Source organism: Macaca mulatta, chromosome 17 (genome assembly GCF_049350105.2).
Source record: "Macaca mulatta isolate MMU2019108-1 chromosome 17, T2T-MMU8v2.0, whole genome shotgun sequence".
Lineage (NCBI taxonomy): Eukaryota > Metazoa > Chordata > Mammalia > Primates > Cercopithecidae > Macaca > Macaca mulatta.
In genome coordinates this window covers 24,232,835-24,366,559 of record NC_133422.1, presented here as the reverse complement: position 1 = coordinate 24,366,559, position 133,725 = coordinate 24,232,835, and the positions used below count along the sequence as shown (strand labels likewise).

Here is a 133,725-nt window from a genome sequence, read left to right as displayed (position 1 = left end):
ACGGGATTTTAAGTATTTCGAATGACTCCTGGGTGCACACATTTCATCTTGGAGAGTCTCTGAGAGTTAGTTGTCTAAAGCCTCCCTTGATACCAGTATGTTACAGATAAAATCTAGAGTTTAGCTGAGGAGTTTGACATGGTGGAGGAGAGGTAGTTCTGTGCAGTGAACAGCACTCAAGCCAGGGTTGAATGGGAAACACAGACAGACTTCACTGTGATAGGGGGCCCATAAGGGTTCATAGTCCAGGCAACACCCCTGGGCCGGGTCAAGCTAAGTTAGACTAGGATAGCCATGGACTTTCAGCCTCAAATGCCAGCACGGCCAGCATTACCCTGGAGGAAAGAGATGCTGCCTATGTTCTTGAAGTCCCCAACTCTTTTTGGCCATCATGAAGTTATAAAAACCATAATCTTCCATGATCCCTTAGGGAGAAAAGCAGAGGGCAAGGTGGGCATAAGACACATACATGGACGTAGGTGACCTACATGGATGGCCAAATTATTGTATTAGATATTTAGTCACGTCTGTGGCCCATGCCTGTAATCTCAATACTTTGGGAGGGTGAAGTGGGAGGATCTCTTGAGGCTAGGAGTTCAAGACCAGCCTGGGTCACATAATGAGACCTCTGTCTCTACAAAAAATTCAAAACTAATTAGCTGGGTGTGGTGGCACATGCCTGTGGTGCAGCTGTTTGGGACGCTGAAGTGGGAGGATTCATTAAGCCCAGCAGTTTGAGGCTGCAGTGAGCTATGATCAAAACACTGCACTCCAGCCCAGGTGACAGAGCAAGACCCTGTCTCAAAAAAAGAAAAGAAAAAAAAAAGTTTTCTTTCTGCACACCTGAATAATGACATGTATTAACCTTGGTAACCCTGCTTTCTCCACTTGCGAACCCATATCTTTTGCCCCAGCCATCATTCTCCAGACCCTGCATGCATCACCTGTAGGGCTCACAAAGCCGATGTTCTCATGTGGAATTCAGGGTAGTGGCTCAGCTGCTGCTGCTTGTGACCTGGGAAAATCAATGGTTTCCAAGGTGCCTCAGCATCGGAGCCTATGTCCTCCTTTTCGTTCTGTTGCCTCGCTGTGGAACTCTCTCTTCTACACTTGAAAAAACCCATTAGTCCCTCAAGAGCCAGACCGAATGTCAAGACTGAGAAATTTCTTAAGACCTATGTTCCCTTTCTAGACAGAATTAATTGCAGCCCTCTTTCCCTGCCCTTTGCATTTGAAGGCTGCGTGGCTGTCTGCCTTGCTGGGCCAGGAGCATACGGAGGGCAGAGACCACACGGTTTTCGTTGTTCCACCCAGCTTCCGACATTGACCCAGCAAAGAGCTGGTCCCTGACAAATGTCAGCTGAGCTAATTGAATGAGTACTCTCCTTTGTCTTCTCCTATTTACCTACACAGTCTCATATTGAAATGGCCTTTAATTGTATTTGTCTTTGATCTAAATATTGGTAAGTGTTCGTTCCTATCCATTTATTACAGCATTTAGCGCAATAGCTTGTGCGTCATAAGTGTGCACTTGGTGGTTAATTGGATGTCTTGGTTTAATGCCTTCATTCACAGGATGTGACTTTGAAGAGACCTTAGAAGTCATCTAGTACTAGCCGGGCACTGTGGCTCATGCCTATAATCCCAGCACTTTGGGAGGCCGAGGTGGGTGGTTCACCTGAGGTCAGGAGTTCAAGACCAGCCTGGCCCCCATGTGAAACCCCATCTCTCCTCAAAATACAAAAATCACCTGGGCATGGTGGTATGCACCTGTAATCCCAGCCACTCCGGAGGCTGTACCAATGAGTGTACATCACACACGTGTGGATACTATCTCTACTAACTTGGTCTAAGTTACGACATGGTCAGGTCTCTGTTCAGTTACACAGGCATTTGGTGTGTGCTTTCTGATGTTGGTGGTGGCGATGATGATGGAAGGTGTTAGCTGCCAAGGCAGTTTCACTCTTGTCTCCTTGATAACAATATTAATATATAATATTTATTAAACATCTACTGTTGTCAAGAAATTTTGTGGGGTACTGACGGGACAAAAAATACAAGGACAACAAATAAGTAGTACTTGTCCTTGAAGAACTAGTAAGTCTAAGAAGGAAAATAGATGAGTCCGACAATTATAGTACAAGCAGAGAATTGTTGGGTGAGAGTTTGTAAAAGGCACAAGGAAAGCCAGGCCTGTGAGGGAACGGGCGGTGGCAAAGAGGAAGTAGAGAATACGGGGGAGGAGTCTGCTGGATGAACACCCTAGGGAAATAGTTCCGGAGAGAAGGAATGGATGTGCCAAGTGGGGAGGTGTGAGAGACATGCTTGCGGCCATTCCATCTGGCCCAGTACTGTAGCCACAGTGCTAGAAAGGCAGGGGTTAGGGAAGTGGCCAGACAACTGGTGAGGCTGGAGAGAGAGGTGGGAGTCAGGTCATATGCAAAGGAATTGGTTTTCATTATATTGGCATTGGGGATCTCTGGCAATTTTGTGGAATGGGTTGAGATGTACATTAGAAAGACCTCACTGGTATCCTTATGGTTGAGGCTTAAGGAGAAGGGAGACTGGTAAGGAGGTGATTTTAATATTTTAGGAGAGAAAGGATGACTAAGGCAGTGGTGAAGGGGTCAGGACAAGGAACAGAAAGCTACACATAAGGGGTCATGGAGATGCCTGTCAGAGGAATGAAGGGCTGGAGAATGACTTCAGGTATTGTGACTTGGGTGGATGCAGTGTTGAGCTGAGAATGGGGAACTCACAGATCGTCCAGCTGAGATAGTCAATTGCCATTTTTATCTATTGATGTGAATTCAGAATGGAGGTTTAGCTGAAGATACAGACATGATACTGACAGTGCCCAGAGAGAGGAAGAGCAGGTTAAGGGTCCAGAAGATTACCCCAAAGTAATGATAGGCCATGAGGGAAGAGCCAGTAAAGGAGACAGAGAAGGAAAATCCAGAGTGGAAGCACAGAAGAAGGTCAGGCCAAGGGAGGTGAAAGTTTTAGAGGGGAGAAAGTGATTAATAGAGTTAAACGCTACAGAAAGGAGTGGGACTGAGACTTTTAAAAAGCCGTTTATTTTAGCAACTTTGGGGGACACCGGGAGAGCAACTGCAGTAAAGTGAGGAAGCCAGACCTTAGAGGGTGCAGCACCCATGGGAGATGAATGGGTGGAGACAAGCATAGACAACTTGAGCCAGGAGCTTGGCTGGGGAGAGGAGAGAGGATAACAAGCAGCGAGATTCAAGTGGTGTTGAAAAAAGTAAGGTAGGGGCTGGGCGTGGTGGCTCACACCTGTAATCCCAGAACTTTGGGAGGCTGAGGTGGGCAGATCACTTGAGGTCAGGTGTTCGAGATCAGGTTTCACATGGTGAAACCCCGTCTCCACTAAAAATACAAAAATTAGCCGTCATGGTGGCGGGTGTCTGTAATCCTAGCTACTTGGGGGAGGCTGAGGCACGAGAATCGCTTGAACCCAGGAAGCGGAAGTTGCAGTGAGCTGCACTCTAGCCTGAGCAACAGAGTGAGACTCTGTCTCAAAATAAATAAATGAATAAATAAAATACATACATAAAATAAAATTTTAAAAGTAAGATAGGACATTTCAACCAAGTTCAAGAATAGGGAAAAAATATACAAGGCAGGATAGGCTTGCACCTGCTGACATACTGAGAGGAAGGTGTCAAGTGAGAGGAAGGATTGGGGATCAGAAACAAAGGGGTAACTGAGGGAGCAAGGAACTTGAAGTTGACGTGGGAGGATTAGAGGAAGGCTGTTTTTTTCTTCTGAAACATGGACTAGGGGCTGATGAAGATGTTGGTTAGTGCAGGCAGATGTTGACGTTGAACAGGAGACATCTGAGGGAGTTCATTCATACCCATTGGACTCTTTATTCACAGTGAACATTATCACTGGAGAAAGCCTGATTATTGAACGGTGGCTGAAAGGGCAGACTTTGGAGGCATTACTAGGGTTCAAATGCTTTTTCTGCCATTCTGTAGCTTATGACCTCGGGAAATTTCCCTAAACACCATGTGCCTCAGTTTTCTCATCTGTAAAATGGAGATGACAATAATCCTCAATGGACTGTGGTAAGAATTAAGTGAGTTAAAATATGTGAAGTGCTTAGAACAGTGTCTAGTATAAAATAGGCCTCATATAACAACTGTGGTTGTCATCATTGTCTCCGTCATTTTCTGCTGAGACAGATGGTTGTTTGTTTTGCTGTCTTTTTGAGATAGGATCTTGCTCTGTCACCCAGGCTGGAGTGCAGAGGTGCAATCTTGGCTCACTGCAACCTCCACCTCCCAGGCTCAAGTGCACCTCCCACCTCAGCCTCCTGAGTAGCTGGGATTACAGGCACACTCAGCTAATTTTAAAATTTGTTTTGTAGAGATGGGTTCTCAGTAGGTCTCACCCAGGCCATTCTCAAATTCCTAGGCTTGAGTGATCCTCCCACCTTGGCCACCCGAAGTGCTGGGATTACACCCATGAGCCGCCATGCTCGGCTGGTTTTGAATGCATTGTTGGAAGCTGTACACATTTAGACCACCTGCTGAGTAAGCTAGGAGAAAGGGCTAAGAACATGAAAGACTGCTGAGTGATATTGGGAAGCAAAGATAAAACCAGAAGATAAAACTCTGTAGCAGTCTAAAGTTTCACAGTTGTGTGAAGTTGTCACTGAATAACCAAAGAGATTGGTTTTATTTCCCCTTTACAGATGAGGAAACTTGAGGCTTAGGAAGGTTTAATAGCTTGTTTGGGGTAACACACGGGTAAGTGGCAGGCACAGGTGATTTGACACTGCACTCTACCTTTTCACCATACTGGTGTTCAAAACACACAACAAAGCTGTTCCCCCGACAAACTGTCATCAAGGCCTTTGAACCTGTGTTTGCTGGAGGAGTGATGGAGTTGTAATGCACACAGGGAAAGAAGAAAATAAGTGGGACAGAGAGAATGGTCTGACTTTGTGAAGGACTTCTGTGACATTGGAATAACGAACATTTCCTTCAGAATGAAAGAAGTCTAGTTCTCATCTCACTTACTGAAACCACAAATCCAAATTCTGACAGATTCTGGTAAAGAAGACTTGTGATAAACAGACCCTTTTATTCAGGATTTGCCTGGGCATTAAAGCTGCTAGGACAGACGATGTATATGAACTGGGCTATATACAGATAATGTTTATATCTGTATACACCATATTATATAATGTATGTGATAGGATCCAGTAGTGCCCAGCACACCAAGGTGATTACAAGGTAATTAGCATGTGTCTGCTGAATGAGTGACTGATTAAGTCATGACTCTGCAAGTGTGGTAAGAGGGTTGGGGAGAAAGATGTGAGAAATTAGTCTGACATAAGAAGCCCTATGAAAAGGCTTTCTCTCAAACATTTTAAAGCATTGGCAGTACCCAGAAATTACTTAAATGTCTGTAAAACACTCACCTAAACAATTGACATCACTTGACCATATTAACTAGGGCTAACAGTCTTTCTAATTGCCAGAGCCCCACCAGCTTCTAGATGGTAATGGCCCAGCCGGTTTCAATGGGTCTCCATGGTTACACTCATGCTCTGGTTTCCATGGTTACATTTCCCGGTCTCTCATAGGAGTTAGATATGTGTTTGAAATTTAAAAGGATTTTTTTTTTCTTTCTTGTCAGCCTACACAGAAATCTAGGGTTCAGAGGTCCAGGATGAAAGTTTCAGTGACCTCTTGGGAGGTTACCAAGGAGGAAATGGTAGTAATATTTGTGACAGCTGTGATCTATCACGGAATGAGCACTCAATTGGGAAATACTGTGGAGCTAGAATGATAACCCAGTATTTTATGAGCCTTAGTGTTTAGCTTAATTAGAGGAGGCGGAAAAACTGGGCTGAGAAAACAATATCCTATTGTTTGGATGGGTGGCTCCCAGCGCTAGGAGTAGGATGTTGTGCAGAGGTGGGGCTGGGGGGCTCTCTATTGAAGTCCCTTTAAAATGATCATTTATTTACCATAACAGTGTTGTGGCCTCCCTGCATTCATTCCTCCCTCCGTCCTCATTTCAAATCATCTTTCTTGGCTTACTCGGCTAAAGCAGGCATCTGTTAAAAGGTATCAGCCCAGGCAAGACTTAGTTGGCTCCGGCTGTTCTTGGCGGAGGGAGACAGGTGGAACTCTAGTGCCTCCTTGTGGAATCTCTAACATTTCCAGGTCTACCTCACCTAGAAAAGAACTCAAGTTTGTACTCCTAAGATTTTAAGAAGTTTTTCTCCATTTCTTTTAATGTATCCATCCCTCTCTCTCTCCTACAAACTTCACTGAGTATCAATTATATTTCAGCTAGGCCCTAGAAATAATACTAATAAAAAAGATAGAATATTACCTTCACACAGTTCGTAATCCGTTGCAAAACAAGTAAACAGCTACTAGCAGTCCCAAGAGCTAATGGAAGAACGACAGTGGGGGTGACCTCCTGGCTGGGAAAGCTGTGTAAGCTATCGAGCTAGAGGACTTTTTTTTTTTTTTTTTTTTTTCTGAGACGGAGTCTCGCTCTGTCGCCCAGGCTGGAGTGCAGTGGCGCCATCTCGGCTCACTGTAAGCTCCGCCTCCCGGGTTCACGTCATTCGCCTGCCTCAGCCTCCCGAGTAGCCGGGACTACAGGTGCCCGCCACCACGCCCAGCTAATTTTTTTGTATTTTTAGTAGAGACGGGATTTCACCGTGTTAGCCGGGATGGTCTCGATCTCCTGACCTCATGATCCGCCCGCCTCGGCCTGCCAAGGTGCTAGGATTACAGGCGTGATCCACCGCACCCAGCGCTAGAGGACATTTTTGAGCTGGGTGTTCAAGGATTCTGTCCCTCAAGGTTGAAAGATGAAATAATGCAATGTTTTATCAGTAGGGGGACTTTGTCATCAAAATAAACCAGAGGATAACATGTAGTAAGTAATTCCTGTTTCTGTTTGGGTTCATATGCTTGCTACCTTCCAAACAGCTCTTCAGGCGGAAGCAGGTGCACAGACAGTGCTGGTGGAAAAACCTGAGAAGCAGCTATCAGTATTGGACCGCATACGAAAGCCTCTTCGGGCCGTTTGCTAGCATCCAGAGCAGAGATGGTAGGCACCTCCTTGCAGGAACAGGCTCTTCACTGAGCAGGGGGAGGGAGGGAAGGAGTGTGAGGAGGGGGGCAGAAATCAATGACTTTAAATAGGGGAGTAATGTCATCAAATTTGAATTTTACGGATTTGTTTCTCTGGCATTACATTCATAGCCAAGTTCCAGAATGACTCTCGGGCCCCGGATTGGGCGACTTCGTTGTCTGTGCTTCTGATTCGTAGAAAGAGGGAATATTAGGGGAAGAGGTTGTAACACGACAGCTACACTTACTGGTTTATTGTGCCTTCTCCCAGAGACATTCTTTGCTTTTATAGGCAGATTTTGATTTAAAGGAAATATTGAATTTTCCTTTGGTCCTGTTGTGTGTGTTTCAAGTGCTCGCGGATCATCCGAGTGGAGAGAGCAGCAGCAAGTAGGCCCTCCTTACCCTTATTTTTGGAAACACATGATTCTACACTTCAGTATTCTTACTATATCTTGGAGATGGATATACAGAACTGACTCATTCTTTTAAATAGCAGTGTAGAATAGAGGTAGAATGGAGGTAACAATGTATTTAACCAGGCCCCTTTTAATGGGCTTTAAAAGGCCACACCGCAGGACGTGGTGGCTCACGCCTGTAATCCCAGCACTTTGGGAGGACAGGCAGATCACGAGGTCAGGAGTTTGAGACCAGCCTGGCCAGTGTGGTGAAAACCCGTGTCTACTAAAAATTAGCTGGGTGCGGCGGCACGTGCCTGTACTCCCAGCTATGTATTTATATATGTATTTATATATATTTTATATATAAAATACAAAAACTAATTCTCCTGTGTTTTCTATCAGACTTTTATGGTTTCGCTTGCTGCATTTATAAATGTTTAATCTAGCCACTTGCGGTGGCTCCACAAAGCCACCACTTTGGGAGGCCAGTGCAGGTGGATCACTTGAGGTTAGGAGTTTGAGACCAGCCTCGGCAACATGGTAAAACTCTGTCTCTACTAAAAATACAAACATTAGCCAGGTGTGGTGGTGTGCACCTGTAATTCCAACCACTGGGGAGGCTGAAGTAGAAGAATTGCTTGAACCCGGGAGGCGGAGGTTACAGTGAGTTGATATGGTGCCACTGCACTCTAGCCTAGGAGACAGCGAGACTCCGTCCCAGGGAAAAAAGGTTTAATCTATCTGGAGCTTATTTTGATTTACAGAGATCTAATGTATTTTCCCCCCACATGTCTACCTAGTAGTCTCAACACCATTTATTTGAAACGCTGTCTTTATATGTGTGTCTGTTTCAGAGTTTTTTTATGGCAGATGAGCTTTATTTTTTGGACGAAGTTTTGCTCTTGTTGCCCAGACTGGAGTGCAATGGCGTGATCGCAGCTCACTGCAACCTCCACCTCCTGGATTCAAGTAATTCTCGTGCCTCAGCCTCCTGAATAGCTGGGATACAGGCGCCCACCACCACGCCCAGCTAATTTTATATTTTTAGTAGAGATGGGGTTTCACCATGTTGGTCAGGCTAGTCTTGAACTCCTGACCTTAGGTGATCTGCCCGCTTCTGCCTCCCAAAGTACTGAGATTACAGGCGTGAGCTACTGCGCCTGACCAGCAGATGAGCTTTAATTCCGTCTAACCTTGTCCTTGAAGCAAGGTTCATTGTTTCTGTTGTTTTGTTTTTGATGTGGGAAAGCCTTGAGCATGTTTGTATGTGGAGGGAGAAGAGCAGGTGGTCGGGGAGAGGTGCAGAGGAGATCCGGATGCGACCATGAAGGGAAGATGGGTTATGACAATCAGTGACACATCCAAAGAGCTGACGGGTGTGCCCACCTCAGCAAGGGAGGAAGTGCTCTGCATTTTTCCAGGAGTTTTTGGTATCGTGTGAGGTAGCACCGCTTCCAGCTAACAAAGCCCTCTCTCCTAGTTTGTCAGTCCCCTCCTGGGCTCTCTTCTTCCCTACCTGCTCTGGAATTCATGTTCATCACTTCAATCTTTCCTAATGGGCCTTCTGCTCTCTTAAGTTCCCAGCCTGGATCAATGCTGCCATTCACCTTGGCACAGTTGTGCTGACAGACATGTCCCACCACTGTTTCTAACCCAGGCCAGGAACTTTAGCTCTGCCGTCCGCTCCTCTTTGTTTTGGTCCCTCTCACTTGGGCTGCAGTGTTTATTCCAAACCTTTAAGCACCCTCTGTCCCCCCAGTTCCTTACTCTCAGCAAATGACCTGTCTTACCTGGGTAGAATGCAGCCTCTCCACCTGGTGTCTGTGGCTGGGGTTCAGCAGGTTGAGAAACTAAAATTATATGTTAAAATTTGGGTAATGTGCCTTTATTTTATTTATTTATTTTTTGAGACAGAGTCTTGCTCTGTCACCCAGGCTGGGGTGCAGTGGCCGGATCTCAGCTCACTGCAAGCTCCGCCTCCCGGGTTTAGACCATTCTCCTGCCTCAGCCTCCCGAGTAGCTGGGACTACAGGCGCCCGCCACCTCGCCCGGCTAGTTTTTTGTATTTTTTAGTAGAGACGGGGTTTCACCGTGTTAGCCAGGATGGTCTCGATCTCCTGACCTCGTGATCCGCCCGTCTCGGCCTCCCAAAGTGCTGGGATTACAGGCTTGAGCCACCGCGCCCGGCCGCCTTTATTTTTTTGAGATGGGATCTTGCTCTGTTGTCCAGGCTGGAGTACAGTAGCATGATCTTGGCTCACTGCAGCCTCTGCTTCTAGGTCTCAAGTGATCCTTTCACCCCAGCTTCCCAAGTACCTGGAACCACAGGCATGTGCCACTACTCTCAGCTAGTTTTATTTTATTTTATTTTATTTTTTTGTACAGATGAGGTCTCACTATATTGCCCAGGCTGGTCTTGAACTCCCAGGCTCAAGCAATCCTCCTGTCTTGGCCTCCCAAAGTGCTGGGATTATAGGCGTGAGCCATGGCTCCCAGCCTAATGTGCCTTTTTGAGAGAAAAACGTGTAGTTTTCATCAGATTCTCAACATCTGGAAAGGCTAAAAATCTCTACTGCAACACATTGAATATGCCAGGTCTGATCTCCCTTAACTTTCTGGCCCTCTACCTCCAAGCTTATCACTGCCCATAACCATCTTTATCTGCCCTTCTCTGGGTTTGGAGGAGGTTGGGCCCCTCTCCCTGTTTATTCTGGGCCCACCCGTTATACATCATCCCGTAACTCTAGCCTTCCTGCTGGATCTGTTTTCTCTCTTAGTTACTCCAGCTCTCGCCTTCCATTGCTTCTTTTTTTCAAACTGGCTTCTCTCACTCCTAAATGTACACGTAACAATAGCAGAAACAACACCCACAGGTCCCTTTGTATTCCTCTCTCGTTCTGTCTGTTGTCAGCTCATCCCTAGCCATGCCTGGTGCCTCCCCTCTGTGACCTCAATCAGTGTCCTGTGCATATTTCTGTTCTCTGCTCACCACATTGCATAATTAGAGCTATTTCTGCGTCTCTGTCTCTCCCATTGGACTGTGAAGCCGAAGACCACGTCGTCTTTATCTTCAGACCAGTCTCACACATTGTGGAAGCTCGATAAATATTTGGAGACAAGAACTACTCATCAATTTAGTTGTTCTTCTCTAGATCTTCTTTTCTTACCATGTTTTTTCTTGAGGTATCAAAACTAGAATAAGAAACAGGTTTTTGTTTTTGTCTTTTGAGATGGCGTCTCGTTCTGTTGCCCAGGCTGGAGTGCAATGATGCGATCTCAGCTCACTGCAACCTCTGCCTCCTGGGTTCAAGTGATTCTCATGCTTCAGCCTCCTGAGTAGCTGGGACTTCAGGTGTGAGCCACCACGCCCAGCTAATTTTGTATTTTAGTAGAGATGAGGGCTTCACCATGTTGGCCAGGCTGGTCTCAAACTCCTGACCTCGGGTGATCCACCCGCCTTGGCCTCCCAAGGTGCTGGGATTATAGGCGTGAGCCACTGCACCCGGCCAAGAAACAGTTTTCTAGATAGCCCCACCATAGGTTTGTTCAGGTGTAGCACAGTTTTCTTTTGTATTTCTTTTCTCTCTTCTATTATCCAATATTCTACTAGCTTTTTTTTGGCTATAGCTACATCCCCCCCGCCAGCTTTTTTTTTTTCATTATGACTGAGAACTCAAAGCTCACACTCTAATAGGTATAATTTGTATTATTATTATTATTATTATTTTTGAGACGGAGACTTGCTCTGTCACCCAGGCTGGAGTACAGTGGTCGGATCTCAGCTCACTGCAAGCTCCGCCTCCCAGGTTCACACCATTCTCCTGCCTCAGCCTCCCGATTAGCTGGGACTACAGGCGCCCGCCACTACGCCTGGCTAATTTGTTTGTATTTTTAGTAGAGACGGGGTTTCACTGTGTTAGCCAGGATGGTCTTGATCTCCTGACCTCGTGACCCACCCGCCTCAGCCTCCCAAAGTGCTGGGATTACAGGCGTGAGCCACCGCGCCCGGCTATCATTTGTATTATTAAATGCCTTAAATTAATGTCATTATTGCTCACACTGAAGTTCAACTGCTTACTAGGCAGTATAAACAAAGCTCGTTTAGGAATATTTACCTATGTAAGAAAAAAAATACTTCCTTTTTTTTTTTTTTTTTCCGAGACAGAGTCTTGTTCTGTCACCCAGGCTGGAGTGCAGTGGCATGATCTTGGCTCACTGCAACCTCCGCCTCCCGGGTTCAAGTGATCCTCCTGCCTCAGTCTCCTGAGTAGCTGGGACTACAGGCACGTGTCACCATGTTTGGTTAATTTTTGTAATTTTGATAGAGACGGGGTTTTGCCATGTTGGCCAGGCTGGTCTTGAACTCCTGACCTCAAGTGATCCTCCCACCTCTGTCTCCCAAAATGCTGGGATTACAGGTGGGAGCCACCACACCTGCCCTTCTATTCTCTTTAGAATAATACATTTACAAGTTATCTAATGGCCATGTATGAGAGGCCAGCAGGATTATAGCATCATATTTGATTGCTAATTATATTATAAACAACGATTTATTAAATACCTACCTCTCTATAATGCTTTAAGAAATCCTTTTCAAACTACTCTATGTCAGGCTTTTTACTGATCGTAGTTTCCTTTTTCTTCTTTATGTTTTGCCTACCCAGAATGCGTTATCTTCTTTTGGTAACAATACCTCCAGTTTCCTTTAGGGAAACATTATGGTGCACACAGGGTAGAGAACTGCTGAGCAAGCTGAGGAATCCAGTGGCCTACCAGTGGCCTCAACCAATGATAATGGTTAGCTGGGAGTTGCTAACTCTAGGCCCCTTGGGCTTGAAGTGACGGCGAATCTGGTTTCAACTTTGGCTAACCTCTCTCCAAGCCTCTTGTCATTGGACATCTCATATTCAAGAGACACGATTAATTGGCAGAGTCAGGCAGACTTACTTGCTATTGATTGGGATGGAGCTGGTCATCCTTCATATTTTTTTCATTTCCCTGTCTTCTTTTTTTTTTTAGATTGAAAAGCTAAATAAATAATTTTGAATTGTACTGTGATTTATAAATTGCAGCAGAATGTGGTGAATAAACTGTGACAGCTCATTTCTCAACTACCTTGTTTGTGCTAAATGTACTTCTTGATGTCAGAGGATGTGATGGAAGCAAATCAGGAGGGAGGAGCAGGCATTTTAGAGACAGTGCCATCTTACTGCGCGGCACCTACCCTGGCTGAGTCATCTCTGAAGCATGTCGATGTGTGCATGGGACCCATCCCCTCTGCACATGAAAATTCATAACCATGAGCCAGGATTAGCAGATACCGAATGAAAAGGGGGTTCACAATGGCCAGATGCTAACACTGGTAAACCTGAGATGAATGGACAGGTTAGGTGGGTGAGACCCCAATTTGGTAAACACAATGTCGGCATTCTCATTAGAAAACTGGTGGGAATCAAAGGTTGAGACGGAGCCATAGCATCAGATGTTTTTGTCATTATAGTATGTGTAATCTTTGTTTCCAATGGTAACATTTCCACTTTCTTTTAGGGAACTACCTTACCAAGTTTTTGTTCTAGGTGGTTGAGATAGAGTTTAACCCAGCCTTTGGCTCCATGGGTGGAGATAGGAACTAGCCTGGGCTACTGGGTGTTTTATCTCCTGTCCATGTGGTTGATTTAGGGTGAACAAGTGACCAAAGGTGAGCCGATCAGCATCAGTTCTTGGATTTGGCAGGAACTACTGGGAAAGAGCAACTTTCTTTTCACTGGTTGGTTACACTGGCAGAACGCCACTTTAGGCATGCTGCTATCCAGCTTGTCACCATCTAGGAAGCCACCTGAGGATGAAGCCCACACAGCGGAAGGCGGGCCGAGGACGAGAGACAGAATCCTGTGACGCATTCTGGGCACCCAGATCCAGTTGTACCTAAAGCCAGGGCTACAGTCTGGACTTTTCATTACATGAGTGAATAAATCTTTATCTTATTTTTTCTTCCTTTTTTTGTTTCTTTTTTTTTTCCTTTTGTTTTTGTTTTTTACTATTTTTATTTTTAAAAAATCTTTTATTTTTAATTAGTTTTTTGAGAAGGGGTCTCACTCTGTTGCCCAGGCTGGAGTCCAGTAGCGTGAACATGGCTCATTGCAGCCTCAGCCTCCCATCTCAGTCTCCCAAGTAGCTGAGATTACAGGCACACACCACCATGCCCAGCTAATTTTGGTTTTGTTTTTGATTTTTTTCTTTTTTTGAGACAGAGTCTTGCTCTGTCACCCAGGCTGGAGTGCAGTGGCACAATCTTGGCTCACTGCAACCTCCACCTCCCAGGTTCAAGTGGTTCTCCTGCCTCAGCTTCCCAAGTAGCTGGGACTACAGGCACCCGCCACCACACCTGGCTAATTTTTTTGTATTTTTAGTAGAGACAGGGTTTCACCATGTTAGCCAGATGGTCTTGATCTCCTGACCTCGTGATCTGCCCGCCTCTGCCTCCCAAAGTGTTGGGATTACAGGCGTGAGCCACCACACCCGGTGCCCAGCTAATTTAAAAAATTTTTTGTACAGACGTGGTCTCCTGTGTTGCTAAGGCTGGTCTTGAACTCCTGGCCTCAAGCAGTCCTCCTGACTTGGCCTCCCAAAGTGCCGGAATTATAGGTGTGAGCCACTGTGCCTGGCCACATGAGTGAATAAACTATCTTTTTTTTTGATTAAGCCAATTTGAGTTCAGTTGCTATCACTCGCTGCCAAGAGTCCCAATACAGGAATCTTCTGAGGTCATAAGAAATAAGTGAGCCTATTTACCAAAGTTGTCTGAGTGCATCTATTAGCCAGGGGGCTACAATAACAACCACCATCATTTATGCTGGATTTTGTGCTAACTATTTAAATATGTCATCTCATGTAATCCTGGTAACATCTTGTGAGTTATTATTGCCCCACTTAAGAGACAAAGAAATTACAGTTGAAATAGGTTAAGAAACTTTGTCAGGTTTACATAGCTAGTGTTTCCATAGGAATTGACTGCAGGCTGCTGTCTCCAAAGTTTATACCATGGTTAACTGGCATGGTATAACTTCAATATGTTAGTCAGGGCTTAGTTGCAAACAAAGGAGTATACTCTGATTAGTTTAAGCCGACCCAGAAATTATATAAGCAGGAATGTGTCCACCCACACTGCAATGCTCCTCTAGAGAAGCCCGTCTCACAGTCACAGCAGTTGACACCACGGATGCTTGGGACTGGGTGCCAGACATGCCACCTCTGTTGCTGTTGACGATCTGTCCATGTCCACTAACATGCCCATCAGAAGATGATTCTGGGAATACCAGCTTCTTCCCTTTTCTCCCTTGGAATACCAATTGCACGTGGATGCATCTGATTGGCAGAGGCCAGGCCACATACTCGTGCTCTAGTAGCAAGGGAGCCTAGGAAAATGAGTTTTACCTTCTGTCTTTTGAATCAAGAGGCTCAGTGGCCACAATCTGACAACCATCTAACATCTTTGATTCTAGAAATCTTAACCTCAATTCTATTAATCTTAATGTGAGACTCTAAACTGTGGCTTGACTGCAAACATTTTAAACTTTAAGAACCTCTAGCAATGTCATGTTCAGACCAAAACAAGTTGGATTCTCATACTTCAGGGTACACAGAATCACCTGGGCAGCTTGCCCAAAATAGACGGCCCAACCATCTATTGGGTCCAACCCCAAACCTATAGATGGAATAAAAACTTCTGATTGGCTGGGCACGGTGGCTCACACCTGTAATCCCAGCACTTTGGGAGGCCGAGGTGGGCTGATCACTTAAGACCAGGAGTTTGAGACCAGCCTGGCCAACGTGGTGAAACCCCTGTCTTTACTAAAAATACAAATAACAGCCTGGTGTGGTGGTGCATGCCTGTAATCCCAGCTACCCACGAGGCTGTGGCATGAGAATCGCTTGAGCCTGGGAGGCAGAGGTTGCAGTGGGCCAAGATGTGCACCACGGCACTCCGGTCTGGGCAACAGAGTGAGACTCTGTCTCCAAAAAAACAAAACAAAACAAAACAACAACAAAAAACAAACAAAAAAACCCTCTGGTAAGGTTAGGGCATCTATGCTTGTAATAAGCTCCCAGGGGATTCTGATGAACATCAAAGTTGGAAAGACATCGGTTTTGCTGACTAAATTGGGCTTCATTTTTGTTCAACTATCACCTTCCATTCGCCTAAGCCTAGATATTGCTCATTTCTGGTAAACACTCAATAAAGATGCAGCTCCACTGTGTGTTCACATATGCTCGCTAGAAAGACTATAAATGTGATTTTAAAAAGCTCTTTATGATTTGCTGGTAGAAAGAAATACTCTGAAACCATCTTCTCATGTCATTTTCTTAGAGGCAACACAGTAGAATGGATTGATTAACATCTTACAAACTGACAGGTTAAAAGATAGTTTTAAATCTTTATTGATAAACTCATTTGACTGCAAACATTTTAAACTTTAAGAACCTCTGTTTTCAAATATGACAATTTTATTAGGCAATATACAAGGCTTTTAGGGGAAAACACTAATTTAAATTCAGTTAAAATGAAGACTAAAGAATAACCACAGTTTCTAGATTTATTTGCTGGACAATATTAAATTAATTATATCTGTATCTGTTATAAATATGAGCAATCTTAGGCTGATGATAAATTGCTTTTGTTAAGTGTGTAGTGTGAATTAGGTATTATAGTATTATTTATCCTTAGGTGAGCAAAATGTGTTGCTTTCAGCCATCACCTAAAAAGACAAAAATCATCATGTTATATATATAAGCAACTTCATTTGTTCTTTTGTACCTAGTGATAAAAAAGGAACAAGTTTATTTTCATCTCAGAGCTCTGATTATATGAAGACAAAACTAGGACTAAATACCTTATCATATAGCCTGTTTGGCCAACATTACCCCATCATAAAGAAAACAAATGGAAGTGCTTTAAAGGGCAGGACAGTGGTAAGTAATCAGAGATATGAAAATGAACTTTGAAATGCTTTTCAATATTCTTGAATAGGTTCTTGAAATTTGTCCAGATCTCAAAACAATGATGCACCCTTATAACTTTTATTATTTGTCTTTCATACCTAGTTCTGCAGAAGTTTGTTGCTTTTTTTTTTTTTTTCCTTTTTAGAGACGGGGTCTCTGTCGCCCTGACTGGGGTGCAGTGGCACGTTCATAGCTCACCGCAGCCTTCAACTCTTGGACTCAAGTGATCCTCCTGCCTCAGTTTCCTGAGTAGCTGGGACTACAGATGTATGCCATGCCACCATGCCCAGATAATTTTTAATTTTTTTTTTTTTTTTTTGTAGAGACAAGGTCATGCCATGTTGCCCAGTTTGGTCTTGAACTTCTGGCCCTCAAGTGATCCTCCTGCCTTGGCCTCTTGAAGTGCTGGGATTACAAATGTGAGCCTCTGTGCCTAGCCTTTTGTTTCTTTTTAACATTCTTTCACCTACTGTTGTCTCTTCTTTGTCAGCAAGTATAGAAACTGGTATCTAAAAGTAAACTCAGTTGCTTCTGAAGTTAATACCTTAGCTGCCAAAGCACAGTTATCTAAGACCTCAAAGTAACATTAACTGGTTAATTCCCCCAAGGAAAATAGTCATAAGGTAGAGACCACTCTTTGCAGATTATCTATAGCCTACCAGTGCTCCCTTTTTGTGCTCCCTGCCTTTTCAATGTTCTGCATTTCTGAGGCATTCAGTCATCAGGCATCCCTGGCCTCAAGTCAGCCAGGGACAAGGACCTTATAATCTGACTATTCCTCTTAGGGACTTATCTATTTTAAAAGGTGCTGAAGGGATGGTAAAGTGCAATGAAACTGAATTATCATTGGCAGTAGAATCTTGAGCACTGTAGCAGCTGGTTGGTAGATGTTTGAAGGGTGAATGCTTTTAGGCATTCACTCAACAGAAGTGACAATCCATTCTTCAAGAGGCAAGTATTGCTGGTACTGGTGTTTGTTGCTATGCAACGTAAAGTGATTATGTATTTAGGAATATATAATGGGAAAACAGAACATGTAACAAGGGAGAGGGGATTGCTTTTAGGAACACATGTAAGTGCAGTGGTTCTTTTTTTTTAAATTTAATTTCTTTTTAGAGACAGGGTTTCACCACATTGGCCAGGGTAGCCTTAAACTCCTGGCCTCAAGCAATCCTCCCACCTTGGCTTTCCAAAGTGCTGAGATTACAGGCATGAGCTACCTTGTCTGCACGTAAGCGCAGTGATTCTTAAACTTGAATTTATAAAGAATGGCCTGGAATAATTGTTAAAAATGAAGATTCTCTGATTCTAACCCCAAAGATTCCTATTCAATAGGTGTGGGCCTGGAGATCTGCATTTAAATGAACTCCTAGGTGATTCTGTTAGAAATAGTTTAAGGATTACAAATTAAGAGACAGACTGACCTACTGTATTTTTCAGTCCCTAAGTAAAAACATCCTGCTATGTCCAGAATTCTAAAGACTTGAGTAATAACTGTTGAATCCATCTGGTGCTATTCAGTTCTTAAAAAGAATATAAATAACCCTCAATAACCAGGCCCAGGAGGAAACAAGTAATTTACAACTTCTGAAAAAAAATCTATTCTTAAATATTTATAGTTTTGATGATAAAGTATAGGTTCACTGTTCAGTTTAATGTATTAATGTTCTGATAACTAATGACAGTTATTAGTGGAGTTACATACAGGGTGTTTGCAGAGCAAGGGCCTAAGAGTGAATTCAGACACATTTGGGGAATTCTGGAAGGCCAGCAAAGTAGACCTTTGGTGTAAGAACCATCTGATCAATTCCAATGTAATGTTTATAACTTGGTTAAGAAGTATTCTCCATTGGAGGCCGGGGCAGTGGCTCACGCCTGTAATCCCAGCACTTTGGGAGTCCGAGGCGGGTGGATCACCTGAGGTCAGAAGCTCAAGACCAGCCTGGCCAACATGGTGAAACCCCGTCTCTACTAAAAATACAGAAATTAGCCAGGTGTGGTGGTGGGCACCTGTAATCCCAGCTATCAGGAGGCTGAGGCAGGAGAATCAATTGAACCTGGAAGGTGGAGGGTGCAGTGAGCTGAGATTGCGCCATTATACTCCAGTCTGGGCGACAGAGCGAGACTCTGTCTCAAAAAAAAAAAAAAAGTATTCTCCATTAGGAAGCTTCCTTTCACCTCCCAGGACTGGGTTAGATGCTCCTATATAGGCTTCATAGTATCACTAGATACTATGAAGACCCAACCCTGAGCCATCACATTTCTCACAATATACCCACCACACTGGTGCAGTTCTTCAAACACCAAAGAACTAAAGCTTCAGGGCATTTGCATATGTGATCAGTCACTTTTCACACTGCTAGCTTTTCATTTTTTTAGGTTTCAGCTTAAATGACACATCTTCAGAGACTTCTTCTCACCCTGATTCGATAGAATGCCCATCCTCAACTACTTGTTCTAGTCTCTCACCGCCCTGTTTTCTAACAGCTATCAACAATGTGCAATTACTTGATCTTTTTTACTCAGATCTTTTTCTGCTCTCCCACTAGAATATAAAATCACAAATCAACGAGTCTGCTTTACTTATCTGTGAATACCCTGGAAGTGACCAGCACAGAATCTTCTCCCAGGCAGGAAGATTATGCCTGCCTGGTTCACCATCGTGTCCTTAGCACCTAGCATGCACTGAGGCATTTAATAAATGTTTATTGAATAAATGAACAAACATATAAGCTCCTCAAGAAATACTTATTATCGGGAAATGATCTGAGAAAGCAAAGGTTCTCTTTTTGACCCTACATGTTCAGATTCCTATCATTCAATGCTTAGTTTTTATGTTGCAAAGCATCTCTTTTGGTCACTTTCAATTTGGGAGGTAGAGAGACCAAACCAAACCAAAGAAACTCATACTCAAACAATCCAGAAAAACCTACCCACTGTTACAGGTCCTGTGATAGGAAGAACAATGGAATCTTGGTTATAACCCAGTGCCACAGTGCTCTCAAGAGCATTTCCAGTTTGTCTGTCTCGTGTTTCTAAATAAACAGACAATATCTGTATAGTTACCTTAGGATAATGAAAACCTGGCAAACGAGTTGTCTAGAGTTAAAGTTGTTGTTGTTGTTGTTTACAATAGCTTACAATGATCTGGATGGCCGGAATAAACCTTTGCAGAATATTATCTTTACCAATACTGCCTGCTAATAATATTAGAAAAGCTAATAATGTTAAAACAAAACAAAAATAAAAACTACAACTTCTCAGATATAGATAAAACTTTATTTATACGTAAAAAATTACATTCAGGAATTCTGTTCCTAAAAACATTCTCTTAGTAAAGCTCAAAATGAAAAGGTTGAAAGGGGCAGTGAACAGCTTTTTAACTGTGTACACACTGCAGTCACAAGCAATTTTTTAAGCTGCAAAAATCACCTCTCCTAAGTAGCATGAGCTTTTGAAACTGAAGACTTAAATCTCACGATGGCATCAAAAGCTAAAGCAAAATAAATCAATATTCTGAAACAGAAGACTTGGCTGTCGATGTTAATGGGGTGCTATCTCCAACCACTTTCCATCATGTTACTTCTTCCTCTTAGTTGTAACTCAACAAATAACTTTTTCTAATAATACCTATCACTGCATGGAAAAAATGAAAAGAGAAGTGATAAGGGCCTCCTATTAGTAGTTTAATATTAACATTATCTACCCTCAATAAGAAACAAAAAATGCCATAATGTTTTAGGATAAAATTATTTATATAATAATCATTGATCTATTCTAAAGCATGTAAGCCTTGGTACCATGCAAATCACTTCTTTTTTTTTTTGGAGATGGAGTCTCACTCTGTTGCCCAGGTTGGAGTGCAGTGGCACGATCTCGGCTCACTGCAACCTCTGCCTCCCGGGTTCAAGCAATTCCTCTGCCTCAGCCTCCCGAGTAGCTGGGACTACAGGCGCACGCCGCCACCACGCCCGGCTAATTTTTTATATTTTAGTAGAGACAGGGTTTCATCGTGTTGCCCAGGCTGGTCTCGAACTCCTGAGCTCAGGCAATCCGCCTGCCTTGGCCTCCCAAAGTGCTAGAATTACAGGCGTGAGCCACGGCACCTGGCCAACCTCAACTTCACTTCTAAATAAATTGTTAATTCAAAGAATCATTCAGGCCAGGCGTGGTGGCTCACACCTGTAATCCCAGCACTTTGGGAGGCCAAGGTGGGCAGATCACCTGAGGTCAGGAGTTTGAGACCAGTCTAACTAACATGGTGAAACCCCGTCTCTACTAAAAATACAAAAATTAGCCAGGCGTGGTGGTGGGCGCCTGTAGTCCCAGCTACTTGGGAGGCTGAGGCAGAAGAATCACTTGAACCCGGGAGGTGGAGGTTGCAGTGAGCCGAGATCACGCCATTGCACTCCAGCCTAGGCAACAAGAGTGAGACTCCATCGCAAAAACAAAAAACAAAACAAAGAATCATTCGATGTTAAAATGATAAATGTCAAGTGGTTGCTACATCTAAACAAGATTAAAAACTCTTAGATGAGGGCTTTTCTTTTTTTTTTTTTTTTCCTTTTCTTTTTTTTTTTTTTAGAGCAAGACTTAATTTACTATGTTGTGCCCAATACAAAAAGGATTTCATTTATCTGGTAAGGCGGTCTTACTAGGGGTGTACCCACCATCTGTCGTGTTTTGTTATATCCCTCCTTACTTCCCCACCTGCTAAACCAAATAACCCCACTATTTACTTACCAGTAATGTGGTTACTATTTGAAGCATCTAAACCTATTGGAGATGACAATTTAGAGAGCTGGACAAAATCATATAATTTCAAGTATAATAAACTTAAATGGCACCTTCGATGGTACGAACATTAAAAGTATCTGCTCCATTATATGAACTTAGTGTTGCTCTTTTTTCTTCTTCATTTTTAAATTTCAAAAGAGGTCACATTCCTATGATACTTGGCCAAAAAATGTAGGAAATTAAAAGGTCCTTATTAAAATGTCTTCTGCCAGATGGAAAGGAGACTTGATTCAGTTAGGTCTTTTGCAGCTTCGGAAGTGGGGAGGGATGAAATAAAGAACACCTTTCCATCCTGTGCAATAACTACTTTGTCCTTCAATACTCTTGTATTGGGATTAGTCTCTCTGTGGGGCAAAACAACCTCTGAAACTGGCCTTACATTGTGTCAAAATTATCCTCAGGTTGGCACAAAAGAGCATTAGCTCCAAAGCCAGTAAGGTAGTAACTTCTGGAAGCATTAGGCGGAAAGCAGAGGTTTCTCTCCTTTATGCCAAGGTCATGGTCACTCCAAAGTTGAGGGATGAAACAGTAAATATATAATACAGAAATATCCCTATTCTCTTTAAATGAGAAAAACAAAGAAAAGTAAGTATCCAAAGATAACAGTTTTACTTTAAAAAATACAAATTTCTCAAAAATATGTTAAGAATTTACATAACAAAGAGGAGCTAGAAAATAGTTTTTCCTTTCATTGGGAAAAAATTATAACAAATAATATTAATGCAATGGAGATACTCTTGTACAAAATTTTGTGTTCAGAAAATACTGCTCATTAAAAATGACATTTTTGGTCAAAAGGTAGCTCTGTTCAATTTTGAGTACGTAAGAAAGTTTTTCAATTTGCTTAGGAGAATAATTCATCTATTTATTTATTTATTTATTTATTTAGAGATGGAGCTTCGCTCTTGTTGCCCAGGCTGGAGTGCAGTGGTGCGATCTTGGCTCACTACAACCTCTGCCTCCCAGGTTCAAGTGATTCTCCTGCTTTAGCCTCCCGAGTAGCTGAGATTACAGGTGACCGCCACCACACCCGACTAATTTTTATATTTTTAGTAGAGATGGGATTTCACCATGTTGGTCAGGCTGGTCTCGAACTCCTGACCTCAGGTGATCCACCCACCTCGGCCTCCCAAAGTGCTGAGATTATAGGTGTGAGCCACCGCGCCCAGCTAATTCATCTTTTTAATAGCAACGCTCCTTTTGCTATGGTTTACACTGATGCCATGGAAAAACTATATTGTACTGTTATTATTAGAGGAAGAATAATTTGTACCATCATATAAATAGTTTACTCAGTTTTCATAAAGCTTACAGGAACTAGGAATCAGAATCTTTTTCCATTAAAAATTTGTGTCTCGGCTGGGCGTGGTGGCTCATGCCTGTAATCCTAGCACTTTGGGAGGCCGAGGCAGGTGGATCACCTGAGGTCTGGAGTTCGAGACCAGCCTGGAACAATATACAGTGAAACTCCATCTCTACTAAAAAATACAAAAATTAGCTGAGTGTGATGGCGCATGCCTGTAGTCCCAGCTACTTGGGACACTGAGGCAGGAGACTTGCTTGAACCCAGGAGGTGGAGGTTGTAGTGAGCCGAGATCACAGCACTCTACTCCAGCCTGGGTGACAGAGCAAGATTCTGTCTCTCAAAAAAACAAAAATAAACAACAATAAAAATTTGTGTCTCATCAAAACTAGAATACTAGTGGAACAATTGGGATTAATCTGCAAGAAAATATAACTTATAGAATTTCCATTTATTTAACAATAGTTTAATAGTTTAAATAAAATTTATCATCTTATAAATTTACCATCGTAAGAGGCAGTGCTTAAAGCATTACAAACTTATAATACTCCCAATTAGGAGGGTTATGATTATAAATTTTCCATTTCCATTTTTGTATTTAGGGATTATAAATTTTTTTAAAAAGGCTATTCACGATTGATATGACCCCCGTAAATTAGCTAAAAAAAAAGGTTATGACCCCATATATTAGCTACAAACTGTTAAGTACAGTATATAAATGAGTAAAGTCAGATTGTCCCAAAGCAAAGTTCCAGGACTCAGAAAGCTTTGGTTGAGATCATAGAGATTGAGTCTTACAGATTTCACACTGCCAACAGTTAATGGCATATCTTGTCCTGATTGCCTCCCCTAGAAATACGAACTATTAAAGTTGGAAAAACCAAAATAGTTTTCCCTTAGCACATGAGATAACCCAGAGATCTTTCTGACTTAAAAACAATTAAAAAAATTAAACAACAAATAAAAAGCCCTGAGTACTAAAACAAGAAAACTGATTACAAAACAGGCAAAACCCATACCCTCTATTTTCAAGTAAATTTGTATTCACTGGCTGCAGTTTAAAGGGAAATAACAACACATTTCAAAGTCACGGATTTACAGGAAGGACTTGACACACTGACTCCAGGGCAGGTTAGGTATATTTCACGAGGAGGTCCAGGCTGTGGTAGAGATTTGGCAGTCAGTCCTGACCAGACCTTAGAGGGTACTTGTGAGACACCACAAAAATCAGGGGGAATGGAAGCCTCTTAAAATAATTATTTGAAGAAAAGCCCATAATTCCCCATACTTCCACAGAAGCTAAAGGCACATAGAATATCCTGTTCTATATAAGAAACATTTGTTTTATGTTTCCACATGACCTTAAAAGGACACAAAGAACAAGGTAAATCTGTATGTTTTTTAAGATTAAAATAATCTCTAATCTTAAGAAGCCAAAAACAAATAAAGATGGACAAAGAGTATTCTTCAACTTTTCTTCATTGCACAGGGAAATCCCCCTGAGGTAAGAATAAGAAAACTCAGTAAGTTGGAAAATATTTATAAATTTAACTATATTTCCCTCAAAAATCACATTTGAATATTGATATAGGTTTCATACAATTAAAAATCATAAAGATTTGAAGAAGCAACCTCAGCTTTTATGTAATTTCTTTTCTTTTTCTCTTTTTCTTTCATTTTTGAGACGGAGTCTCTTGCTCCTGTCACCCAGGCTAGAGTGCAGTGGCACGATCTCGGCTCACTGTAACCTCCGTCTCCCAGGTTCAAGCAATTCTTCTGCGTCAGACTCCCAAGTAGCTGGGATTGCAGGTGCGTGCCACCACACCTGGGTAATTTTTTTTTTTTTTAATATATTTTTATCAGAGATGGGGTTTCACCATGTTGTTCAGGCTGGTCTCGAACTCCCGACCTCAGGTGATCCACCCGCCTCAGCCTCCCAAAGTGCTAGGATTACAGGTGTGAGCCACTGGCCTCTTTTTTTTTTTTCTAAAGAGACGAGGTCTCACTTTGTTGCCCAGGCTGGAGTGCAATGGCATAATCACAGCTCACTGCTGCCTCGAATTCCTGGGCTCAAGGGATCCTCCCGCCTTAGGCTGCTGAGTAGCTGGGACTGTAGGTGTGCTCCACTGCACCTGGCTAGTGTTTTGTAGATATGGGGTCTCACCATCTTAAGCAGGCTGGTCTCAAACTACTGGGCTCAAGTGATCCTCCCACACTGGCCTCCCAAAGTGTTGGGATTACAGGCGCGAGCCACTGCACCCAGCTTTATGTAATTTCTTAATTACCATTCTGAACCCTTGTCAGATTGGGCTACGGATGAATATTGGAATAGTTTTGAACCTTAACTTATAGGGGACCTTTCTAAGCAACAAACATTTCCTAGTTGGGATTTTGTTTAACATACAAACTACCAGCAAGCCTTTCTTCATCTTTAATAAAGTGTGCATATTTACTCAAGTATCAGATCACACCTTCCTTTGCTATTTCTCATACGCTGAATTTTTATTTTAACATTTTTAATAGCAATGCCCTATTAGGTTATTATGAAGGAAAGGCTATTTTTCCAGTAAGCCATATTTTTCATCCCACAAGGCTGACTTTTCAAAAATCACTGTTTACTTACAAAAATATATAATTTTTAATCTATTATAAAAGGAAATAGATTTGAGCACAATATTAAAGACAACAGAGTATTTGTAAAAGTTCACATTGATCAGTATTAAAATATACCTCACTGAAATATACTTACTTATAAAAACATATTGCCTTTGCCATGTGAAAATCTGGTGTTTAGTTCTCTAGATTTTTTTATCAGGGCCTTTTTCTGAGCTTCATCAAACCGATTAACCTTGAGATCCTTATCACGGTCAAATGGTATTCTCTCTTGAGGCTTATTTTTGTCTTCAGCCGCCTTACTCTTTAACTTTTTATGATGCATGTCCATAAGAGATTCTGATCTTTTTGATTCCTGGAGAGAGCAGGAGAGCAGAAATAAAAACTATAGTTTGTATAGATTATTGACAGAATATGATCATGAAATGGCATAATTAGATAGTAATGGTGCACATTAAGGAGGGTTATTTACAAACCCCAATAGTTGTTTTTTTTTTTCCCCAAATCCAAGACAGCATTTATAAAGAAAATATGCAATGAAAAGCATTATGGTTATTTAAATACTAAACATCAAGTACAAACCAAGAACAGGGGTGTGAAAGAAAGAGCAATCATATTGTCACTTCATAGATGTGCTGGTCTTTGAAGGCTAAATGGATGAACAGGAAGGGAAGGCACTGTCAGGCTGAAGCAAAAACAAAGGTAAAAGAAAAGTAGTAAGAGCACGGATGTGGCAAAATTCAAGGCCTGTGCAGCATATGTTGGCATGTTCCATAACCTAAGATAATTTTTGTTCCTTTCAGTTTTCTTTCTCTTTTTCCCTTAATTCCCTCATTTTTTTTTTTTTTCTTCTTAGCTAGGGTAGGTGTTCACATTTTCAGATGTATCTAGTAAGACAAGGTCTCAGCAAAAACAATTGATTTAATAAACTAGGGATTGATTACAGACCTTTGAGTATTGACTAAGGTAAAGGACAGAACAGTCCTGGATGGAAGGAGCAGGGAGGGAGATGGAAAAGGAGATGCTGGTAGTACAGACCAGCAGCCTTCAAACTGGGGTATACGTATCCCTGGGGGCTACACAGAGTAGCGTCCATGCAGTATGAAGGCATGGGTAATTTTAAGGTTATTTTTCCATGGTTCTCTACTTCTTCGTATAGTCTTTCTTACAACTGATTTGGTCTAGACTACCTCTTGTGAAGATGCCATCCCTTTCATTATAGCCCTTTCTCATTTAACAAAGGAGACTATAGAATATTATTTAGGAAAGCAAAAGTCTTCAGGTTATGAGACAAAAATCTAAAATACCGGTATGATTGAAACTTCCTTTAATCAAGAAACTGTAAACACAGGAGGGCTCTGTGTCCTTCTGTGTCTGAAACACATTTCTCCTAAGAGCGTAGGGTCCTTTAGAAATGGGTTTTTTACCTTTTATTGAAATGTTCTGAATTCAGATATATTGAAGAGTGGATAATGGAAGAAAAGACAATTTTTGCTTAACAACCATACCTTTTCCAGGCCCTTCCTACTGCCAAAGAATGTACTTGAGGGGAAAGGAGTGAAGAAAGCTCAGTAAAAGCAAAATAACAAGGCACTAGTAAAAAATGCTGAAAGTGACAGTATCTTATTTTATCCAGAAGGTAAAAATGGCACCTAGATCAGAATTCAAAGTATCACATGAATGGTCCTAACACATTTGAATGGAAAAAGTGAATCAGAAAGTCTGGTCTGGCTGATCTGACAACCAGAAATGACTTTGTCAATTAGATTATGTGACAGACATGTTTCGTAAATTAACTGAACTCAATCTGGAGCCATAAGGTTTTAGTAGCATGTACAAAAGATAAATTAGTAAATATGTATTTAAATTGACACCATTTGCATTTTCCCATTTCTGCTCAATATACTGGGTTAAGCAAAGTACTCTTAATTATTTTATAAATATTGATAAAGTCTTTAGAAACAAACTGATTAGCAAATCAAGTGCTTTCCAGTTCTTTATGTTCAACAAAATTGAAGGAGGTTAAAAAAAAAATCATCAAATATTGCTAAGAAAAAATAGGTAATCAAGGTTGGGCACGGTGGCTCACGCCTGTAATCCCAGCACTTTGGGAGGCCAAGGTGGGTGGATCACCTGAGGTCGGAAGTTCAAGACCAGTCTGACCAACATGGAGAAACCTTGTCTCTACTAAAAATACAAAATTAGCCGTGTATGGTGGTGCATGCCTATAAACCCAGCTACTCGGAGGCTGAGGCAGGAGAATTGCTTGAACCCGGGAGGTGCAGGTTGCGGTAAGCCAAGAGCATGCCATTGCACTCCAGCCTGGGCAACAAGAGCAAAACTCTGTCTTAAAAAAAAAAAAAAAAAAAAAAAAAAAAAAAAAAAAAAAAAAAAGGTAATCAATACATGGAGCATGGAGAAATAAACTTAAGTTCCAAATTCAGAAAAATCTGCATTGTAATGATGGTCCTGCTGCTTTCAACACTGGTAACAATGGGCAAGTAATTTAAGTCTCATTTCCCCAGCTGTAAAATAGTAGTAGTCATAATGATAATTTCTAAATATTTGAAGGAAGAAGGGAGGAATTAAATGATCTAATGAATACAAAGGATTTAGTACAGTGTTGGCTATATAAGAAACAATAAATCAATGCTAAATGTTAGATTTATTGAGCATTTACTATATCCTCACAATGTATTTGTAAATTAAATGTTGTTATTCTCATTATACAGACTTGGAAAGAATGAGAAAACTTATTAATAGGATCAATGTGGAAAAAAAATCAAAGGAGATCCTAATGACTTGACAGTTAAGAGACTATTAATAATAGTTTTTGTAAATAGATCAATATGAGGTTTAAGAGAATAACTCAAATTGTTCAAAGAACTGAATGACATCGCTATAACAAAATAGGTTCATTCTCATTCACTTCTTTATAAAAACCTGGCTTCTTAACTCTTAGAAGTATAAAAAAATACAATTGATGGTAAAATCTGTCTTAATTTTTTTTGTTTCTATTTTTATTTCAATAGCTTTAGGGGTACAAGTGGTTTTTGATTACATGGATGAATTGTACAATGGTGAAGTCTGAAGTTTCAGTGTACCAGTCAACCAAGTAGTATACATTGTATGAAATCTGTCTTATTCTGGCAATAAGTAACATTCATCCAAAGACCAGGAACTAACTAGAAAAAAGTCTTTCATTAAAAGAATAAATTAAATTTACATTTTACTTTTTACAGAGTCTTGCTGTGTCTCCAGGCTGGAGGGCAATGGTGGGATCTCGGCTCACTGCAACCTCTGCCTCCTGAGTTCAAGTGATTCTCCTGCCTTAGCCTCCTGAGTAGCTGGGATTACAGGTGCCCGCCACCATACCCAGCTAATTTTTGTATGTTTAGTAGACAGGGGGGTTCCACCATGTTGGTCAGGCTGGTCTTGAACTCCTGAACTCATGATCCGCCTGCCTCAGCCTCCCAAAGTGCTGGGATTACAGGCATAATCCACCATGCCTGGCCCTTATGATGAAAAATGTTAGATGTCAAATTAAAAAATACACAGTTTTAGGGCCAGGTGTGGTGGTTCACACCTGTAATCCCAGCACTTTGGAAGGCCAAGGCAGGCAGATGACCTGAGGTCAGGAGTTCAAGATCAGCCTAGCCAACATAGTGAAACCCTGTCTCTACTAAAAATACAAAAATTAGCCAGTATGGTGGTATGTGGTTGGGAGTCTGAGGCAAGAGAATCACTTAAACCCAGGAGGTGGAGATTGCAGTAAGCCGAGATCGCGCCACTGCACTCCAGCCAGGGCAATGGAGCAGAGCGAGACTCAGTCTCAAAACACACACATACACACACACACACACACACACACACACACACACGCCAGGGCAATGGAGCAGAGCGAGACTCAGTCTCAACACACACACACACACACACACACACACACACACACACAGAGTTTTAGGGGATACCAAGCAAAAACACTTGAAGATTGCGCGCGCACACACACACACACACACACACACACACACACACACACACAGAGTTTTAGGGGATACCAAGCAAAAACACTTGAAGATTGCTGGTCTCCAGCACTGACGGGTTGAAAAGAAATATAGATTGCCTGTCCTATCATAGATTTAGTGAATCAAAACTGCCAACTGTGGGTCTCAGAAACCTCGCTTTTACTGCCCAAGTTCTGATAGAGGTGATCCATGGGATGTGGAACTCACTTTTGGATCATTCTTTCTAGTAGTTTGGTATTAATAGGAGATAGGATGCCAATACAAAGGAGTGTAGTAAGGTGAATTTTAGGATGGAAAACCATATATGTAGCATTATATGTATGTATAAATGTAAAAAAGCTACACTATCAAAACTTGATCTTTTAGCTCCATTTCTCCACAATTCTCCTTCCTTCCTTGCTTTCACATCTTTCCTTGCTAATGAGATAATAATTCCTTAGTGAGGTGGTAATGATGAAGGTTGACAGGCTAACAAGAGTTGGAAGGGGAAAGCCTAAATATATAACAAAGACCTGGAGAAAATTGAGAACAAAGTTTGAGCAGATGTGTGGAGATGTGAGAAAGAATGGAGTTGTAGGGATCTAACTACTTTACCTAAAGCCACTACTGAGGAAAATGATTTATAACAATGAGCAAAATTGTATGTAAGGTAACAAAAAGCAAACAAAAATGGAGAAATAAAGATGTCAGGTTTCAAGGTACTGATTATTCCTTATATTAGCAAATGAACCATCAATAGAGACAGAGGAATACATTAAATCACTGGACTATTATTATACAATCAATCCAAACAATTCAAGTGCTCAAACTCATGATGATAAAAGAAATAAACTTTTATATCAGTTGTTTCAGGTGTACTACTGTTGGTCTGATTTAGGATAATTTGCACATTGTGACACACAGGAACAAACTAGAGCCAAAATATAATAAAATAATAAATAACACCTAGAAGCAGTCAATTCACTGAAAATCAAAAGCTGAAAGCCGACTGATGTAAGAGATTAATCTGCTAAATGACTAACTTGCTGACTTACCACATTTAATCATTTAACATAAATGTTTGCATTTTCTAACAATATACAATACTTACAGCATTTTTTATTTATTAAAAAAATTTTTTTTTAGAGACAGGGTCTTGCTCTGTATAGACCCTGCAGTGGAGTGCAGTGGTGTGGTCATAGCTCACTGTAACCTCAAACTCCTAGGCTCAAGTGATCCTCCAACTCCAGCCTCCCAAGTAGCTGGGACTTCGAGTGTGTGCCATCACACCTGGCTAATTTTTTACCTTTTTATTTTGGTAGAGATGGGGTCTTGCTATACTGCCCATCTCTTGGCCTCAGAAGATCCTCCCGTCTCAGTCTCCCCCAAAGTGCTGGGATTACATGTGTGAGCCACCATGGTTGGCCAACAGCAATTCATTTTTGAATAAGATGTGTTTGTAACGGCTTTTGAAAACTAATGCCAAACTTCTACTTGATTGGTTTTTGTCTTCATTAAAGTATTTTAAAGACTGCTCGATTTATCAAAAGCTACAGTTTCTAGAGTGGCTTAGTCTTAAGACTATATTAATACTTTGAATAGAAAGTATCTGGAATTTCAGCTTTCAGGGTTCAGATTAGAACCCTATTTTTTTGGATGCATTTTAAAGTAAACTGTAAACATCACTACATGTCCCCCTAAATACCTAGGCATGCATTTGAGTTCAATATTTGTTTTTATATATATATATATATTTTTTTTTTTTTAAGATGAATATACATATGATAAAATACATAAATATTAAGTGTATATTCAATGAGTTTTATAGCTCAAAATCCAATCCAGATCTGGAACCTTTCTATCACTTCAGGCATACGCTGTTTCCTAGTCAAATTCCATACCCCAATTCCAACTACTAGCATTCTGATTTTTTTCCCACCATAGATGCATTTTGCTTATTGTACAGCTCCATATAAACATAATAAGAAGTATGTACTTGCTTGTGTAAGACTTCTTTCACTCAGTATGACTTTGAGATTCATGCATGTTGGATTTATTTGTAATGTGTTCCTTTTTATTGGTGAGTAGTTTCATTTATACCACAGTTTGGTTTTCTTTCTCTTACTGATCAACATTTGAGCTGCTTACAGTATTTAACTATTATGAACAAAGCGTCTATGAACATTCTTGGGTAAATTTTTTTGAGGCTATTAAGAATAACACGTTCAACTCTTTGTGTGGATGTGTTTTCATTTGTCTTAGGAAAATACCCAGGAGGAAAATAGCAGGGTACGTGTCTGTTTAGTTTGATAAGAAATGCCAGTTTGGAAAAAGGCTTAGCTTATTTATCTTCAGTCATTGGTCTTTTCTTACATAACTCATTATGGCTGTAAATTTTCCCTCTAAATACCACTTCATATGGCATCCCACACATTGTGATATGTTGTATTTTTGTCATTCAGGTCTACATTTTTCTAATTTCCATTATCATTTTTTCTTTGATACAAAGTTTAAATGTTGAGTTTTTCTGATTTCCAGTTTTTTAATTTTTATTTTTTTGAGACAAGGTCTCGCTCTGCCATCCAGATTGGAGTGCAGTGGCACAACCATGGCTTGACTCAACCAATCGGTCTGCCCCAGCATCCCAAAGTGCTGGGATTATAGACATGAGCCACTACAACTGGCCATAGTGGGTTTTTTAAGATATTCTGAATCCAAACTTCAATTCTTTGTGGTCAGATAATTTGGGTTGAATGATAGTAATTCCTTCGATTTTGTTGATACTTGACTTCTGAGCACCTGGTCAGTTTTCATAAATACTTCAAGTGAGCTAAGTTTTTGGTCAATTTCCAAAAATGTTTTAAGCGTGCTTCACTGTGGTACTGGTCAACATATATATAATAAATCAAGCTAACTATATTTTAGAGCTTATGGAATTTTCTTTAATACACTGGGAACAGAAAATAATTTTCCTAAACACCTTTCAGGGACCAATGGGTTCAGTAATTTACATTTATTCTTTGAGCTGGGACATTTATCATTTTCCTTTTCTTTTTGTACAGGCACCATCCAACATTTGCCTTTTTTTTTTTAAGACAGAAGATAACAAAATAATATGCCAAATGAATACTGACTGTTTAGTTTATAAATTTAGATTGAACTACATTCAAAAAACGTTTTTTCTCCCATATTTAAATATTTACATCCAACATTCCAAATCTGTTTATAATGTAAACATTTATAAATGGAAGATCTCCATGAGTGAGCAGGGGTCTTGCTTTCTCTCATCAAGTGCTACCTATCTCTAATAATTAGATTTCTGCTAATTTAATATGTAAAATGTGAATTGGAAATATCTGTGAAAAACACAGAAGAATTTTATAAAAACATATATATATGCAACAGAGTTTATTTCAGGATAGATGTATAAAAAGTACATGGTAAAGAGGTAGACATATAAAAGAAAGAGAAATAAGCAAAAGAGAAAAAAATAAACACAGAACTAAAAGATAGGGGGAAAAGGGCTATATATTTTGTTTCTGTTTTTTTTTTTTTGAGGCAGGGAGGCTTTCAAGTGATCCTCACAACTCAGTTGGCTCATTAAAAAAATATGTTTTTAGAAACAAGGTCTTGCTATGTTGCCCAAGCTGGTCTTGAACTCTTGGCCTCAAGTGATCCTCCTGCCTCAGCCTCCCAAGTAGCTGGGATTATAGGCAAGAGTCATCACACCTGGCTCTATATATCTTATTTTCTTACTTACATTGTATGAAGATACCTGCTCAGCCAGTCTCTTATCTCTTCCTGATAATATATGTTCTTCATCTTTCTTACCGGATGACTTCCTTGCTTCTTGTGTTTCCTGAGGAATGAACACAGATAACACACTACTGAATCATAAAATTAAGATAAAACAAAAAATAAATATTATTTTTACTTAGATTAAGTAACAAGAGACACAACTAAGCCAGGTTTGTGAAATCCCTTCTGATTAGAAATATTAACATACTTGGCCAGGCGTAGTGACTCACGCCTGTAATCCTAGCACTTTGGGAGGCCGAGGCAGGCGAATCACCTGAGGTGAGGAGTTCGAGACCAGCCTGGGCAACATGGTGAAACCTCATCTCTACCAAAAATATAAAAGTTAGCTGGGCGTGGTGGTGGGCACCTGTAATCCCACCTAATCCAGAGGCTGAGGCAGGAGAATCACTTGAATCTGGGAGGCAGAGGTTACAGTGAGCTGAAATCGTTCCACTGCACTCCAGCCTGGGAGACAGAGTGAGACTCGGTCTCATAAAAAAAAAAAAATCAAAATATTAACATACTTGATAAGGGATCAGTTACTGCTCTAGTCTATGATTTTCTTGAAAACAAGGAAAAAAAAAACCACCCCACTCAACCTATTTATTGAATTCAGGATGAGTTTGACTAACAGTGGTGAGAGGTGGAAGTGAAAATAAGGCTTAAAAAGATATCCTATATTACTGTTTTCTAAAATAATAAAATCACCCTGTAGGAAAACAAACAAACAAACAAAAAACAAAGAAAAGGAAATAAAAGGTGTACATTTAAAAAAAAAAAAAAAAGAAAAATTGTGTTTATTCACAGATCCTAGCACTGTGTAGCAAACTGTGGACTGTGTAGCAAACTCCAAAGAATTTACCAAAAAACTCCTGGAACTACTAAGCAAGTATAGCAAAGTTGCAGGATACAAGATCAATATACAAAATATAGCAGCAAGAGGCTGGGCATGGTAGCTCACACCTGCAATCCTAGTACTTTGGGAGGCAGAGGCAGGCAGACTGCCTGAGCTCAGGATTTCGAGACCACGCTGGGCAACATGGTGAAACCCCTGTCTCTACTAAAATACAAAAAATTAGCTGGGCGTGGTGGCGAGTGTTTGTGGTCTCAGCTATTCGAGAGGCTGAGACACAAGAATTGCTTGAACCTGGAAGGCAGAGGTTGCAGTGAGCTGAGATGGTGCCACTGCACTCCAGCCTGGGCAACAGAGTAAGATTCTGTCTCAAAAAAAAAAAAAGAAGAAGAAAAAAAATATATATATATATCAATATCAGCAAGAAACAACTAGAATTTGAAACAAAACTATCATTTATATTAGCACGCACACACACACACGAAGTGTCTAGTCTAACACATTTTATTTAGAAAAAATGTTACAGTAATATTCTACAGCATATGCTCCCAAGCAGGAATGGGGAGGGCCCATATAAAAACTACTGAAAACCACTCGTCTCTAAGCATATTCTTATTTTTATTTGCTTAGGAGGCCTCATGGACTAAAACAACACTGTATTTAATAAAGTAAGTTAAAAACATAGAAATAGTTCATTTCTACATTTTCCCAGAAAATAGATGTTTTACTTATAAAAAAAGAAAAGTGATGTTATGATACAATGGAGATAAAAACCTAACCATTTAATATTAAGAGGTAGTAGATATTGTCAAGACTGGAAAGTGAGGACATAACTGATCTCATTCAATTAATGTATGTAAAACACTTTCAATACTTTCTAAAGAGCAATCTTTTTTTGTTTTTTTTTAGACGGAGTCTCACTCTGTCGCCCAGGCTGGAGTGCAGTGGCACAATCTTGGCTCACTGCAAGATCTGCCTCCTGGGTTCATGCCATTCTCCTGCCTTAGCCTCCCGAGTAGCTGGGACTACAGGCGCCCGCCACCACGCCTGGTTAATTTTTTGTATTTTTAGTAGAGACAGGGTTTCACCGGGTTAACCAGGATGGTCTTGATCTCCGGACCTTGTGATCCACCCACCTCAGCCTCCCAAAGTGTTGGGATTACAGGTATGAGCCACCGTGCCCCGCCAAGAGCAATCTTCTTTTAGGCCATATTGGCTAAATTAATGTGAGAACAGTAGAGGTATGAGAGGTATGCTGGAAAATCAAATATAAGAAGTAGGATGGAGTGGAGGGAATCTATCAAGAAGGAAATATGGCTAAGATCTGTTATAAAAATTAGTCATGAACTTTACACAGGATCAAAGACAACAGAAAATGAATAGCTCTGTGATACTATATAGTTTGTGACATAAATATATGTGTGTGGTACTATATTCTGTAATGTAGTGTTATATACAATTTAAGACTTATTAATAATCCCTTTATGAGTCCACTGTAAATACTAAACAAAACATTTCAGCACAGAAAAGAATGACCAGGTCTAAAGAACTCAGTCATAGGGATTAAAATCTCTTAAGTTCAAACAATATAGCCTGGTTTCCATGTGTTCCATTATTCCATGATATTTTCCTCCAAGGAAGACTCCCTACATATCTGGTTGTAAGCTAGACATCTATTCATCTACAATGAGAAACAGGATATAAAAAAGAACAAATAAATAAGGACACAAATAAAAAGGCATGTAAGCAAGGGAATTAATTGTCTTTTTGGAGACAATCTTAAAGGCTAAATTATAAAAACTGCAATAAATAATTATTATTTCAAAACCAGCTAAGAAATAATAGGCATTCCAACACCAGCCTTTCAAGGTTTTTGTGGCTCTCTTGGATCCACATCCTTTGCTGCCTCTCCTGCCCCTATGTGTGTTGGTTCGCCTCACCTTCCTATTATAACTGTCAGATTCTCTTTAATCTTAGGACAAAAAAGAAATTATGCATAATGTTGCCTACTATGCAGGCAGGGTGCTCAAGTGTGGAGACTGCAACACGCCCTCCACACTTTAATGGTACCACTGTTTATTTCACAGGCAATTCTCCAGTAAAATGGAAAGTCCTTAAGGAGCTCTTGCCTCTTTCTATCACCTGCAACGAAATACAATTCCTGATAGAACAGGAAAATTGATCATTCCAGATTGAAAACAGAAATCCTGATAATTCTAGGTACTGATGAGTAATATAAACAGAGCTAGTTCATTCCAGATTGAAAACAGAAATCCTGGTAATTCTAGGTACTGATGAGTAATATAAACAGAGCTAGTGGAATGAACTAAGTGTGGAACTGCTTTAGTCAGAACTGATGAATTTATAATCATAAGGTGACAATTAGTCAAGCATTTGAGAATTGAATGGGATGTCTTACAGAAATTAAAACCTTCAGAGAGAGGCTGCGCATAGTGGCTCACGCCTGTAATCCCAGCACTTTGGCTCAAGCACTTTGCTTGAGCCCAGGAGTTTGAGACTAGCCTGGACAACACAGCAAGGCCTTGTCTCTACAAAAATAAAAAATAAAAAAATTAGTTGTGTGCCTGCAGTCCCAGCTCCTCAGGAGGCTGAGGCAGGAGGATCACCTGAGCCCAGAAGTTTGAGGGCTGCAGTGAGCTATGACTGCGCCACTGCAGTCCAACCTGGGTGACAGAGACACCCTGTCTCTTAAAAAACAAACAAACAAAAAACCAAAAAGAAAAAACCAAAACCCACAGATGGACTAAATTGAAGGAGTAGTACTGGGGATACTGGTTTAATTCCTAATATACAATGAAATATTTTGTAACAGAAAAAGATTCAAGAAGAGAAAATTAAAAATAATGTATTTTATGCATACAGATTTTTTTTTTTTTTTTTTTTTTCTTTTTGAGATGGAGTTTTGCTCTGTTGCTCAGGCTGGAGTGCAGTGGCACAATCTTGGCTCACTGCAGCCTCCGCCTACTGGGTTCAACTGATTCTCCTGCCTCGGCTTCCCAAGTAGCTGGGATTATAGGTGCATGCCACCATGCCCGGCTAATTTTTTTATTTTTAATAGAGACAGGGTTTCGCCATGTTGACCAGGCTGGTCTCGAACTCCTGATTTCAGGTGATCTGCCCTCCTTGGCCTCGGAAAGTGCTGGGATTACAGGCATGAGCCACTGCGGCCAGCTGGTATTTTTTGGATAACTTAATGTATTAATGATAGTGGTTCTTGTCTATCTTGACAGTAACATGAAGTTTAGTGCACCTGAGATACGGTCATTTTGAGAGAGGTCCTCTAGGCACCATTTAATTTGCCTGGTTAATCTGCAGCATTTTTTTTTTTCTAAAATATTTTAAAAGATATATGATCATAAAGATAGTATGGTGTAAAAAGACCAGGGAATCTGGTCTTTTTGACCAGGTCTAAAATGAGATTGTTTTTCATCACTTACTAGCTTTGTGACCCTAGAAACATTGACCTCATAGAGGATAGTTTCTCCATCTATAAAATAAGGTCATTATACCTATGTCTCTGAGTTTTCCTGAGGTTTAAATGAGACCGTTTATTGGGAAATAGTAAGTAAACAGCAAGCAACTGGTGTCAGTTTCCTTCCTCATAATCTTGCTCCAGAGGAAAATCTGTATTATCCTTTTGGAATCATAATTTTAAAAAATAGTACCCTTAAATAATCTTGCATTGTATCTTTTCAAAATCCAGCCAACATGAACAGAAATACATTAACAAACAAAGCGTCTCACCTTAGCTTTCCTTTCCCTATCAGCTGGAGTATCTGTCCAGATTGATCGATCTCCAGATGTGTCATCAGCTCTTCTCTTAAAAGTCCTTGGCCCAAGACCAAAGTCTTTCATTTCTGGAGGAAGTTCAGTCATCCATGACTCTCTTACGATGGGTTTAGATGAATCCTTTAACAGAAAAAAAGAAATGTAGCATGGAAAGTATGTATCGTGTATAAGATGAGTACATATGTATGTACAAGCAACTATGTCATGCAATTGAAGTTTTAAAGTTACTTATGTTTTTGTCACATATGTTTGTCACATACGTTACAAAGACTTTCATCCAATTTGTTACTTTTCTTTTATAGTTTCTGGGTTCTAACTCCTAAATTAAACAAAAATGTTATACCTAAAAACAAAATATATTAAAAGTTAAATGGTTTAGTGTTTATTTCTAAAATTTAGATTTTTAATCTATTTAGTGTATTTCTTAAAGTGTTTTTAAAACTTACATCATCTCCTTTGGTCAGTTTTTCTTTCATTCTCTCAGCCCTTTTTTCAAACTCTGTCGTTACGTTATAGTTAACTGGTCCTTTTGCAGGCATTGGTCCAATAATATCCTCATCTTCACTGCTGTCTGTTTCCTTTTAAAACAAGACATTATCTTTAAACCAAGAGCAGAGCTACAGGTATAAAAAATAATTCTAAATTACCTGCATTTAACTGAAACTTATTATCCATAAAAAATTAAAAAGTAAACAATGTATTGCTGGCTCATCACTGAACCATGGGGACTTTTTCCTCACCTTCCTCAAGTGCCTAGCACAGAGATGACAAATCCATGGCATGCAGACTCTCTCCCACCTCCCACCTCTCTTCCTGTGTCCATGACAGACCTCACTCTCTTCCTGAAGGACATAGATGTAGACTTAGAGCTCTTCTCAACATAGTACAATAAGTAGACAATTATATACTGTGTTGTGGCTTACTCTAACACACACACACACAAACACATTCTTAATAACTATGGATTTTGGCATATACCTCATTAGATCCTTGTAACAAAACTGTAAAATGGCACTATTTCTGGTTTCTTTTTTTTTTTTTTTTGGAGGAGACTTAGACTTAAGAGTGTAATTAGAATAAACAACTTGTCTGATTTTATAAAACTATTATCTAAGAATCAAATATTCCAAGATCAAGGCCAGTATTTTTTCTATGTATATAACAGCGATCCCTCTATCATTTTATCTCAACTGTTAGTGATTTAGCTTTAAGTGTTTCTAGCTTATATCTACAATAGTAAGCTTTCTGATGTTACAGACATTATGTTAAACATATTTATAACCCACTACAGATATAAATATTTGGTGACGCAAAATGTTCAGATATAAAAGCTATAATGAAATTTTAAAACTATGAGACATGAAAACAGAACAAAACACTAACTCTAAGAGTCATGGCACCAATACAGTATTAGTGGAATAAGCTAATGATAGTCTCACTTCCATCTTAATATGAGATGGTTTCATAAAGGTGGAATTTCAGCATGTCCTGGTAGGATGATGCCTGCAATTTTTAGAAATAAGTATCACTTATGTTCAGGGGTAAATAAAAGCGGAGATGGAGAAGCAAACAGAAAATTAGGCCAAACACACTAAACTGAAAATCAGAAACAGAATAATATGCCCAATTCCTCTCTATGGGTATTAAATTATTTTGGTGTCCTGGATGAGTTATTTCTTTAAATAAAAAAATGTTGCACATTTTATCCAGAATTACGATAGAAATTAGGTACCCTATTGATTTATATTTTGGGCTGATTTTGTTGAAGGCCTCATTTGCCATTGTACTAGCCCTGTGACTTCAGGCATGTTATTTAACCTTTCTAAGCCCTGGTTTTCTCGTCTTTGACAAGAGAATTATAACAGCTTCTACCAATAACTATTGCCAAGAGAACCCTGCATTTTGTTTATCCTCTTTAAAGCCACACCCTTCTCAGGGAACTGGGACCTTCTCTAACACCTGGGGAAAAATATTGATAATTCTAGGCCAGTCACAAAAAAAAGTATAACTATTGTATGGATGTGTTTACAAAATATTACAAAGCAGTCACTTTGGTCTTCTTCTTCTTGCTCAGCTGACTGGTTTAGGCATGGACACATGACACAATTCTTGGGAAATAAACACAAAAGGTCTATAGGAAACTGGTACAGGTTTTCCTTCCGCTACAAAAGAGGCACAGGGAAAGGACCAGTCCTCTTCTGTGTCTGGACACTGCTAGCTGCCTTTAAGTCTTAGAACTTTGGCAGGCTTCTTAGTATGATGAAGGCAGTCAGCCTAAGTCTTAGAACTTTGGCAGGCTTCTTAGTATGATGAAGGCAGTCAGCCTAAGTCTTAGAACTTTGGCAGGCTTCTTGGTACGATGAGGGCGGAATTAACATACTGTTAATTCTCTTATAGAGCAGGAAGGTAGAAAAACTGGAGCCTTGGATGATATCATGAGGCAAATGAATTAATCAAGCTTGGAATCATCTTGCCTCTTGACCTCTTATTATGTATGAAACATATTTTCCTTATTTTGAGAATACAGAACATATATCACCAAGTAAATTAACCCATTTGCTAACTAAGTAGGTTAAGGTAAAGTTCCATTTTGAGTTGGATTTTCTGTTATTTGTAGCTGAAGGCATTCAGTTGATACACTACCTCCCTGGATTGTTGTTTGGATTAAGTTAGGTTTATACTGCTGTTGCAGTGTCTGTCTTGTGGTAAGTGCTCAAGAAATGTCAAACATTAGTATTATTATGTCTTAATTTGGGGGTATATGCCGGGAATGAGGCTAAGAGAGGCCTATCTTTGAGAAACGAAAATCTCAAAACTGAAAAAGAAAGGTCTTTTGAAAAAGGTGCAATTAAAGGGAAATTATAAGTCAAACAATCAGAGCGAGAGTATTTCACACATGGACCTACAGTGTAATCTCTCTCAGCCTGACCCTCGCCTTCCACCAAAAGAAGCTAGGGAATGTAGAATGTGTACCACCTAGGAAATGATGTAAGCTATGCATTTGCTAACTAGGTAGGTTAGGACAAAATTCCAAGGGCGAATAATGCTGAATTATGCTACTCCTCTGAAAATTTTTTCCCCAATTTTTTATTTTGAAAAATTTTGAACCTATAAAAAAGTGCTAAGATGAGTACAATAAAGACCAATATGTCCTCACTCAGATTTACCAACTGAGTGGCACATGTCATTTTAACACATTCATTTTTTTGGTTTGTTTTCTGTCCCTCTCCCCATGAAATAGACACACACACGCTTTTATTCAGAACCATCTGAAAGTAGGTTACAGATAGTATGACAAGGCTCTAGGCAGAAGCAAATTTCCTTGCCACCTTCCTAGGGACAGTGGGTTACATTTCTCTAGTCCTCTAGTCCCCTTGTCCTCCTTTTACAGACACAGCAGAACTTTGAGGCTGCAGGCTTTATGTAGGGGGCTCAATTCAATCTCCTCTGGCTGAGTGAGCCAGAAGCCAAGGCTCCTGTTCCCAGATTCTCTGGGGTTTATGACTGGGTTCTCTAAAATGACTGTGGTTCCCTGCTGTGTAAACCTGTGTCTGGCTTTGAATTCCCTCAATGTTGTTAGTATGTGTGGATTTTCCTTTCTTCCTTTTGAGCTTTGCTGTGTTTTAAACTGGTTGTTATTTTCTTTCTTCCCCTAGCACTCCTTTGTGTTCATGGCGGGGAATGCCTAGCCTGACGATGTCATCTCAGTCTTCCATATGGCTGGAAGTCCTTCCTCTGGTAATTTTTTCTTCAACACCCTTGTTAGAAAGGATTCCTCGGCCGGGCGCGGTGGCTCAAGCCTGTAATCCCAGCACTTTGGGAGGCCGAGGCGGGCGGATCACGAGGTCAGGAGATCGAGACCATCCTGGCTAACACGGTGAAACCCCGTCTCTACTAAAAATACAAAAAGAAATTAGCCGGGCGTGGTGGCGGGCGCCTGTAGTCCCAGCTACTCGGGAGGCTGAGGCAGGAGAATGGCGTGAACCCGGGAGGCGGAGCTTGCAGTGAGCCGAGATCGCGCCACTGCACTCCAGTCTGGGCGACAGAGCGAGACTCCATCTCAAAAAAAAAAAAAAAAAAAAAAAAAGAAAGGATTCCTCATACTTAGCCTAAATTCTTCAGTTATGCTCATGGCATCCATAGTGGAGGCAATAAGAACAATGGTAATAATGAGAGCTACTTTAAGTTGAATACCTACTGATGGTTTGGCTGTGTCCCCACCCAAATCTCATCTTGAATTGCAGTTCCCATAATCCCCAGGTGCCATGGGAGGGACCAGGTGGAGATCATTGAATCATGGGGTGGTTTCCCGCATCCTGTTCTTGTGAGAGTGAGTTTGTTCTCACAAGATCTGATGGTTTCATCAGGGGCTTCCCCCTTCGCTGGGCACTCACTCTTCTCCTTGGTGCCGCCACGTGAAGACGGACATGTTTGCTTCCCCTTCCGCCATGACTGTAGGTTTCCTGAGGCCTCCCCAGCCATGCTAAACTGTGAGTCAATTAAACCTCTTTCCTTATAAATTACCCAGTCTTGGGCATGTCTTTATTAGCAGTGTGAAAATAGACTAATACAACTACTACTCTGATTTAATCCTTGTAACAACCCTATGAGGTAAGTGTAATGACCTGCATGTTACTGATCATGAAGTTAAGCGTACCCAAGTTAGGCTCAATGCAAAGCTTCGAACAGCTCTTACCTACTTTCCTCACCTTCTCTCTCACCATTCTCCCTGCACTCTCCATTCTAACCATATTGAACTTCTTTAACCCTAACTTTCATCCTCTCCACACTCTCTTTTGCCTTAAGCCATCTGCTCTCTCTGGAACAATGTTCCCTGCCTTCTTTGCTGAGCTAGTCCAATTAATCAAACTTCAGGTTAGTAGACATTCACTCAAATAAAGACCTTTATTTTTTATTTTTTTTTATTTTTGAGACAGGGTCTTGCTTTGTCACCCAGGCTGGAGTGCAGTGGCACGATCTCAGCTCACTGCAACCTCTACCTCCTGGATTCAAGCCATCCTCCACCTCAGCTCCCAGGTAGCTGGCACCACAGGCATGTGCCACCATGCCTTGCTAATTTTTTTTATTTTTGGTAGAGATGCGGTTTTGCTATGTTGCCCCAGGTGGTCTTGAACTCCTGAGCTCAAGCAATCCACCCGCTTTGGCTTCCCAAAGTGCTGGGATTACAGGCATGAACCACTGCGCCTGGCTGAAAAAGACTTTTTCTCATTTTCAGATTAGATTCCCCCATCATGGTTCCATTTATATTTTGTCTCATCTTTTGAATAATTCACAATGTTATATACTGATGTATGTATTCCCCACTACCTTGTAGGTGTGATGAGGGCAGGCACTGTGTTTGATTTATTCATTCATTCATTCAACAAATACTTCTGAATATCTGCTATATATAAGGCACTGGTGATAAGATAAAAAAAAAATCTCTGTTCTTATGGAGTCACATTCTAGTGGAAAGAGGCCAACAATAAACAAAAAGAAGCAGTAAAATTAATGGTTTCTTTGGTGGCAATAAATACTATGGGGAAAATTAAAGAAGGGAAGAGGAGGTTAGCATATTTTAATTTGGAGGCCAGAGATGATTTATTGGAAAGATAATATTCCAGCAAAAAAAACCAAAGGTCTAGGAGGTCAGCCACATAGATATGTAGGGGAAGACCATTTTGCATAGGCTTGGACAGCAGGCATAAAGGCTCAGAAGTAGGAGCTGGCCTGCTGTATTTGAGGAGGAACAGCAAGGAGCCCAGTGTGGTCACATCAAAGCAAAAGATAAAATCAGAGTACTAATGGAGGCCAGTATAGGGCCCTAAAAGGACTTTGGCTTTGACTTAGGGAGAGGAGGAGTAATTTGGTGGTTTTGAGTGTTAGTGACATGATCTGACTTCGATCTGCCTTTGTTTTATCTGGACCCCTTCAACTTTTGTGTTGAGAAGGGGTAGTAGAGGAGAAATGGCTACATAAAGCATGAAGACCAATAAAAGGGGTGAAATTTGATGGTCACTTGGACCAGGGTGGGAGCAGAAGTGGCTGAGTCCTGGATGTCTTGTGAAGATAGGAACAAACTAATTTGTTGACAGATTCACTTCTGTGACTATGTGCCTGCCACACTGCAGGTGTTCTACAAGCATGTGTTGAAAGAGTAAGTAAATGACTCTGAAATTAATAATTTTAACCACTGCATTATACATCCTTTGAGTAACAACCTCAGTGTAACTGTTGAATTCTTAGTGGAGATAAACAGGAGTCTCTGGAATATATGAATTCATATATAGGAAGGCACTGCAGTATAACAGACTGAACAAGTGATTTAAAGTCATAAGAACTGAGTTTGTGCCATGGGTTTGATCAGTAAAAATTGTGTAATCTTGGGTAAGGTACCCAATTTTTTTGGTCTTTAGAATTTGTAAGGTGCAGATAATATCTATTTCATGAAACTGTGGAGAAGATAAAATAAGGTCCACATATTGGGAAAACACATTACAAATTATAAAGTACTCTACAAATCTCAACTCTTGTTAAGGAGAGAAACAGCCTTTATACTTTACTCCAAAGTCATTTGGTCTATCTTTTCCTAAAATTACTTATCCACCAGTGTATTTTTTTATACACAGGTACTAGAGCTTGGTTAGGAGAAAGTAAATTTCAAGGTAAAGACCATTGTTAAAAAGCTCTTCAACCTTCTCTCCTCCAGCCCACATCACAATCATTTCTTAAACTTTTCTTCATGTTCCATCCTTCTAACACTTTAAAGCCCCCCTTCAAAGATAAGAAGCATGAATAGGTAACACCCCGTCAACCCTGTTATTTTCCTAACAGAATCTCAGGTTTTGAATAGCTTTTTATTTCATCTACTTATGTTACAATCTTAAATTAATCTGAATATAACTGAGTCTTACATTACAGTTGAGTCCAGTGATTGTAGTAACTGCATGCATAAAGTTTGGAGTTTGTTACAATACATCTTATCCTTTCAATGAAAACTTTCCAAACCTTAGAGTTGAAATGGGATGATGATACCTGTTGTCCTGGATCATCTCTGCCCTTGTCACTTTTCTGTGTAGATTTAATGAAACCAGGTGGCAGTGCAGGACCTATTATGGGCCTGAAAAATAAAATGTACTTTTATCATTCTCCCTGACTTTAAAAAGCAGTTTTTAGAACAAAAGTTCACAAAAATAATAAAGCCAGATAGTAACAAATGTTGAAAATAAGAATTTTATTTAACACTTTATTTTTACTAGTATTACCTAGTATCTTTCTGCTAGATGTCTTTTAAAAACCTAATTTTCACATTTGAATTTTCTACTTGTTAGTCAATAATTAGAGACCAAGCCAGTAATTCTCAATCTTTGTGACACTGGCATATGCACACTTCCTAAAAAGAACTATATTAAATAAAAATGGCAATGTTTTAAAAAAATTGTACTAAAATCTGTGATGGTCTTTTTTTATTTTGTGCCTTGGCTTTCCTTCAGTTTTGAGATTCACTGTCCAGTGAAAGATACCTTAGGGGCATTATAATTATGGTCAGAACTACCAAAGTAGAAATCGAGTTCTTCAAGGACATATATAGCATGTGCAGACAATGCCAGCAATCTGTGGTCTATATAACATGGCAGTATTAAAAATCTATCCATTGTTCTCACTTGATAATACAGTAATGATGTGGAACTGTAGAAGAATGCAGCTAGTTCATTAAGACACATAGAAAGGGAAAAAGGTACTGTGCTAACCACATTTCAAGCAGTGCATTGGTTTCCTTAAAACAATCCTGGTCAGTGTCAGTCACTCCACCTTTAAGATGAGCAAAATCATGTCCAAGATGAACACAATTAGTAAGTGGCTGAGCTAGAGTTCAGACCCTGGTCTACTTGATGTCAAAGCGCATTTTCTTTCCAGCTGCCCTACTGCCACATAATGAGGCAACTGTCATCACTTCAGAAGACAGACTTGCCTGAATACTGGGTCTTAAAAAGAGACAGCCTTACTTTATGAAGGAAAAAATTAAAAAGATAAAAATAAAAAATAAAAAAATACCCTCTTTCATACTTTTAAGATACTTCATCCTTGCTTTTGTACCAATGTTTTTTCCATAGTTGTCACTGTGCCAGTGTTACCAACCCAGATGGAAATGAAGTCCTAAGCTAAAATTTCCAGGTTGCACCATGTTCTATTAGAACCCCACAGACAGGCATCCTGGCAGGGGAAAAAACAGTACTGACAGTCAGAAACTCTGGGCTCCCATCCTGACCATTTAATAACCTCTTGTCTTGATTCATGAAACTTCTTCGAGCAGAACAATTTGCTTATGAGACAGGGAAGTTTGGCACTGTTAAAAAGATAAAATTAGGTATCATTTATAAGCTATGAGTACAGCATAGATTTTTTCTGAGTACAATTTTTAGCAATCTACAAATGCAATTAAAACTTAACTTTCTGGCCTCAGGGGATTGGTGGTAATAAAATTACCAGTATATAAAATCTTAAAACACAGTAAAGGAATATAACCATGGCATGTTATGATACTATAAAAGGTTTATAACTCCAATATATAATGCCAGCTGTTTATTTTACACATGTATTTTATTATTGCCAAAATAATACTCTCAAGAAAAAAAATTGCTATACATTTAAGTAATGTGTTTTCTTTCTTTTTTTTGTTTTGTTTTGTTTTGTTTTGTTTTGAGACAGAGTCTCGCTGTGTCTCCCAGGCTGGAGTGCAGTGGCGTGATCTCGGCTCACTGCAAGCTCCGCCTCCCGGGTTCACGCCATTCTCCCGCCTCAGCCTCCCAAGTAGCTGAGACTACAGGCGCCCGCCACCATGCCCGGCTAGTTTTTTGTATTTTTAGTAGAGACGAGGTTTCACCATGTTAGCCAGGATAGTCTCGATCTCCTGACCTCGTGATCCACCCGCCTCGGCCTCCCAAAGTGCTGGGATTACAGGCTTGAGCCACCGCGCCCGGCCAAGTAATGTGTTTTCTTAAAAGGAATGTTACATCCTAGAATGTTACAACTTTCTATAAAGGGCTAGACAGTAACTCTTAGGCTTTGAAAGCCACATGTGGCTCTCTGTGGCATATCTGTTGTCGTTTTTTTAGCTACTCTCAAAAATGTAAAAATCATTTTTAGTTTGGGGTCTGTAGACTGCCTATCTCTGTATATCTAAAACAACCAAAGTTAATGGAAGTTAGGAGCTGCCAAATGTGATTATAAACTTTGAATATAAAATAAACAGCCTTTTCTGCTTGTTCTTGCATATTGGTATACGGTATTATGAAGTATAAACAATTTAACGTGCAATCTTATATTTGGCATTTAAAAATTTTACAATTCTGGGAAGAAGACAGGAATAAATATTTACTCTATACTTACTCTGTGCCAGGCTCCATATAAATTAAACACACACACACATACACACAAAGTCTAGGTATACAACTATGAAACCTCAATCATCAAAACAATTCTGTAAAGTACATGCTGTTATCCTAGCTTACAGATAACAAATTTGAGATTCAGAGAAGTTAGTCCAATGTCTAATATGGCACATGGGGATTTGTTTCTTCTACTGATAAACAATTAAGAAAACAATTGAATTAAAAGTCAGAACATCAAGATTCTAGCCCCAGGTCTGCTACTATGTGTGTGTGACCTTATCTGTTTATAAAGTGGGGAGAGGGATGATCCACCCTGTTTACCACAAAACACTTTTGTGAATATCAAATAACAGATGTGGAAGTTTTCTGTAAACTATGAAAGTGTCATAAACATGTAAATAATTATTTTTATTATAGGAAACAACTTCTTTTCCCTATGAATGACCCATTTCAAAATGTTATATTTCAGTTAAAACATAATTTCAGACAATTCTTTAATTCATTAAAGATTCCTTAGTTAAAATATTTAAAGAAAGACTAGCCTAAAATATTACACATTATCACCTTGGAGGAGAATCATCCTGCTTTTTAAATCCAGGAGGAAGGGCTGGTCCAAAAAACCCATCATCATCATCATCATCATCATCATCATCCTTATCCTGATTTTTCCTCTGTTTTCTGAAAACACAGTAGTATAACTTTATGCATATATATCAAAATTTTTTTCACAAAAACACACTTTAATTTTTTAATAAAAGCATTAAATCTAGTTGTATAAACACTGCAACAATAAATTAATCTTGCCAAATAAAAACTGGATACTATGATAGTTCTTTTTATTTTTATTTTTTTATTTTTTGAGAGGAACTCTTGCCCTGTTGGCCAGGCTGGAGTGCAGTGGTGTGATATTGGCTCACTGGAACCTCCCACTCCTAGGTCCAAGCAATTCTCCTGCCTCAGCCTCCCAGGTAGCTGGGATTACAGGCAAGTGCCACCACACCCAGTTAATTTTTGTATCTTTTTAGTAGAGACGGGGTTTCACCATGTTGGCCAGGCTGGTCTCAAACTCCTGACCTCAAGTGAGCTGCGCACGTTGGCCTTCCAAAGTGCTGGGATTACAGGTGTGAGCCACTGCACCCGGCCTATGACAACAGTTCATAACTAGTCTTTTCCTGGAATTTATTTTTGGCCTAAAATACAGATTGGTTATTTCTTTACAGCAGTAATATATCACTATTCTATATTTTCTGTGGTATTAAAGATTTCCCTCAATGAAGTTTCAAAGTCTATTGGTCAGATGTTTCTAAGTAAAAAGTTTATGACTGTGACTTTTATTCTCATTTAAGGAAGGGGTTTAAGTTGCTATTTCCACCTGATAATATTTAAAATGAATTTAAAAAAAGCTTGTTACTCAATAATAAACAAAGATTTGACATCTCATTTACATAGACCCATAGTATTAAGGCTAGATTAGAAGAAAATCATTCAGCTGAGTGCGATGGCTCACGCCTGTAATCCCAGCACCTTGGGAGGCCGAGGCGGGCAGATCACTTGGGGTCAGGAGTTCAAGACCAGCCTGGTCAACATGGTGAAACTCTGTCTCTACTAAAAAATACAAAAATTAGCCAGGTATGGTGGCACACGCCTGTAGTTCCAGCTACTTGGAAGGCTGAGACAGGAGAATCACTTGAACTTAGGACAGAGGCTACAGTGAGCCGAGATCATGCCACCGGATTCCAGTCTGGGCTACAGAGCGAGACTTCGTCTCAAAAAAAAAAAAAGAAAAAGAAGAAATCATTAGTTTATTTAAAGAAAACATATACCGCATATATAATTTTAAGAAGAAATTCTATGGTTTATGTGCCTACTTCATCACTTCAATGACATCTTAAGAAAAATCCTTTATGTAAGAATTTTATTGGCTGGTGTGGTGGCTCATGCTTATAATCCCAGCACTGTGAGGCTGAGGCAGGCAGATCACTTGAGTCCAGGAGTTTGAGACCAGCCTGAGCAACATGATGAAACCCCATCTCTACAAAAAATACCAAAAAAATCTACAAAAAATACAAAAATTTGCTGGGCGCCTGTGGTGTGGTCCCAGCTTCTCAGGAGACTGAGGTGGGAGGATCACTTGAGCTTGGAAGGCAGAGGCTGCAGTGAGCCAAGATCATGCCACTTCACCCCAGTGTGTGCCAGAGTGAGCCCCTGTCTCAGGGAAAAAAAAAATATATATTGAAATTCTAGATATCTCTATAGCTGCACCCTACTAGAATAAATTTCTTTGTAAAAGGTATAGTTCAGGATGAAATGCCATACAAAATGATTTCTCCCTGTGCTGTATAAATGGAAATTTGATATCCCCTTATTAGTTATCTGTTCCAGCCAACTTATACTAGCTCTGAAGTTTGGTCTATCATTTAATTTAATTAAATGACTGACCTTGCAGTTGGACCAGTGTCATCTTCTTCAGATTCCTGATTTCCTTCTTCGTACAAAGAACTACTGTCTTCATCGCTGTCTGATGAATCTGAACTACTGCTTTTATAATTAGGGGGCAGAGCTGGTCCTGCAACTAAAGAAGATTTGTTGTTTGTCATCATTAGCCACTACTGTTTCAGTGAACCCTTCTAGCTGATATTTTTACTTTCTTTTCTGAAATAAACAGCACTGGCTGTCTATCATTTATTATTCGCTTTAATTTCACTTGCTGTTTTGTGTATGGTAGTTTTGTCTTTCCAGCTCTAGGAAGGCAGAAATTATGTCTTACACAATCTCTTTCATGACATTCATAAAAGCTTTGTTAATATCTGAACTTATAAACCCGAACTTATAGCAATAGCATGTAATTTCCTTGATAACGTGCAGTTTTTGCATTGGTTGGTGCACCTGCCAAAAACAAAAAACAAAAAAAACGGCTTCATGATTTTTTTTTCTTACAGTTTAAGGTAGAATCACTACTTAAAAAAAAAAAAAAATCTTTCCTGGCATCCCCATATTTCTTGGTTAGTTTTCTTTTTGAGATGATTTTCCAAGCAGAAATAAAATTAGAGTCACTCTAAGTTTTACTGCTTGCCAACAGAGATACATGGAAGAGAATGAGGCTGCACTGTAATGGGGATGTTAGGGAGAGTGGTAAGGGTCTTCTAGGTCCATTTATCAGGATGACTTGCTCTCACTTTACATCTCAGCAAAATTACAAATTATTGCATGGTGTCACTGCAGTGTCATGATGTCACTGATGATGTCACACAGACACAACTGTCCAGGTTGATCCTAAATAGTGATGCTAAAAGGCTACTGTCATAGTTTCCAAGGTTGGATATTTATCAGACTCCCTAAATATATATATATATTTAAAGATTCATGGGCCCTTTTCTCAGATATTCTGACCCAGTTGGCCTGGAGGAGGGCCTGGAAACATGACTTTCCAAAGAGTATTCTGGGTATGCCATTCATTCAATATTATAATAATAGTAATATTTGTTGCTACAAAAACTTTAGTGTAATAAATAAAAAAACAAATAACATGGTTTGAGTTCTCAGGTGTTATGAATTGTTTTAAGAGACATACACATTATTCTATTTAATTCCGATAACAATCCTATGCGGGAGGTATTATTTCTATTTTACAGATGAAGAAACTGAGGCAGAGAATTGTTAAGTGACTTGCCTAACTTCATACAACTAAAGAGTGGGGCTGGGATATGAACCCAGGAATCTGATTTCAAAGCCTGTATCCTTAACCACTATACTAGCCAATATTCAATAGTCAGCAACCATCCATCCAGCAACAGTTATTAAGTAAATACTTATAGAGAAACAAACATTAAAAGAATTAAGATCAATTCAGATATTGTAAGTGCTGCTATGAAAATAGGAAAAAGGTGACACTGTATATGTGGGAGAGTAATTTTAAAGACAGTGGTAAGGCAAAAATCTCTCTGAGAAAAAGACATTTGAGTGGAGACTTAAATGATGAGATGACAGGCACCATGGACAGAGGAACAGCCAGTGCAAAACTCCTATGCAGGGAGCAAGCCTGATGTGCTTGAGGGAGAAAAAGGCCAGTGTGGCTTAAGAAAAGCAAAATGACAAGCTCGAGTTGGATGGTATAGAGGGCCCAGACCCTATGCTTTGGAGTCAGACTCTGTGCTTTGAATTCCAGGTTGGCCACTTACTAGCTGTGTGATTTGGATAAGTTACTTAACCTTCCTATTACACTCTTGCTTTGTAAAATAAGGTTAATAATAGTTTCAACCTCACAGGACTGTTGTGAAGATTACATCAGTTAATATATGCAAAGCACCTAACAAAGTCTTTGGCATATAGCAAGTGCTCAATAAATGCTAGCTAGCATAGGCTACAATAAGGAGTTAGGACTTCCCTTTCCCTTTCCATTTTCTGTTCCCTTTCCCTAAGAGGCAAGATCTCACTGTGTTGTCCAGGTTGGAGGGCAGCGGCTATTCATGGGTGCGATCCCACTGCTGACCAGCATGAGAGTTTTCACATGCTTTGTTTCTGACCCGGGCTGGTTCACCCCTCCTTAGGGCAATCTGGTGGTCCTTCACTCCCGGAGGTCACCATACTGATGTTGAACTTAGCGTGGACACCAGATTGCATAGCGTACTATAGCCCAGAACTCCTGGACTCAAGTGATCCTCCTGCCTCAGCTTCCTGAGTACCTGGGACTACAGGCATGCACCACCACATCCAGCAGGAGTTTGGACTTTTAATTACAACAGGCAGTCATTGGGAGGTTGTGGGTCAGGAGAGACATGATACGAATTACCAAACAAACAAACAAACAAACTGTCTGCTTATGGACAATACACAAGAGAGATCAGCAACAGGGGATATGCATTAGAAAGCTGATAAAAAATGGTTTGGCCAGGTGCGGTGGCTCACACCTGTAATCCCAGCACTTTGGGAGGCCGAGGTGGGTGGATCACCCGAGGTCAGGAGTTCAGGACCAGCCTGGGCAACATGGTGAAACCCTGTCTCTACTAAAAATACAAAATTAGCTGGGCGTGGTGGCGTGCGTCTGTAATCCCAGCTACTTGGGAGGCTGAGGCAGGTGAATTGCTTGAACCCCGGCAGTGGAGGTTGCAGTGAGCCGAGATCACGCCATTGCACTCCAGCCTGGGCGACAGAGCGAGACTCCATCTAAAAAAAAAAAGAAGAAAAAAAAGGTATGATTTGCAACATACTCTGATGGAAGGGCAAAGAGGACTGCTAATGGTTTGGATGTTAGAGGTGAGAAGAAAAAAAAAGGAACCAAGGATAGGTGTTAGGTTTTGTGCCTGACGAGCTAGGCAGATGGATGGCGATGCTATTCTCTAATATGGAGAAGGCTGGGAAGAAAATAGGCTGGGAGGGGAGAGTTGAGAATTTGTTTTTCACATTTTAAGTTTCATACAGCCTTAAAAATTTAGGTGATGCTATCAGTGGCACTTGGGCATACTAGGGTGTACAGGGTGTGTAAGTCCGTTCTCACGCTGCTATGAAGAAATACCTGAGACTGAATAATTTATAAAGGAAAGAGTTTTAATTGACCTACAGCTCAGCATGGTTGCAGAGGCCTCAGGAAACTTACAATTATGGTGGAAGGGGAAGCAAACACATCCTTCTTCACATGGCAGGAGGAAGGAGAAGTGTGGAGAGAAAGGGGGAAACTTGTAAAACTATCAGATCTCATGAGAACTCACTCACTATCACGAGAACAGCATGACGGTAACCACCACCATGATTCAATTACCTCCCACCAGGTCCCTCCCACAACATGCAGGGATTATGGAAACTACAATTCAAGATGAGATTTGGGTGGAGACACAGCCAAACATTATCACAGTATAAAGCTCAGGGGAGAAACTAAGGCTAGTTCTGGAATCACCAGCCTATTAAAAAATTTTTTTTCCTATCTCTCTTGGTGCATTACTATAGAACAGGTACATAACGTGCCTTAGAAAAGAATAACTAAGGCATGCTGCATTACAGCAAAAAGAGGAAAACATCAAGCATCATGGATGGGATTCCTGTCTCCAACTGCTGTTTAGGGTTTCCTGAAGAAGACTTAATGTCTTAGTATGTAAGTGTTCCCCAATTATAAATAGAGACTATATGTGACCTCTAACCTCAATGAATAATGTGGCCCCATAGGAGTGATTGTCTCTTTTTATCTTCTTGATTCTAAGTACATTAAAGAGGGAAGATATGTTTTTCCCTCTTCTGCTTCTTTCTCTTCTTATATATGACTGCTATCAATGTAATTTATCAATTGTATACTATCGGCCAATTTTGGATAGGTGTGTATCAAGAAAAAATTTTATTATTGTTTTATATATTTTAAGCAATTAGATGTGTAATATTGTCTAAATATGTGCTGTTCTTGGTATTATAACATACATACATACATTTTATTTATTTATGTATTCATTCATTCATTTATTTATTTAGTGATGGGGTCTTGCTCTGTTTCCTGGGTTAGAAAGCAGTGATCTGATTATGGCTCACTGTAACCTCGAACTCCTGGACTCAAGCGATCCTCCCATCTCAGCCTCCTGCATGGCTAGGACTACAGGTGTCTTCCACCATGCACAGATAATTTTTAAATTTTATTTTATTTATTTTTTTAAGACCAGGGTCTCGCTATGTTGTCCAGCTTAGTCTTGAACTCTTGGCCTCAAGTGATCTTTCTGCCTTGGCCTCCCAAAGCACTGGGATTACAGGCATGAGCCACCACACCTGGTGCTATTACAACTAAAAAATTGCCTTGGATTTTTAAAGAAACAAATAGGTATACATTTTTTAAAAAGATAATAAGCAGATGAAGATAAAACTCATCTAAGAAAACCTGGCCTTTTAAAAATAATCACAGGAAAAATAGTATAAAAAAGTAACATTTAGCACATAGTACCATTAATTTCTATTTGAGTTGTGTCAAAATAAACAACTATTTCATCACGAAATGACAGAATACTGAGATGGCGATATAGAAAAGAAAAAAGAGGCCAGGCATGGTGGCTCATGCCTGTAATCCCAGCACTTTGGGAGGCCGTGGCAGGCGGATCATAAGGTCAAGAGATCGAGACCATCCTGGCCAACATGGTGAAACCCCGTCGGTACTAAAAATAAAAAAACTAGCCGGGCGTGGTGGCATGTGTTTGTAGTCCCAGCTACTCAGGAGGCTGAGGAAGGAGAATCACTTGAACCTAGGAGGCGGACGTTGCTGTCAGCCAAGATCATGCCACTGCACTCCAGCCTGGTGACAGAGCAAGACTCTGTCTCAAAAAAAAAAAAAAAGAAAAAAGAAAAAAGAGAAGAATATTAAAAGTATCAGTCAGTATACATCACAATACAGACCTCCTAATAAAAGTAAGGACATGTCTGGCTTCACTTTTTTATAGATAGATATCCTTCTGAACTATGAATAATCTGAAAAAACTATTTTGGGAACATGTAATGAACTATTCCATATCTCTCCTAAAGCAGTGATGCTTGTCGTCATTAAGGAGGCTTTCCTATTGCAATGATAATTTTCCAAACAGATTATAAATTCCATGAGAACAGGAGTTATGCCTTCCTTATATTTCACTTTATTTCTCTTTTCATATCACACAGAATTACGCATACAAAAAAATGAAGTCAGTATAATACATAAAATCTCATTACAGATCAGCATTAACAGATGAACATCTGCAATTGATTTTGATGACTAGGAATGCTAACTTGAACCCTGATGAAATGATATGTCACTTCCCCAAAACCAATTCTATTCTTCTCATTAGTAGACCTGTATTACAAAAAAAAATTATATGGTATTATGTTTTGGATTGCAACAATAAAATTTTGTGAAGTTTGCTTCCTTCTTGTTATACACATACTTTCACAACCATCTTGATTTTGCCTACTGACCTGCAAAGTCAAAAGTATAGTTGTCCCTCGGGAGATTGGTTCCAAGACCAGCTCCCCGGTTTGCAGCTACCAAAATCTGTGGCTATGGCCTTTGTTCCACATCCCTTGAATATTGTACTTTCAATCTAGAGTTGGTTGAACCTGAAGACTGAGAACCCACAGATCTACAGAGTCAACTATATTTACTATCTGGTCCTTTACAAGAAAAGTTTGCTGACCCCATGACATGGTTAAGTCATGCAAATATAAAGAAGGGGCAACCAACCCATCTTTTACAGGCAGTAGGCAGTTAACATCAAAGAATGTTTCCTAGAAGCAGTGATGTAGGGGTGGGACCTGAGTTAGCTGGGCAAAGAAGGTGGAGACTGGAGGAAGAGTAGTCCAGGCAGAAAGAAAAGCATCTACAAAAGCCTGAAAGCAAAAGTCACCACATTTAGAAAACTGAAAGGTGTTCAGGATGGTTGGAACCAAGAGAGGATAGAAAGAGCGGCCAAATGTTGCTGTGAGGTCAAGGAAGACTAGGACTGAAAAGGGAGCCTTGAATTGGTGAGAGTCTCAGTGGACTGGTGAGAGAAGAAATGCAATGGGTTAAGGAGAAAACGGAAGACCCAGAGATAGTAAGAAAGAAAAAGGAGCAGCTAGAGGAGGATATGAAGTAGAGTTTTCTTCAAAGATGGGAAAGATTTGAATGTTTTGGTTAAATGCTAAGGGCAGACGGCCCTAAGGACAGGGAAGGGAGTCAGAGTAAAAATGGAAGGATTAGCTTTAGAAGGAAGCAGTATACCTCTTCCATTGTTACCAAAGGGCAGACAAAAAGCTTGGCATGGATTCAGGGAAGTTTTTAGCTATAGTAACAGAAAACTGAGGAAGTTCTCTTATGATGGCATTTACTTGTTCAATGAAGTAGACAGAAAAATACAATTTTAGAAGACAGGGAAAGTTTTAAAAAGCCATGGTTGCAGATTGGGGAAGAGAAAGGAGGTGAAGCCTGTGAAGATTACTGGACAGACCTATGGACCCAGTTAGGGAACAGGCTAACTTTTAGCAGCATGAGTTCGTGGAGGCATGAGGTTTCTTCCAGCAGCACTAGGCAGCCTGGCTGGAGGCTCACAAAGGGTAAACACTTGCACTGATCCAGGGCTGGGCTTTCGTTAGACGGGTTTGGCAGAATACCCAATGGGATAAAGCAGTTGAGAGCACCAGCAAGCGAGTGGATGAATGGATGGACCGTGGCGTCTAACAGGAGTAGGGATGTAAGCACTCCTCTCAGATAGAAGTGCTTAAGGATAGAAGTACTTAGGGATGCAAGGCTCAATGAGGTTAAAAAACAAAAATAAAAAGCAAATGAAATGGGAGTAACTTGAGTGGGAACAATGAATGAATAAGGGGTTCTTGCTGAGAATGAGATCTGAATTTAAGTTTTTGGAGCTGGGAGTCTACCTTAGGGAGGGTAGACTCCCTACTCCAGCTTCAAATGTAGGTGAAATTAGTGGAGGTGAAGGTCACTGCAGATAAGGAGACTCGAGTTAGAGTCAAAATGGCCAAGGCTCCACTCAGCTTCCAAAGAACAGAATATGGAGTCTCTTGAGAAAATATTTGCACCCCAGGGTTTCTAATGACATGACTTCAGGGTCATTTCCCAGCAGTCAATTTTCACAGTATTCAAATGAAGTTAACTTGTTCCATCTCAGACCTGTGTGCTCCCTCTCTCCTCTTTACTCTGGTCATGCTTGTCAGATCTTTCTGGGACAGCAGAATGTGAGGAACACAGGGCAGATATCAGACTGGATTCAGGAATCCTCACTTGAAGGTAATCCTGACACCTGCTACAACATGGATGAACCTTAAGGACATTATGCTAAGCCAGTCCAAATAAAAGGACATTATGCTAAGCCAGTCCAAATAAAAGGACATTATGCTAAGCCAGTCCAAATAAAAGTCCAAATAAGCCAGTCCAAAAAAAAAAAAAAAAAAAAAAAGACAAATACTGTATGATTCCACTCAAATGATGTACTTAGAGTAGTCAAATTCGTAGAGATGGAAAATAGAACAGTGCTTGTCAGGAGCTGGAGGGGGGAATGAGGAGTTATTGCTTAATGAGTACAGAGTTTCTTTCTGTTTTATAAGATGAAAAGAGATGTGGATATGGTGGTAATAGTTGCTCAACCATCTGAATATATTTAATGCCACTGAACTGTACATTTAAAGATGGTTAAGATGGTAAATTTCATGTCATGTATATTTTATCACAATTTGTAAAAACTGAAAAAAAAAAAAAAAAAAAAAGAGGCTGGGCACAGTGGCTCATGCCTATAATCCCAGCACTTTGGGAGGCTGAGGCGGGTGGATCACTTGAGCCCAGGAGTTTGAGACCAGCCTGGCCAACATGGTGAAACCCCGTCTCTACTAAAAATACAAAAATCAGCCAGGTGTGGTGGCACACGCCTGTAATCTCAGCTAGTTGGGAGGCTGATGCAGGAGAATCACTTGAACCAGGAAGCAGAGGTTGCAGTGAGCTGAGATCATGCCACTGCACTCCAGCCTGGGTGACAGTGAGACTCTGTTTCCAAAAAAAAAAAAAAAAAAGGCCAGGCAAGGTCGCTCAAGCCTATAATCCCAGCACTTTGGGAGGCCGCCAAGGTGGGCGGATCACCCAAGGTCAGGTGTTCGAGACTAGCCTGGCTAACATGGTGAAACCCCATCTCTACTAAAAATGCAAAAATTAGCTGGGCGTGGTGGCAGGCACCTGTAGTCCCAGCTACTCGGGAGGCTGGTGCAAGAGAATGGCATGAACCCGGGAGGCGGGCTTGCAATGAGCTGAGATAGCGTCACTGAACTCCAGCCTGGGTGACAAAGCAAAACTCTGTCTCAAAAACAAAAACAAACAAACAAACAAAATCCCCTTCCCCGCCAGCCATTAGGTTTCTTCCGGACTCCATACAAAGGATTATGGTTAGCTGCATTCGTGCAGGTCCTGGCTTCCCCAACCCCCATAAATCCTGGGCCCCTCTTAAGGAATTTTTTTTTTTTTTTTTGAGACAAGGTCTTGTTCTAACTCTCAGGCTGGAGTGCAGTGGTGTGATCACAGCTCACTGCAACCTCAAACTCCTGGGCTCAAGCAATCCTCTTGCCTCAGCCCCCGGAGTAGTTGAGACTGCATGTGCATGCTACCACACCTGGCTAATTTCTACATTTTTAGTAGAGATGAGGTCTTACTATGTTGTCTAGGCTGTTCTGGACGTCCCGGGCTCAAGTGATCCTCCCACCTTAGCCTCCCAAAGTGCTGGGATTATAGGCATGAGCCACTGTGCCTGGCAGGAATTTTTACTCTGTCCTCTAGTCGGCCAAAAGGAATCTACTGAGTACCCGCTTTGTGCTGGGTACCCTGCTAGTATTGGGGATTATAGAGGCTTAGCACGTGGTTCCTGTCCTCATGGTTTAGTGGGCAAACCAGCAAACAATCCAGCATAATAACTGCAGACAGAGAAAGCCACGTGTGCTCCCATCCCTCACCACAAACACTGTGGTCTTGGCAACAGCAGGACCACCAGCAGCAGCAGCAGCTGGGAGCTTGTCAGAAATGCAGAATCTCAGGCCTCACCCACATCACCTGAATCAGAGTTGGCATCTTAATAAGATCTCTGGGTAATCCACGTACACGTTCAAGTTTAAGGTGCACTGCTACAGAAGACAGAAATAGGGTGACCAACTGTGCTAGTTTGCTTGGGATTGAAGGGCTTCTTGGGATGTGGCATCTTTAGTGCTAAAACTGGGACAGTCCCAGGGATTGAGGGGGTAATTTAGTCTTTGCTCCTGAACTTGGAATACATTAAAATCCTGACGGGGGGGGGGGGGGAAGAAGAGACCGGCTAGGACATTGAAAGATTTGTTTTAGAAGTTCATGTCCTTTCTTAAAGATTCTGATAGGAACTCTCATCAGGAATCATTAAACAAAGATGTCAGATAAGCATCTAAGTTCTTATATAAAAACCTTCACCCCATGGGTGGGAATATCATCACTTAAAAGAGAGAATAGAGTATATATATAAAAAAAGAGAGCTTAGGAGTCAGCTTTCAGAATCTTTAACACCTGAAGGTTTAATCGAAGATAAACTATTCGAGATGAAGAGGAGCTGCCCAAAGAGAAGACAAAATTGAGGGGAGTATAGTATCACAGAAACCGACAGAAGAGAAGGGTGTGTGTGTGTGTGTGTGTGTGTGTGTGTGTGTGTGTGTGTTTAAAGATAGGGGCTTGCATCTGGGCGCCGTGGCTCATGCCTATAATCCCAGAACTTTGGGAGGCCAAGGCGGGTGGATCACCTGAGGTCGGGAGTTTGAGACCAGCCTGACCAACATGGAGAAACCCTGTCTTTACTAAAAATACAAAATTAGTTGGGCATGGTGGCGCATGCCTGTAATCCCAGCTACTTGGGAGGGGGAGGCAGGAGAATAGCCTGAACCCGAGAGGCGGAGGTTGCGGTGAGCTGAGATCGCACCATTGCACTCCAGCCTGGGCAACAGGAGCAAAACTCCGTCTCGAAAAAAAAAGGGGGTCTTGCTCTGTGGTCCAGGTTGGAGTGCAGTGGCATGATCCTATCTTCCTGCAGCCTTGGCCTCCTGGGCTTAAGTGATCCTCCCACCTCAACCTCCCAAGTAGCTGGGACTACAGGTGTGCACCACCACACCTAGCTAATTTTTAAATTTTTTTAGTATAGACGTGGTCTTGCTATGTTGCCCAGGCTGATCTCCAACTTCTGGGCTCAAGAGATGCTCCCACTTCAGCCTCCCAAAGTGCTAGGATTACAGGTGTGAGCTACCGTGCCCAGCCGTAAGAGAGTTTTAAGAGGAGTAGGTAATCTTAAAATACTGTTAAGTAGGCCGGGCGCGGTGGCTCAAGCCTGTAATCCCAGCACTTTGGGAGGCCGAGGCGGGCGGATCACAAGGTCAGGAGATCGAGACCACAGTGAAACCCCGTCTCTACTAAAAATACAAAAAATTAGCAAGGCGCGGTGGTGGGCGCCTGTAGTCCTAGCTACTCAGGAGGCTGAGGCAGGAGAATGGCGTGAACCCAGGAGGCGGAGCTTGCAGTGAGCCGAGATCGCGCCACTGCACTCCAGCCTGGGCAACAGCGTGAGACTCCGTCTCAAAAAAAAAAAAAAAAAACTGTTAAGTAATAAGAGAAAGACTGAAAAAGTTCCATTTGATTTAGCAGCATGGAAGGATCTATATACATATTACACTTGAGTAAAAATGTAAAAAAATAAAATGAAACTTCAGTGACATCTGTTGCTCCTGGAATAGAGACCAAGGTCCTTCATGTGGTCTCTCCAGTCCTCATTTGCCTTCCTGCCAGAATGTGGCCATCCAGGCAGCAGCAGCAGCAGCAGTGATTTCATCTACCCCTCGCTTTCTCTGCTTCTGTTACATGGTCTTCTCTGTTCCTGCTGCCCACTATGTCCCATCCTGCCTTAAAGTCTTCATACATGTTGTTCCCTCAGTTTGAGTGTTCCCTCCCATCCCTTAGTTTCATTCATTTTGCTAGTTTTCAGAGCTCAGTGCAAAACTTAATCTTGGGATTCAGGTGTTATGGGCCTTCTCATGTGATAAACATAAAGTCACACAGTTTTCTAAAACACATGGTTTTCTTCTTAATAAAAGTATTCTTGAAATTATTCGTGTTTTTGTTGTTGTTGTTAACATAGGGTCATTGTGCAGAATATCACATCATATATATCGTTAGATCATTAGAAATGTGAGGCATTGGAGACAGAGCATTTTTTTTTTTTTTAGAAATTAGACTCTAAATTCAAGTTTCTTTTTTTCTTTTTCTTTTTTTTTTTTTTTTTTGTTGAGACAGGGTCTTACTCTATCATCCAGGCTGGAGTGCCGTGGCATGATCGTAGCTTACTACAACCTCCAACTCCTGGGCTCATGCGATCTTCCCACCTCAGCCTCCCAAGTAGCTGGGACTACAGGCATGCACTACCTGTATTTTTTGTAGGGATGGGGTTTTGCCATGTTGCCCAGGCTGGTCTTGAACTCATTCGATCAAGAATCTGTCTGCCTCAGCTTCCCAAAGTGCTGGGATTACAAGCGTAAACAACCATACCTGGCCCAAGTTTCTTAAAACTAGATGCACAAGCCAATAAGCACATGAAAAGGTGCTCAACATCACTAATTGTTAAGGAAATGCCAATCAAAGCAATGAGATATCACTTCACACCCATTAGGATGACTATTATTAAAAAAAAAAAAAAGACAAACAAATTAACAAGCAATGGGAGGGTGTGGAGAAACTGAGACCCTTGTACACTACTAGTGGGAACGTAAAATGGTGCAGCTGCTATAGACAACAGTATGCTAGTTCCTCAAATTGTTTTTTGTTTGTTTGTTTTTGTTTTGTTTTGTTTTGTTTTGTTTTGAGACAGAGTCTCGCTCTGTCACCCAGGCTGGAGTGCAGTGGCGCGATCTTGGCTCACTGCAACCTCTACCTCCCAGGTACAAGTGATTCTCATGCCTCAGCCTCCCCAGTAGCTGGGACTACAGGTGCAAGCCACCACACCTGGCTAATTTTTGTATTTTTAGTACAGACGAGGTTTCACCATGTTGGCCAGGCTGGTCTTGACCTCCTGACCTCAGGTGATCCACCTGCCTCGGCCTCCCAAAGTGCTAGGATTACAGGTGTAAGTCACCGTGCCCAGCCTCTCAAAACGTTGGAAAATTACCACATGATCCAGCAATCCCATTTCTGGGTATACGACCAAAAGAAATGAAAGCAGGGACTTGAACAGATTATTTGTACACCCATGTTCATAACAGCATTATTCACAATAGCATACATAGCTACCCAAGGGTCCAGCAACAGATGAATAAACAAAATGTAGTCTGTACAGTATATACTTACATGGAATATTGTTGAGTCTTGAAAAGAAATTCTAACGTGCTACAATAAGTGAAGCTTGAAGAAATCATGCTAAGTGAAATAAGCCAGTAACCAAAGGACAAGTACTGTATGATTCCATTAAATGAAGTACCTAGAAGAGTCCAATTAACAGAAAAAGGAAGTAGATGGTGGTTACCAGGGACTGGGGGAGAGGGGAGAATGGAGAATTATTATTTAATGGGTATAGGTTTCAATTTTGAAGGTGAAAATAGTTCTAAGAGATGGATGGTGGTGATGACTGCACAACAACGTGACTGTACCTAAGTGCCACTGAACTATATGCTTACAAATGGCTAATATGATAGATATGTATATTTTACCAGAATAAACAAGAAAAAAAACCAGATGCATATATATGGTTGCCTGATGGAAGGTGATAGTGGAGAAAGGATGGTCTGTTCAATAAATGGTGCCAGGATACCCTTACGGGGCAAAAAATTTTCATCCCTATCTCACACCACACACAAACATCAATTCCAGATGAATTGCAAATATAAATGTGAAAGCTGAAACAATAATGCTTTTAGAAGAAAACATAGAACAGCTTTATAACCTTGGGGTGGGCAAGATACCTTAAATAGGGTGCAAAAAATTCTACCGTAAAAGAAGAAAATTAAAAGTCAGAATATATTAAAATTAAAAACTTACGTTAATCAAAACATACCAACATGAGTGAAAAAACAACCACAGAATTAGAGAAGGTATTTCTGATACCCCAATCTGGAAAATGACTCATATCCAGACTATAAAAAGAACTCTATAAATCAATATGAAGACAGACAACTCAATGGAAAAATAAGCAAAAGACCGAACACAGCATGTATCCATATGGTCAAATAACACATGAAAAGGTGGTCAATTTCATTTGTCACCGGGGAAATACAAATTAAAACTACCATGAGATATTGCTACAAACCACCGGATTTAAAAGAAAAAACTATTAGAATGTGGAACAACTAGAATTCTCATACACGCTGAGAACTTTGGTGACTTTGGAAGGTGGGAGTATCCACCATAAGACATATACTACAATACAGAGCAGCACATTTTATAACAGCCTCCAAATGGAAATTACTCAAATGTCCATCCAATGTAAAATGGATAGATTGCAGAATATTCATCCAATGGATGACTATATAGCAATGTAAAGAAACAACCTATAATAATTCTATTTGTTTAAAGACCAGATTATGAACTTCAACAATCTATAATAATGCTAATCTACATCAATGAATCTCACAAAGTAATATAGTACCAAGATAGGAAGCCAGTTACGAAAGAGAAAACATGCAGTTACCCTTTGGTTGTAGGAGGGGTGGTGATGCAGGTAGTAACTGAAAGATGGTCCAAGTGCAGCTTCTATGGTGTGATATAGTGGATGTGAAAACCATTGGTACTGGTAAGCTTCTAGGCCAGGCGCGGTGGCTCAAGCCTGTAATCCCAGCACTTTGGGAGGCCGAGACGGGCGGATCACGAGGTCAGGAGATCGAGACCATCCTGGGTAACACAGTGAAACCCCGTCTCTACTAAAAATACAAAAACTTAGCCGGGCGAGGTGGCAGGCGCCTGTAGTCCCAGCTACTCGGGAGGCTGAGGCAGGAGAATGGCGTGAACCCGGGAGGCGGAGCTTGCAGTGAGCTGAGATCCCGCCACTGCACTCCAGCCTGGGTGACAGAGCGAGACTCCATCTCAAAAAAAAAAAAAAAAAAGAAAACCATTGGTACTGGTAAGCTTCTTAAAAATCCAGATAGATGAATAAAAATTATATGTGAAGATTTTTTGGCAACTGTTTTAGGTTCAGCCATCTAGGAGGTTATGAAGGGAATGGAATTATAGCAGGGGGGATTATGCGTTAAAAATGACACACTATGTGTAAGATACTGTGCTTGACGAAGAGCAGTCATTCAACATATATATACGAAGAATTTTTTTTTTTTTTTTTTAGACAGAGTCTCACTCTGTCGCCAGGCTGGAGTGCAGTGGCGCAATCTCAGCTCACTGCAACCTCCGCCTCCCGGGTTCAAGTCATTCTCCTGCCTCAGCCTCCAGAGTAGTTGGGACTACAAGTATGCGCCACCATGCCTGGCTAATTTTTGTATTTTTAGTAGAGACGGGGTTTCACCATGTTGGCCGGAATCGTCTTGATCTCTCACCCCGAGATCCACCGGCCTTGGCCTCCCAAAGTGCTGGGATTACAGGTGTGAGCCACCGCGCCTGGCCCCAGAATCTTTTATGTGCCAGGCAGATTGTAATGCAACTCCTTCAAGTAGAGGGCAATACACATATTACACATGCACGGCGTTAAGTGCTGGGGGAAGCGGAGAACTAACACATAAAAGAAACAGAAGAGAGCAGACAAAGAAAGACGTACTTGACATAAAAGCTGGTAGAATGATGGAAGCAACCATAACAGAATTATCTATGCAGGAGTTGGTGGTTGCTTATCTGCAAATCCTGCCTTGGTTTAAAATCAGGGAATATGGGCCGGGTGTGGCAGCTCGCGCCTGTAATCCCAGCACTTTGGGAAGCTGGGGTGGGCGGATCGCCTGAGGTCGGGAGTTGGAGACCAGCCTGGCCAACATGGGGAAACCCCCTCTCTACTACAAATACAAAATTAGTTGGGCGCAGTGGCGTGTGCCTGTAATCCCAGGTACTCAGGAGGTTGAGGCAGAAGAATTGCTTAAACCGGGGAAGTGGAGGTTGCAGTGAGATGGGATTGTGCCATTGCACTCCAGCCTGGGCGACAGAGTGAGCCTCCGTCTCCAAAAAAAAAAAAAAAAAAAAAAAAAAATCAGGGAATGTGGTGAACCAGCAACAACATACACATAGGAACCCAACTAGCTACATTGGTTAACCACAGCTTTATTCAACCTTGGTCGAATGGAACTTTTCTTGCTAAAATAAAATCACTATTTATTTATTTATTTATTTATTTATTTATTTTATTTTGAGACAGAGTCTCACTGAGTTGCCCAGGCTGGAGTGCAATGGCGCGATCTCAGCTCATTGCAACCTCTGCCTCCAGGTTCAAGCGATTCTCCTGCCTCAGCCTCCTGAGTAGCTGGGATTATAGGTGCATGCCACCACGCCCAGCTATTTCTAGTAGAGATGGGGTTTCACCATGTTGGCCAGGCTGGTCTCGAATTCCTAACCTCATGATCCTCCCACCTCAGCCTCCCAAAGCGCTGGATCACAGGTGTGAGCCACTGCGCCTGGCCTTATTTCATTTTTTTTAAAGCTATCTCCTACAGGAAGGAACACATAATTTTTTATTTTTACTTTTTTTTTTTTTTTTGGAGACTCTCGTTCAGTCGCCCAGGCTGGAGTGCAGTGGCGCTCTTGGCTCACTGCAACCTCCGCCTCCTGGGTTCAAGCGATTCTCCTGCCTCAGCCTCCCGAGTAGCTGGGATTACAGGCGCCTGCCACCACGTCTGGCTGATTTTTGTACTTTTAGTAGAGATGGGGTTTCACCACGTTGGCCAGTCTGGTCTCGAACTCCTGAGTTCAAGTGATCCGCCCGCCTTGGCCTCCCAAAGTGCTGAGATTACAGGCTTGTGCCACCTCGCCCGGCTGGAAAGCATAATTTTCAAAATGGTTATAACAGAAATTAGATTGGAAAGGGGCCTGTAGTAGAAACATGACCTCCGGGTAGACCAGGAAGAAAAATTAGATTCAGAAATGGCAGGGCTACTCAGCTTTACTCTTCTCCAACTGGGTTGTCGGTGCTAGTCCACAAATGTGATAAACATTAAAGCAGATAGGTATGCATGGCGGAATCTGAGAAGCATTCGTTTCGTATATACAAAGTGCCTGTTGCGTGTTCAGGTAGAAGACCATAGTGCAATGGTGGGGACAGATTATGTCGACAAATTATTCAAATATAGTGTACCAAATATGCAATGTAATTAGGAAAAAACCCGAGGGCAAAAAGAAAGGCGTGACAATGCTTTGGGGAATCTGGAAAGGTTTTATTGGTATGACATTTAAGTTGGGCCTTGAAGGATAGGGAGATGTTTGTCAGTTATGTTTAGAAATGTAACCAGAGGAAGCCCAGAAGCCTAGAGCGTTAAGGAACTGCGCAGCAACTCAGGCTGGATTGAGTACTGGGCTGATGTGTCAGATGCAATAACAGAATTAGAGGCAAGGAAAGCAGGTCGGGGGCTGGAGAGAACAGGATCTGCAAGGTTCTTGTAAATCAGAAGGCAATATGGCACAGAGGTTAGGAGAAACGCTTCCTTCTAAGTCGCGCTCCATCACTTGCTAGCAGTATGATCTACGCTGGCATGGGCTTGGGCGTACCCATTTGCAACATGGGAAAATAGTCTTTTCCTTATACGGCTTAAATGACTGAATGGATATCAGTCAGTTAGGGCAGCGTGCAGTTTTTATTAAGCGCTAAATGAGAATGTATTATCATCACGAAGCCAAATCACGCAAAAGCTCGGTTTCTAGGAGGGTCCCCCAGCCTCCTCCCCACTGCTACCGTTAGGGAAAAAAAGTTCTCTCGGGTCGGGCCGCGCCCACTCCCCATTCCTCAGCCCTCCTAGGCCTCCGACTTTCTTCAGCGAGCAGGGCCGGCCCAGGGAGGGGGTAGATGGGCCTGGTGGGCAGCGGAGACGCAGCCGCTTACCAGGGCTCGGGTCCCGCTCTTCGTCCTCCGCTGTTCCGCGGGCCTTGAAGCCGGGCGGCAGGGCCGGTCCGATTAGGTCTCTTGCCATCCGCGGTGGCTGACACTGGTCACAGATACGAGTCTATCCACGAACGTCAAAACTACCCAAATGGAATCCCGCGATCAGCAGCAAAGAATGGAAGGTTTCCCGACGCCGACCAATGACGTAAGGCCTGTGGTTGGCTGAGCGGCGTAGTTCACCGTAAAGGAAGTGACGCCTAATGCTTGCTCCACAGTCGCGTGCTAGACTCCGGACCTTGCAGGTGGTATGGCTGAGCCGGCTAGTGATTTCGTGACTCCAACCGGGTGGCGTGCGTCTCCCGAGCTGACTCCCACGTTAGGGCCGCTGAGCGACACTGCCCCGCCACGGGACAGCTGGGTGTTCTGGGCAATGCTGCCGCCGCCGCCACCACCGCTTACGTCCTCGCTTCCCGCAGCCGGGTCAAAGCCTTCCTCTGAGTCGCAGCCCCCCATGGAGGCCCAGTCTCTTCCTGGGGCGCCGCCCCCCTTCGACGCTCAGATTCTTCCCGGGGCGCAACCCCCTTTCGACGCCCAGTCCCCTCTTGATTCTCAACCTCAACCCAACGGCCAACCTTGGAATTTCCACGCTTCGACATCATGGTATTGGAGACAGTCTTCTGATAGGTTTCCTCGGCATCAGAAGTCCTTCAACCCTCCAGGTAGGCTATTTTTCCACGTGGGTCAACCCCTTTACCTTTTTTCCCCGTTCTTTCCTCTCCCGTTTCTCCGTTTCCTCACTCCACTCTGCCTTGCCTCTGCACTCTTGGAGTCTGGTCATTAGTATCTCAAAATATATCTGATTGGAATGTTTTCCTGTTGCCTGTTAATTCCATTTAGCAGTTGTTTATTGAATTCCAACTATGTACCAGAATTTAGGTATATAGCAGTGAGCAGAACATACAAAAAATATTACGGAGCTTAATATTAATATCTCTCTTGTGTAGGAAGACAGACAATAAAATAAAATATTGTGCATTAGAAGGTTAAGAGTGCAGTGGAGAGAGATAAAACAAAGAAGAATGGTAAGTAGTGCAGGGTTTTCTTTTTTTTTTTCTTTTCTTTTCTTTTTTGGAGACAGAGCGCCTCTGTCGCCCGGGGTGGAGTGAAGAGTAGCGCGATCTACTTCACTCCAGCCTATGCAATCTGCAGAGAGGCTCACTGCAACCTCTGCCGGGTTCAAGCAATTCTCGTGCGTCAAACTCCCGAGTAGCTGGGACTACAGGCCCGCGCCACCACGCCTGGCTAATTTTTTGTATTTTTAGTAGAGATGGGGTTGCGCCGTGTTGGCCAGGCCTGTCTCGAACTCCTGAGCTCAGGCATCCGCCCGTTTCGGCCTCCCAGAGTGTTGGGATTACAGGCGTGAGCCACCGTGCCCGGCCGGGTAGTGCAGTTTTAAATATCATTGTTAGTCATAAGAAAGGTGACATATGAGCAAAGACTTCAGGGAGGTGAGGGATCACAGCCATGCATACATCTGGGAGAATAGGGGTATAGGCAGAAGGAACTGCAAGTGCAAAGGCCTTAAGGCTTAGAAGCTATACATCAAAATGGGAACCAGCGTGGCTACAGAGGACTGAGTCTGGAGTATAATTGTAGAAGATGGGGGAAGAGGGTAAGACCTGGTATATCTTTGTAGATCGTGGGACTCTGACTTTTACTGTTGTGAGGTGGGTAGTACAGGGGATTGACATGATCTGATTTACTTAAGAGGATTAATGTGTCTGTTGGTGGGAACTGACTGAAAGGGAAACCGGTTAGGAAGCTATTGTAATTACTTGTCTAAATGAGAGACACTGGAGACTTGGACCAAGGTGAAGCCCAAAGGATGGTGAGAAGTAGTTGGATTCTAGATCTAGGGATACCTTGGAGCTCTTGTGGGTTCAATTACAGACCACTGCAGTAAAGCAAGTCACACAATTTTTTTTTTTTTTTGGTTTTCCAGTGCATGTAAAAGTTATGTTTTCCTGCAGATCATATGGGGCAAAAAAGTTATTTTTACATTATACCACAGTCTATTAAGTGTGCAATACCATTATGTCTCAAAAAACAACTTACATACCTTGATTAAAAAATACTTTAGGCTGAGCAGGGTAACTCACACCTATAATCTCGGCACTTTATTTATTTCTGTTTTTAAATTTGTTGAGACAGAGTCTCTGTTGCTCAGGCTGGAGTGCAATGGCGCGATCTTGGCTCACTGCAACCTCCACCTCCAAGGTTCAAGTGATTCTCCTGCCTCAGCCTCCCGAGTAGCTGTTATTACAGGTGTCCACCACCAAGCCTGGCTAATTTTTGTATTTTTAGTAGAGACAAAGTTTCACCATGTTGGCCAGGCTGATCTCAAACTCCTGACCTCAAGCGATCCACCCTCCTTGGCCTCTGAAAGTGCTGGGATTACAAGCATGAGCCACTGCACCTAGCCTAATCTCAGCACTTTGAGAGGCAGAGACAAGAGGATTGCTTGAGCCCAGGAGTTTGAGACCTGCCTGGGCAACAAAGTGAGACCCCCGTCTCTACAAAAAAAATAAAATTAACCAGGCATAGTGGCATGCCTGTGGTCCCAGGTGCATGGGAGGCTGAGGCAGGAGGATTCCTTGAGCCCAGGAAGTCGAGGCTACTTTATCAACTGAGTTTGTATAATATTATAAATCCTTTGTTGTCATTTCAACAGTGTTCACCAGGAGTAGATTCCTCTCAAAAAAGCACTTTCTTTCCTCATCCATAAGAAGCCACTCCTCATCCATTAAAGTTTTACCACGAGATTGCAGCAAATCAGTCACATCTTGTGGCTTTACTTTTTTTTTTTTTTTTGAGACAGTCTCGTTCTGTCGCCCAGGCTGGAGTGCAGTGGCGAGATCTTGGCTCACTGCAAGCTCCGCCTCCTGGGTTCATGTCATTCTCCTGCCTCAGCCTCCCAAGTCGCTGGGACTACAGGCGCTGGCCCCCATGCCTGGCTAATTTTTTGTATTTTTATTGGAGGTGGGGTTTCACTGTGTTAGCCAGGATGGTCTCAATCGCCTGACCTTGTGATCCACCCGCCTAGGCCTCCCAGAGTGTTGGGATTATAGGCGTGAGCCACTGTGCCCGGCCCCTCCACTTCTAATTCTAGTTCTCTTGCTGTTTCTACTGCATCTGAAGTGACTTCCTCCACTGAAGTCTTGAACTCCTCAAAATCATCTATGAGGGTTGGAATTTCTTCTTTCAAACTCCTGTTAATGTTGATCTTTTGACCTCCTTCCATAAATCATGAATGTTCTTAATGGTGTCTTGAATAGTGAATCGAAACCTTTCTAGGTTTTTAATCTACTTTGCTCAGATCCATTGGAGGAATCACTATCTATGAATCACTATGAATTTCTTTCAAGAACTTTTCAGCCAGGCACAGTGGCTCACAACTGTGATCCTAGCACTTCAGGAGGCCAGAACAGGAGGATCCCTTGAGCCCAGGAGGTTGAGGTTGCAATGAGCTTTGACTGCACCTTTACATTCCAGCCTGGCTAATAGAGTGAGACCCTTTCTCAGTAGTTGCATTCACAACTTGGCTAGCTGTTTGGCACAAGAGGCCTGGCTTTTGGCTTGTATCAGCTTTCAACATGTCTTCCTCACTAAGCTTAATCATTTCTGGCTTTTGATTTAAAATGAGAGACATGCGATTTCCTTTTGCTTGAACACTTAGAGGCCATGATGGGGTTATTAATTGGCCTACTTTTGAATATTGTGTCTCAGAGGATAGGGAGTCCTGAGGAGAGGGAGAGGAGAAGCACCGGTTGGTGGAGCAGTTAGAACATACACAGCATTTATAAAGTTCACCATCTTATATGGCCATGATTCATGGTGTCTCAAAACAATTAGAGTAGTAGCATCAAAGTATAACAGATGTAATAAAAATGACAAAGTTTGAAATATTTCGAGAATCATCAAAATGTGACACAGAGACAGCACATTGTTGGAAAAATGGTGCCGATAGACCTGCTTGATGTAGGGTTGCCACAGACCCTTAGCTTGCAAAATCTCAGTAAAATGAAGTGCAGTGAAACAAGGTATGCTTTTATACCTTAAAAGTGCGGACAGCATGATTTACTGAAAGATAGGGTATATGGGATGCAAGATAAAGAGGAGAGAAGGATAATTTAAAGCTTTTTGCCAAGTAATTGGAAGGGTGGAGTTGCTACTAACTGAGATAGGTAAGAATGTAGATGGAGCAGATTTGGAAGGAAGTCCAGGAATTGAAATTGGCATATATTTGTGTCAGGTAGAGATTCTGAATAGGCTTTTAGCTATTAGTCTGTACTTTCAGGGGAGATTTGTGGCTGGAGCTATAAATTTGGGTGTTGACACCATATAGATCATATTTCAAGCTACAAGATTGTTCACTTAAAACCTTTCTCCAACTTTGCATAAAATTCAATTCTGCGTTAAACTGAATCCAAACAATTAGTGTTTTATTTATTATTTTATTTTATTTATTTATTTTTTTAAATAGAGTCCCTCTCTGTCACCCAGGCTGGACCAGTGGCAGCATCTCAGCTCACTGCAACCTCCACCTCCTGGGTTCAAGGGATCCTTCTGCCTCAGCCTCCTGAGTAGCTGGGACTACAGGCACGCACTACCACGCCTGGCTAATTTTTGTATTTTTAGTAGAGACTGGGTTTCACCATATTGGCCAGGCTGGTCTCGAGCTGCTGACTGCAAGTGATCTGCCCGCCTTGGCCTCCCAAAGCACTGGGAATACAGGAATGAGCCACCCCGCATGGCCCAGACAGTTAGTGTTTATTGTATGGCAGATGCTGGAAATATGGACTTGGCTAAGTCAGATGAGATATGTTCATAAGTATGAACCAAAATACAATGTGACTGATGATAGAGGCATATAATAGCTGATTTCAGAATGTAGAGGAAATTGGGAAAAGCTTTTGGAAGAAGTGTTTTAGGAGATGTATAGAATTTGGGAAGAGATGTTTCTTAGGTAGAGAAGGAGGTGTCAATACAAGGCAAGTTCTGGAGATTGCAGGGTTCTGGTGTGACTGAAGCAGAGTATGTAAAAGGTATGGGGGAAGAGTAGGGTAAGAAAGTAAATTAGAATCTCATGGAAGGTCTCTAGGAAGCTGTCTTAGTCCCTATTGTGCTACCATGACGGAGTATGACCTGTTGGGTAATATATAATGAACAGAAATTTATTTGGCTGATAGTTTTGGAGGTTAAGTCCAAGATCAAGTGGCTCTTGAGGACCTTGCTGCATTGTAACATCAAGGAAGGCATCACATGATGAGAGAGAATGAGAGAAGGTCAAACTCATCCTTTATTATTATTACTTTTTGAGACAGGGTCTTGTTCTGTCGCCCAGGCTGGAGTGCAGTGGCACATATACAGTTCACTGCAGCCTCGACCTGCTGGGCTCAAGTGTTTCTCCCATCTCAGCCTCACAAGTAGCTGGGACTACAGGCACACACCACCAAGCCTGGCTAATTTTTGTATTTTTTGTAGAGACAGAGTCTCGCCAGGCTACTCAGGTTGATCTCAAACTCCTGGGCTCAAGTGATCCGCCCACCTTGGCCTCCCAAAGTGTTGGAATTATAAGTGTGAGCCATCATGCCAGCCCCTCCCCCCACTTTTTTTTTTTTTTTTTTTAAGAGACAAGGGGCCGGGTGCAGTGGCTCACGCCTGTAATCCCAGCACTTTGGGAAGCCAAGACACGAGGTCAGGAGTTCGAGACCAGTGTGGCCAACATGGTGAAACCCTGTCTCTACTAAAAAATACAATAATTACCCAGGCGTGGTGGCACATGCCTGCAATCCCAGCTACTCGGGAGGCTGAGGCAGGAGAATCGCTTGAACCTGGGAAGCGGAGGTTGCAGTGAGCCAAGATTGTGCCACCGCACTCTAGGCTGGGCAACAAGAGCAAAACTCCATCTCCCCCCGCCGACCAAAAAAATGAATAAATAAATAAGAGACAGGGTCAGCTGGGCGTGGTGGCTTATGCCTGTAGTCCCAGGACTTTGGGAGGCTGAGGCAGGCAGATCGGTTGAGGCCAGGAGTGTGAGATCAGCCTCACACTCCATCTCTATAAAAAGAGACCCCATCTCTATAAAAAGAATAATTTTTTTTTTTTTTTTTTTTTTTTTTGAGACGGAGTCTCGCTCTGTCACCCAGGCTGGAGTGCAGTGGCCGGATCTCAGCTCACTGCAAGCTCCGCCTCCCGGGTTTACGCCATTCTCCTGCCTCAGCCTCCCGAGTAGCTGGGACTACAGGCGCCTGCCACCTTGCCCGGCTAAGTTTTTGTATTTTTAGTAGAGACGGGGTTTCACTGTGTTAGCCAGGATGGTCTCGACCTCCTGACCTCGTGATCCGCCCGTCTCGGCCTCCCAAAGTGCTGGGATTACAGGCTTGAGCCACCGCGCCCGGCCTATAAAAAGAATAATTTTTAAAAAAGAGACAGAAACAAGGTCTTGTGCTGTTGCCCAGGCTGGAGTGTAGTGGCATGATCATGGCTTACTGCAGCCTCAAAGTCCTGAGCTCAAGTGATCCTCCCACCTCAGCCTCCACTGCAGCTAGGACTACAGGTGCGTGCCATCATGCCAAGCTAATTTTTAAATTTTTTTGTAGAAATGGGGTCATGTGAGGTTACCTAGGCTGGTCCTGAAGTCCTGGCCTTGTGCAATCCTCCTGCCTCAGCTTCCCAAAGTGCTAGGATTATAGGCATGAGCCACCATGCCTGGCCCATATGCAGATTTTTGAGTCAAGTTGTGACAGGATTGGAGAATTTTTTTTTTTTTTTTTTTTTTTGTGTGTGTCAGTATGCAAGGTTTGTTGGAAGAGGGGGCTTAGGAACTGGAAGATAATCTACGAGTAATCTGGTGGAAGATCAGAATTTCTGACTTGGGGCATGGTAATAAGAATAGAAAAGTACAGTGGGATTTGAGAGGAGATATATTTCACAAGGTTCTGTTTTCCTGATGTGAAATTGATGCTGAAGGATCTGTGTTGGGGATTTTACTGGTTACATTTCTGATATTTGAAATAACCGAAGGAATTTCATCAGGTTAGGTTGTCCATTTCTGAACTTTGACGCCTAAAGCATCTGTGGACATATCACACCAGTCTTTGTTTGAAAAATAGTCATTTGGTAGACTAATCTTAATCTTTGTTATTTTGTTTGAACTACTATTCCTCCTAGAAGGGTAGTTTAGCAGTGTTTTTACTGAAATATTTGTAACATACTATAGTAGATAAAATTTAATTATAATTTAAATAATTATATTGTTTCAAACGTTTATGGATCTCTTTTTTTTTTAGTTAAACATTCTTATTATCCACGAAAGTATGATGCAAAATTCACAGACTTCAGCTTACCTCCCAGTAAAAAACAGAAAAAAAAGGTATTTGAAAGATGTTCTTGAATTTGACCCCTTGGTCCCTATGTTACTGTTTTATATCTTGCATTTCTGTCATAACTGTCTTCAGTGTTTTGCTTCCATTATTGACACAGTGGAGCCTTGCTATAAAAAGGAATTTTATGGTTAAACATGAATATAGCAAATTATGATTCAAAAATAATATTTACCTAAATTTTTTTTTCTTTTCTGTGGTTTTAAAAATAGCTATATATTTGGTACTTTCATTTTATTTATTTATTTATTTTTTTGAGATGGAGTTTCACTCTGTCACCCAGGCTGGAGTGCAGTGGTACGATCTTGGCTCACTGCAACCTCCGCCTCCTGGGTTCATGCAATTCTCCTGCCTCAGCCTCCCAGAGTAGGTGGGACTGCAGGCGCACACCACTACACCTGGCTAATTTTTGTAGTTTTAGTAGAATTGGGGTTTCACTATGTTGGCCAGGCTGGTCTTGAACTCCTGACCTCAAGTGATCCACCTGCCTCTGCCTCCCAAAGGGCTGGGATTACAGGCATGAGCCAACAAGCCTGGCCATATAGTTGATATTTGAACAACGCAACAGTTAGGGGTGCAGTCAAAAGTTTGTGTATAACTTTTGACTCCTCTAAAACTTAACTACTGATGGCCTACTGTTGACTGGAAGTCTTACCAATAACATAAATAGTTGGTTAATATATAAATAGAATGGTGTCCACATATATTTTATACTTTCCTAACATACTTAACTATTTCTTTTTTTTCTTTTTTTTGATATTTCTAAGGCTATGTGGTTTATCTGTTTTTCCAAATTGTCACAAATCTCCAAAAAAATTTTTGCAATATATTTATTGAAAAAAATCCTTTTATAAGTGGACCCTTGCAGTTCAAACCTGTGTTGTTCAAGGGTCAGCGGTAGTTATTTTTTTCTAAAAGAGGAGCTGCTGTTTTTACTCTATTTTCAGGTCATTTCAACATATTCTGTACTGAGTCTTAATTAGATAACCAATTTGCAATCTGCTCATAATTTATATTAGCACTATTTGGATTTAAAAAGTTTAAAATTATGCCTGGAGTTTACTAATATATTTGTTAAAAACAAAATAAAAGAAAGAAACAGAATAATCTCTTCATTGGAAATATACTCACAAGTTTCTCCCACATGAAAGGGTTATTGGAAACATCAAAGTATGTATTACTAGAACAATAGTTATGTTTTTATTGTTGATTAGAGATTTTTCACCAAAAGCCTAATTCCTCTCTGTTTTTGTTTGCAGAAAAGAAAGGAACCAGTTTTTCACTTTTTTTGTGATACCTGTGATCGTGGTTTTAAAAATCAAGAAAAGTATGACAAACACATGTCTGAACATACAAAAGTAGGTTTTCTTAGTTGTCCTGAAACTGATGTAGCAAAGTGGCCTTCTTCTATATGTATATTTGGTAGAAATTCCAAGCTTGTTTTCCTTTAAAGTTTATAGTTTCCATAGAAATATAGTTTGATGACTTGACAGACGGGGGCAGTGACCCTGGGGTTTGAAAGTGGGGATCCCACTGCTTCAGGGAGGAGGTAAGGTGGTAGCAAAGAAGGGAGCTCTGGCAGCTTTTTGTATTTGTGTACCTCTACTGCTTGGGAAGAGGCTGTGGTCCCCTCCAGTTACCTTGTGCATCTTGATGAGTTCTTTCCCCTTTAAGTCTGCCCTTGAACCATACTGTGTAATGTGGCCGTGCCTGTCACCCTCAAAGGCTGGTCCACACCTTGTCAAGTACTTTCTAGAAAACTTTAACCAAAATGTTTTAAAGGTTAAAAAGGAAACCTTTGGTTTGGAAAGGTTCTTTTTCTGCTTTTGGGAATGCCCCTCAACTTTAGGAATCAACATTTCACAGGTTTACCGATGTATGCCTTCACTCAAGTGGAGAAGTAAATAAGATACATTATTGTGCCGTGTACTCTGAGAGTGTCATTCTTTTGCCTAAAGGCAGCCCTGTTTTGGAATCATTTTTGTTTTACTACTGACATAAGTATGCAGAGATAATACCATGTAGATGGGATAACTATGTAATACAGCCAGAATATGTCTGTGTATGTATAGTGGGGTAAATGTAACATGGAAACATTTATTAAATAGTGTTTTTTGTTTTTTTTTTTAACTCTTATAGTGCCCTGAAGTAGATTGCTCTTTTACTGCACACGAGAAGATTGTCCAGTTCCATTGGAGAAATGTAAGTTCTGTTTTTTTATCCTATTTTTAAATACATGCTCTTTTTATTTTATTGATCTGTTATCTTCACAACTGTTCATTTATATACCTAATAATAAGTAACATTCATGGAGTACTTTGTAAGGATTTGGACATCATTTATTCAAGTTTTTCCTCACAAACAACTGTGGTTGTTTACATTGGCCCCATTTAAAATATTTTAAAAAATGAATTGCCCAAGTCCTGAGAACTGATTCTTGGACCTCAGTTTCTTGACTCCAAATTGTATACTGCTTTACTACACCATGCTGCTACAGATTGTCACGTCTACTCGTATCTTTAGTGACCTCTCTAGGTTTTGGTTGGTAAGTCATTCATTTGGGTGTTTAATGTGGTTTGAAAGAATGGGTGACATATCTACTTTGTAATCAAAATTATGTTACCCCTTTTCCCTCTATTAATAGCACTAATTAAATACATGGTAGATTCTTCTTTCTTTAAGGAAAAAGTTATAGTAGATAGATACAACCTCCTTACTTAGTTTTAAAATTGTATCCAACATAAGTTTACTTGTAGAAACAAAGTCTCCAAATTAGTCAAAAGCATATGATAGGCTGGGCGCGGTGGCTCAAGCCTGTAATCCCAGCACTTTGGGAGGCCGAGACGGGCGGATCACGAGGTCAGGAGATCGAGACCATCCTGGCTAACACGGTGAAACCCCGTCTCTACTAAAAAATACAAAAAACTAGCCGGGCGCAGTGGCGGGCGCCTGTAGTCCCAACTACTCGGGAGGCTGAGGCAGGAGAATGGCGTGAACCCGGGAGGCGGAGCTTGCAGTGAGCTGAGATCCGGCCACTGCACTCCAGCCTGGGCGGCAGAGCGAGACTGCATCTCAAAAAAAAAAAAAAAAAAAAAAAAAGCATATGATATTTCCTCCTGATGTTCAGCAGGCTTTTTCCCCCTAGATGCATGCTCCTGGCATGAAGAAGATCAAGTTAGACACTCCAGAGGAAATTGCACGGTGGAGGGAAGAAAGAAGGAAGTGAGTAGAGTTCAAAACTGGTGAAATAACTATTTTACTGTGGCAAGGCTTATTAATATAGTTAAATTCATTGAATTCCCTTAGAATGTTGGAACTAGGGAACAGGACCATAAGGCATATTATGTAAGACTATTATTGAATGTAGTTTTAGGAAGACCTAATAAGAACTCTTCATTTAAGTAGCGAATGTGTCATAATGGGACTGTATGTTGCTTTTTGAGGGGGGCTACTACATGTCACCTATTAGATGTTCAGTGGTTGAGGCAATAATGGGTGGATGCTGTTACCAAAAAGTGTATTATACAGAAGTGTATTATCACAGAACAGTACATCTGGTACATCACCACATATGTCAGTGGATTTAAACCAAAACCCTTAAGGTGAGCCAAGTACAAATGTAACCTGTTGCTCACAAGAGTTTGAAGTATCTTTCTTGATCTTTAAGGATAGTTCTTCTTGTTTTCATCCCAGGCTTACCTCTAAATAAGATATACAGGTGCTAAGGCTAAGATATACAGGTGCTTTTCCTTAACAATGAGAAGATCAGGAATTCATTCCTGTAATTAAAGAAATTTGAGCATCGCCATGTAACTTGTGGTTTTACACTTACTAAGGAAGAAAGTTTAGTTGATGTCTAGCTGTAATATACTTGAAATTCCACTAGGGCCCTGTTATACTGCCTTCTCAGAAAAGACTAGAACGCTTCTTCCTGAAGCGGAAGACTATGCAGAACTACTCTAATGATCAGTTGCACTTTTAAAGTCAACTGCTCTTTTCCTGGAATTAAAAAACAAAGAGAGCCTGGGATGAAAACAAGAAGAACTATCCTTAAAGGTCAAGAAAGATACTTCAAACTCTTGTGAACAGTAGGTTACGTTTGTACTTGGCTCACCTTAGTTTAAGGTTCAGTTTAAATACACTGACATGGGTGGTGATGTGCCAGATGTACTCTTCTGTGAAAAAGTTAGATGCTGCCCTTTACAGCTTTAGAGGTAATTGTGAGGGAGACCAGCAGAAGCATGAAGATTCAGAACTAACTGAGAATAAATATAATTCAATATACGTGTATTAGGTATTAATACTATGTGCAAAGGAAAGAGTTGGATGAGGGTGAAGGGACAATTAGAAATCAATTTTTTTTTTGAGACAGAGTCTCACTCTGTTACTCAGGCTGGAGTGCAGTGGCGCAATCTCGGCTCACTGCAACCTCCACCTCCTGAGTTCAAGTGATTCTCCTGCCTCAGCCTCCCAAGTAGCTGGGATTACAGGTGTGTGCCACCACACCTGACTAAGTTTTGTATTTTTAGTAGAGACAGGGTTTTGCCATGTTGGCCAGGCTGGTCTCAAACTTCTGACCTCAAGTGATCCACCTGTCTTGGCCTTCCAAAGTGCTGGGATTACAGGCGTGAGCCACCACGCCCAGCCGAGGAATTCAATTTTTAAACAAGTCGGGTCTAGCCAGTCAACAGGGACTTGGTGGACATAACGTAGCATTTCAAGAGCATCTGTGGCTAACAAATGAAGGAATCTAGGCCACCTGGAGTAGAGTATATTAGAATGCCTTTTTCCTTTGATCTCTTTGGCAAAATCTCATTTATCTTGTAGGCCTGTTTTAAAGGTTGCCTGATTTACCACTCTCTTCTTACTCTTCACTTCCTCTATGTCAGTGCTACCAGAGTGCCAGTCTATAACAAAAGAGCTTGTACCAGAATGTAAATCAGTATATTACTTCCTTTATTGATAAGAAAAAATGAAAAAATGTCAGCTGAACTAAATATCATGCTTAGTGACATAGTTGATTTCTACTCTGGTGTGTGTGGATTGGCTGGTTGCCAGTCCCTGAAATACACTACCCTAAAGCATTAGTTACTACCTCCTTTGCAAATACATAGCTTATTTATACAACCATAGTACATTTGTCACATTACATTATAGTTGGCCCTGCTCTTATACATCTTTGATTCTGCTGTGCTTTGCACAGTGCCTAGAATTTAGTATGTGAGAAATACATATTTGTTGACTGAAGTACTGTTAAATAGTGTAGAGTGGGAATACTTAACCGTGGCAGTGATAAGGGAGCCTTAGCCAATTGCAAGGTCAAACTTAGAAGTTGAAGGAGTTTGGACCATGCTGTGGTTTGAATGTGTTCCCCAAAAGTTCATTTGTTGGAAACTTGGTCCCCAGTGTGGCAGTGTTGAGAGGTGGGACCTTTGGGAGGTAATTGGATCATGAAGGTAGAACCCTCATAAATGGATTAATTCATTCATGGATTGGTGGATTAATGGATTAAAGGATTCATGAATTATCAAGGGAGTGGGCTTATTATCATCAGAGTGAGTCAATTATAAAGATCAGTTTGCCTGTCTCCTGTGCACCCCCTTGCCATGTGATGCCCTCTGCTGCCTTGGGACTCTACAGAGAGTCCCCACCCAGCCACCAAAACTGCAAGAAATAATTTTTTTTTCTTTATAAATTATCCAATCTCACGTATTCAGTTATAGCAACATAAAATGGACTGAGACCATGAGGTAGTTTGACTTAGGAATTTTGAAGCACGGGATCTGAAGCTCCTTGCCTTCTGTAGGTAGCTTCTTTGCAGATACAAGTTTTTCTCCTCATGACATCACTCCCCAAGTAGCTGGGCTTTTTTTTTTTTTTTTTTTTTTTTTTGAGACGGAGTCTCGCTCTGTCGCCCAGGCTGGAGTGCAGTGGCCGGATCTCAGCTCACTGCAAGCTCCGCCTCCCGGGTTTGTTCTCCTTGTTTCTTTTCTATCTGTTGGTTGTTTCTTCTTCCTCCTCTTGTTCTTCCTCTTCTTTTTCTTCTTCCTCCTCCTTGTCCTCTTCCTCCTCTTCCTCCTCATCCTCTTCCTCCTCTTCCTCCTCATCCTCTTCCTCCTCTTCCTCCTTGTCCTCTTCCTCCTCCTTCTCTTCCTCCTCCTCCTCTTCCTCTTCCTCTTCCTCCTCTTCCTCCTCCTCCTTCTCTTCCTCTTCTTCCACCTCCTCTTCCTCCTCCTCCTCTTCCTCCTCCTCTTCCTCCTCCTCCTCCTTTCTTCTCCTTTTCTTTCCTTCTTCTTTCATTTTTTGCATAGAGCAGTAATCAAACAAGAAGTTAACTCCACTTCCTTTCTGACATGTACATTATAAAGAGCTGCTGCTGAATGTATGAAAGATTGTATCCTGCTAGATGGGATGGAAATGGCCTAACTGCTAAGACACTAGGTTTTTTCCCATTGCTACTTAGCCTTGACTTTGATCAGTTAGAGGTTCATTCAACTCATTGGTGTCAGTCCCTTTTATAAATGTTTAATTCTCTTGAGGGGAATGGTAGCAGTTACTAGTCAGCACTGATTGTAAAACAACTCGAAAGTTATCTGACTAAACTTACATTTCTGAAGCTTTGAGTTTACTGAAGGGTATAGGAAAAGTCTGAAGTGACTTCTCGATTTGCCAACTTTGGTTCTTCTATCTTGTGGTTGTATAAATTAAATCATTTAAACTGGGAAATGTGGAGCCACTATTAAATTAATGGTAACCAACTTTACTCTTTCTACTTTGTCTATAGCACTTTCACTCTCCCATGACCCTCTACTATTCCCTCCCTCAGCATATAAGAGGAAGGGGACTTCTGTAATCCCAGCACTTTGGGAGGCCGAGGCAGTTGGATCACAAGGTCAGGAGATCGAGACCATCCTGGCTAACACGATGAAACTCCGTCTCTACTAAAAATACAAAAAAATTAGCCAGGCGTGGTGGCACGCACCTGTAGTCCCAGCTACTCCAGAGGCTGAGGCAGGAGAATGGCGTGAACTCGGGAGGCGGAACTTGCAATGAGCTGAGATTGTGCCACTGCACTCCAGCCTGGGTGACAGAGCGAGACTCTGTCTCAAAACAAAAAAAAAGAGGAAGGGGATTTCATCTCGTCTGGAAGATTAGCATGTTTCATGACAAAGGGGGGGTAGCTCAACTCAGAACTAACTAGGAAAAGATAAGGGGAGGCAGGGATTAGTGGTCGGACAGAGGTTAGCATGTTCAAGGAACTGTGAGTATAGGTAAGAAAAAAAGATGGCAGTTGTGGGGGTGGAGAGAACTAGGTGGATGTAGAACATTTGGGAGGTGAAAATGGACAGTGGGGATTAAATGATTATGAGGTTGAAGAGGAGAGAGGTTTTAGGAGACTTCCAGGTTTCTGGGCCGAGCACCTCTGTGAAAGGTGGTTCCTCTTACTGAGGCAGGGAACACTGGAAGAGGATGGGGTTTGGAGGTATTGGTTTGGACATTGTTGAGTCTGAGGAGATCCTGAGGCATCTATTTGAAGATGTTGAGTAGGCATTGGGACTTGGACCAGACTAGACTGGAGATAGTTTTCTGAGTCATGAAACTGTGAATATGGAAGAGATTCCCCACAGAGACAGGGTAGAGTGGAAAGAGAAGGTAGCCTAATATTGAACCTTGAGCCCTTACAACATAAAGGTCTAATAAAGAATAAAATCCAACAAGCCTGCTGAGTGGTAACCAGAGAGGTCAAAGAAAACTTCCTTTGGAAGCCAGCGGAGGGGAGAATTTGAGAAGGGAGATATGGTTAGCAGTGCAGATTGCGATGGAAAGGTCAAATAAAACGAGAACAGAAAGTGACTGATGTTGTGACATACACAGGGCGTCCTTGATGAGGGTTCCAGGTGATTCCTCCTTGGCCCTTCTCCTTTGAGCTCTGTGCCATCTGTCTTCAATTCTCATACCCTCCCCGGGGATTGATTGCTTTTGTCGCTCGCCCTTGGCATGTTAGATGCTGCAGTGGAATTGTATATATTTTGAATTCATTCAATACCTTTTCACTTTCAGATTTCTAACCGCCAAGCCTGGGCAATCAAATGATACCCTGTATCTACAAAAATAAAAAATTAGCCAGGCGTAGTGGTCTGCACCTGTAGTCCAAGCCACTCAGGAGACTGAGGCAGGAAGATCCCTTGAGCCCAGGAGTTTGAAGTTGCAGTGGGCAACTCACACCACTGCGCTGCAGCTTGGGTAATAGAGCGAGACCTTGTCTCAAACAAAACAAAACAAAATAAATTTCCAGTGCCCTTCACCTTCATGCAGTTTCAGCCACTTACTTTACATCCTGGATTCTAAAGTTGGACGTACTCCTCTTTCCATCTGTTCAGCTCACTGTCACCTCTACCAGGCTTGGAATAGTTGAGGCTTCCCATCCTCTTTACCTTGTTTTTCTGTCATATTCCTTCTTCCTTCACTTCCCTACCCAGCCTAGCTCACTTCAGCTGCTCCTATCAATATCAGCTTCCTTCTTCCTTTGTCCTCCATTGCACTCATCTGGCAAAATCCCAGCTCTGGCTCAGTTGCTACATCCTGTTCAAGAAAACCCACACAATTGAAATGTAGTCTGCAAGTGAACACTTGGCAGTGCTATCTGACTTAAGAAGTTGGCTTGACCAAAGAGAAATTTAGGGTATTTTCTTTGTGTTTGTTGTTTTGTGGTGCAAAATTAGATGTTCAATATGCATATGTTTCTTAGTTATATGGATGACTGTGTAGTGTAAAATTTAAAAGTTTCCTAAACTGATTTTATTTTTAATCAACTAAAATGCCCATGAGAATAAAACTCCATAGAACTAGCAACCAGAATCCTATAATGTGGGCTTAACTTGTCTTTTCTGGTTATTTCCACATTATTTGCTTATAGGGGCTTTTTGTCTCAGTCATACTTGTTATTTATCATATCTCATACAGGGTTTGTGAACTCTTGCCCTTTTAGTTTTGTTCATGGTGCTGCTTCTGGAAGATCTTACCTTCTCCATCTTTTCTTTTTTTTTTTTTGAGACTGAGTCTCGCTCTGTTGCCCAGGCTGGAGTGCAGTGTTATGATCTCGGCTCACTGCAAGCTCTGCCTCCTGGGTCCACGTCATTCTCCTGCCTCAGCCTCCTGAGTAGCTGGGGCTACAGGCGCCTGCCACCACGGCCGGCTAATTTTTTTTTGTATTTTTAGTAGAGATGGGGTTTCACCATGTTAAGCCAGGATAGTCTCAATCTCCTGACCTCATGATTGGCCCGCCTCGGCCTCCCAAAGTGCTGGGGTTACAGGTGTGAGCCACTGCGCCCGGCCTTACCTTCTCCATCTTTCAAGTTCTGCTCATTGCTCTTAGCTCATCTGAAATCCATCCACTTTTGGGGATATTTTTTCTCATCTGCCTAGAGAAATGTCTTGCCCTTCTTTGAATACGGTACCTCCTTTCTGCCTCTTTAGCACAGATATCCTTTATTATGACCCTGTTGGTGAACTTCTTTGCATATGTGTCTTTTATTCTTGAATTAAGTGTGAGCTCTGAAATGTAAGAACCAACTTTTACCTGGCTGTTTCTATCCCATAGTGCCACAGTTATAGGGAAGGCTTATAAATGTTATTGTGTGTAAATGGGGCTTGAAGATATTTTTATTATGGGTATAATTCTGTTTTGGTACACACAAGTAAGTGGTTGGAGAAATCTTACTGAGACTTGTATTTGTAAGTAATGTTTGAGCTGTACCTTTGTTGTTCTTAGAGAAATTGGGCAGAAATGTGTTGATATGATTAATAATTATGCTTGGAAATTATAGTGTAACTAATAGTACTTAAACTGCTGTGGTTTTGAACATTAAATTCTCACTACATAGGGTAGACCATCACTGAGACAAACCAAATTGATCCGCATTTTAAAGTATTAATGACTTTTCCCTACGTGAGTGCGAACTATGCCCCCTTGTGGTTTTGTGCAACAAATGTTTAAAGGAAAAATTTTCCACTGGCTAGAGAAACTTGAGGAATATTAATATTTGAAGATGAAAACTAGCTTAGGCAGCTTGTATTTATATAAAGTTCCTGTAGAAGACTAGTTTGATTTTCTAATGTTAGCAAGAAATCTCAGCAACCTTTCAATAAATGTTAATAGACATTTTGCTTATCTTTGAATAACTTCTTGACAGTAGTTTAGTTTGAAAATTAGAGGTGAACATTCAGTATTTGAAAGGACAGAGATTTTGCTATGTGGCTGAGTTCACCAAAAACAGACACAAGTAACCTCTTGCCTTTAGGATTCTCACTGTAATATGAAATGAATAAATATATATGAGGTGGCCATAAGACCACAGGTAACTGAAGCTTTAATTTTAGCTATGTAGGGATAATCCTGACTGGTCAAGGGATATTTGAGTTTTTGGAGGGGAGGGCCATCAATGTGTTTTTCAAGACTTCCTATAAGAGGTGCTGTGTCTCCCTCCCCCAATTTATTTTAATGTATATTGTACAGATAGTGAAATTCACCCTTTTTAGTGGATAGTTCTGACAAATATGTACTGTCATGTAAATACCACCAGAATCATGATATAGAACAGTGTTTCTTCACCTGGAAAAATTGCCTTATGCCCTGATGGCAGCCTCCCCTCCACCCACTGGCAACCACTGGTTTATTTTTTGTTCTTATATTCATACTTCTGCAGAAACATCACATAAATGGAATCATATAGTATGTGGCCTTTATAGTCTGTCTCACTTATTCTTAGTCTGCATTTGAGAGTTATCCATGTTGTTCCTTGTAGCAGTTGTTTGTTTTTTATTGCTGAGTATTACTCTTTTCCATTGCGTGGATACATCACAGTTTGTTTATCCATTCCCAGTTGAGTGTTGTTTCCAGTAGTTAGCCTTTATGTAAAGTCTTCATAAACACTCATGTGTAGGTTTTTGTTTTGAATATAGGGTTTTATTTGGCTTGGATAAATATCCAGGAGTGGGATTGGTTAGTCATATGGTAAGCATATGTTTAACTTTATGAGGAACTGCCAAACTGTTTAGGAGGATATTTTTAAATCAAGATATGCCTATTTGAGCATGGAAAGTATTCGGATAAAAGGAGATGGTAGGGTGCAGTGGTGCTTGCGTCAGCTAGTCATGCTCTAGGAAATGGAATGGCAACCTTACTACCATGGCTTAGTGCAAAGAGGTGTCGTTTTCCCAAGGTTCAAAAAAAAAAATAATCAGGGCTGCTGTTGCTGCATGACAGTACCATGGACGTAGGCGGTCTCTTGTTGCACTGGAGTAGGTGGCTCTCCTCTTGCCTGTCACCAGAATGTTCTTGCATATGCAAATATTAAGCCACAGAATAGGCAGAAAGAAGAGAAAAAGGCAAAAGGTATATGTAGCCTTGTTTCCCCCCTTTTCATTGGGAAAACAGTAGCTTTGTTTTTAGTTCCAACCAGGAGATACTTATATGGATCTCATTGGCTAGAAGTGGGTTGCTTGACTACCTTCAGTGGGAGTGGAGTTGATGGGATGCCCCAAAACAAAATTGCTAAGGAATGGGGGAGAATAGGCTATTAGCAGTGTTTGCTTTAATTCTTAGTGGCACAGTGGAATTTCAAAACTGTAGGTGAGTTTTGGAAGCAGCTCTATCCTTCTGAATAAAGGATTGGCTTGAGCAAGTGTTTGATAGGCTTGCTGGTGATTCTTTTTATGTAGGACAGGTGGGGGCAGAGGGGATAGAGTCTAGCTCTGGTTTCCAGAGGTATGCTATGACAGCAGGCAGAAGTGCCTTGGAAGAGGAATGGGCAAAATCTGTTGGCAATAAGTGAGGTTATAGGTTTGTGAAATTTAGAGGTGTTTAAAGAGAATGAGGAAATGGGGTGAAGATGACAGTTTTGGAAGAAGTTTATTTGTACCTGTGGTGTTGCTTTGTTAGTAAGTGCTCTGAAAATTCTTTGGGCACTGGCTGAGTTCATCTGAGGTTCTTCCATATTTTGTTTCTCAGCTTATTGCTCTTTAACGTATTCTGAAGTTTATGTTATATATGTTTTTTCTATATGTATATTTTATTGGAGGATATGGGAAATACTGCTCTTCTATTGGTATGCTTGATAGATTTCTCAAAAATACACAAATACTATCCCCACTAGCAGTTTTTTAAAGACCTATTATGGGCCGGGCACGGTGACTCACACCTGTAATCCCAGCACTTTGGGAGGCCGAGGTGGGCAGATCACTTGAGGTCAGGAGTTCGAGACCAGCCTGGCCAACATGGCGAAACCCTATCTCTACTAAAAATACAAAAATTAGCCGGGCATCGTGGCATGTGCCTGTAATCCCAGATACTTGGGAGGCTGAGGCAGGAGAATTGCTTGAACCCGGGGGGCGGAGGTTGCAGTGAGCCAAGATCGTGCCACTGTACTCCAACCTGGGCAACAGAGTGAGACTGTCTCAATAAAAAAACAACAAACAGCAGGGAGGGGAGAGGGATGGCATTGGGAATTACAAATGACGAGTTGATGGGTGCTGACAAGTTGATGGGTGCAGCATACCAACATGGCACAAGTATACATATGTAACAAACCTGCACGTTGTGCACATACATATACCCTAGAACTTAAGGTATAATTAAAAAACAACAACAAACAAACGAACAAAAAAAAAACCTGTTACGAAAATATACTTACTTTCTACATTCCTGTCATTCTCAGTTTTTAAAAAATATTAAACTCCTAAAAAGAGTAAGCTCCACATTGGTATGGCAGAATAGTCCTTATTTCATGAATTTAGTCTTTCTGCGAGAGCTACATTCTTTCTGATGAAGCCACTATATTCTTTTGACATGCAGGGGAAAAAAGGTCTTTATGTAACTGCTGTGTTAGGAAAAGCTTGTGAAAGAGTTCACAGAGTAAGAATTTTAAAGCCTAAAGAAAACTGAAGGTTTGCTTGGCATGTGGCTTCTTTATCTTTAACAAAAGTACATCTTTGTCTTTATATCTTCATCTCTGTATTTTTCAGGTTAGTCAGACTCAGAGGTATCTAGTGTATTTAATTTGGTAACTTTTTTTTTTTTTTTTTTTTTTTTTTGAGACGGAGTCTTTGCTCTGTCACCCAGGCTGGGGTGCAGTGGTGCGAACTCGGCTCACTACAAGCTCCGCCTCCTGGGTTTACGCCATTCTCCAACCTCAGCCTCCCGAGTAGCTGGGACTACAGGCGCCCGCCACCTCGCCCGGCTAGTTTTTTTTTGTACTTTTAGTAGAGACGGGGTTTCACCATGTTAGCCAGGATGGTCTCGATCTCCTGACCTTGTGATCCGCCCGTCTCGGCCTCCCAAAGTGCTGGGATTACAGGCGTGAGCCACCGCGCCCGGCCCAATTTGGTAACTTTTAAGGCTTTCCACTAATAACCTGCTTTCCCCTACCTCCCCAAAAAAGCCACCAAAAAAAGTGATTCTTTCTTAATTCCTGACCTGTGCGGTACCAGTGCTGTATGATTTGGCTTTAGGGAAAATGAGTGGTAGAGGTTTGTTTCCAAAACCTAGCTTTTATTGTAGAAAACAGTGGAACATTTTTCACAGCAGACTGGGAGTCCACTAGGTGGAGAAGTTTTACAATTTATTTCAACGCTTACTGTGACTCTGAGGAAATCCTTTTGTTTCCCTGGTTCGTGCAGAATTCCAGCACAGGAGATCTGCTCCTAAAGAATGCTACATCTTTTTGATGTTCAGAAAGAAATAAAAGTACAGTAGTGTAGCTTGTGTGGAAGCAGTTGTGGTTCAATGAGAGTGGGAAGAGTAACTATATTTTATAGAACAGGCAGAGGGGAAAAGCCAATAAATGGGTCGTAATTTGAGCATAGGAAAAAAAATTGGAGAGAATAATGTGACCAGAATGATCTGTGCTAAGATAATGGTTAGCACGGTTTGCCCATGTGTTGGCTCTGTAGTGCTTAAAGATTGTCACTGGAGGCATAAGGTATAGGCAATGGGGAAGGTGAAGAAGAGGTAAAAAATGAAAGAGAAGAGAGGAAGGAAAAAAGCATAATTTCAGGGCCATTTCCTCTTAGTGAACTGAGGAAAGATAGAAGTATAGGGAGAAAATGATTTTAGTAGATAAAAATATAGAGAAACCAACTGTGAAAATTTCCCTTGTCATGGTCTTTATAACTTCATGTTATCCATTCTCTAACAGGAGATATTGGACTAAGCTTTACATGTATGTAACTGCAATGTAAGACATAATTTATGTTTTTTTAATAGTCTTTGGATTTGTTATTTCTTGTACTTTAGGAACCTGAACTCCTTCATCAGACCTCCTTTGTTTCCTTATTCATTTATCTCAGCTTCATGTTGGTGGAGTGTGGCTTCCTACTGTTGTTTATGTGTGTAACTAGGTCTTGTGTGTCTGATTTTTCTCTTTTGGGATAATTTGCTTTCTAGCAACCTTTTTTCCCCTAGTTTTAAATATCTGTATTCTGTGTAAATAAGAATGTAATAAATTTTGGAAGAGTGTATTTAATTTGGTAACTTTTAAGGCTTTCCACTAATAACCTGCTTTCCCCTACCTCCCCAAAAAAGCCACCAAAAAAAGCGATTCTTTCTTAATTCCTGACCTATGCAGTACTAATGCTGTATGATTTGGCTTTAGGGAAAATGATTTCAGCACCAAGAAAAATAAAATCTTACAACTTTTAAAAACTCTAATCTTACTTTTAGGAACATGATACTTAATTTTAGGAATACAAGTTTTCTTACCTTTAGGAACATGATACTGCAGTCTGCCAGAAAGAGAAAATTTGCTATTTTAGAAGGCTTCCATCAAAGGAGTTTCTACACATCACATCTTTGATGTTTCATTTAGGGAATTCTTTCTTATGTCTTACCTAAAATCCACTTGCTATAACACGTTTAAATTCTTTACTATTGAAAAGCAGTTACCTAGCATCTGCTCTCTGGTACATGGTACACTGTAGTGCCTAATTTTATCATGTAACATATAGCCCAGCATGGTAAGAGTCTGCAGTACTCTGCAAAAATGTTGAAGAAACTTAAGTAATAAGAAGTAAATTTAAAAGTTGTGGAGGGTGTTGAGTAGCTGTGAGTTATGTGTCTCGCCACTGTGAGGCCTGTGAAAGTCATCACTGTTTTTCTCATTTCTACATCTGCATATTCTCTTCAGTTTGAGAACAACTGGACCATCCTCTCTGTAAAACTGTTTTTATTGTCACTTCTCATCTTCTTTTAAAGGCTGCAAATATTCCTTTCATCTTTCTTTGGAGGTTTTATTTTTCATCCTATTAATCATCCTTGAGTCTCTTCTGAATCCCTTCCAAGTCTTTTTTTTTTTTTTTCCCTCGGCGTTCCTTTAGTTTGGAAGTACAGAACTGGAAACAGTACCCTGAGAGTATCTGACTGCTTTTGAGTGTCCTGGAGGAAGACTTCACACTCGTACAAGTGCCAGAGTCTACTTCATATAACCTTAGATTATGTTTGCTTTCTAAAAATGTAGTCATATATTGCTGACTGACTGTCAGATTTTTATCTCCTATGACCTTGATCGTTTCCTTTTATGTTTATTTATAGTTTGTACATTCATCATCTTTTTTTATTGAGTCTATTTTTCTTGACTGGATATATATTGCTTCACACTGTCCTCGCTGAAATTCATTGCATTTTTTTCTGATTACTAAACTACTTACCCAATGTCATTTCCATTCCTGTCTTTCAGTATGCCCCACCCATAGGCTTTATATATTGTCTGTGCTATTCAAGTCAGTAATGAAATTATTAAAAATAGGAAGAAGGTAGAGAAGTGTCCTAGAAGCAGTGGCAGAAAACATTTGTTGATGTTTCTCAAAACTTACTCTGATCAGCAGCCAGATTGAGTAGTAGAGAGCTGTTCCCCTCCTTCTGTGTTTTTGATACTCCTGGAATCTATTGCCCTCACCCTGAAAGTTTGGTGTCTGCATCTCCACACAGCTGTGTAGAGAAACAAAGCAATTAATCTTGCACACTTCTGTCAGATTTCATCTTAATCACTGCCTTGTATATATCTCTCCCTGTTCATAACTTTCTGTGGCTCTCCATCAGCTGCTGAATTAAATATAAACTTTCTAGTTTTGTATTCAAGGCATATTTTGGCCTGAGTCTTCCTTTCCAGTCTGATTGCCTGTAACTGTGTTTCCTACCATATTAATTACTTGTCATTCTCCAGATATCTCTTTCACTTTTTCTTTTTTTTTTGAGACAGAATCTTGCTGTGTCACCCAGGCTGGAGTGTAGTAGCGTGATCTCAGCTCACTGCAACCTCCGCCTCCTGGGTTCAAGCAATTCTCTTGTCTCAGCCTCCTGAGTAGCTGGGATTGTAGGCATCTGCCACCATGCCCAACTAATTTTTTGTATTTTTAGTAGGGATGGGGTTTCACCATGTTGGCAAGGCTGGTCTCGAACTCCTGACCTCAAGTGACCCACCTACCTCGGCCTCCCAAAGTGCTGGGATTACAGGCATGAGCCACCACGCCCAGCCTCTTTCACTTTCTGAAGTCTTGGTTTGTTTGCATTGTTTGGCCTGTTTAGCACACTCTCATTTCTGTAACCATTTAAGACCAATTTCATTTCTTTTCTTTATGGATTTTTCCAATTAGATATAGTCTTTCCGTTCCACACCATCCCCTGCACAAATCTTTATACCCTTTGGGGTACTTTTGTCTTATGTTATCGCTATTTGTGTGTTTTTCTTATCCTCCTGGTAGACTATTTATTTATTTATTTATTTATTTATTTATTTATTTAATGGGAGGGAGTCTTGCTCTGTCACCCAGGCTGGAGTGCAGTGGCACAATCTCTGCTCACTGCAACCTTCACCTCCTGGGTTCAAGCGATTCTCCTGCCTCAGCCTCGCGAGTAGCTGGGATTACAGGCGCCCGTCACCACACCTGGCTAATTTTTGTATTTTAGTAGAGATGGTGTTTCACTATGTAGGTCAAGCTGGTCTCAAACTCCTGACCTCAAATGATCCACCCACCTCAGCCTCCCAAAATGCTGGGATTACAGGCGTGAGCCACCGTGCCTGGCCTGTATATTTTTTGAGAACTGTCTCCTCCTCATCTTGGTAATTTCGATATACCTAGCATGTGTTTGCATAAGAAATTGAATAGACTTGGCCAGGCATGGTGGCTCATGCCTGTAATCCCAGCATTTGGGGAAGCTGAGGTGGGTGGATCACCTGAGGTCAGGAGTTCAAAACCAGCCTGGCCAACGTGATGTGACCCTGTCTTTACAAAAAAATACAAAAATTAGCTGGGCGTGATGGCAGGTGACTGTAATCCCAGCTTCTTGGGAGGCCGAGGCAGGAGAATTGCTTGAACCCGGGAGGCTGAGGTTGCAGTGAGCTGAGATTGTGCCATTGCACTCCAACCTGGGTGACAGAGCGAGATTCCGACTCAAAAATAAATAAATAAATAAGAGAAATAAAAGGTAGTTACTAGAATAAATTGAATAGACTTAAAATTTTTTAAAAGCAGTATTTATAGGTACATGCCATATAAATGAATTAGATCAGTTTGAGCACATTGTATGATATATTTGATTTAAATTCCAGTGTACCCTTCTTATCTAGTTGCAGACTGCTAGCAAAGTTTGTGGATCAGCAGCTGGTCCAGACTTTGAGTAACATTGTCATAAGTACTTTTTTCCCTCTTAAAAAACTATAGAAGCAGTTAAAGGTTTATAATTTGCTGTGTTAGTTGTTAAACAAAATTGCTAAATTCAGCAATTGCTTGATTGCTTAAAGTTGTACTGTAAAAGCCGTATTATAATGAACTTTTATTATTTTCTAGAAACTATCCAACTCTGGCCAATATTGAAAGAAAGAAGAAGTTAAAACTTGAAAAGGAAAAGAGAGGAGCAGTATTGACAACAACACAGTATGGGTAAGTTCCTCATGCTTATGAATAATGAAAAGGAGCACAAATCAAAATCTTAAAATCCTTATGTACTCAGTTCTGAAATCTTTGCTTTTATAACTTATTTACTTAAAAAAGATCAATTTATCTTTTTTTTTAACACCAGCCTGATAATACAAATAGTTATATCTTAAAATAAGGATTACCCTATATTCATATGGTTTTCAAAGGATAATTAATAAGACCTTTCAATCTTTGTCTCCCAGCTAATTAGTTTCCTCCCAGAGGCGATCCATTTTATCCTTCCAGAGATACCTGATGTCTATACAGCAGGTAGATGATAGATACAGTCTTTCCCCTCCTTTTTTTGATACTATATTTGCTTTGTTAGCCATGCAGTATACTTAGAGATTGTCCCACATTAATGTGTAACAAACCTCATTATTTAAGGATGTGGCTGGGCACAGTGGCTCACACCTGCAGTTCCAGAACTTTGGAAGGCTAAGGAGGGAGGATCACTTAATCCCAGGGGTTCAAGACCAGCCTGGGTGACATAGCAAGACCTCGTCTCTACAAAAATAAAAACAGAAAAATTAGCCGGGCATAGTGGCATGTGCCTGTAGTTCCAGCTAGTTGGGAGGCTGAGGCAGGAGGATCACTTGAGCCCAGAGGTTGGAGATGGGTGCTGCTGCACTGCAGCCTGAATGACAGATCAAGACCCTGTCTCTTTTAAAAACAAAACAAAACAAAAACAAAAACAGGATGTGTAGGAAGCTTAAGGATGTCCCACAGTGTCGTTTTTTTTTTTAAATTAGCTTCTTGTTGATGGACATTTCAGTTCTTACCAACCTTTTGCCAATAAAAAATGTTTTCATATTGCCCTTATACATAACAATATTTTACATATGAGTAAGTATTTCTGAAGATAGATTACTAGAAATTGATTTGCTGAGTCAAAGAGTTATGTGCATCTGTAATATTCACATGTACTACCGAATATCATGGAGCTGGACCAGTTTACTCTCCCACCAGCAATGTATGAGCTATCTTCCCCCCGCAACTCCCTCACTTTCATAGACGTTTTAAGAATTTTTTCCATTTCATTTTTTATTGAAGTACATTATAATATATGAAAAATATAGAAATCTTAAATGCGCTTGAGGAATTTTTATACACATATACACATACACCCCTCCCATCCCATACATCCATGTAACCTCCACACAGGTGAATGTACATAACTTCTTCACCTCATGAAGCTCTCTTAAGCCCTCCGCTGTTCAATGCTTCACCACAAAGGTAACCCCTTTTCTGATTTCTGTCATCATAGATTATATTACCTGTTCTGGGAACTGTAGATAAATGGAATTATATAGTATGTATTCTTGGGTGTATGAGTTCTATGGCCCAAAATTATTTTGTGAGATTTATCCATGTTGTGTATAGTTGTAAAATGTTTTGTTTTTATTGCTGTATAGAACTTAATTGTGAGAATATATATGTATTCTACTGTTAATGGACATTTGGGTTATATGGGCTAATATAAATAAAGCTACTGTGAACATTCTTTTACCTGTCTTGTTTACATAGGGCTCATTTTCATTGGTCATATAAATATGCTAGGTCATAGGGTATCCACATGTTTAGCTTTAATAGATATGGCCAGTTTTCCGAAGTGGTCGAACTAGTTTAACACTTCTACTAAATGCATCTTATTGCTCTGTGTCCTGGTCAGTGCTTGGTAAGTTACACCTTTTCCTCTTGTCGTAACATTTTCCTCCTGTCTTATGGTGTTAATCCCTTTTCATATGCTTATTGACTATTTGAATATTCTCTTGGGTAGTACCAGTTCAAGCCTTTGACCAGTTTTTAATTGGGGTTGCTTTTCTGATTTGTAAGAGTCATTTACTCGGATACAAATCTTACTTTGGAGTATATGTATTGCAGATATATCTCACAATATGTGGCTTGTCTTTTTATTGTCTTAATGGATATCCTTTTTCCTTTTTTTATACAACAATAACTGTTCATTGCTCAGATATTTGGGATCAGCTAGGAGTCAGGCATATCTGTTGATCTTGACAAGGCTCCATTAAAGCTGGGGATTGGTCAGTGATAGTTAGGATAGCTATGTAGTTACTATTTTTAGGGCTCTTCCTTCTTTTGTGTAGATCCATCTTTCCATTTGATGTCATTTTTCCTCTGTCTGAAGGACTTCCTTTAATATTTCTTGCAGTGAGAATTTGCTGGGAATTACTTTTTTCAGCTTTGTGTGTCTGAAAAAGTATTTTGCCTTTTTGAAAGATACTTCTGCAGGATATGTAATCAGTTAACAGTTTTTCAAATGTGTAGTACTCTAAAGATGTGATTCCATTGTCCTCTCATTATCATTGTTTTCAATGAGAAATCTGTTGTCATTATTATCTTTTTTATCTGTATAAATTTATCTCTGGCTTCTTTTAAGATTTTTCTGTTTATCACCAGTTTTAAGCAATTTATGATGTGTCTCGGTATAGTTTTCTTTATGTTTCTTGTGCTTGGCATTTGTTGAACTTCTTGGATTATAATTTTTATCAGATTTGGGAAAATGTTGGCCATTATTTCTGCAAATGTTTTTTCTCTACCTTCCTCTCCCTTTCAGACTCCAGTTACATGTATAATAGGCTGTTTAAAGTTGTTCTATTGCTTACTGATGCTCTTTTCATTTTTTATTTTTTATTTTTTATTTATTTTTTTTTTTTTGAGACGGAGTCTCGCTGTGTCTCCCAGGCTGGAGTGCAGTGGTGTGATCTCGGCTCACTGCAAGCTCCGCCTCCCGGGTTCACGCCATTCTCCCGCCTCAGCCTCCCAAGTAGCTGAGACTACAGGCGCCCGCCACCACGCCCGGCTAGTTTTTTGTATTTTTAGTAGAGACGGGGTTTCACCATGTTAGCCAGGATAGTCTCGATCTCCTGACCTCGTGATCCACCCGCCTCGGCCTCCCAAAGTGCTGGGATTACAGGCTTGAGCCACCGCGCCCGGCCTCATTTTTTAAAACTTTTTTTCCTCTGTGTCTCATTTTAGATCATTTCTATTGCTATGCCTTCATGTTCATTAATCTTTCTTATGCAGTGTCTAATCTTTCATTAGTCTTATGTATATGTATATTTTGTCTCAATGTAATTTTGCATGTTTTATCTCAGACATTGTAGTTTTTATTCTTAGACGTTTGATTTGGGCTGGGCATGGTAGCTCATGCCTGTAATCCTAGTGCTTTGGGGGGCCAACGTGGGAGGAGTGCTTGAGCCTAGGAGTTCAAGACCAGCCTGGGCAACATAGCAAGACTTTCTCTATACAAAAAAAATTTAAAAGTTAGCTGAACATGGTGGTACACACCTGTAGTCCCAGCTTCTCGAGGGGCTGAGGCAGGAGGTCACTTGAGCCCAGGAGTTCAAGGCTACCGTGGTCTGTGATTGTGCTACTGCCCTCCAGCCTGATTGACAGAACGAGTCTCTGTCTTGTTAAAAAAAAAAAAAAGGTTGGTTTGGTTCTTTTATTTCTCTGCTTAACTTTTTAAACATAAAGTACAGTTATAGTAACTTTTAATTTCTTCCTGCTAATTTTAATATTTGTGTTGGTTCTGGATCACCTTTTAATTGATATTTCTCTTTATTTTGTGTTATATTTTCCTGCTTTGTTGCAAGCGTGGTAATTTTTTTTCTTTTTTTGAGATGGAGTCTCGCTCTGTCCCCAGGCTGGAGTGCAGTGGCATGATCTTGGCTCACTGCAACCTCTGACTCCTGGGTTCAAGCGATTCTCCTGCCTCAGCCTCCCGAGTAGCTGGGACTACAGGCATGCGCCATCACGCCCAGCTAATTTTTGTATTTTAGCGAAAACAGGGTTTCACCATGTTGGCCAGGATGGTCTCAATCTCTTGACCTCGTGATCTGCCCACCTTTCCACCCAAAGTGCTGGGATTACAGGTGTGAGCCACTGCTCCTGGCCCCATGCCTGGTAATTTTTTATTGGATACTTGACACTGGAAATTTTACATTATTGGATGCTGTATTAGTCCATTTTCACCCTGCTGATAAAGAATACCCGAGACTGGGCAATTTACAAAAGAAAGAGGTTTAACTGGACCTACAGTTCCACGTGGCTGGGGAAGCCTCACAATTGTGGAGGAAGGCAAAGAGGGGCAAGTCACATTTTCTGTGAATGGCATTAGGCAGAGAGAGGAGAGCTTGTGCAGGGAAACTCTGCTTTTTAAAACCATCAGACCTCACGAGACTCATTCACTCACTATCACAAGAACAGCACAGGAAAGACCCACCCCCATATTTCAATCACCTCCCACCGGGTTCCTCCCATGACATGTGGGATTGTGGGAGTTACAATTCAAGATGAGATTTGGGTGGGGACACAACCAAACCACATTAGGTGCTGTATATTTTTGTGTTTCTATAAATGTTCTTGAACTTTTTTCTGAGAACACAACTGAGTTACTTAGAAACAGTTTGATCCTTCTGGGTCTTGCTTTTAAGATTTGGTAGACGAAGCCAGAGCAGTGTTTAGTCTGAACCTAACTACTCACTACTGATGTAAGATCTTACTGGGTATCTTACCCCATGCCCTATGAAATATGAGGTACAAACAGGACCTAGTTATGACTCCGAGTGAAGATAAGGTGCTGATAACTCTGATCCTTTTGGATGGTTTTTTTTTTCCCAACTTTGGGTAGTTTCCTGACAAATACATGCCGATCATTCTTCTGCTAAATAGTCCAGGGTAAATCCTCTGCAAATCTCTAGAGTTCTCTCTCTCTCTCTAGTTTTTTCCTCTCAGGTACATCCTGCAAGCTCTAGATGTCTTGCTCTCTCTGGTGTCTCAACTCCAGTTCCTCACCTCAGGGTTTCTACCACGTCCCATCTGGATTCCTCTTTTCTACAGTCTGGAAACTCTTAAGGCTGTAAGCAAGGGCAGTTGCAGGGTTTACTGTTCATTTATTTTCCGTCTTTCAGGGATCACTGCTCTTATTGCTTGATGTCCTATGTCATAGAGACTGTTGTTTCTTCATTTTGGCTAATTTTTTGGTTATTTCAGGTAGGAGGATAAATTCAGTTCCTGTTACTTTATTTTGGCCAGAAACAGAAGTTCTTAATGGTGTCTTTTATAAATAAAAGTTGCAATTTTCATGAAGTCTGATTTATTAATCTTTTATTTTTATGGTCAGTGCTGTGTGTATTCTGCCTTAAAAAATATTTGCTTACTTGGAGATCATAAAGCTATTTCTTTGTTTTCTTTTAGAAGATTTATTGCTTTGCCATTGTGGTATATGTCTAGAATTAATTATTGTACATAGTGTAGGGGTTAAGGACCTTTAAAATTTTTTCACATATGAATTACAGTTGATCCAGTACTAATTGTTATACCATGCAGACCCCAACCAAAAGTAACCTGGTACAACAATATTAATATCAGACCAAATAGATGTTAAAGCAAGATGTGTTATTAGGGATAAATGGGAATATTTTGTAATGTTAAAAGAGTCAGTGCAACAACAAGAAGACATACCAATTCTAAATCTGTATGTGTCTAGTAATATAGCTTTAAAATATGTAAAGTGAAAATTTTGAAACAAACACAACTCTTGAGCAGAGAGACAAAAATCCTATACAAAATGTTAGCAAATTAAATCTGGCAGTATGTAAAAAGGATAAACATCATGACTAAATGGGACTTATTCCAGGAGCATGTTTATTTATCACATTAACACAGTGAAGGAGGAAAATGCTATTAACTTAATGAGTAGGGAAAACAGTTTGATAAAATGTACCACCTGTTCATAAAAAAAGACATATCAGCAAACTAGTAATAGAAAATAATTTCTTTAATCTAATAAAGGATATCTATCAATACTCTATAGCCATATCATACTTAATGGTGCAGTAGTGATCACTCCTCCACCTCCCCTGAGATTAGAAGCAAGATAAGGATGTCCAGTGTTACCACTTTTATAAATGAATTTAGCAAAGTTGCCAAATACTTGTAAAAACAATGTTTTAAAAATCAACTCTATTTCTATAAAGTAGCAACAAACAATTAAAAAGTGAAAATTTAAAAGATACCATTTAGAATAGTATCAAATGCCTAGGAATAAACCTAACAAAAGATCTGCAAGACTCTACACTCAAAACTACAAAACATTGCTCAGAAAAATTCAAGGCCTGCATAAATGGAGCAATATATAATATACACGGACTGGAAAACAATATAATTATCTTAATTCTCCCCCAAATCCAATTGATTACAGTCAGAATTCCAGCAAGTTTATTTATTTATTTATTTATTTATTTATTTATTTATTTATTTATGTGGAGGAGGGATGGGGGAGATTGATAAGCTTTAAAATTACAGTGTGTCACTTAATGACAGGGATACATTCTGAGAAGCGGGTTAGGCAATTTTGTTGTTATGAACATCATAGAGTATACTTACACAAACTTAGATAATACAGCCTACTACATACCTAGGCTGTGCAGTAAAGCCTATTGCTCTTAGGCTACATCCCCATACCCTGTCTTACTGTATCCAGTTGTAACACAATGCTAAGTATTTGTGTATCTAAATATAGAAGAGTTTCAGTAAAAATACACCATTAAAGGTAAAAAATGATATACCTGAATGGGACACTTACCATGAAGAGAACTTGCAGGACTGGAAGTTGCCCTGGGTGAGTCAGTGAGTGAGTGGTGAGTGAATGTGAAGGCCCAGGACATTACTATACACTAAGACATTACAAACATTGTACACATAGGCTACACTAAATTGTTTTGTAAAAGTGATTTTTTACTTTATGATGATATGACATTATTGGGAATTATTTAACTCTGCTATTATAGGACTGCTGTCATATATGTGGTCCATTGTTGATCAAAATGTCATTATGTGGTACATGATTGCATATGAAAATACAAAGGATCTAGAACAGCAACTAAGAAAGCTAGAGTAATGAAGATAGTGTCGTGTTGTCCAAGGTTAAATAGATAAATAGAGCAGAATAGAGTCCACAAACAGATCCACTGAGAAACAATCACCTAACTTACGATAAATCTGGCAGTATAATGCAGTGCAGAAAGGATCGTGTTTTCAACAACCTATTCCTTTTAAACTTTTTGTGTCTCTTTATTTAAAGTGTATCTCCTATATATTATATAATTTTATCTTCTTAGTGATCCAAACTGAAAATCTTTGCCTTTTAACTAGTGCTTAGTTCATTTACATTTAATGTAATTCCTAATATAGTTGGGTTTTTAATTTGTTCTTTGTTCCTTTTTTGCCTTCTTTTGGATGGAATCTTTTTTTATTCCTTAATCTCTCCATTTTATGTACATCTACATTTTTATTTACGTTATACCTTTTATAACTATTTTTAGATGGTTGATTAAATAAACTTTTCCTTTCAAATGATTGTCAAGTGGTATAACAGAACTACTCCCTCGAAGGTGAAATAGAGTGCAAATAACAGATACACTACTTTCTCAGTTAATTCTTATAGATGTCATTAGTGAAGGATCTTTTTAACTCATTACTTATTAGTGAATACCTTAATGATGATCATTCAAGCTAGCTGTGGTCAGACGCTATAAGAGAAAAGATACAGGGAAGGTATCTGTGAATGGGAGCTCAAGGAAAGTGGCATCTCTTCATTATTCTTATGGGGCCAGTGAGCCAGAGGCAGAAACTAGACCTGTTTTCTTTGCACTGACACTGTTAGGTTCTCAGCCTGACATCTGTGGATGGACACTGGAGATTCGTCCATGGCATTTTGCAAAATTTGAACTATACCTATATATTAATTTTTATAATGAGATTCTCCAAGGGTTATTATGACCCTAAAGGGATTAATAATCTCTGGGTTGCAGATTTGCAGATACATAAATTAAACATGTTGGTTTAACAAATTATTTCAAAAATGTTATGATAGTAAACTGTCATTAGGCTTAATGTGTTATCTTGCTCTAACTGTGAAGTACTGTATATTATCTTAATTCTATGTCCCTATGATTCCCATTCTGTTTAAAGGAATAAACAGGCTTAGGCATGCAAATATTTGTGCAGCAGACACAGCCTGTAAGTGACAAAATTGAGATTTAGATGCAGATTTCTAATTAATCTGTTTACTGCATCCTCCATTATTAATGAAAAATGAATTTTGCCCAATAAATGACAAACTGTCAAAAACCTATCTTTGTGAAAACTCAGTTCCACCAAAGAATACCTTGTGTTATTGTCTACTATGAAGGAACCTTTTTTAACCGTCTTTCCCGCCCCTGCACACACACACATAGTTTAAATTAGAAGATGCTCACATAAATACTTGCTTTCTTTTTCTTTTCTTTTTTTCTGGAGACAGTCTTGCTTTGCTCAGGCTGGAGTACAGTGGCACAATCTCGGCTCACTGTGACTTCCACGTCCCAAGTTTAAGCAATTCTCGTGCCTTAGCCTCCCGAGAAGCTGGGACTGCAGGCGCCTGCTACCACGCCCAGCTTATTTTTTATTTTAGTAGAGACAAGGTTGCCCAAGGTAATTTCGAACTCCTGAGCTCAAGTGGTCCGCCCACCTTGGCCTCCCAAAGTGCTGAAATTACAGGCATGAGCCACCGCACCTGGCCAATACTTGCTTTCTTTCCGAAAGTAGTTGTGGCTGTTGAGAGGGCACTTGATTTGAGCTGGCTGTGAAATTGCAATTATGCTTATGTGTTGTGATAGGCCTATAAAGTAGAGAAAATAGTACCTGTCTTACCTATTTCAGAGGGTTCGTGAAGGTCAAACAAGGCATATTTGTAAATGCTTCAGAAACTTTAGCTCCTTAAAAACGAGTAGACAAGGCGGGTGTCCTCATGCCTGTAATTCCAGCACCGTGGGAGGCCGAGGTGGGTGGATCACCTGAGGTCAGGAGTTCGAAACCATCCTGGCCAACACAGTGAAACCTTGTCTCTACAAAAATACAAAAATTAGCCAGGCTGATGGTGGGTGCCTATAATCCCAGCTACTTGGGAGGCTGAGGCAGGAGAATCACTTGAAACTGGGAGGTGGAAGTTGCAGTGAGCCAGGATCATGCCGTTGCACTCCAGCCTGGGCGACAGAGCAAGACTCCATCTCAAAAGAAAATAAAATGAGTAGACAAGAGTGAACATATTTTATAAACTCTAAGAAACACTTTCAGCTGGGCATGGTGGCTCACATCTGTAACCCCAGCACTTTGTGAGGCAGAGGTGGGCAGATCACGAGGTCAGAAGATCGAGACCATCCTGGCCGACATGGTGAAACCTTGTCTCTACTAAAAATACAAAAATTAGCTGGGCGTGGTGGCACGTGCCTATAATCCCAGCTACTTGGGAAGCTAAGGCAGGAAAATCGCTTGAACCTGGGAGGTGGAGGTGACAGTCAGCTGAGATAATGCCACTGCACTCCAGCCTGGTGATAGAGCGAGACACTGTTTCAAAAAAAAAAAAACACTTTCGTGTACAATAGAAGAACGAAAGAATGCTGCCAGTTAAATTGGCCTTTAATGATGATACTATGCAGCCCAATTTCAGAAGGATAACAATATGGGTAGAAATTTGCAGCATAGAATCAATAAGGTGTGGTATATTGTGGTTGCTGTCCTTCTAAAGTTCTATCATAGGCTTCCCTGTCTTTGGAAGTCACTGGAATTTCTTTTATTTTGGTCTATTTAATGTACTAGGCTACAAGTGATCAATTTTACAACTAAGTTTCTTTTGTATTTAGTAGTCTTTTTTTTCTTGGAAGGTCAGTGCCTTTTATGTTAAAAATTGCAATTTTCTTACTCCAGAAAGATGAAGGGGATGTCCAGACATTCACAAATGGCAAAGATCAGAAGTCCTGGCAAGAATCACAAATGGAAAAACGACAATGCTAGACAGAGAGCAGTCACTGGATCAGGCAATCACTTGTGTGATTTGAAGCCAGAAAGTCCACCTGAGGCAAATGCAGATCCTCTTGGTGTTTTGATAAACAGTGATTCTGGTAAGCTAAACAGGAAAATAACATTTATAAGTGTATAGACAATGATGCTGAAGTTGATTATTCACAGCCTTGTTTGTGGAAAGTTTAATATCAAATGTGTAACAATGCAGAATGATGCTTTTGTTTTGTTTTTAATAGGAGCATCTTGTTTAAAACGTCATTTCAGAACATCTTTTCTAAGTCTTGGGTGGGTACATGGGGAAGGGAGGCTATAGGAGAAAGACTGTTGTTGCTGGATAATTTTCATTAGTATGATGTAACCTTAGAAATTTCTTAAGATTGTTTTGAATGGATTAATGCTGTACATTCAAGTTTACTCAAATATGTGGATTTTCCCTTTACCTATAAAGCAACAATTCTAATGGAAGTCAGTATACTTTATGCTACTGAGCATGAGCATGATCTCTGGGCAAAAAGTACTAATTCATTATGTTTGATTAGTACTGTTCTTCTTCAGAGCATAGGTTATATTTATATATATTTGTCCTTGAATTTCCTGTAAAATGTATAAGGCAAGTTACCTTGCTTATTAGTTGAAAAATAAAAGCATTAAAATGCTGCTATCACATACAGATATCATTTAGCCTTTGAGACTCCATTTCTCTTCCTGAAAAATGAAATGTATATGTAAATATTTATACTACCTATTCCTCCAGTAACATTGTGATGCTTTATCTAATTTCATATGCTTTGTACTGCAAAGGAATACCCAAAGATTATTAGTGAATGAACTGACATTACTGACATTGTAGATTCGATTGTAGCCTGTTTAACTTGGATGATGTTGGCTTCTATGATAATCACATGGCAAGTTTTTGAACTTAGGAATGGCAAGAAGAGAAAGGATAACTAATTCGCTGACTGAATTAGGATGGAAAAAGATCATTGCATAAGGGAACATTAGACTTAGTGGAAGATAAAATTTAGTAAAAACATTAATGATAAGTTAATATCAACTAACACTTATTGAATAAGGCACTTACTGAGTTCTATATGCTTTATATAGATGAAGTCTTCTCATGATGACCTTTTACACATATACCATTATTGTTTCCATTTTAGAAATGAGGAACATAGAGACTACGTATGCTTATGCCATTGAAAGTAATAGTAAAAAATGCAGTTACTTTTGCATCAACCTAATAGTTTACCTGAGTCATTCTACTCATTAGTGGCAGATTGAGAATTTGAACGTATGAGTCTCACTCTGCCAGTACACTGCACATCCTCTAAATATGAAGTCTGAATTTGTGTAAAAAAATATTGTTTGAGTCTAAGGTAGTTGAGATGTGAGAGAGAGCAAGAAGAAGGCAGATGGTATTTTGAGCCAGTGCTGAGTTGACTCTTGGGCACTGATTTTTTGTTGTTGTTGTTTTCTTTCAAAAAATTTTAGAGAAAGATCACTTGCTTCTTCAGACTTGTAATGTGTGGCCTTGATGACAAAAGACCATCTGTACTCAAATATAAGCTTTTATGTCATTAAAACACTTAAAACACAAATGTGAAGACTACCATTATAATCAGTAAGTTACTAATTTGAAAATTATGTAATTCTTTTACTTTGTGCAATTTTCTAAATGAACACTTGAAGGACTAAGACTCTGATATTGGATAATCTTTGTTGTCTTCATTTTGTTAACTTAGCTTTGGTAGATGGTTAATACTGTTTTCCCTTTTTTTTAAAAAAAAAAGTATTTCAGTATGTACTCATCTAGTAAAACACCAACTAAAAGACGGTTGTATCTTGCTTCTATTTAAGCTTGTCTTAGTCCTCAATAGATGCCTTAGACATGAGAAACAGTGGTAAATCCTCTCATCCTTATTGGTAGAAATAACTCAGTTGGATTCTGAGAAGCAGTTGAAAGAGAGATCTCAGGCCGGGCGTGGTGGCTCACGCCTGTAATCCCAGCACTTTGGGAAGCTGAGGCAAGTGGATCAGCTGAAGTCAGGAGTTCGAGACCAGCCTGGCCAACATGATGAAACCCCATCTCTACTAAAAATACAAAAATTAGCCGGGCGTGATGGCGCATGCTTGTAATCCCAGCTACTTGGGAGGCTGAGGCAGGAGAATCGCTTGAACCCACGAGGTGGAGGTTGCAGTGAGCTGAGATCACACCATTGCACTCTAGCCTGGGCGACAGAGCAAGACTCGGTCTCAAAAAAAAAAAAAAAGAGAGATCTCAAATAATTTTGTTTTGGTTTAAATGTTGAAACCCTTACCTATAATGAGGGTCAAGGATGGGAACATGCCTGTTTCGAGTGTCAAAGATGAGAACATATATCTTGAATATAAAAATTACCCATATAAGCTACAAATTTATAATTTTGAATATTTAAAAATTTATTAATTTTTATAATATTGTATTATAACCAAGGAAATCACAATGCCAATGATCAAATTATGGTAGCTTAATTTTGTAGGAAAGCTGTCATTTAAATTCACCTTATCTTGTACCTGGGATTTCTTCTGGACTTTGATATTTTCCAAATCTGTTTTAGGCCAGGGGTATACTTCCTTGGCCTATTAGGAACCCCAGCGGGGAGCGGGGATGGGGAGGCGGGGAGCAGTGAGCAAGCATGGCTTCATCTGTATTTACACCCATTCCCTATTGCCTGCCTTACTACCTGTGAGCTCCGCCTCCTGTCAGATGAGTGGCAGCATTAGATTCTCATAGGGGTGTGAACCCTGTTGTGAACTGCACACGAGGGATTTAGGTTGTGTGCTCCTTATGAGAATCCAATGCCTGATTATCTGTCAGTGTCTCCCATCATCCCAACATGGGACTGTCTAGTTGCAGGAAAACAAGCTCAGGGCTCCCACTGATTCTACATTATGGTGCATTGTACAATTATTTTATTGTATATTACAATGTAATAATAATAGAAATAAAGTACACAGTAAATGTAATGTGCTGAATCATCCCGAAACCATCCGCAATCCATGCACCCTCTGTCCTTGGAAAAATTGTCTTCCACAAAACTGGTCCCGCATGCCAAAAAGGCTGGGGACGGTTGTTTTAAGCCATAGGTTCTTTAACTTTTCACTGCAGGTATAGCTACAGACACTCCATCCCCCTGTTTTCATATGTCCTAAGTCAGGTTTGTCCATGGCCCACAGGCCGTATGCCCCCAAGGATGGCTTTGAATGCAGCCCAATAAAAATTTGTAAACTTCCTTAAAATATGAGATTCTTTTGTGTGATTTTTGTTTTTTTAAGCTCATCAGCTGTTAGTGTGTTTTATGTGTGGCCCAAGACAAATCTTCCAGTGTGGCCCAGGGAAGCCAAAAGATTGGATACCGCTGCCCTAAATATTCTCCACTCTCCAATATGTTTTCCACTTGTTTGGAGGCAGCTTCTCTTACCTTGGGCCAGAACCAGCCAACCTTAAAATCTGGTTATTCAAGTTGTCAGTGGCAGGCCAGCGGCCAGCATTGTGATAACATGACCCACTGTTCTCATATGGCAGTTGACACTTTTTAGCACTAAGCTCACTTTAATAATAAAGTTCTCCCAATTGCTTCCATTTTTTGCCTTTTTCTGGCTCAGAACTTAATCCAGACATCAGCACTCACATTTTAAACAAGACTCAAGTTCTAGAGGATTTTCAAAAATTTCAGATCATGCTTGGAAAATCATTGCCTGGGCTTACCTTTTCTTTATTGTATTTGGTGCTATGTGTACTCTCAGTAATTGTGCAGCTACTTTGAATTGAGAATTGACGTTGTTTTGATGGGAAAGCCTTTTATTTAAAGGAGTCTCCCAATTTATCAGTTTTGAGTGTGGTTTATTGTCTGTCATTAGATTTCCTTACTAGCATATTTTTTATTTCCTTGTGTATTCTGCTGACTGGCCTAACTTAAGGATTGTTTTTTCTTTGTTTGATTTGGTATCTCATTAGTTAGCATCCAGTTCATTTTGTTGCCATTGTTTAAATACATATGCAACAAGTTTATGGCTTTCCTGGCCTGTAGTTTTAAACAATAAGTCAGTTGTCTGAGCTAGAAAGAAAGCGGGTCAGTAAGGTGGCATTGATCATCTATGACTGAAGTGCCTCAGTATCCACAAGACAAAGGCAATCCAACTTATTAGTCATTTGTTAAAATATAGCTGTTGTCATAGAACACTGGGACATAAGTCTAACTGCACACTCACATAACCTAGGTTGTTTTAAAGGTAGGCATTAAAATAAGAAAATAAGCTGGCCCAGCACATCAGGCGTCATGGATACCCATTGTTAACTGCCTTCTTTGAGAGTTGGAGACTATAAAGCAAAGTCCCTATTTTTGAGGGTGACTTTTAAACATTTAAGCATTATTATTATTATTATTATTATTATTAAACATTTTAAACTTTTAAGCATTTTTAAAAGAATACTTAATTACAAATCTTGGGCTCGAGCATATTATTGTGCTTTGCTCCATAAAGGCAATAGGAAATAGTGGGATGGGGTTGGTGGGCGGGGTGTACGGATAAGTAAGTAAAGAAATAAGTTACAGAAAGAAGCCAGATAGGAAGTTTTACAGCTGGTGTTTAGAGTGGACAAGATATTCAAAGGGCAATGTTATTTTGCTACTTTCCTTTTGGTGGGGATTTATAAGGTCCTGCGTTTGGCTTACCCAGCGCTGTAATTCACTATAATGCCAAGGATTTCAAAGGAGTCTCCCTGCCTTCCAGAAACTCATAGTCTAAGGATAATTTTTAAGATGATTGCATTAGATTATTTTTTGGGATGGTGGGAACATGATGTGTATATATGAGAGAGAGAGGTGAGATTTACCCTAAGAACAGTGTCGCTAATGTTTTAATGGTAAGAGAAATTGTTTGAGCTCGTATTTTATAAAAATGCTGAAGTCTGGTTTTATCAGATCAATTGCTGCTATCTCTATACTAGTATTTTCAGTTTAGAAAGATGTTTTAGCAGCTTTTTAAAAATGAAGTTTCTTGAGTATTATTTTGTCAGCCAGTACAATGCCTTCAGCATAGTCTTTACAGATAGGTGCTAAAAATGCCTGCATTGGAGCTGCTAGGTAGATCCCAGGGACTGTTTTTTTTTTTTTTTTTTTTTTTTTAAGATGAAAAGTCACTGTAGAAGATGTTCTGATAGTGCCAAAAGGACAGTATTTTTCGAAGTGTTATTACATGTGGTTTGTCCCTTAAACATTTAACTGAGTGGAGAAGAAAACATAGGGAAAGAGTTATTTTGTGAATTTGTAACTTACCCTTTGGGTAAGTCAAGTATAGTGAGCTTTGACACTCTTAGGAACAAGTACACCTAGGTCTCTAATTGTGGTTTCCAAATGCTGTTCTCCAGGTAAAGGAACCAGAGCCTTTTGGAGAAATGGCTAATTCTGGGGTTGGGACAGGGAAAATATAAACTGAACCTAGAGCCAATCTCATAGTGCCAGAAAGTAAGAAAATACTCAAAAAATGTGAAGGTGTGGGCATGTCAGAAGGATACTAGAAAGAGTTCTCAAGGGCCAAAGTTGGAACAATTGGTGCCACAAAATAAATAATAATAAATTATAACCCTCAGAATAGAATAAATATCCATGAGTCTATACTGATATCAGTGCCTAAATAAATAAATAAATGTGGGGGAGGAGGGACAGATCTTTCTTACAAAAGAATTCTAATTATTAAATGTAGAAGAAATGAGAGAAATAGCAAGTCAGCATTAGAGCACCAATAATTGTTTTGGGCAAGATCCACTGATGAATGGTAAAATTAGTGGTGAAACGTTAAAATGAAACAATATTTGCTATAGCATCAAAATATCTCCCCCCAAAATATTTATTTATTAATTATTAGTTACCGTGGTTTTAACATATGTCCAAAATTCTTTAATATTCCTTACTTGAGTTGAAACTTAATTCTTCTTCCCAGGAGTGTGAGCTAAACTTAGTAACTCATTTCAAAAAATATAATAATGAAAGAGAAAAATTGTAACTTTGTAGTAGAGAAAGCAGGCAGACCATCAAGCAGTCAAAGTCAACATTACCAGTAACAAGTCTTACTGATATCATGGACCTGGGATGTGATGAGAAGGGCACATCTCTGTGGTATTCCTCCCCAAAATCCATAGTCTCAGTCTAATCTTCAAAAATGTCAGACAGACCCAAACTGAGGGACATTCTAAAAATACCTGACAATAATCTTCAAAGTGTCAAGTTCGTAAAAAAACAAGGAAAGACTGAGAAACTGTCACAGATTTAGAAAAGATTAAGGAGTCATGACAACCGAATGCAGTGTAGTATAGCAGATTGTATCCTGGAACAGAAAAAGGACGTTAGTGGAAAAGCTGGTGAAATTACATTACAGTCTGTAGTTTAAATACTAGTGTGGTACCAGTGTTAACTTCTTAGCTATAATAAGGTACTTTAGTTATGTAAGATGGTAACATTAGGGAAGTTGCATGAAAGGTATATGGAGACTCTGTACTATCTTTGCAACATTTGTATAAATCCAAAATTGTTTCAAAATACAAAGTTTGAAAAAGAAGCCAGCAAGGAAAGGACATTAAAGCCTTGCCCTCTGCTTCATGAATTGGATTGTGAGGAATAGTTTTCCAGAGTCAGTTTCCCTTTGTTTTTTTTTTTTTTTTTTCTGTTATTTTCTGATTATAAAAGTAATACAGAAAATGTGGGAGCTGGGCATAGTGGCTCACGCCTGTAATCCCAGCACTTTGGGAGGCCAAGGGGGGCAGATCACTTGAGGTAAGGAGTTCGAGACCAGCCTGGCCAACATGGTGAAACTCTGTCTCTACTAAAACTATAAAAATTAGCCCGGCGTGGTGGCAAGTGCCTGTAATTCCGGCTACTCAGGTGGCTAAGGGGAGAATCGCTTGAACTCAGGAGGTGGAATGCACTGCACTCCAGCCTGGGCAGCAGAGTGAAACTCCATCTTGAAAAAAACAAAAACAAACAAACAAACAAAAAACAGAATTATAAAGATGAGTGAAGCTGAGTAAAATAATAGAGAATAGTGGTCAGAGAAGGGGATATGCTCTTTTATCTGAAGTGATCAGTAAAGGCATCTCTGATAAGGTGACATTAAGACATCTGAATGAGGCCGGGTGCGGTGGCTCAAGCCTGTAATCCCAGCACTTTGGGAGGCCGAGACGGGTGGATCACGAGGTCAGGAGATCGAGACCATCCTGGCTAACACGGTGAAACCCTATCTCTACTAAAAAAAAATACAAAAAACTAGCCGGGCGAGGTGGCGGGCGCCTGTAGTCCCAGCTACTCGGGAGGCTGAGGCAGGAGAATGGCGTAAACCCGGGAGGCGGAGCTTGCAGTGAGCTGAGATCCGGCCACTGCACTCCAGCCTGGGCGACAGAGCGAGACTCCGTCTCAAAAAAAAAAAAAAAAAAAAAAAAAAACAAGACATCTGAATGAAATGTGGGGCCGATACCTAAAGGAATAGCAGTCAAGGCAGAGAGACTGCCACAGTCACCCCAGCCTTTAGTGACCACAACCCTGATCAGTCAGCAGCCAGCAACATCAAGGCAAGACCCTCCGTCAGCAAAAATATCACAACTTCCTGAAGTCTCAGATGAGTTTTAGCATCTTTTAGCAATGAAATATTTTTAAATTAAGGTACAAGCATTATGTTTTAAAACATAATGCTATTGCACATTTCATATGCTACAGTGTAGTGTAAACATAACTTTTATATGCACTGAGAAACCAGAAAATGTGTGTGACTTGCTTTATTGCTGTATTCACTTGATTCCAGTGGTCTGGAACCAAATCCACAATATCTCCAAGGTATGATTGCATATCAAATAACTGTTTAGAGTTTTACTATAAAAGGGAAGAAAGGAATGGAGCTATGGCTGGGAGACATTGTTAGCATTATTGTGGACCATAAAAACACTTTGATAGGATGGCTTCATTTTAAGAAGACTATATGTCTGTGGGAAGCATTCTAGCTCACTGATAACAATTTGGATTTGGAGTCAGATAGCCAGGCTTTAAATTTGACCCAACTGATTTATAGTTGTCTTAAGGAAAAGTACTCAAAATCTCTGGATTTTTGTTTCATCACTCATCACATACCTCGTAAGGATTAGGTCAGATCATGCTTTTGAAGAACATAATATTCAACTATTACTGTAATTTTTGTTACCTCTCTTTGAGTCTTGGAAATAAATGCTACAGTTTGGTCTTTCATCATTCAACCAATGAATGGAAAGTCTGCATACTAACACTGTGGTAGATTTCTGCTTAATCTACTCGTAATTCACATAAACTGCATACTTTCCTTTCCCTTTATTAATCAAGGAGAAAAGGTAATTTAGCTTAAAATTGACAAGGAGTACTTTTATAGGTATGATGGTGGGTAGTGAGGAGAGAGGATTTAGCTTCATCCAGCAGAAGGTGGCAGTTGAACATTCACACAGAAAGATACTCCCATTTCCTACTGGCATGCTTTGGTTTCCCCTAGACTGGCTTGGTGAACATTAAATGCTTAGTCTTGAAACATTTTATCTTGGTTTTGGGTTGAGTTGGTTAATTAAATACACAAATTACTTATTGTCTTCAGTGAGGCCTTATTTTTATTGGTTGTCTAGAATAGAGTTAATAGATTGTTAGAGCTGCCAAAAAGAAATGTAATAGGTGGTGTCCTGGGGCTACAACTAGGCTTGCTGGGCCTGGATCAAACACTTTACATTTGGCAGGCACTTTAGTATTATGCTTGGTAAATTCTCATGGTTGCCTTGTTTATTTAAGTTCTTGTTTATTTAAGTTTTAAATAATAAAAACTTTGGGTGGGCTGGTCACAGTAATCTCAGCACTTTGGGAGGCCAAGGCAAGTGGATCAACTTGGGGCCAGGAGTTTGAGACCAGCCTGGCCAACATGGTGAAACCCCATCTCTACTAAAAATACAAAAAATTAGCCGGGCATAGTGGCACACACCTGTAATCCCAGCTACTCAGGAGGCTCAGGTAAGATGATTGCTTGGGCCTGGCAGGCAGAGGTTGTGGTGAGCCGAGATTATGCCACTGCACTCCAACCTGTGTGACACAGCAAGACTCTGTCTCTAAAAAACTTTGGGTGGATTAATTTCAGCATTACTGTTTGACTAAGCCTATAGAAATGCTTTGAATATTATTTGGATCCTGAAAAACAGTCTTAAAAACAGTTAAAAGCATAGGTATGTTAATATTTCATTTATTTCTAAACTTAATTTTCAGAGGCAGTGATCCCAATCCAGTGAAGTTAAATAAAGTTTGGGCCTTCCTACTACTTGTAAATGAACAGCAAAGACTATGTAATTAAGTTAATTTAGAGTATGCTCAGATTGTATAACCTGTGAAGCATGCTGAGTAACTGAGCTCTATATAGTTTCCTTTCCCCCCACTGTCTCCTCTGGGGCAAATGGTTTCTTGGCCCATGAAGATGTGTAAACCAGGGGAAAGTGTTCCTGGCCTCCTAGAATTCGTTTTTTGGAAAGATTAAGGAAATGATCAGAAATTACTTAATTTTCACTAACAAATGTGGGAGTGGGGGATGGTCAGCTTTTTTATAGTGGTAGATGTTTTGAATCTGAGTTCTTTTCCCTTCAGAGTCTGATAAGGAGGAGAAACCACAACGCTCTGTGATACCCAAGGAAGTGACACCAGCCCTATGCTCACTAATGAGTAGCTATGGCAGTCTTTCAGGGTCAGAGAGTGAGCCAGAAGGTAAGTCATGGTGTATGTTGTTACAGGGTTTTGTTTTGTTGCTTTTTGCCTTTGGTGCGTGCTGCACATTAATAGCATCCAGGACGTGCATTCTTTATTTGGTCTTCAAATTCCTTTTTCATTTGAATCAGAAGTAAAGTTAACTTGGGTTAAAGGAACTCTGGAGTAATAAAGAAATGTGTTACTACTCTGGGAATAAAAAAGCAAAAAATACAATATAATGAAAGAATTGGAAGGAAAAGAGAAAATATCCACTAATGGAATTGAAGAAAATTCTAAAAGAAATGGCAAAAAGAAAATTCATTTTTTTCTCTTTGCTCTCAAGAACCTTTATTATAACGTGTTTATAGCATCTTTGGTAGATGGAGAGAGATCCTTTATGACAAAGAGTGCGATACAATTTTTTTAATGCATATAGGGCATTGTTCTTCCTAGAGCATATTTACATAAATGATCTCACTTGGAATACACAACCTTATACTTGTGGTTGCATTAGCTTGTGCATTTTAAAGGTCAGTAGAAATTGAATCTTTTCACGAGTCTTTCTGAGAAGTCAGTAACATTCAGGATACATGTCTTACCTTTAAAGATGATGTTACAGATGGTAACGTGTGCGGCTTCATTGTGAAATTTAATTGTGATAAACCAGTTTAATTTCCTACAGCATCTCTTTCAGAGCTACCTGAAAGAGCCATGAGTAGGCTCTTGATCTGATGCAGTGTAGCAGTTTTTAATCCAAGGTTTATATCAATAATCCAGCATATGTTTAATGAATAAATCTGTGTCCTACTGTTGTGGATACCTGGCTCTGTGTGGTAATTTTATTTAGACTTTACTGGCTGTGAGAGAATTCGTGTGTATGTCTCAGGACAAGATGTGTAATCAAAGTAGGAGCTGTACTGAGGATAAGAATACAGGTCTGTAAGTGTTTATATAGAATGAAGAGAAGATTCAAATGTAATTGGATGGGCGGGGCACGGTGGCTCAACGCCTGTAATCCCAGCACTTTGGGAGGCCGAAGAGGGTGGATCGCCTGAGGTCAGGAGTTCGAGACCAGCCTGGCCAACATGGTGAAACCCCTTCTCTACAAAAAATACAAAAGTTAGCCGGGCATGGCAGTGCATGCCTGTAGTCCCAGTACCCAGGAGTCTGAGGCAGGAGAATTGCTTGAACCCAGGAGGCAGAGGTTGCAGTGAGGCGAGATCATGCCACTGCACTCCAGCCTGGGTGACAGTGAGACTCTGACTCAAAAAAAAAAAAAAAAGGAAATGTAGTTTGATGGAGATGGCAGCACTTTTAATGTTGACTAGGCTAGAGATAATCAATGTTTATGTATTTGGAAGATGTTGAATAAGGAGCCATTAGGCTTTAATATAAAAAATGATGTTTATATGTATCTGTAACATGGGAAGTTTTTTCTTTTTTAAGTGGGCCATGGCTTACTATGGTAGCTTCTTAATAGCTACTTGAATTTTGAAATATAAGCTACTTTGGCTTTATCAGAGTATTCCTTAACAGATGGTTGCCTCATTTTAATTTTAAGAAAAACAGTGTTTTTTTGTAGTCTTGTTTCTCATACACTGGTTTGAAGATGGAGTTATTCTTTAAACACATATTACATTTCCTGCTTATCAGTTGTATTCATAACAGGTGATAACAAAGAAAACTATTACCAGAATTACAGAATCCCATAACAACAGGCTGGACTAATGCTTGCTTCTCTGTTTCTTAAGATGGAACAGTATTTTTATACTCATACCTTCATTTTGAGACTGCCATCATTTTAAATTGCAAGAAAGGAAACTGGAAGGGATCTTTGAGATCACCTCTTTATTTTATAGAACCTTAAGCATAGAAAGGATAAGCTTGGTTGGGCGCGGTGGCTCATGCCTGCAATCCCAGCACTTTGGGAGACTGAGGCGGGCGGATCACCTGAGGTTAGGAGTTCAAGACCAGTCTGGTCAACATGATGAAACCCTGTCTCTACTAAAAATACAGAAATTAGCCTGGCGTGGTGTTGCGCGCCTGTAATCCCAGCTACTCGGGAGGCTGAGACGGGAGAATTGCTTGAACCCAGAAGGCAGAGGTTGCAGTGAGCCAAGATCACACCACTGCACTCCAGCCTGGGCAACAGAGTGAAACTCCATCTCAAAATAAATAAATAAATAAATAAAATAAAAAAATAAAATGGAAAAAACTTGGCAAGCTATTATGTAGCAGACCTGACATATAGGTTTGGAGACTTAAAAGTCCAAAGAAACCAACTTACCTTGCCTTCCATTATAGTCTTTCTGTCTTTGGCATTTACTGTCATCCTGCACAGTAATGCGTAGACTTTTATAGATAACAGAGGATATTATCTGTTAAATTATATATGATTTTGTGTGAATTTATTTTGACTAATTGTTAAAATGTCCTGCTTTAAGGAAAAAACCCTTGCTTCACATTCCTAAGTCTTAAGAATTATTTTATGTAGTTTGAATTCAGCTTTATTAAGCCATCCATGTCACCAGCAAATTTCTAGCTTTCAGTATTAATTCTGGGATCTAGGATGGGATATTGACACATAGGGAGTTTTAAATTAATAAACCAAGGAAACAAAGTGGTCTTTTAACTGTGGAATAGTATCTAGAAGACTGCTTATTTACCTGGATTCTAAATGTATAGGAACAATCTGTTTCTTCCTAACAGAGTTTAACAATTGTGTCTTCATAATTAAGATCTGTCTTGACTTAAGAATTAGCATAAAAGTGTTTGGAATCTTAAACATGAATAGCATTTTTCTGGAAAGATATTTAAACAAAGAAAGGGTCCCTCAAGTAAGACTGAAGCAAAGAAAGAGGTAATACATCTGGGACTGTAAGAATCACTAAGATATAAATTTAATAAGAAATATTTCCAAATGGGTTGGTTTAATATCTGTTCTGCATGTTAGCATTTTAGCATTTTTTAAACCGTATTAGAATTTAAGCACAGTTTTACAACTCCCCAGAATTATGTTTCCTTAAACTGATTTGGCTATGATGGGGAGATTTCCAAATTAAAGACTATTTCAGAAGGCCACAAACCAAAAAGTGTGTTAAGCGTTTGATAGAACCGAACGGGCTATATTTAAAATGTAATTGGTCAACATTACATTAATATATGACACTTAGCTGGGAAATGTTGTAAATCTCAAGAAAGAGAAAAACATAAATGTTAGTCCCTGTCCTCATTTCTTAGCAGAAAATTGGCAGTTATAAGCTCTGATTCATTTGACTTTGTGTTCCTGATTTGAGTGATTGATACTTGAGGTGGAAGGAAATAATAGAAAATAGTGTCCTGGTTTTTCTTATTTATCATCTCTGTTTTATAGATGAAGATATTTAGGTAGAGATAAATAGCTTGCCCAAAGGTCACACAGCTAGTAAATGATAGAACTAGGACTTGAACCTAACAGTCTGGCACCAGAGTCTGCTTTTAACACTTGTTGCTATACTTCTTTTCAAATATAATTTCTACATTCAGTCGTATGTAATGTTTGAGTATTATGGGTTTTGCCACTCTTGTCTAGGCAATTGAACCCTGTCTCCCAGCTTCTAGAATATAATTCTTTATCTCATATCACATTCACTTATAGTAAGTAAGTAGTATAACCATTGGAGAAGGGGGAGAGGTGAAGATTCTGAGCTTAAAATTTGTGAATTTTCAACTGTTGATATGGTTTTTCTCCTTTATTCTGTTAATAATGGTGGAATGTCCATTGATTTTTCAAATGTCAAACCAGCCTGTATTCCCAGGATAAAATCCACTTGGTCATGGTCTATTACCCTTTTAATACATTGATGGATTTGATTTGCTAATACTTTATTAAGGAGTCTTGCATACATGTTCATGAAGGATATTGGTCTTTGGTTTTCTTTTATTATAATAGATTTGGTATGAGTAAGGATCTATTTCCTTCTCTTTTTTAAGGTTTTGTTTAGGATTTCTACCAGTTTTTCTTTTCTTGTTTGTAGAATTCAGTAGTGAAGCCATTTTGTTTTTGGGAATGTTTTAAATTATGAATTAAATTTCCTTAATAGGTACAGAACTATTCATATTTTCCTATTTCTTCTTGAGTGGGTTTCGGTAATTCGTGTTTTTCAAAAGAATTTACTTCACCTAAGTTGTTAATTTATTGGTATATAGTTCATAATATTTCCTGTGATATCTGTAGGATCCATGATGATGTCCTCCTCTTTTATTTCTCCAAGTTGTTAATTGATTCTTTTCTCAAAAAATCTTGGTGCATTTATTAATTTTATTAATCTTTTCAATGAACCAACTTCTGGCTTTGTTGGTTTTTCTCTGTTGTCATTGATTTTCACTCTAATCCACTGTTTTTCACTTTTTAGTATTTCCTCTTTCCTCAGACCCTACCACATTATAATAGAAGCTTAGATAATTGATTTTAGACTTTTCTCATTTCTGATTTAAGCACTGAAAGTCATAAATGTAACTTCATGAACTGCTTTAGCTGTAGTCCACAAATATGATACATTATGTTTTCATTTTTATTTATTTCAAAATATTTCCTAATCTCTCTTACAATTTGTTCTTTAACTTATGGTTTATTTAGAAGTGTGTTACTTAGTTTCTAAATATTTGTTTGTTTTCTAGCTAGTTTTCTGTTAATGATTTTAGTTTAATTCTGTTACGGTCAGAGAACATACCTCTATCCTTTCAGTTACTTCAATTTATTGATACTTATTTTATGGCCCAACACAAGGTGAATGTTCATATGAGCTTGACAAGAAAATGTATTAGGTCGGGTGTTCTTTGTCAATTTGAGTTAATTCTTTGTGGTATTCTGTATCCATACGAATTTTTTGTCCAATTTTTCTTTAATTACTGAGATTGGAGTGTTCAAGTATTGAATCATAATAATGGGTTTGTCTATTTCTCTTCTCAGTTCCATCAGTTTTTGCTGCATGTTATATTGAAAATCTGTTTTTAGGTGTTATTGTTTTGTCTTACTGATGAATTGGCCCCTTTAGCATTATGAACTGTTCCTCTTTATCCCTGGTGATATTCACTATTCTGAAGTCTTTTTTTGTCTGACATTACTACAGCCTTTCCAGCTTTCATGTGATTGGTGTATGCTTGCTATCATCTTTCATCCTTGTAACTTCTTTGTTTTACTTTTTAGGAGTTGGTCTGCAGTTTATAGTGTGCAGCTTAACTTTTCATAGTGTACTTTCAAATGGTATTATCTACTTCACATGTAATTCAAGAATTTTACAGCAGTATGCTACTTAAATATTCCTTCTCCCTTCCTTTTTACTATTGTTGTCATAGATTTTATTTCTATAGATGTTATAAATTCCACATACACTTAATATTTTTGCTTTAGTTTTAAAAATTTTCCAATGAGGAAAAAAAAGTCTTATATTTATTCACATATTTACTTTTCCCAGCACTTATCATTCCTTTGTATAGATCCAAGTTTCCATGTGGCATGATTTCCTTCATAGACATCACTTTCTGTAGCTCTTCATGGTAGTCTCCGCAATTTTTGGTAGTTTAGCTTCCAATTTGAAAAATACTAGAATACATTATAAATGCCTTGCAAAAATCTTTCATAGTTTTAAGTTATTAAGTGGACAATATTATGGCTAGGAGGATTATTATGGATTTTTTGGTTGCTTTTGAAAGGTCTACCTGTTTTGTTTTGTTTATTTTTGTGTTTGTTTTTCATCACACTTAGAAACTCCCATCAAGACTGAAGCAGACGTTCTGGCAGAAAACCAGGTTCTTGATAGCAGTGCTCCTAAGAGTCCAAGTCAAGATGTTAAAGCAACTGTTAGAAATTTTTCAGAAGCCAAGAGTGAGAGCCGAAAGAAAAGCTTTAAAAAGACAAACCCTAAGAGGAAAAAAGATTATCACAACCATCAAACATTATTCGAACCAAGAACACACCATCCATATCTCTTGGAAATGGTAAATTGTTTTTCTTTTGGTTCTAATCTTTGTGTTCTCATGTCATAAAGATAGAGCCACTGGGGGGGGTGTGTGTGTGTGTCTGTCTGTGTCTGTGTATGTTTTAAGGTTACCAGAGACGCATTGTCCTTGGAGACTTTGTATCTTAATTCTGCAGCTACATTTGGCATATAGCTGGTATGTTCAGTGAATGTGGAATAATGTAATTTTTACAACCACTTAAAATAAAAGAATTTAGGTTTCACTAGTTGGTAAGGAAGTATCTATTGAGGTTTATTGATTTTCTTTTAAGTTTCCAGCGAGGCCGGGCGCGGTGGCTCAAGCCTGTAATCCCAGCACTTTGGGAGGCCGAGACAGGCGGATCACGAGGTCCGGAGATCGAGACCATCCTGGCTAACACGTTGAAACCCCGTCTCTACTAAAAAAAAAAATACAAAAAACTAGCCGGGCGACGTGGAGGGCGCCTGTAGTCCCAGCTACTCGGGAGGCTGAGGCATGAGAATGGCGTAAACCCGGGAGGCGGAGCTTGCAGTGAGCTGAGATCCGGCCACTGCACCCCAGCCTGGGCGACAGAGAGAGACTCCGTCTCAAAAAACAGTTTCCAGCGAAAGCACAGCTAAAAGTACAATGGCAAGCTGAAGGGAAAAAAGATTTTTAATACAAATGTCTATGGAGAACCAAAAGTAACAAAAAGGAAAGGCCTAGGGTTTTCTGACAGTTCTCACTTGTTATCTTCTGGGATTGTCTTCCTTCCCTCCCTAACCTTTTTTTTTTTTTTTTTTAAAGAGTTGGGGTCTTGCTTTGTCACCCAAGCTGGAGTGCAGTGGTGTGATCATAGCTCACTGCCACCTCAAATTCCTGGGCTCAAGTGATCCTACTGCCCCAGCGTCCCAAGTAGCTGGCACTATGGGCATGCACTACCATGCTAATTTTGTTTCTTTGTACACCTTTATTTATTTGTGTTTATTCTGTGCATTCTTGGCTTTACTCTCAGCATTATGTGCTCAAAAATCTAACAGCTTTCTTCAAATTATAAAGAGGAAGCAGTGCATCTTTGAGTTCTCAGTAGTGGACATGAAGCTGTTCAAAGATCAAAGATTTTCATGTCTCAGCAATAGAAGTATTCCACATTTTTTTGTTTGTTTGTTTGAGATGGAGTCTCGCTCTGTCGCCCAGGCTGGAGTGCAGTGGCCGGATCTCAGCTCACTGCAAGCTCCGCCTCCCAGGTTTACGCCATTCTCCTGCCTCAGCCAACCGAGTAGCTGGGACTACAGGCGCCCACCACCTCGCCCGGCTAGTTTTTTGTATTTTTTAGTAGAGACGGGGTTTCACCGTGTTAGCCAGGATGGTCTCGATCTCCTGACCTCGTGATCCGCCCGTCTCGGCCTCCCAAAGTGCTGGGATTACAGGCTTGAGCCACCGCGCCCAGCCGTATTCCACATTTTTTAGTTGACATTCTGTGAAAAGTCTGTTTGGTTTTGACTTACAAGATAAGTACTTATTTTGTAGCTAAAGTGTTCAGTGGCTACACTCTTGAGGTGCTACGTGTAAACACAGTTGCTTCCTATTAAAATGGATCTGAAATATACGCTCCATTTTGTATAGATAGTAAATTACATTTAAAAAGTTACCTTATAATCGGTAAATTAAGTAATCTTTCCACTGAAAGTTTCTGTATGATGTTTCTGAACTCTGTCAATAACATCAGAAAATAAAATCCTTTTTGGCAAATTACATATGATTCCTTGATTATGTGTTTATTCTGAATACCAGGGATTTTTAGCTTTTTTAAAATACAATAAGCACAAAAATGGAAAGTTATAAAAGTCAAGGAATGTTGGAATTTTTTACTGCTACTTTCATTGTTACATGTAAATAGATGTACTTATCAGTTTCTAGACTGTTTATGAATTTGAGTTTGGGCAATCCTCTTTGACATTTTAGATTAAAGAATTGCAGACTTTTTAGCCAGATGTGGTGGCGCATGCCTGTAATCCCAGCTACTTGGGAGGCTGAGGCAGGAGAATCGCTTGAACCCGGGAGGCAGAGGTTGCGGTGAGCCGAGATCTCAGCATTGCACTCCAGCCTGGGTGACAAGAGCAGAATTCTGTCTCAAAAAAAAAAAAAAAAAGAATTGCAGACTATTAAATACTTTCATGTCATATGCTAGATACTCTTAGAGAGGACTCCAAATATAAGCATTAGTACTGTTTAAAAAGCTAGATAGTCTTGATGTAACTTAAAAGGACATGTTCTTGCATTGTTTTTTAGCAAAATAGTAAATATAATATATATTTCTTATTGTTCTGTCTTCTTTGTGAGGAGAGGGTACATGCAGTATTTTAGATTGTATTTCCCAGATATAATTTATTTACCAGCTAATCTTTTTTAAAATTGTCTTTTAGCTTCTAGCTCCGGACATTCGACATGAAAGAAATGTGATTTTGCAGTGTGTTCGGTACATCATCAAAAAAGACTTTTTTGGACTGGATACTAATTCTACAAAAAGTAAAGATGTATAGGCGTCTGATGTTTCAGCATGCATAACTGAAGCATGTGAAACAGTATCATCCTCGTTAGTAGAGGAAAACCAAAACCCTTTTTTCCCTCAAAACTGGATTTGTAATTAAATTGTAAGCCTCATAGGGTGTATGTTGGAATTTTAAGTCTTTCCTTTGGTTCTATGCAAATAAATACATAACTGATTTTTAAGACTGTGTCCATATTGTTGGGATTGAATCTAGTATTTGCTGGGAGAATTTTTTCTTTGTATTTATTTTAATGTATTGTTCTCATGTAAGAATGACTGATGTGTCAGTTAAGAATTGAAGATAGGTTTAGCAGTAAAGAAGAAAACTTTTAAAAGGATTGATTCAGCTAAGCAAAGTTGGGCAGAGAAATACAGCCATTTTGTTTTTAATGCAGAAAAGGAAGATGTTCTGTAGCAACGGGGAATATTTTAAAAATAAACCAGATCAAATTAATACAGTCAGAAGGTTTCGAAATGTCAGTATTCCCTGTTTAAGACATGTTTAAATTCACCTACTAGCATGACTTACATAGCTCAAATATTGAATGTTTAAAATTTTTTTTTTTTTTTTTTTTTTTTGAGACGGAGTCTCGCTCTGTCGCCCAGGCTGGAGTGCAGTGGCCGGATCTCAGCTCACTGCAAGCTCCGCCTCCCGGGTTTACGCCATTCTCATGCCTCAGCCTCCCGAGTAGCTGGGACTATAGGCGCCCGCCACCTCGCCCGGCTAGTTTTTTGTATTTTTTAGTAGAGACCGGGTTTCACCGTGTTAGCCAGGATGGTCTCGATCTCCTGACCTCGTGATCCGCCCGTCTCGGCCTCCCAAAGTGCTGGGATTACAGGCTTGAGCCACCGCGCCCGGCCTGTTTAAAATATTAATACAGATGGGGCCTCTGTTTATGTTTAGATACAATTGGAGTACTTAATTGAAACTTTTTAAAAATTGTAAAGTAAATGAAAGCTACTGAGATCTTTTTGTCTCCTATAATACCAGGGAATTTGAGCTTGTGTTCTAGTCATTTTACTAGCTGTAGCTATTGGTCTGCCCTTTTGACATACAGCTAAAAAGGACTAAATTTTTTTTTTTTTAAATTAGTCTGTCATAGTTGAAGATTAATTTTTCCTAATGTTGTGATTATTGAAGTTCATGAATCTTGCTGTCAAGGAAGAAAGGTAAGAAATCTGATAGCTCCTCCATGTTGGTAAAATCCTCTCCAGAATCCTGGAACACCTGGCATGTGACCCTAGTGACGTCACAGACCTGGGGTGAAGATTCATGTTTAGCCAGTGTTTTCCAGCCTTGTACCCACCATACAGATCTGTTTATTCTGTTTCACCCTACTCCTCCAGTGAGCCCCATATTTTGGGAAATTATCTGCCTCATACGTTAATTAATTCAATTCATATAACACTGTTGAGGGCTTACTCCAGGTACCTCTATTGTGCCTATATTAAAGGTATACAAATAAATGAGGCCATGTCTGACTTCAAGGAACTCAGTTTAATTTTGATATATTCAAAGATGTGATTCCCAACCATCTCATCAGGATGAAGTAACTAGTGTTACAACTGAGTTGATACTCTAAAATATAACACAGTTTGCACTTTTATTACTAGTTAGCATATACATTTTACAGGCTTATGGTTAATAAATGAATTCACGGACTCCTGGACTACTTTCACTGATGACAGTATCTCCAGGGATGTTGTTGATCCCCACACTGCCTTAAGGTGTATTATGTAAACAGTTTTCTTTTCCGTTTTTCTTGTTTCCTGATAATACATGTATTTAGGACTGAAAATACTCCTCTCAGTACTCCGTTGGCTCTATGCCTTTAGCTATGGTAACTATTGTTTATTTTTAATGGGTATTTCAGATTCAAAGTGTATTTAAAATTTCTAAGCAGATACAATATAACCTGTATGGTTTCTACCTTATGGAATTATATGGTCAATATTTGTAAATATTCTGTGAGTTTTGGGTGGGTAGAGGGGTGCTTTGCCTGTTTTGGGTACAGGTTTTTTTGGATTTAGCTTGTTAATTGTTCAGACTTTCTGCCTTCTACATTCTTATCTTATTGTTCATTTAATCAGTTTCTGAAATGTAAGCATTACATGACTATTGGTGAGTTGTGCCTTTTATAACTGAAATACTTTACTTTTTCTCATATCCTCTATAATTGACTTCTATTTTCCTTAATTAGTCAAACCAGCTCTGGGAAATTTAATCCATTTATATTAATTGAGATTATTAAAACATTTGGACTATTCCTGGCTGTCTTATTTTGTATTTTCTGTATATCATGCTTTCTTGTTTTTATTTTGTCATCTTATTGGCTTGATTGTTATTTTTTTTTCTCCTTGTTTTTCCTCCAGTGGTTTGGAAGTAATTAAACCTATTGCTATTTCTTTAGTGATTACCTTTTTTTCTTTATGTTTAGAGTTAATTAGTAGCCATATCTTCCACCCATCTTCCAATTAAGTCAGTAACCTTAGCATTGTTTCACTTCCCCACCTCAGCCTTTTCTTGTGATGTAATCAGATTCAATTTTAGTTTTAGATTAATCTCTAGGATCTTGGCCTGTATGTGTAAATAGTTATTAGGCCACTATGAGTTTTACTGTTTTCTTCTGATTGCTTTCTCTTGCATCCCAGGATTAGTTTTCTGGTGTGCTGCTGCGTATCTTCAAGTAATTAAATGTTGAATCTTCAATTTAAAATTTTTTAAATTAAGTTACGGTTTTAGACTCAAAATCATTTTCCTTTGGAATTTTGAAGCTATAACAATCGTATGCTATTATCCAGTATTGCTGATTAAAGTCAAACACCAATCTGATTACCTCTCTTTATTTATTGATAAATAACCTATTTTTTCCTCATGAAAAACTTTTAGGGTTTTCTTTTTATGCTTGGAGTCCTAAAATTTCACCAATTTGTGTCTAGATCTCTGGGACATTTGTCATTCATGCTGCTTACCCCACGGTCCTTTCATCTGAGTCATTGTACCATTCTTGTACTAAAGGCAATTTTAAATATGATTTTTAAAAATAGTTTTCTTAGGTGGATATCAGACCTATTAACTTACCTTCTTCACTATACTTCTGTATTTTGTCTTCATCTATTTATTCTGAAAGATTTCTTCAAATACCACCTTCCAGACCACTAATTCACCCTTTGAACACATCCATTACCTTATTATTCAGCTCTTCTATTTCATTTTAAATTTAGTAATTCTTTATTTTTTAGAGACAGGGTCTCACTCTGTTGCCCAGACTAGAGTGCAGTGGTATGGCCATAGCTCACTGTAATCTCAAATTCTGGTGCTCAAGTGATCCTCCCACTCAGCCTCCTGATTAGCTGGGACCACAGGCACGCACACCACTATTAGCCTGGCTACTTTTTTAATTTTAATTTTTTGTAGAGATGGAGTCTCTTTGTTGCCAAGGCTGGTCTCGAATTCCTGGCCCCAAGTGATCCTTCTGCCTTGGCCTTCCAAAGTGCTGGGATTACAGGTGTGAGCCACCTCGCCTGGCTAGTAATTTGTATTTAAATATTAAAGATTGCTGTCTCTAATTCTTTTCTTTTCTTTTCTTTTCTTTTTTTTTTGAGACAGTTTCACTCTTGTTGCCCAGGCTGGAGTGCAATGGCTTGACCTCAGCTCACCGCAACCTCTACGTCCTGGGTTCAAGTGATTCTCCTACCTCAGCCTCCTGAGTAGCTGGGATTACAGGCATGCACCACCATGCCTGACTAATTTTGTATTTTTTGTAGAGACAGGGTTTCTCCATGTTGGTTAGGCTGGTGTCGAACTCCCGACCTCAGGTGATCCGCTTGCCTCGGTACTGGGATTACAGGCGTGAACCACCATGCCCAGCCTCCCCCCCCGCTTTTTTTTTTTGAGACAGAGTCTTGCCCTGTCACGTAGGCTGCAGTGCAGTGGCACTATCTCGGCTCACTGCAACCTCCACCTCTCGGGTTCAAGTGATTCTTCTGCCTCAGCCTCCAGAGTAGCTGGAATTAACAGGTGTGCACTACCACGCCTGGCTAATTTTTGTATTTTTAGTAGAGATAGGCTTTCACCATATTGGCCAGGCTGGTCTCAAACTCCCGACCTCAGGTAATCCGCCTGCCTCAGCTCCCAAATTGCTGGGATTACAGACATGAGCCACCACGTCCAGCCTCTAATTCTTGTTTCATACATGTAATACCCTTTCATCTCAGAAGAAATCAGAATTTTCACATTTTCTGTTCCTTGTTTTCCCCTTGGATTATCAGTGGCTCTGTGTGCTATCTGTTGTCCTTAAATGTTCCCTCTTAGCTAGGAAAGAGGGATTCCCTCTTGGTAGTTGGTGTATGTTTTCCCTGCATTTGTATAAGTTGTCTTTCTGCATTTACCTTGATTGAGAAGGGAGCTTGTTAACTGGCCAAAGATTTAAAGCAGTGGTCCCCAACCTCTTTGGCAGCAGGGACCAGTTTCATAGAAGACAATTTTTCCATGGACAGGGCAGGGGGATGGTTTTGGGATGAAACTGTTCAACTTCAGATCATCAGGCATTAGATTATCATAAGGAGTGCACCTAGATTCCTCGCATGCACAGTTCATAATAGGGTTTGCATTCCTATGAGACTCTAATGCTGCACTTAGATTCATGTACAGTCTAATGGCAAAACCCTGTCTTTACTAAAAATATAAAAGTTAGCTGGGCATCGTAGTGCATTTCTGTAATCCCAGCTATGCGGGAGGCTGAGGTATGATAACCACTTGAACCCAGGAGGCAGAGGTTTCAGTGAGCTAACATTGCACCACTGCACTCTAGCCTGGGTGACAGAGTGAGTCTCTGTCTCAAAAAAAAAAAAAAAAATTAACAACAATAAAAACGTTTGAGAAACAGTATACTAGAGCATTGTCAAACAAATCCACCTAGTGGGTAATTACAATATTGTGACTATGATTTACTGTTGATTCGGGCCCAGACTCTAGAGCTAGATGTTAACTTGTACAACATTGGTAAGCTGCAAACGATGATCTGGTAGAATGGTATGTTACTTTTCTGTGATAGAAAAGAGGTTACAGTTTTTTAGCCTTGTAGAACATTAACCACATTAGCATTTAACTATGAGATCTTATTCCAGCATTCTTGTGTGACATTCTCTTTTGTCATCTTGTGGGGTCCTTTGGTAATAAGGTCCTTTGGTTAATTAATAAGTTTTTTGACCTGTGCTTACTTTGTTATGTTTTTTACTTTCTGAAAACTATTATTTGACTAGTACATGAGAATTTCTTTTTACCTATGTTCTTACCAATGTATTACAAATCTTTTTACTAGTTTTGCCAATGCATGAAATGTGCCAGTGTGTAAGATGTATCCTAATTTAGAAAATAAAAAATTAAATATTTCCTCAGAGTTCAGTTGGGGTTTATCATTCAGGCACTTCAGGAGAATGTGAGACTGGAAGAAGGACCAGGTAGTGTCCAGGCCTCCTTTTTCATACCCCACATGGCTTTTGACTGGGGAGTTGTGCCTTTCTTTCCGGAGCTCCCCCTACCCTGAGGACTGATCCAGTCAAGTCAGCAGCCCCCAGTTCAGAACAGCAGCGCAGGGATCCCAGTGTTAGACTTTTCAAATGCAAAACAGGTTACATTTAGATGACCTTACTGAGAGACAAGAACATCCCCTAACAGCAAATGCGGTAATGTTACTCTGTCAGGTGAGAATGCCTTTTTTTTTTCTTGCATTTTCCTGACACTAGTGAAGCCATGCATTTTTTCAAATATGTGTATTTTTGGCCTTTGTATTCTGTGACTTGTCTGTTCTAATCCTTTCTCTATTTTCCTGTTGTTTTGCTTTTTATTCTTGATTTGTACAAATACTTTGTTATAGATCTCAATCTTTTGTTAAATGTTTCAATTTCTTGCTAGTATTTTAACTTCTGCAGAGGTTGGATTTATTACTTTTTCTATAGCTTTGGGGCTTTGTGTCATCCCCAAATACATATTTTTTTCTATTACTTTTGTGATACTACATATCAGTCTTTAATCTGTTTTCCATATGGTATGAGATAGGGATCTGTCATGTTTTTCTTTTAAATTCTCTATTTTATAGAAGTAGAGAAGAGGACCTTCAACTTTTCTTGTTTGTTTTTGCTCTAATCCCCTTACTTTTACAGGTAAAATGGACTATCTTCTTGATAATGCCTTCTACGTTTTGCAGGGTTTTTTTCCTTTGAACATGATAATACCATACGACAGCAAACAGTTCATTAATATTATGTAATTTTACAGTTAGTGGTTTCTTTTTGCTATCTTCAGGGGCAGAGTAATTTACTCAAGCCTACCTTTTCTTCCTTCCTATGCTCCTTTCCATTTTCTTAAAACTATTAAATTGCTTCCTTGTTTTATTAGAGTCATAGCAGCAGCCACTTCATAAATTCTGATTTTATATACTCAAAAGGTTGCTGCCTGTAACCACTAAACTTTCTGAAACTATCCTAACCAATAATTGGACACTTTTTACATGTTAAGGTGACCACTCTTTTTTTTTTTTTTTTTCCCACTTCTTACTGGGGCTGTGGCCTTCTTAAATCTTGTGGGAAGTGAGTCTCGTATCATTATCTTGCTTAAGAGCTTTTGAGAAATGTAAAATTACCTCTAAGAGACCAGTCAATATTATTTGTAGATCAGCTGCATAAATTTAAGCATATGGGAAAATTCTTGAAAATGCTGATGCTTGAAAATGAATCTATGATATTATCCTTTCAGCTCTGGAAGGTTTTTTGTGTGTAAACATAATATTGTCTTAATTCATCCCATATTTATTTGTATGTTTATTTAAAACAGTGCTGATGCTGGGTGTGGTGGCTCACGCCTGTAATCCCAGCACTTTGGGAAGCCAAGGTGGGCGGACCACTTGAGGTCAGGAGTTTGAAACCAGCCATAACCAACATGGTGAAAACCCATCTCCACTAAAAATACAAAAATTAACTGGGCATGGTGGCAGGCACCTGTAATCCCAGCTACTCAAGAGGCGGAGGCATGAGAATCACTTGAACCTAGGAGGTGAAAGTTGCAGTGAGCTGAGATCAAGTCACTGCACTCCAGCCTGGGCAACAGAGTGAGACTCTGTCTCATAAATAAATAAATAAATAAATAAAAACAATGCTGAGTCACAATAATAGAAAATCCATTTCTTTGCAGAGGCAGAGAAAAGAAAAAGTTCTGGCCGGGCGCAGTGGCTCACGCCTGTAATCCCAGCACTTGGGAGGCCGAGACGGGCAGATCACGAGGTCAGGAGATCGAGACCATCCTGGCTAACACCGTGAAGCCCCGTCTCTACTAAAAAATACAAAAAACTAGCCGAGCGAGGTGGCGGGTGCCTGTAGTCCCAGCTACTGGGGAGGCTGAGGCAGGAGAATGGTGTAAACCCGGGAGGCGGAGCTTGCAGTGAGCTGAGATCTGGCCACTGCACTCCAGCCTGGGCGACAGAGCGAGACTCCGTCTCAAAAAAAAAGAAAGTTCTGAATTGGGTGCCTATTTGTATTATAAGGCTGGATGATTTTGATATTTTGAAATAGACATTTTCCAGAACAGATTTTTAGACTGCAGCTAAAAGCATAATGCTTGAATTTGGTAAGCACTTATTAAGTCTCATATAGTGTTTGGTGGCTGTGATGATACAAGACTGAGAGACTGGCCGGGCGCGGTGGCTCAAGCCTGTAATCCCAGCACTTTGGGAGGCCGAGACGGGCAGATCACGAGGTCAGGAGATCGAGACCATCCTGGCTAACACGGTGAAACCCCGTCTCTACTAAAAAATACAAAAAACTAGCTGGGCGAGGTGGCGGGCGCCTGTAGTCCCAGCTACTCGGGAGGCTGAGGCAGGAGAATGGCGTAGACCCGGGAGGCGGAGCTTGCAGTGAGCTGAGATCCGGCCACTGCACTCCAGCCTGGGCGACAGAGCGAGACTCCGTCTCCAAAAAAAAAAAAAAAAAAAAAAGACTGAGAGACAAGCATAAATTTCTCAATAAATGTCAAAATTAGAAGTGTCTTACATTGTTTTAAAATTGGGAAGAGCTAAGGAGATGGAAGATATCAATCAAATAATGTAGTGAGTTGGACTGGCAGAGCCTGAGGTACTTACTACCCTTAATTACTTGGCAAAGACAAATGACACTTGAAATTAATTGCTCACCGTGTCAGACACTGTTACTTTGATATAGACCAGTGGTTCTCAAATCAGGGTGATCATCTCAATATAGATTCCCAAGCCTTGCCCTGAGATTTCAATTTTTGTAGGTTTTGGGATGTAGTCCAGGAGTAGTTTAATAAGCTCCCAGTTGCTTCAGATGATCAGACAGGTTTGGGAAGCACTGATTGAGACTATTGTCTGTGCAACAGAAGCCCTTTTTGTGGGGCTTTTTGCTTGTTAAAATTCAGATTGCTGAGCCCCATCTCCGGTATTTCTGATTCATAGGTTTTGAGTGGGGCCTGTGAATTTGCATTTCTAATAAGTGTTCAGGAGATGCTGATGTGGCTGGTCCTGGGACCACACTTTGAATACCACTGACATAGACCATCCCCAAGACTCCTGGGCACACTCAAAAAAGAAAAATTCCATAGTGAGGTCTTCAGTTTTTGTGGCTTAAGTTTTTGCATTTCCTTTTTATGTTCTACTTTGTGATTTCTTTTTTACTCTGGAATGAGCATTAACTGATGGACCTCTGTCCCAGGGGAAGGTTTGGAGAGGAAAGAAAATGATGTCTGTTGACTAGGAAGGTGGTAGTATAAGGAAAGTATCCCAGAAGTTGTGTAGCTGTGGGCAAAATCCTCATTCTGTGACCTTGGTTTTACTGTTATTTGGCAGGTCTCATCTTCCTGAGCTCCAGCCATGCTTCCTCAGTGTCCTTCTGCCTGCCAGGAGGTGTTTGCTCTTCTCTAAGTCTAGAAAGCTCTTCCCGTTTCCCTATTGTCTTATTGCTTGCTTAGACTTGGGTCTCTGCTTGCTCATCGCTTCCTCAGGAAAGCCTTTGATGACCTCCCTCAGTGGGTCAGGTCATCCTTTTATACACACTCAGCACCATGTACTTGCCTGTCTCAGCAGTTACCACAGTGGCAGTTTTTTATTTCCTTGCATGATAATTTGATTTGTCTCTCTCCACTAGACTGTAACCTCTGTGCTTTACAATGTAAAAAACCGTATCTGTTTGTGTTTCCTATTGTGTCCCGGCCTCAGGCACTGTGCCTGGCACATAGTAGCTGAATGAGCAGTGATGAATGGGGTCATACTGTACAAACAGAGTGGCAAGGGCAGGGTAGATATTCCAAACTTGGCTGCATTTCTGCCTGCAGGTTTCTAGAAGATACTGTTATTCTTATAATTTCCTATTTTTTGCTCAGATTCATTTCTCTCATTTTCCAGAGCCCTGACAATACGACTACTATTTATTGAGTGCTGACTACCTAGGCCAGGCATTAGCTATGATCTCACATTTGACACTGATTTAGGAGGTCAAGAATCTTAGTCTACTAACATTTAAGGTAGCATTTTTTCCCTGAGATTCTAAAAACCACAATTTGTGTTGTAAAGATATAATCTATAGATAGAAGTATTTTTTTTTTTTAGTTTTATATTAAGGAAAAACAGCAGAAAGCAATTTTAGTTTTTAAACTAAGGCTTTTTATGGAATTAGGGATAGGTGGTGCTAAAGGATAGATAGTAAGGTAATTTCTAGCAACTTGGAAATAGGACTGCCCTCTAAATCTCATAATTGGTAATGTCTAGAAAACGCACTCACTTTTATAGAGACAGGGTAGTTTAGTTACTGGTCAGAACAAGACTTGACTAACAATACTTACATATCCAGACCATATCTATGTCAATAAGAAAGGGATCGGGGCGTGGTGGCTCATGCCTGTAATCCCAGCACTTTGGGAAGCCAAGGGTTGGGCAGATCACCTGAGGTCAGGAGTTCAAGACTAGCCTGGCCAACATGGTGAAACCACGTCTCTACTGAAAATACAAAAGTTAGCCAGGTGTGGTGGTGTGCACTTGTAATCCCCGCTCCTAGGGAGGCTAGGGCAGGAGAATCGCTTGAACTTGGGAGGTGGAGATTACAATGAGCCAAGATCACGCCACTGCACTCCAGCCTGGGCAAAAGAGCAAGACTGTCTCAACAAAAAAAAGGGGGGGGGGGGTAGGGGGAGGGTAGTTGATATGCTGTAATTAAAAAAAAAAATCTAGATTCAGAGAGTCCCAATGGCACTAAATAAGAAAGGATCGGGGGGACCCTGACCCAAAGACTCAACTGCTCTAGTTCCTGTAGATAGATCTTTGCTATGGAAACCAACTGAATTGTCCAACTAATTACCCTCACCGGAAGTTCATGTTTACATGCAAGCTCTAGATGAGTGTTGAGAGATAGTTCTCCAAGGGTCCCTCATGCTTCCTTGGTGCTGGACTGTCTTTTCAAGGATGTTTGTGTAGCACACAGCCTTGGAAAAGAGACGTCGTGGCTGTCTGTGGAGCACAGGGCAGGCAGGCCTACTGCCCATTATAAAATATATGAGTTTCCTGGGACCAGGGTTCCCTATGGAACACGATCCACTGCATATGCACATGTTGCCTAGTCCTCTTCACGGTGTCATGTGGCAATTGGAACTTGAGGAACCAGTACAAATACACTCTGCCTACTGCTCTGGCCATGAATAGAAAGCCCTTTGTCTCTGACTCGGAGGTTTTGTGCCTTCCAGCATCCATGAAATTGTGGCAGGCTAATTGTCGTCATGCTGACCCAGATGTCTCTTTCCTCATGACAGTGACATGAGGGACAGACTTCCTTTTGTTTTTTGCTAACACAGCCAATTTCTGAGCCTAACAAGTTGAGGACCAGTCCCAGGAACAGGAATGAATAAAGCAAAAGACCTCCTGAGAGATTGCAACAGCAGCTGTGTTCTTAATTGCTCACGTGAAAGCAGATGAAAAGAGTTCCTATAGGAACCTGTATCAGTCTGAGTCCAGTCAGGAGACAGAAACCATGACAGGAATTTCAACAGATAACTTCATAGAAGGGATTGTTAGCCAGGTATTAGGGAAGAGAACAGCAAAGCGGGGATACTTAGGTATCACAGAGGTAAGAATAATAGGAAACAGGCCGGGTGCAGTGGCTCACACCTGTAATCCCAGCACTTTGTGGGGCGGAGGTGGGCAGATCACTTGAGCCTAGGAGTTCGAGATCAGACTGGCCAGCAAGGTGAAACCCCATCTCTACTAGAAATACAAAATTTAGCTGGGTCTGCTGGTGCCCGCCTGTAATCCCAGCTACTTGGGAGGCTGAGGCAGGAGAATCGCTAGGACTCGAGAGGCGGAGGTTGCAGTGAGCCGAGATCATGCCCCTGCACCCCAGCCAGAGCAACAGTGTGAGACTCTGTTGAAGAAGAAGAAGAAAAAGAAGAAGGAGGAGGAAAAAGGAGGAAGGAGAGGAGGAAGAGGAGGAAGAAGAAGAGGAAGAAGAAGGGGAGGAAGAAGGGGAAGAAGGAGGAGGAGGAGGAGAAGGAGCAAAAGGAGAAGAAGGAGAAGAAGAAGAAACAGCAATCACCCTTGGGGCTGGGTGAACAAAAGTCAGAGACCAAGATTTTTTTTGACTTAGGGGCTTGGAGCAGGGCCCTGCAGGGTGAGGACTCAGCACTCTGGGCTAGGAAGGTCCCCCTTGGCTGGCCCCGATGCCTCATGCTGAGAAGGGGATGCCAGCCAGTAGGTGCTGGTGTCTCTGAGTGGAAGGAGGTGGTGAGGCTGATTCTGGAAATACTGGAAAAACTGGAAGCAACTGCAGCTGCCAGGATGAGGTGTTTTGATCACGGTCACTCTTAGGAACAGGAAGCCAACAGCTCCCTTCCTCTAGTACCCCTCCTGGCAGAGCCAAACAGAGAGAGCCAGCTGCCAAAAGGAGCCTGGGCTGCAGGGTCCCAGTCCCAGCATCCCAAAGGATAAAAAATAATCAGCACAGGATTTTAAAAGGCTGTTTGACTACAGGTTAGAAAGTGGGAGGAGGGAATGGCCTGGGAGGGAGTTGGGCATTTGCCTAGGTGTCTCCAGCATTAACTTGAACTTGAATCTTTCTTTAGGTCAGGGAAGGGAGCAACCATGGACGGCTGACTTGGTAACATGGGCGATTACCGGGACTATTTTGTAGAGCATGCTGGAAAGAGGCAGAAAGAAACATGTTCATATGCTGCAGGGAAGATGACCCCGTTGGTTACTTTTTAAGATTGCATACAATTTTATGGGCTTTGCAGAGAACTGTGCAAACTCCTGTGTCTGTCTCCTACCCTGATAATGACTGCTATCTTGTAAGAGAAAGAACTCGGCAGATGTTTGATTATGCCTCCCCCACCATTTGTGGCCCACATGACTTTCACATGAACTGATTTGTAAACTATAAAGCAGGATGCAAATGAGAAGTGGTATTTATTATTTGTATCTTTTCAGGCCATTGGCTGAGTTCCAGGGAGATGATGGGTTTCTGTCTTCAACAGAGGATTTCAGAGGAGATCAAGATTACAGAGAGTAAACACCAGAACTTATAAATTTGTTTGTTGTTGTTTTGTTGTTTTGTTTTGTTTTTTGATTTGAGATGGAGTCTTGCTCTATCGCCCAGGCTGGGGTGCAGTGGCGTCATCTTGGCTCACTGCAACCTCCACCTCCTGGGTTCAAGTGATTCTCCTGCCTCAGCCTCCCGAGTAGCTGGAATTACAGGTGCCCGCCACCACGCCCAGCTAATTTTTGTATTTTTAGTAGAGACGGGGTTTCACTGTGTTGGCCAGCTGGTCTCGAACTCCTGACCTTGTGATCTGCCTGCCTTGGCCTCCCAAAGTGCTGGGATGATTACAAGTGTGAGCCACTGCGCCCGGCCAGAACTTACAAAATTAACAGGATAGTTTTACACTCTTCGGATTCAGTGTTTACACATAATGGCCCTCCTGACTATTCTTTTGAATCTAGAATTTGAACCCAGATAAAATGGGTGAATATCTTAAAAGAGATCAGTAGTGCATGTATTGTTGCAGTTTTAAAACAGCTGTGAACTGATTTTGACCATATATGTATTTGAAAGTTTTATCATGGACGGTTTAAAAATTTATTTATTTTACTTTAAAAAAATTTTTTTTATTTTTTGACATGAAGTTTTGCTCTTGTCACCCAGGCTGGAGTGCAGTGGCACCATCCACCTTCTGGGTTCAAGCGATAGTCCTGCCTCAGCCTCCCGAGTAGCTGGGATTACAGGCGCGCACCACCTTGCTTGGCTAATTTTTGTATTTTTAGTAGAGGTGGGGTTTTGCCATGTTGGCCGGGCTGGTCTTGAATTCCTGAACTCAGGTGGTCTGCCTGCGTCAGCCTCCCAAAGTGCTGGGATTACAGACGTGAGCCACCATGCCCGGCCATATATTTATTTTAATTGAATAGAACTTATGATAGTGCTGGTACTGAGTATTGGACAAAAGCTCAGGCCACATCAGGCTTTCCTAGTGGATATTCCAAGGTGTTTCAGGAGCCAATCTGAATCTAGGTAAAGGGCATTGTCACATTGC

General features: G+C 40.4%; 2 protein-coding genes and 1 long non-coding RNA gene across 7 annotated transcripts; 2 read left to right on the top strand and 1 right to left on the bottom strand.

Moving 5' to 3' along the window:
- Nucleotides 1-15,942: 15,942 nt before the first annotated feature.
- On the bottom strand, nucleotides 15,943-66,762 carry GPALPP1 (GPALPP motifs containing 1). 5 transcript variants are annotated; one of them, XM_077974314.1, is made up of 10 exons: nucleotides 66,586-66,762; nucleotides 52,009-52,264; nucleotides 49,541-49,673; nucleotides 47,666-47,779; nucleotides 44,745-44,829; nucleotides 38,156-38,287; nucleotides 37,665-37,829; nucleotides 33,009-33,107; nucleotides 25,381-25,599; nucleotides 15,943-16,287 (listed from the first exon to the last, which is right to left on the bottom strand). In XM_077974314.1, exons 2-9 carry the CDS (start codon nucleotides 52,262-52,264, stop codon nucleotides 25,381-25,383), a joined length of 1,203 nt encoding a protein of 400 aa, XP_077830440.1. In that variant the 5' UTR covers nucleotides 66,586-66,762; the 3' UTR covers nucleotides 15,943-16,287. The 5 variants fall into 5 exon arrangements, with proteins under 5 accessions (XP_077830440.1, XP_014976497.3, XP_077830439.1 ...); XM_077974313.1 differs by lacking the exon at nucleotides 15,943-16,287 and adding an exon at nucleotides 23,064-24,130; XM_015121011.3 differs by lacking the exon at nucleotides 52,009-52,264.
- Nucleotides 66,763-66,856: 94 nt separating this feature from the next.
- NUFIP1 (nuclear FMR1 interacting protein 1) lies at nucleotides 66,857-122,414 on the top strand. Its single transcript, XM_015121010.3, has 10 exons — nucleotides 66,857-67,304; nucleotides 73,938-74,020; nucleotides 75,290-75,388; nucleotides 76,170-76,232; nucleotides 77,176-77,252; nucleotides 91,872-91,964; nucleotides 101,775-101,968; nucleotides 111,539-111,655; nucleotides 117,384-117,616; nucleotides 120,022-122,414. The coding sequence occupies exons 1-10, from the start codon at nucleotides 66,893-66,895 to the stop codon at nucleotides 120,136-120,138; spliced, it is 1,488 nt and encodes a 495-aa protein (XP_014976496.2). The 5' UTR covers nucleotides 66,857-66,892; the 3' UTR covers nucleotides 120,139-122,414.
- A 9,617-nt stretch (nucleotides 122,415-132,031) lies between these two features.
- On the top strand, nucleotides 132,032-132,591 carry LOC114673541 (uncharacterized). Its single transcript, XR_003724291.2, has 2 exons — nucleotides 132,032-132,169; nucleotides 132,262-132,591. It is a non-coding gene; the product is annotated as an uncharacterized LOC114673541 (long non-coding RNA).
- The last annotated feature ends 1,134 nt before the right edge of the window (nucleotides 132,592-133,725 follow it).

Coding starts and splice junctions, on each gene's coding strand:
- GPALPP1 (XM_077974314.1), bottom strand. CDS start 52,264: ATGGAGTCTCGCTCTGTCGCCCAGGCTGGAGTGCAATGGCGTGATCTC. Junction 47,780..49,540: donor GACACTGGTCCAACTGCAAG/GTCAGTCATTTA, acceptor CTGTGTTTTCAG/AAAACAGAGGAAAAATCAGG. Junction 44,830..47,665: donor CAGGATGATTCTCCTCCAAG/GTGATAATGTGT, acceptor TTTATTTTTCAG/GCCCATAATAGGTCCTGCAC.
- NUFIP1 (XM_015121010.3), top strand. CDS start 66,893: ATGGCTGAGCCGGCTAGTGATTTCGTGACTCCAACCGGGTGGCGTGCG. Junction 91,965..101,774: donor TTGACAACAACACAGTATGG/GTAAGTTCCTCA, acceptor TTCTTACTCCAG/AAAGATGAAGGGGATGTCCA. Junction 101,969..111,538: donor TTTGATAAACAGTGATTCTG/GTAAGCTAAACA, acceptor TTTTCCCTTCAG/AGTCTGATAAGGAGGAGAAA.